The sequence below is a fragment of the Leiobunum rupestre genome, chromosome 1 (assembly GCF_980474605.1).
Source record: "Leiobunum rupestre chromosome 1, qqLeiRupe1.1.hap1, whole genome shotgun sequence".
Classification (NCBI taxonomy): domain Eukaryota; kingdom Metazoa; phylum Arthropoda; class Arachnida; order Opiliones; family Sclerosomatidae; genus Leiobunum; species Leiobunum rupestre.
The window spans coordinates 94,171,459-94,304,508 of record NC_143384.1 but is presented as its reverse complement, the minus strand read 5'-3'; the positions used below and the strand labels follow the sequence as shown (position 1 = coordinate 94,304,508).

Sequence of the window (133,050 nt, the reverse complement as noted above, 5' to 3'; positions counted from 1 at the left end):
TATATTAATAATATCAGCTAGGCTAATACCCAAGGCACCACCTTAGGCCTAAGACACCTTGCGACTTTTGAAGCCCTTAATTCAGGTGGCCGGGTTACAATGCGTAGGAGGGTGGTGGCAAGCAATGCATGCCACGAGATCGAGCCAACAGCTCCCTACACTAACTATTACTGTTAACTTAGACAGTAAAATAGAAATTTAGAGATCCTTTTGAGCTTTCTTTAAACAACCTTTCGCCTTCCTCTAGAGCTCTTGGCTTATCTCAAATATATTTGAAAATTTCAAACATTGAAAGATTTACTATTAAGAAAAATGTAATATATGTTTATTTTAATGATTAGAAAGTAATAATCAAATGTATACATACGTTTTATAGTATTCAGAGAGAATATTAAAACACCAGTAAAATATAAAGATATGCCTACACGTACCCGTGAAATATACTTTATCAACCATTTGTAGTTCCGTTAAGCGTGAATTGGTGGCGCCACTGTAGTATTCGCTAGCGAATTAAAAATTATTGTAAATATCAAAAACTTGAAATACATATCCCTACTATACACGTTTTCAGTATTAAATATGTTAACCAAATTGACCAAAACTTATAAAATGTATTCCTCAACTACTAAACTTATAAAAATGTATTCCTGATTTTATAAAAATGTTTTTCTAATACACACGCTTCACGTGTTCAACCTTGTAGGTTTAATTTGTAACTGTTGTTGAACACGTTAAATAAACTATTTCATTTCATTATTATTATTTTCTCACTTATTTATTGGTATATTTAAAGTCCGTCCTTTTTACTTTTTTCTCTAATTTGAGTTTTTAGGTACTAAGAATTAAGGTAGATATTTTTTTAAATAATAAGTCAGTCTTTAAAATGAAAGATTGGAGATTAAAAGGGCAGATTGCTAAAAGTAGAGATCTGGTAATTTTTACGAGAAACTATGTGAAAAATAAAACAATTATTTTATTTTCAGACTCGCATTTTTTATTGTTTTGAAAGGTATTATTATTACATTTAAGGATTTTATAGATGACATGCTGGTTTTATTTTTTATATACTAAGCGATTTAGAGAATAAGGTTAATATTTGAAATATGTAACAAAGAAGTATTATTACAGTTGATTTAATCATGTAAAGCAATTGAGACTAGTAAAACTACAGTAAATCCCACTTTCTATAAAAGAGAGTTTAAAATGAACTTTACCGTAAATACTTAATTAACGGTTCAATCAGTGAAGGATTTACGAAGAGGCTTAGCAGAGGTCCAGATGTTGTACACAGCTTACTGACTCGAAACGCTGACATATCAAGGTAAGGAAGGTAATTATTCCATACTTATGGGCCAGGGAAACTAATCGGCAACTGCTATTTGATTGAAAATTGTTTCGTAAAAATCAAATTCACGGATTCATAGTTTTAATTTAAGCGGTTTGATTGGAAATTGGATGCATTATGAATGTTAAATCTACGGTTTGATTGGAAATTGAATGCATTATGAATGTGAAATCTACGGTTTGATTGGAAATTGAATGCATTATGAATGTGAAATCTACGGTTTGATTAGAAATTGAATGAGTTTTAAATGTGAAATATACGGTTTGATTGGAAATTGAATGCATTATGAATGTGAAATCTACGGTTTGATTGGAAATTGAATGAATTATGAATGTGAAATCTACGGTTTCATTAGAAATTGAATGAGTTTTAAATGTGAAATCTACGGTTTGATTGGAAATTGAATGCATTATGAATGTGAAATCTACGGTTTGATTGGAAATTGAATGCATTATGAATGTGAAATCTACGGTTTGATTAGAAATTGAATGCATTATAAATGTGAAATCTACGGTTTGATTGGAAATTGAATGCATTATGAATGTGAAATCTACGGTTTGATTGGAAATTAAATGAGTTTTAAATGTGAAATATACGGTTTGATTGGAAATTGAATGCATTACTTTCAGTTACGCTCATCAAAAACATCGACGAGTAATCGATGCCAAAATTTTGTGTCTGTACGATTTTTCCCGTTTCCGATATGACGTCACGATGGGCATCCGACACTCCTAAATGTCTTGACGTTTAGCTGGAGGAGATTTCCGAAGAAATGGCTGAAAATCCAGAAAATGTTACAACTGTAGTTTTAATCAACAATTCTACTAGTTTAATTTACGAAACAATAATATCAATAAATGATCACTACAAAATTTTAACAACGTTGACTTGAAATAACACCATTCAGTAACTTTCTACGTCACTATGACTACACCCGCTCACCAAGCAAACATCAATTAAAAACCGATTTATCCCAGATTTGCGTTATTGAACACAGCATCCTTTTTTCATTCAACACTTCCTTAACTTAATTTCTTAAAAAATCGTTTAAATATTTGAAATAAGAAGTGGCTTAACTGTAGAAGCTAAAGCGCGTTGTGGACAAATCATAAATAAATAGAATAAATTAGAAAAACAGGTTTAGCGTTGTCATAACCACCTCCTAAATGTTAAATCATTTTGACTGCGGTAAGAACTTTTCCTTTAAGTCCATACAGAAATGCAGATAAAATAAATAAATTTATTTTATGACAAAAAATATTAAAATTGCGTTAAAGGAAATCTCATTCTTGAAGTCAAAAATGAAAATGACAGTCTTTTCATTTTCCTTACAGTTTTTTGACTTCAGAATGAGATTTCCTTTAACGCAATTTTAATATTTTTTGTCATAAAATAAATTTATTTCAAAAGTCAAAATTTTATAGGGCACTCTGAATGTTTATTAATAAATTTATTCTTTATCTTTTTTGACGAATGTTTTAAATTTTCCTGCAACCCCAAAATTATTTGTGACAAGTTCGGGATTATGCTCAAAATACTCGTATACAATGAACAACCTTCATCGGAAAATAATATGAAAAATTTCCCAACAATTATAAATTTTAATACGACAGATATAACTTTTTATTTTTGGTATTATCAGAAGTATATAATACACTCTTTTTACAAAACCAATTTATTTAGAAAAAAAATTAAATATGATATTTGTAAGGTTTCAATCTGAGTAATATCAGACGTATATAAAACACATTTTTACGAAAGACGTACACATTTTTGAAAGCCATTTAATTTAGAAAAAAATTTGAAATATGATATTTATAAGGCTTATTAATAACAATACCGATTAACATTTCACAGATATACATATATAGTTTAATTAATGGTAATATCAGAAGTATTTCTTATTAGAGGAGTGACCAGCTTGAACGTAAAAATTAATTAAAAAATTAAAAATGCCAGATATAATTATTCATTCTTGAAAATATCAGAAGGATACTTTTCTTACATATGAAGTAATTAATTACACTCTTAAAAATAAAGGCGTTATAAAGGTGTTTAAGGGTGTTATAATGGTTTGAAAGGGGTGTGAAAATGGTGTATAGCCTCTTGTTAAGAAATTAAAAAAGTTTCCAAAGGGTGTTATAAAGGAGTGAGATAGTTTTAAACACCATTATTACACCTTTGTGGGAGTTACACTACACCCTTTATGGCAAAAGTAAAGTGTTAAAAGTCAATATAATAAAGAGGTTTTATCTTACAAAAAAGGTGTTTAGGGACACCTTTAAAAGCGCCTTTGTAAAGGATTACCTCTACACCCTATATTACGAATATTGAAACATAAATGGTATTAAAAGCACCTTTTAGGAAGGGTTAGTTACTCTTTTTATACTGTTAAAAACACCCTTTTCAAGATCGAAGTGACACCCATAAATGATTAGATAAAACCGTTTATGTTCTAATTAACACCTTTTAAGATCTGAATTATCACCTCTCGATATCCAAATTAACACCGATTTGCCAAAGTGATAATACACCTTTTTAAGAGTAAAATCCCACCTTTAAGAGTGTAAATAAGCCCTTTTGTCAGAGTAAAATCACACGTTTAAAAGTGTTAATACGCCTTTTTACCTCTCCAAGGGGACTATGTCCTCTAGGAGGGGTTTTAAAATCACCATGTCTGTCTGTCTGTCTGTCTGTCTGTGTGTGTGCTTGTCTGTCTGTGTGTCTGTGTGCTGCGAACGAGTTACCGGGGCAAAGTCCAAAACGCGTTACCGGGGCAAAGTCAAAAACCGTGTTTGCAGTTTAAAGGGAGGCAAAACCACCGTGTGATGGTGAGCGTTAACGGACGATTTTGCGGTTGGGTTGGGTGCGGTTGTTTTTTTTTTTCGTTAACGCTCACGACGGATTCAACTCAGTTATATTGGAAAGTTTGTTTTTTTGTAATTTTTAAGTGTAGCGTGGCAACGTTGAGTTTGTGCTATGGCGGTTGTGGGTGATGAGTTTGTTCTGTATGCGTGTTTTCTCTCCAACTTCTTCTTATTGACTTTTGGGACGGACCGAGTGCTGAGGGTTACGATAAACGTCTCAACGTCCAAATGGCAGGGTTTCCACCAATTGTTTACGGTATTCGTCTTAGCATCAATTTGCGATCGCATCGGGCGGGATTCGAAGGCGGAGCCCTCCTGCATGACAGGCGAGTGTTCTACCACAGAACCATCGATACATGTTAGGGTTCAAAGAAAATTATAAGCTCAGCTTAAGCGGAAGAGTATATTAATAGTTTTTAAAGTTTTAATTGTTTACGTATGAAAATTTAAAGGTCAAATCTTGTTTTAGCGCAGTCAGCAGATAAGATGGTTAAAGGGTAGAACCCGTTAGTTTCTTGTAATTTATTTCGTTTTTTCAGTCGTATATTTTTATCTATTGTGTGTTTAGCGTATTAGTTTTCAAGCGTAATAGTTCATTTATGAAGAAACTATCGAGTTGTATACATCGTGCTCTTACACTTATGTTGGTCTGGTTTTTAACTGGGTCGTCATTACTTCGTAATTTATTTTAAACGTTTTCTCGACTGCTTAAGATGTTTAATGCAGTTCATCAATTGGGTTCGTTCGTTTTTATTTATAAAGCGCCCTAACTATTCCGTCTACGGTCATTTATTGATATACGAGCTGTCGTTTAGTCAAGTGGCTTTCTGAGCTTTGTGGATGGTAAGTTTTTCGCCTCTTGTTAATACATTTTTATTGGTGTGGATATTTGGACATCTACGATTCCTAATGCAGTCATTGATTTCCTGGGTGTGCGAGTCATTATATGATATTGGAAATTGGACGGTATTGGTCTTTTTCATGCGGTATGTGTCACAACGTCAACAGGAAGTCTACGAGTCATCCACTACCAGATGTCGAATATAGCTATTCTACGGTATTTTCATCAAGGGCGAGTGTTGAAATAAAATGAACGTTAAAGATGCGGCAAGTATTTCGTAAGCGAGAAAAATACAAATACCCTCTGTAGATATTTCTTTCATTAAAATTTGCTTCGTATTATATTTAACTGATAAACTTGTTCTGTAAATAGGGTTAAATTCAATTGTACATTGTTTAAGTACGTCTAACTCGCTGTTGTAACTACTTAATTTATATTATTCTGAATAAATTAAACTCTGTTTTTTCGTTTCAATTATTTTATTTAATATAAAAATTTTATACCGGGCGGGATTGAACCGGAATTGCGTTTTTAGTAAATAACTTGTGGAGATCTATCTTTAAGGGTCGTCTCGAGAAATTAATACCACTAGGGACAATTCTTCCGAGGAGAGGTATATTTTGGCTTGCCAACTTGTTCTTGATTCCTAAGTATTTTAATTATCTTGTTACTTGATTGGGTTATTATTATATATTTTTCTTTTGGTTATTTTTCTTGTTTTATTAAAGTGTTGATAATGTGTCTACGATTTTTTATTTGCATTCATTTTTATCGGCTTCGTTGGGCTGTCGTCATGAGCCCACGCAGTTTTTATTAGTGCTTTCATTTATAGTTTTTATTTTCGCTTTAAAGGGAATATAACCTCGGGTATTTGGTGTGGAACACCAACGCTTGCAGCTCTGACCGCTCTTCCCTTTCGCTTTAAAAATGTTTGGCGCCACTGTACAGCGAAATTTGAAAAATTGAAGAGGTCTTCCATAAAGATTGCTTTGCAGGTTATATTCCCTTTAACTTTTGTTTTCCATATACATTTGATTGTTTAAGACCTATAATACATTGGGTTAGTTTTTGTCTTTAAATTTAAAAGTTTGTGTTTTCTATTTCTCATTTTGTTGATTTGTTCATTTATTAACGTTTTGGGTCTAAAGTTGGTTTTTGTTGTATTGATATTGGAAATTTGTTTAAGGCAATAACATTTGTAATATTTTTTATAATTATAATAAAAAATATTCTACTGGTTGGGATAGAACGGGGATTGGGTCTTTTTGGAGGACGCATTAAATATCTCTATTTTTATATTCCCGTACCGTAAATATGGCGAAATATCGTTGAGTGCCGTGGCCAGTAGTTAATTCGCCCAAGGGCAAATTCTTCCGAGGAGAGGTATATTTTTTCAAGCCTACCAACTTGATTTAGACATACATTGCTTGTCATCGTCGTAGATATATTTACAAAATGAGAGACGAATTTTGCTTTGTTATCCGGACCTTGTTCTTTTATGAATTGTCGTAGGTAGAATCGGGTGTCATGAGCTATAAATATATTGCCGCCTTTTAATTTATATGCCAAATTCAGTATCTCGGTTTTAATTACACTGTTTTCTAGTTTTAAAACAATTTTTCTTGTCTTACTGTTATGGGAGACAACACCCCGCCGTCAGATCTGGTGTGGTTTTGCTGTACCCTGCCAGCCAAGTAGTTCGTTAACTGTAATGGCTACATTATATTAAGCTTGTTAAAATCACGGAATTTTTTTTATCTCTACGCCCGCAAGCCGCAACAAGCTTAACATATTAAGGCTTGGCAAAACCACGACGTTCGGTTTACAGGTGAAAAGTTTCCATTATTTCAACAAGTACTATATAAACAATAACTTGCGGGTACTGGCTCTCAGAAATATTACTTATTCGCGATTTCCTTGGAGGATGATTTTTTAAGCGCCTATTACCAAATTGCTGTTCCAACTACAGAAATGTTTTAGGTGGCTCAAACGCCCCTTAAACCCCCTTTGCGACGCCAATGCAAGAATGTATGGAATTGGAATTTTTTTTAGAGAAGCTCATATCAAGACCTCCGACTTTAAATGCTGATAAATACCAGAAGTTAATATAGTAAATATTAGTATATCTCTTACAAATATAGTCCCTTCTCCTTAAAACCGCTTATGTTGTTCGCTGGAAACATGCTTCGCGAAATGCGTTTGGGAAGATCGAAATAGTGAGGGGTTTAATACCAAAACCAAGATATTGATACTTAATTATTTATTTATTTGCAATTAACGTTTTTTATAAATCAATTTACAGTCATATCAAAATTTCGATATAATAGTGTATTCTTAAAACATCTATTTAAACCTGCTTTTGTTTTTTTTTCCTTACTCGTAAAATGTTAAAACAGAGAAAAGATTTATATTCTAAATTCACGGCTTTAGTTCTTCAAATACTCTTTGTGCAAGAGGCAATATCATGAATTATGGCTGTTGGCGGTTGAAAGAGATTTTACAAGGAAAATCTCTTCAATAGAAGTTTTGAAACGGCGTTAAAAAAGTGAATTGATTTATGAACACATTTTTTGCAAATATATTATTGTTATATGCCTTGGGTATTAGCCTAGTTGATTATTATACCCTTATGTAAATAAGAATTTTTTCTTAAAAGATGATCCAATAAAAAAGCCTTTTATAATTATTATTATTAATATATGTAAAAGTAACATCATAGCTGGCGCCGCTCCCTTCATATCATACCGCCGGGAAATAACATATTCGTTCATATAGTATACACAAGGCTTGTGGTTTTTTTCACCTATTCAAGTTTTGATCTTATAATCTACGACACTATTTAACGAGAATTAAGCTTAAGATACCGTTCAGTATTGAGATTTCGTCTATGGGTTGATAATATTATTCATAACAATTAAAGTGTCAGCATTGTAAATAATGAAAATTTGGAATTATGCAACAAATCAGTTATTTAATAATCGGATGTTAAGACATAAACTCAAATAACATTTCAATGGTACCATAAGTCTATCACAAGGTCCGCTTAGTAAAGGTCTAGCATAGGGCCCGTGTTGACAGTATTGTCCTTGGGAGAAGAAAATTAACGTGCGAAGGTAGGACAGTGACGCCATCTGCGTTTTCCAAATTTCTACATCTAAAATATTATCTAACTTGGTAGAGCAGCCACGCTCGGGCTGATAAATGACACACAAAACGTGTCTAAATCTCAAATTTGAAAAACAAATACCTTCAGAAACGCAACTCGTATTTCTAATAGCTATGTTTACGTTCCAAGAAAAGAGTTAATTTTAACTTTGAAAGCGATGAAATGTTGAATAAGCCTTGGCTACGATGCTAAGTTTTTTAGGTGGAGATTTCTCCCGCGTGTTTCTAAGTTTAAAAACGATGGCGCACGCCTTCTGCGCATTCATCATGCAACGTGCAGATTTTAATAACGGGTATGTGATCGTCAAAAATATGGCCTAGACCTTTGCTTATGGGGACCTTATGATAGGCTTATGATGGTACTGAAAACCCTTTCTATTTACTAATTTAAATATATTGTTCCGTTCTTACGGGATCAAAGGAACAGTTTCCACAATATGGTGCGAAGCCGTTAGCCGTGAGAGTCAAGAGTTCTAACTGCACTTATGGTCGGTCACCCTTCTACAACGTCTACCAAAATTATGTTTTCCTAGTCTTTTTTTTAAAGCAGTTGTTTCTCGAAATAGCCCCACTGAATAGCAGACAAGACTTTGTGGATTACGTAAAAGCAATGCTGAACCTGAGGATACTAAAACCGCTCTATTTCATTATGTTTGCCTTTATCAAGTGAGCCACGCCGTCCTCTTCGAAAAACCTTGCTTGAACTTTTAGTCTTGAACCATTTATAGTTTGTATAGTTGGTACAGAGATGTCGTTCTTGTCCGAAAGTTTTGGTGGGAGGTTTGAAATTATTAAAAATAATTAAAAGAAAAAGAATGACGACATGGTAGATGGAGCTACCATGAGCTTTGGGGGGAAGAATGAAATTATTAAAAGTAATTAAAAGAAAAAGAATGACGACATGGTAGATGGAGCTACCATGAGCTTTGGGGGGAAGAATGAAATTATTAAAAGTAATTAAAAGAAAAAGAATGACGACATGGTAGATGGAGCTACCACGAGCTTTGGGGGGAAGAATGAAATTATTAAAAATAATTAAAAGGAAAAGAATGACGACATGGTAGATGGAGCTAAAACGAGCTTTGGGGGGAAGTTTGAAAATATTAAAAATAATTAAAAGAAAAAGAATGACGACATGGTAGATGGAGCTACCACGAGCTTTGATGGGAAGTCTGAAATTATTAAAAATGATTAAAAGAAAAAGAATTAAAAATGAAATAGGATTAGTTTGGCGGGAAGTTTGAATATACTAAAAACCAATTAAAATAAAGTGGTTTTTAATTAGCCTAATTATTTATTTAAAAAATTTAACATTTCAAACATCAGGTTTGTTTTCTCGATAGTATCCTGGCTATGACGACCTCCGTTGTTATAATCTTGACGGTTGCGATCTCCTCCATTATTTCGTTTAGCCCTTGCACGCCCCCCGAAGGGGTTTTAGGGATTGGCTAGTTGGAATCTTCTTTGGGAATTTAGGGTTTTTTTTGTGTGTTAAAAGTACTGATCACCAGTTACGCTAGTGGGACTTCGAGAGCCGTTATAAAATTTTTGCTCTCTGCGTTTTACTTAGTATTTTATAATTTTGTTATTAAATAATTTCGCGTATATATAGTTTAATTTTTGTTTTCGTGTATTCTGAATATTTGTTTTATTTAATTTTGTGTTCTTTCTGGTTATGTATTTTACACTTTTGTGTCCGTCTTATGTGCGTTTTGGTTTAATATTCCTGGCAATTTAGTGATTCTTTTAACTGATACAACATAGCGGGTATAATTGTGACCCTGAATTAAAATTCTTCTAGTTTTGCGTAAGTATTATGTTAAAACTTAATTCCGTAACCTGATAATATAACATACTACGAACTTAATGAATTAAGTGTTGTTGATAACAAGGTTTATATATACCCTAGTAATATTTAATTAATAATTAATTAAAGTTAAAAAAGGTTTTCGCCACTAGTTGGTTTTAAAGATTAGATAAATCACTCTTCAAATAAAAAAGTGAATAAAAATACGTGATTTGGATTGTCCCTTTTAAAACTCAAAAGTTGTGCATTTTCTTGTGTACAGTTTTCATTGGTTAGACACTTTAGCGCCTGCTGCCGTCGGAAGGGGGAAATTCGGAAATTGTCTTCTCCCTTTCCGTAAAACGTTCAGCGTAAACGTTCGTCCAATGAAATTGGTACACAACACTGCGGTAGCGTGTTTAAAGGCTAGCTGCGTTCTCCTTGTGTTTGTTGCTCCTAGGCTAAACCATAGAGGAATAAGACTATGGAGTGAAAAAGACGGAGACCGCACAAAACTAACAACGTCACGCTCAAAAACAATATATACGCTTCGCATTATTTTTTCATCCAAAAATTCATACACTTAAAATTTAAGCAAGAAAATGTACAGCTCTAAATTTTTAATACTATATATATTTTTTTTAAAGTGTTCTTTCTAATATCTCATCCCTCAAAATCAATGAATACATTGATAATAAAAGTTAAGCCGATATGAAGAATGTATTTATTTTTAGTCAGGGATGATGAATATGTCGAGATTATTTTTATTTCTCCAATTCCACCCATTCGGGCCCCCGGTATGCTTTAATAAAATCAAATAATACTGCAATCTCTACGCGATTAACGCTGCTGCGAGGACGCGAAAAATTAGACCGGCTCCTTCCCCCCCCCCCTTTAGCGTGACGGGGTTAGGGCCTTAACGTGTCCGTCGATAGACAAAGCTGAAAAGCGTCTCAATAAATTCATTCCATCTGAATATAAAAAAATCCATTCTTGGTAAGACCAAATAATGATGTACCCTTATTTTTAAACTGAAACATTTTTAGGAACTAGGCGGTGAATTAATAATATTCTTTAACGAAATAATATTGTATCTTTATTTTTAAACTCAAACCTTTTGAGAAACTAGTCGGTAAATTAATATTTTTAAACCAAATATTGCACCTTTTTTTAAAACTCTTTTTTTAGAAACTAGTCTTTTTGTTTTAATGTTAAATTATGAGTGTAATATCTCTTTAATTTCGAAACAGAGTGACGATGGTTCTATTCTCAGGTGGCGATTTATAAATAAGATGTATTCATAATTTAAACATACGTTTAAAACTTTTATTCCAGTCTCTACACTACTGGTAGCGAACCAGGGAAAAAACCAAACGCACACACGAGACGGTTGTAGTACAGTAAGTGTTAACGAAGCAGAAGAAGGGTTAAGCCCGTAACTGCACACACGAGACCGTTGTAGTACCGTAAGTGTTAACGAAGCAGAAGAAGGGTTAAGCCCGTAACTGCACACACGAGACGGTTGTAGTACCGTAAGTGTTAACGAAGCAGAAGAAGGGTTAAGCCCTTAACTGCACACACGAGAAGGTCGTAGTACCGTAAGTGTTAACGAAGCAGGAGAAGGGTTAAGCCCGTAACTGCACACACGAGAAGGTTTTAGAACCGTAAGTGTTATCTGATTGGAAAAATTGGAGCCGTAACCCATTTCGAGCCGTGAGTTAAATGGCTGACGGCAAGAAGAGAGAGGAGAACAGAAAGAAGGACAGAGACAGGATCGCGGCTAAAAGAAAAGATCCTCAATACAGAGAAAGAGAAAAGGCCCAAAGAAAGAAAAAGCGTTGTGAAGATGCTGAGCCCGATTTCAACTTTCCCTCTACTAGCGCTGATATATCAGGGCCTAGTGTTAGCTCTAAGAATAAGAGCATGTGTGACTTGGGCGTGCAGCACCTGGTACCAACTCTAGATAGTCGGACGTATCTGCTTATGCCGCATTTGGTACCCAATACTGCCGAAAGCCGTTTTGAAGAAAATAAGGACAGTAGCGAAAGGAAGCGAGCCGCTATGGCCCAGAAGCGGCTGGATTCCGAGTATACCGAAAGAGAGCGGGCCGCTAAGGCTCAGAAGCAGCTCGATTCCGAGTATACCGAAAGAGAGCGGGCCGCTAAGGCTCAGAAGCAGCTCAATTCCGAGTATACCGAAAGGGAGTGGGCCGCTATGGCTCAAAAGCGACTCAACTCCGAGTATACCGAAAGGGAGCGTGCTGCTATAGCTCAGAAGCGGCTCGATTCTCAATTCAGAGAAATAGAACGGGAAACTGTAGTGGCTAGACAGCAAGATGTTGCCTGCCTTCAGAGAGATAGAGAATTATCACGACAGGCGATGGGAGACAGGCGGTTGAATCTCGAGTTTCGAGAAAGAGAACGAGTGGCTGTCACGATGAGGTTTCTTGCCCCGGAGTTCAGAGAAAGGGAAAGAGAAACTACCGCTATACATACAAATGACCCGAAATATCACGAAATGTATTTGAAAATGATTAAGGACACACCCTCCCATGTATGTCCAAGCTGTAACCGTTTATGGTTTAAAACGAGCGTGCAAATAATGCAGACGAGTCAAAGGGGAGAGCGTTAAAATCTTTTTACAACATACTTTTGTATCACTTGCCAAAAAGATATAAGACAAGGTAAAATACCAAAGTTTTCCAAAGCAAACGGGTTTCTGTTCGTGAATCTCACAGAGTGTCTCAGCAATTTATCGCCTTTGGAAGTGAGATGCGTTTCTTCTAGAATTCCATTCATTAAAATATGACCTCTGGGTGTTGATCGACAGAGTGGAATCAGAGGAACTGTCGTGAATGTACCGTTAAGCGTTGACACAACGTTATCCACTGTGATTCCGCGTGCCTTTAACGAGACTTACACCATTCAACTCAGATTAAACCACCGGACGGTGTTTGATGACGCTTATATGCACCAGTCCGTTCACCCGCATGTAATATGGTTAGCTGCCCACCATTTTATTGGCACGGCTCTCTACGTGAAAAATGAAAAAGCCTTATCAGAGAACGTGCTGAATGCCAATTTAGGGAGGGTTGATTTCATCGTAGATGAGAAAGATAGTGTTGCGCCTGAGAATCCTGGTACCCAACCAATAGGAGCTGGTCGCCCTGCAACCTACAGGGTTCGGCTTACAACAGAAGTTATTGCGCCCCTAGCAATCCCTGTTGTTGAATTAGATTCTGATGAAGAATGGAACGAGGTTACTGACAGAGACTTGGTAAACTGCGATTCAAACGATACTTTATTGTTATCGAGTGAGGATTATACAGGGTCTTTTTTTTGCTCGGAAAAGTGTTTTTTTTCAAAAACTATTTATAGTACCGATTTCAAATTTGGAAGGTCAATTCTCTATACCGGGGGACATCAGTTTGAGAAATTTGAGCGTTTTCGGTGATGTTTTTCACCAATTTTGAAAAATTATTTTTCGACCACTAGGTGCGAGATAAAAAATTTCTATTATAAAGTTGTAGGCCGTCATCGAAAACCCTTAAAAATTGTTCACTCGACGAAAAACAATTTATTTATCAGTGAAAATTCGAGCTTGAAAAATTTACAAGTTGGTGAAGCCAAATTACGATTGTTTGAAACGATAATTGAAACCGAATTACCTAATCCAGTTGAAACTTTGGTTAAAAAAACGACCGGATTTAAAAAACACGAGGCTATAGGTCAATCCTAAACATGCATTGGGTATTTAAAGGACAACTTTGGGAGATTATTATCAGTGTTTGATAATATTTCGAACAATGCCTCGTTATTCAGTAGCTGAGCGTACCGAGATAGTTGCCATTTACTATGGAGAAGCAGCGCAAAACCTTAGAAGAGTGACTGAAATCTTCGCAGAAAGACATCCAAATGGAGCACCATCTGTAAATACAGTAAGACGAGCAATTCACGATTTCAATCAATTTGGTCACTTGCAACCTAGGTTTCGCGGATTGGGTCAACCGGATTTAGACTTCGAGAACAATGTACTCGCGTACTTTATGGCATATCCTCGTCACAGTTGCGCTAACGCCGCGGCTGATTTGGGTTGTTCTGCAAATCGTGTGTGGAAAATTCTTCGTAAGAATCGCTATCACCCATACAGAGCTACGCTCCACCAAGGACTAATTGACGGAGACCATCAAAGACGTTATGAATTTAGCAACTGGTTACTAAATGCTGTCCAAGAAGATAGACAATTTTTGCGCCATGTTTTGTTCTCCGACGAAGCGTCATTTTCTAGAGATGGGCCCTTTAATCATCAAAACAGCCATCTTTGGTCTGACATCAACCCACATTGGGGTTTTGAATATCATCACCAGGTTCAATTTGAGCGGGTCAATGTTTGGGTTGGACTTGTTGGAAACCGTTTGATTGGTCCCTTTTTCCTGCCGACGAACCTCAACGGCCAAAGGTATTTACATTTTCTACAGAACGAACTGAGTGACGCAATCGACGACCTTCCATTGGCTGAAAGACGTCAGTTGTGGTTTCAGCAAGATGGCGCCCCTCCGCATTTTTCCCGGCAAGTAACTGAGCACCTCAACAACGAGTTTCCTGAAAGGTGGATAGGGAGAAATGGTCCAGTGCATTGGCCAGCAAGGTCACCTGACCTAACACCGCTGGATTATTTTCTCTGGGGATTCGTTAAAGCAAAGGTATACGCCACGCCCATTGAAACTAGGGAGGAACTCATTAGACGAATAATCAGTGCTTGCCGAGACGTCACACCAGAAATGGTAGAGAAAGCGTTTGAGAACTTAATTGTCTGCGCACAAACCTGTGTTGCAGCCAATGGTGATATTATTGAAAATGTTTTGTAAAAATTTATGTGAATAAAATATCTGCATTTAAAAACCAAACGTGTACATTTTTTCAAGTGTGAAAACTCTACTACGTTTGTATTAGACTTGTTCCCTTTTCAATTATCGTTTCAAACAATCGTAATTTGGCTTCACCAACTTGTAAATTTTTCAAGCTCGAATTTTCACTGATAAATAAGTTGTTTTTCGTCGAGTGAACAATTTTTAAGGGTTTTCGATGACGGCCTACAACTTTATAATAGAAATTTTTTATCTCGCACCTAGTGGTCTAAAAATAATTTTTCAAAATTGGTGAAAAACATTACCGAAAACGCTCAAATTTCTCAAACTGATGTCCCCCGGTATAGAGAATTGACCTTCCAAATTTGAAATCGGTACTATAAATAGTTTTTGAAAAAAAAACACTTTTCCGAGCAAAAAAAAGACCCTGTATATCGCCGGCTTATTTGCCACCTCCGGGTGATGTCGCAGTTACGATAGCCCCTGGAGAAGGTCGTAGACCAATTGCAGTTTTATTCGATGAAGATGGTGGTCACGAGATGAAATTTAGCATGAAAGTTACTAACGCTGATAGGGTTAAATGGGAAATGCTAAATGTCAATCGCCGATGCGCCAAAGATAATTCAAAATTGTTTTAGTTCAGCTATTCAAATTTGTATGCGCAAAACCAAATCTTCCGATGGACGGGTGATTACTGCTGGGGCTGTTAGGTCAGACGGTGGCTTAGATTTATTAGTCAAGTCACATGTTTGCATACGAAAAGTTTCAAATGTATCATCAGAGTAAAAATAACGGATCAGTCGCGACGAAAATCGATAATCAAAGAGAAAGCGATGTTACGCGGAATCGCGACGTTTTAGCTACGTTGGTTAAAATTGTTATTCTTTGCGCTCAGCAAGATAGTGCTTTTCGGGGACATAGGGAAATGAGTGATTCGGACAACAGAGCACAGTGTTCCAAAAGCCCAATTTTTTGGCCAAAATTCTAGAGAGTACCTATCATAAATATTTTCACATATTTCGTTTATTCAGAATACCTGGATTTGTCAAATGTACAAACTTTTTTTCATGCGACCCCTAGCGGCCAAGTTAGCTTTCTATTGCGTTTTTTTACAATTTTGGCCTTTACATTGGATAGATTAAGCTATTCATATCATGTAGTATTTTTTGGATAGCGATGTCTCGTATATAAATAAAGATACGAAACGAAAACCATCTCAAAATGCACAAAATCAGTCATCTTTGACTGGCTCTAACTCCAAACGATGCTAGCCAATTTCGTAAATCTTTTCACTATGGGTAGACAAGAAGTCATATAATGTAATTACGGTGAAAAATCGTTGCGATCTCTGTTAGTTCGGCAACCATTGACGTTTATCTATGTTAAAACAATTTCTTTAATATAGCCCAAAGCTAGCCAAGATTTGGGCGGTTTTTGGGCTGGAAAATTAAATGTTTTAAAAAAAATCCGAAACTTAAATTTGCTTACAAAATGTTTTTTTTTTGTTTTTTAAGAATAGCAACCTATGTAAGAGACAACCTTGAACTTTGTACGCAAACGTTATAAACGTCTTTATTTTGGATTAATATTTTTATTCTATATTATTGAAATTTTGATTCTGTTTTCACTTTTGCTTTGCTTGGTTTTACACAACCGTTGAAGTAGGCCTCCAAAAGCAGGCGATACGATTGTTTTCCGTTAGGAATAAATTGTAGTTGATGGTCCATTAGGTCAACTCAGACACGGAAACTTACTAATATGACTGAATGCACTATTGAAAATAAACAGGTGCAGCTGCAATCGATTATCTCCATTAAGAAGTCCGATTTAGTCGATATATTTAAATCCGAAAAAGAAATCAACGTGTGCGCCCAGAAAACACTTTCTTTGCTATTAGACATCTTAAAAGGTAATTGTTCAACTGATGACTTTGAAATACTTAAAATATCTTTGCGAAAGGAAAAGTGTCGCTTTGATAAGTGGTGGAAAGACGCTTCCAGATGTATGAAAAACTTTAAGATGGCTCACGCTTCATGGCTGGATTCGGACTATACCATTCTTAAAGAGATACTGAAGGCACCAAGAAATCAACCAATATTTGATGTACCAGGAACCTCTTCGAATGTAGAATCTGCAAATGCTGGGAGGCCACAAATAGACTACGCCTCGGCGTCGTCTAGAACGAAAAGGCGAAGAGTAAGTGATCTAGCGACAGCGGTAGCGGGAAACTCAACAGAAGAAATTGTAAAATCCACGGAACTCGTTTTAAAATATCAAGGTGAAAACCAGTTGTCCCACGTCTTGAAATAATTATTTAAAAGTCCAAATAGGTTTAAAAGAATTCAGCAGCTTACTAAAAATCCGAAGCAGAGCCCAACAACTTGTACTGCTGAAGAAGATTTTGCCCTAATTATGGATGGAAATTTATCTGTTTCAACTTATAAAATGTTACGCCAAACAGCCACATCCCACGGATCTATTCTATTTCCTCCTTATTTTAAAGTCGTCGAAGCCAAGTCACTTTGTATACCAAACCCGATCGTGGTGTCAGAAACTACCGCGTCAGTTTTATTACATGATCTCTTGGATCACACTACTCTACGAATTCTGAAGCTTCAAAGTGAAGTTTTACAAAGCTACGCCGAAACTTTAAATATTAAAAACCTTGATCTTACTATGATCGCGTCGTGGGGTTTCGGTGGAAGCACCGCCCAATCTATGTACAAGCAGAAATTCGACAGTTTAGAAGATTTATCAGACACGGCCTTATTTGTGACAACAGTGATTCCTTTACGAATTTGTTCAAGCGTGGGACATACCATTTGGAATAATCCATCTCCACAGTCTACCTACAGTCAGACCTACACTCATTCGACGCCAAATCAATTTCTTCTGGTATAATTAAAATTGTTGAAGAAAGTGGACTTCGCATTAACAACTGCGTTTCTGTGCGAGTGTTATGTCAGGAAATATAAGTGGTGTAAACATACAAATTCAAACCGCTGTTGGTGGCCCTTGTCCCTACATACACTGTTACGCTCATCGTTTGAATTTAGTTTGAATAGATTGCTGTTCGAAGTTAGGGCCCGTTAGAGAACTTCTTGGACTTCTTCAAGCAATTTACAACTTTCAGTTCAGCTCAGTACTTAGATCCGAGTTTTTTTTAGAATCACAAAGTGCTCTCAAATATGGGATGAAGCTTCCAAGCTTGCCAAAACAGTAAATGTTTCAATACCAGATCCAAAGAGTGGTCCAAGGAAAAGGGTAGTTAGTAAGAAATTGAAAGAGTTCATAGTTTACGATAGCTTAGGAAACAGGGAAAATGAAAACATGAACGTGAGCCAGAAATTAAAAAGTACATATTTCGAGATGTTGGATAAATTTAGCGCAGAAATGAATAGAAGGTTGACCGATAACTCTTCTGTATTAAATTATTTATTGGCGTCTGATCCTCAGAGTGTTCAATTTCTAAACGAGGTTGATGTTATACATTTTTGTAATATTTTGGAGAGATTTCAGCTCAATACTAGAGACAATAAAGATGGAATAAAAGTTGTTAAACGCCTTATGACAACCGAAAACGTTGTATCAACTCAAGACTGCCAGAAGAGTATTTTGGACATCAAGGATGGCTATCCAGAGATTGTGTATTTTAATGTAATTCAGTGTATCCCGGTTTCCAGCGCGGCATGCGAGAGGAGTTTTAGCACCCTTAACAGAATAAAAACAAAAACACGAACGACAATGCGAGAAAATCGTCTTTCAAACTTATCTTTGTTATCTCTTAATAGAGATCTATCCAATATTCTGAAAGATAATCCCATGAAAGTTGTTGATGAGTTTTCTAAACAGAACAGAAGAGCCGCTTTTTCTTCTTGAATTTTTTTAAAAAAAATAACTTAATTGGTCTCACTTAGCACATTGAACAATTTTATAAATGTAACATTTAGTTTTTAGAATAATATGTGGTTGGGGGCCCACTTTTAATATTCTAGCCTACCTCGAAAAAAATCCTGGATACGCCACTGGGTGTGCGAGTCATTATATGATATTGGAAATTGGACGGTATTGGTCTTTTTCATGCGGTATGTGTCACAACGTCAACAGGAAGTCTACGTGATTTTTATCACATTTAATATTTTTTTATCCATAAAATCCATTTTTATTAATTTTCTATCAAATAATTTGCATTTTTACCCATTTTCATCAAATTGAAAAAATTTATAATTTTTTTTAATTTTTCAAAATCCAATGTTTTTTTCGGTAAGGAATTTTTCATTTTGTGTTGTCAAAAATATTTTTGGTTTCCATGGCAAAACTAATGCCCGTTGAAACTTTTCCTTTTGGTAATTTTCATGATTCATTAAGGCCTACTTAACCCACCTCGGGTAGTCTCCTTGTCAGTTAAGATGGCCATTGTCGAAGATGGCTTTCCAGTGAGTGCAATTTCGGTAGAAGAAATGGGCACCATTCAGCTTGGTGTTCTGGAGCGTATAGATGGGATTACTTCGGGTGACCCTCTACCACGTTTCTGGAACTTTGAGCTGAATGGTGGTGCCCTTCTCTGACTTTGTAAGGATGAACCTACAGCGGACTGGTTGAGAAGTGCTTTCGACCAGAACAAACAGGTTCTTGGGAGCGCGGCTTTCAGTAATGAAGGCCAGCGACCTACCAAAGACGTTCAAGGTTGCTTTTCGTACCAAGGACGTATACGCAGTGCGCTTAACACGCAATGTTGGAAAACTATATCAAAGGCTGAAGAGCCAACTGCCATCCGTTGGATTTTCCTTCTGGAAATGTTCCAGGAACAAATGCCTCGGAGGAAGGTGAGACTCTGGGTTGCGGGGACTCCGAAGAGGACACTCTTACGGAGGACCTAAAATCCATTGGCTTATCAGACATTGTTGAGACCAAAGAGAATACTCTTCTGAAGGATGGTACGAGGGGACCGGCTGAGGACGCTAACAGGGCATGGGGAAGTGGTTTGATTTTCACACCTACCACTGGGTACGGCTTGGCAGTTCCGGCTGGAAACCAACAACTCCCTAACTAAGACGAGGATGAAGGTTTTTCTAATTAATTTGCATGACTACAAGGCAGCCTCTGCAGTACTCTGCAGAGGGTTTGCAAAGGAGTGCTTCGGTGTTGCACTATTCAAGAGCCTTGGGTCGTCACTGGCAAAGCGCCGGTGATATATTATTTGATTATAACTCTGCTATTCCCAGAGCCTGTGTGTTGATACGCAAGGGTAAACAGGCCCTTCCACTCTCACTACATACCTTTAGAGAGATGGCTAAGGTCAAACTTACCACCTCCTCTATAAACGGAGAGGTGGAGCTGACTCTGGCATCAGCATACTTCCCATATGACGATCCTCTTCCCCCACCCCCGCGGAGGTGGCCAGTCTGGTCAACCACTGAGAGGGGACGGGGAAGAAGCTGGTCATTGGCTGTGATGCTAATGCTCTGGTGCAGCTCAGACTGCAATCAGCCTGGAAATGAGCGTGTGGAATATTTAGTTAGTACTAAGCTTTATATACTCAACAGGAACAATGAATCAACTTTTTTTACAATTAACAGAACCGAGGTCATTGATCTTACACTGTGTACAGAAAGTGTCGCAGAAGCAATTACTGACTGGCGTGTGTCCAATGAACCGTCTCTGTCGGATCATAGACACATTTGCTTCAATGTCTTGGCCAAACCCATAGTGGCTTTTACTGAGGTTTGCAATCTAAGACGTACAAATTGGTCTGGTTATAAGGAAGATCTAAGTTTCTTCCTTAAGGATGATAAGCCAAAGAATTAATCGGTAATAGATTTCGATTTGGCTGTTGATCGAATGCAACATGCCATTATCGACTCCTATCACCGCAACTGCCTGGCGAAGACTACCAACCAACCAAGGCTAGTTCCTTGGTGGAATCATGAGATTGGTAGACTTCGCAAAGAATCTAGAAATCTATGGGCTATAAAATCATTTAAGCCCTATAAGTCACCAGGATCTGATGGGATCTTTCGCATTCTGTTGCAAGAGGGCATTGATTCTATCTGCCCTTAGCTATTAAGGATCTATAGGGCTTGTATTGCCCTAGGGCATATACCAAGCGGTGACTCCCTTATGGTCTCCACCAGCCGTGGTTGCCCTCAGGGGGGGGGTTCTCTCTCCCCTTTTGTGATGCCTGGTGGTGGACGATCTAACGTGGAGGCTGAATAAGGGGGGATGTCACTGTTTCGGTTACGCTGATGATATTGCCATCATTGTCACTGGGAAATTCTCAACGACAGTTAAGGATGTAATGAGGAGGGCTCTGGCATCAGTCGAGTGCTGGTGCAAGGAGGTCAACCTCACAGTCAATCTTAGTAAGACGGTCCTGGTCCCATTTACTCGTAAAAGGATCCAGGGATCGTTCAATGGTATTTCGTTTTTTGGAACTAACCTAGTGGAAAGCACAGAGGTTAAATACCTCGTTGTCATACTTTGCGGCAAATTTACATGGAAACCACATCTTGATTATATTATCAAGAGGAGAAAACTGGTATTTTGGAGGATTAGGAGTACAGTTTAAATCCTTGGCTCTTAGTCCCAGAGTTCATCATCAGACCCATTCTGTCCTACGCAAAGTCTAGCCTGTATTGGCATAACTGGAGTCATGAGAACAGCCCAAAGTGCTTTTCTAGAAGTTTTACTGATCATTCTTCCTCTGATTTTAATGCCTATAGGCTTAACCAAAATGGTTGATGGAAGGCTAATAATTGGGTAAATAGTCACACCAAACTCTATCATGATATTTCTAGTCTTTTACCCGAACTTAAAATTGGTTCTGACATATCGGCTGCTAAATTACACTTTAGCAAGCCCTTTGAGGTTAACTTCCCAAGACGTACAGATTGGGCTAATATTACCCTCGGTGCCAGAGGTGGGGTGGTCTGGTTTACCGACGGGTCTAAGACCAATTCTGGTACAGGCGCGAGGATGTACTGCCTTAATAATAACTCTGGTTTTTACGAAAGCCTGGGGGAATACGCTACCGTTTTCCAAGCAGAAATTTCTGCTATCTGCTTCTGTGCCGACTATTGTCTGGAAAAGAAGCATCGTGGGAAGGTTATCCAAATCTACACGGATAGTCAGGCCGCTCTTAAAACTCTTAACCAGTATAGTATCACTTCTAAACTGGTTCTTAGCTTCTTAGATCTTCTTTCTGATCTTGGGATGCACAATAAAGTTCAACTTTATTGGATACCTGGTCATAAAGGGCATCACGGGAACGAAAAGGCTGACGCCTTGGCCCGGGAAGGTGCAAGAGCTGGGTTTAGTGGGCCTGAACCTGCTCTACCCATCCCCCATGGCCTAGTACGCAGCCTGGTCTGCAAGTATATGTCGGATTGTCAACTCAAGCTTTGGCTTGAGATGGATGGTCAAAGGCAGGCCAAGGAGTTTATCCCTGGCCCGTCTAGGCAGAGAGCAAAAGAGCTACACTCGGTCTCTAAGATTGGTAACTGGCATAATTACAGGTCATTGCCAACTTAACAGACACCTAAATCTTATTGGTGTCAGTGATGACCCAATTTGTAGGGCTTGTCTAACCGAGGAGGAAACTGCCTCTCACATTCTTTGTAGCTGTGACTATTATGCGGCTCAAAGGTTTGAGCTTGGAGGAGAGAAGGGGTTCCTGGAGGGGATAATCTGAAAACCATAGCTCAGGAGGTTTTGTTTTGGTTGGACTCTCGTTAAATACTGCCACCATTGAGGGGAATTTACAACTATATTATTAATTTTTTTCCTATTTGACCTTGACCGACAACACAGATTGCGACTAGCAAGCTTTTTAGGATGTTGATCGGAATGTTTTATAAAGTTTTTGATAACGTTATAAGAGTTTATCAAGAGCATAATTACACCTGTATTTCCTTTTTTGTTTACTTCAAATTAAAAAAACTGGTCGCTCATCACGCGTAACAACAATACCCTCAATTGGTTTTTGAGATGGATATGGGTTTTCTTGGGTTGGGCCTCGTTTATCAATGAAATGCAAATGGCAAACATGATGTTTTTTAAAGTTCATGCAGTAATGGAGTTTCGGTTAATACTAAAAATCCATTTTTGGGTGAGCCGTTACATAGGTTGAAACGAAAGGGGGTTCCGTTCCTTTGGGTCCTTTAACGACCTACATGTCCCACTTGCCATGCGTTTTAACCATGGACGCAAATGATTTGGGACTTGGCGCGATGCTCTCCCATGTCCAAGAAAGCACTTAGCCTATCGTAGCCGCCTTCTTAGTACTGCTGAAAAGAAGTACTCAACGACGGAAAATGAATGTCTTGCCATCCTGTGGGCTGTTTAGAAATTCAGGCCTTATCTTGAAGGGTTACCATTCACAGTGATCACCGATCATTAATCCCTGACTTGGCTATTCAACGTCAAGGACCCTAACGCTCGTCTTGTACGGTGGGCCATGTATCTTCCGACCTTCAATTTTTCGATAGTTTATAAGAAGGGGGTCGAAAATGTAGTAGCGGATGCGCTTTCCAGAGCCCCCGTTACTTTGGGCGCTATGGAACTTCGTTCCGGAAGTACGGAAGACGATAGAGTAGTCCTTCCGCCACCTCCCCACTCCATGTATAATGTCTTGACGTTAAACGATATTCGAATGGCGCAGAGGGATGACGTCGCCATTAGACGCATCCTCGATCGTATCGAAGACAGTGTGGATCCTCCTTTCGGGATTCACGAGGGAGAGGTTTAAAGGAAGGCTTGGGGAACGCTGCCTCGTAAAATATATCTTCCTGAAAGATTCCGTCGCGAGGCCATTCGCCTACTACATGACCACCCTACGTCGGCCCATCGTGAACGCGACAAGACGATCGCAAAGGTCCGTTATCGTTACTATTGGCCATCCTTGGTCAAGGACGTTCAGGCCTGCGTCAAAGGCTGTCTTGTATGTCAACAATACAACAGTCGAAACAGGAAAACGCCTGGTTTAATGACGTCTACGGAACCGGTTGCGCCGTTTGACATGGTCGGGGTCGATATTATGAGGCCCCTTCCGCTTAGTGTCAAACGCAACCGATTTCTCATCGTTTTTGTGGATTATTTCACTAAATACGTTGAGTTCGTTGCGGTCAGAAGAATCACGGCCGACATCTGTTGCGAAGCCTTTAAGCGTTTCGTTCTTCGTTGGGGTTCTCCTCGTCACGTTTTCAGTGATCAGGGACGGCCATTCACTTCGACCCTTTGGAAGAACACTTGCCGCCTGCTGAAGGTTCATTGCAAGATGACAAGCGGGTATCATCCACAGAGTAACATCGTGGAACGCCTCAACCGTGTCATAGTGGAGAGGGTGTCGATGTATGTTGGTAATGAGCACCGTCAATGGGATCAGTCGCTTGAGTTTTTGCAATTCGCAATTAACTCGGCTCAGCAGGACTCTACCAATCGTTCACCATTCTTCCTTAACTTGGGACGCGAACCACGATTGCCTTGGCATCTGGATGACGAACTCGACGCCAACCTTCCGGAACCCGCTGAACGTGACCAGGCTTTGCAGACCCTTCACGAGGAACTGGACCGAGCCAAAATCACGATACTTCGAGCGCAGGAACACCAGAGGAAATACTAACACCGATCTCGGGAAGATCTGGAACTTCCGGAGGACTCCTTGGTATGGACCAAAACCCACGTCCTCTCCCAAGGCGCGACGTTTCATAGTGCGAAGCAAGTCCAAATGGGACGGCACATATTGGATCATTCACCAAAAGACTCCTCTGGTGTACGAGCTTGAAGACGCAGTCACCGGCGAAAATCAAGGGATGAAGCACGTCAGCGAGCTAAAATTGCAGACGAATCGTCGGAAGACTTGCCCGACGAAGCAAGACCATCCACGTCACGAGATGCGTCGGATGACCTGCAGGGTCCATCGCTTCCGGCCACAGACATACTCCTGATATGGACAACGGCGCTGATGCTGACGCCCTTTTGCCGGTGGCACAGGAGGACCAACAAACCAAGGAAAGGACCAATGTTGTCCTGACCCCTCGACGGATGATCTTATGCAGCTACCGTTTTGTCTTGGTTGGGTCCGTGAAATATGCCATCGGTCGACTGTCCGCCCAAAAGGCCCTGCCCTTGACATCTACTATTACTCACCTCTACACCCACGCACAGCTATCAGATCTATTCCTGATGTGGCGCGCTACATGAGAGCTAATAAACTCACAGGCCTGATTTACTACGGACCCCGACTCTTCGAACGAATGATATGGACAATGAACTACCATCACAGATGGACGTGCTTTCTTTGGCGCCTAGCGACGAGGAGTCCCTCGGAGGAAATGATTCCTCCCTCGCATCGGATCCACCCAGTGTTATCGCCCCCGAGGTGGAAATCCCTAACAAAAACCAATCGACGTCCGATCTCCCTCCGACGTCTAGCGCCCCACCGATCACTCCGAGCCCTGACTTGAACTCCAACAGTGACGGCACCATTCTCGTCGACTTAAGCAAATTCCGCTGCCGTCGATGCTGGAAACTAGGACACAAGGTTAAGGATTGCCCAAAGCGTGGTCGTCAATCCAAAGTTCAAAACCATTGTTGTGTCGCGAACACATGTGCTGGTTTTGTTCTTCTTTTTTTTCTCTCCTCGCCCTACGTTCACCCATAATGCCTTTTTTGGTCGTTGGGATTATGTAACCGATCCGATCGCTGGATGGCGTTCGGATCGGCTACAATATATTTTTCTCTTATTTTTAGTGGTAATTTAGGCGTCAGCCGCCAGGGGGTTGACGCTCTCGCGTAGCGGTTACAAATACCCTCCGGCGCCACGTGTTTTGTTCTCTCTCGTTTTTGTGCCTCGCAAAAAGGCAGGTCACTCCCAAGTTAAGGAAGATGGTTTTTTTGGTTCCGCGGCTACAGTAAGACCCTTTTGCTAAGCATGGGTGAACGAACTGGCCTGGATTTCTTAGTAAGTAAATAAGAAAGCGTTGTTCCATTTATTTATTTAACGAATATATTTTAACTTATTCTCTCGTGTCATATCTTTTTACAAATAAAACTTGCCTGGCCGAATCCTACACGTTGTGACGGTTTAGCCTAATCGTGTTGAATCCTCCATAGGATACGATTAGGTTGCTTCAAACTGTTACAATAATAATAAGTCATTATCTACTCTGTTCACCAACCACTAACAAAAGTCAATTAACTGAGGATAGTCCCCTTCGTTTAAGGCTCGAACCTTTTTTAAGTGGTATGGGTTTAAGGTTAACCTAAAGGCTCCGGTAGTTCCTCAAAAATCCGCTAGGACACCAAAAATCGTGAAATGGGAATACGTAGAAAAGGGGGAAAAATCGTGTCCAGTATAGAACACAGAATCGTACTAAAGAATTGAACGAGATAGACAACTGTAATCGGTGAATTCCCGCGACTTGATTGACAGGAGATAAGCTGATTACACTCCTTTGTCATAGTAAAATAGCCATATAGTGTAGAAAGAAGCAATAGAGAAAGAATGGGACGGGTTGGAGTAAAGGTTACGACCCATATCTTTTGACACCAAAGGAAGAGGTAAAAGCACTCTACAGATAAACCCGTAAAAGGGGAGCCATCTCTCGCGGTAATAAAGTGTAGAAAGGCAAACGATACTATTCATACGTGGACCTAAAACGAAATATCAAAATAGAAGAACGATGTTGAACCAAGGATCAGTTGAACGAAGTTTTGAAAGAATTATAGTAACAAAATTATATAAAAAAAATGTGTAAAAATGTATTACGGGTAAAAATACAGTTGAAAATCTAGGAATAGGAACGAATGAAATATTAAAGGTTTTTAATTAAAGACCGAGAATCGGAGAACAGAGCAAAAATTATCGTGCGCAAATTGAGTAACCCTTTCTGAATTTGCAGTTTGATTGACAACTCCCGGAGAGCGATCACGATCGCCCCGAGCCCCTCTCCTCGTCTCTACAGCGCTAACAACTTTTCTAGACTGTCTCTTGTTATTTCTATGCGATGGCAGTGAATGCTTTTAGTAGGCGTAGCTTATACGACGCGAGGAGACCCCGGCTGGGCCGGGGAAACACTTTCGCCACCGCATTCCCAAAACCCCAGAGGACCCAGACCCGTTTCTTAGCTGAAGGTCAGCGACTATACGCCAACCTTATTCATTTAGTTTTAGTATAGTTTTATCATCTTGGCTGCTAACAATTAGAAATCGTACCATCCAACAATTTTATAAATAATTATTCCTTCGTGAGTTTATAACGTGAGCAAACAATAGATAATATACCTAAAATTGCAGACTTATAAATAAATAACGATAAAATAAAAATAAAAACCAAGTCCACTGTATGTATAATAAAAACTAATTTTAATTACTAAAAATGACGACAAGTTTCGCCAACTCATTCGGGGGCTTCAGTTCAGTTCGGGAGCGAGAGTTAGACCTGATAGAGCCCCCGAATCGATTGACGAAACTAGTCTGTAATTTTTAATAATTAAAATAGCGTTTTTATTATACTTAGTTTTTATTTTTTGGCGAACATTAGAAAAAGCGCGATACATTCTTCATCCAGCAAATACCGATTGTATTTTACTAGTAGGACTGAGAATCAGAGCTCAGTATAACTTGATTATAATGATTATAATCAAAAATATTATTACTTATAATTATAATATTATATAATATTATAATTATCATACAAATTTAGAAATAGAACGTTGAAGATTCGATAATAGATGGAACTGATAACGTGGTAAATAATTCCGTCGCAAATGAATCGATAACTGATAATCTAAATGTATTGGAAAATTGAAATTGCAGTTTCACATTCAGATTCCTAAGGAACATAGTAGTAAGTTATATTTACTTGACAAGATTCAAAAGGGAAATATCGACTAGTTAATACGTTACCTAAATTACGGTTTCAACTGCATGTTTGATATTTTGCGCGAACGTTTACTTTTCTCACGTAGGACGTAGGAACGGTGCAAAATGCAGCTTCCCTAAATTTTGGGAAGGGCGTCAAATCGGTTCAAACAGGGGCGCCAAAACGCTAGATAAAAAACATTATAGTTTGTTGTCTTACAAGAACTAGCTTCTGAAGAGAGCGGCAATATTGTAAATATTGCATAATTGGTTATTAGTGTGGACAAAATTGCAGATTCCAAATAATATATCCAAATAGTTCATCTAGGTCAATGAAATGAAAGCTCGCTACCTGAGAGCCAAGGTGAAGCAAATCTAAAACACCTTTTTGTATCTTTATATTTTTAATAAAAAAATTTATTTTTTTTCTCGGGCCTTTTTGTGAAAAAAAGTTATATTTTATTTTACATTTAGCTTTATTACAATAGTAAACTAAAAGTGAAAATAAACAATAAGTTTTAAAAATACCTAGAAAAAATTAACTAATGTAAAGAAAAACACTCCAAGATTCTTGTTTCGAGTTCCATTCAAAAAAAGTCAATCAATTTACTTGATCTTGGCTGGCTCGCGATACTTTATTTTTTCGCAAAACCAAAGATGTTTACAAACCTTAGGCATGGCCGTCTCATTTGGGCAAGGGTGCAAATTGTAGCCGACTGGGAATAGGGTCGAATGAAATATTAAAAAGGTTATAATTATTATTTTTTTAGAAATAGCAAATAATAGTTATAATAATCAGTAAATACAGAATATGGTTTTTCACTTGCAATATACTGGATATAAACGTGTTGTATTATTAAATAAGAAAAAAATATATATATATACGAAATTCTTTATTTAATGCTTTTAAACATTTCCAAAAATAATTTTAATTTTTTTTCTTGGATGGAGCTGCCTGCTCGTTTTCTTGGCCGACGGTTATTTTTTTTGGGGCATTGACGCACCAAATGGTCAGTCGCCCCACATGTAAAACATTTCCGCAATGTTTTGTTTTTTTTTGGGCCCCACTGCTACCGCTCTGTATTCCTTAGCTGCTCCATCGGCGGGGGCACTGTCGGTCTTGATGGCGGCTCCATCGGCGGGGGCACTGTCGGTGGTGATGGCGGCTCCATCGGCGGGGGCACTGTCGGTGGTGATGGCGGCTCCATCGGCGGGGGCACCGTCGGTGGTGGTGGTTTCATTGGCGGGGGCACCGTCGTTCGGAGTGGCTCCATCGGCGGGGACGAGAGCTGTGACATTCCATTCGGCCGCGCTGGCCCAGCTTTCGTTGTCGGCCCTGGAGTCTCCTGGAGAAACGGCGATGATGGCCCAGTTGGAATTTGCTTTCTTCATCATCTTGGCATCTAATTCTATCAATTACAATTAGTTTCTGATGGTCAACTTGGCGCTCCGACGACGTTTTATACAACATTCACTTCCCCTTATGTTCGTTCTTATCCCCCCACTCGCTATATTTTATCCAATTGCAAGAGTGAAAACTCAGGAATTTTCCTAAGTGACCACCTGTGCAACTGCCATCTTACCCCCCCCCCCCATTTGTAAAAACCCTATTTTTAGGCATACTTTCGGGATTGTATCCGCGTTGTATTGTTATTGTAAAGCGCCCCTTATTTTACTTTGGAAATACCAGTGCGTCACTAAAGTTATTGGCAACGGCCCTTATATTCTCCTTATCTGCATGATACTGGGTAGTAGTTTTTCCCCTTTGTCGTCGACTTGGGGGCGCGGTGCATTTAGGGTATTATTTGGTAATTAATTTATAATTTAAAAATTAACATTTTGAGAATTTGCGTAAATATCAACAACGTATAGTAATTGCAATAAAAATAAGGCATATTGTTCTTCAAGTTTTTAATAAAGGTTTCAGATGAAACTTGCGCGTTTCTGAGAAATACCCTTCTGAAAATGGCAGAAATCTGGTTTTTTTCACTAGTTTTTCGTCTGTGCAGACAGTTTGAATATAGCTAAGAAGCTGAAAATTTCCAGTTAGACTATCCATTTCCGTTGGAAGTTCTTCGATATCCCTTCACGGAAGCTAGTTTCGCCGCCGTTTTTATGTTTTATAAAATCGTATAGTGTACTGAACAAGAATATGTAAAAATATTTCCACATTATCTTTCGTGGAATTTATTCCAAAATTCGGGCTCTCTGGAACACTGTGCATAGGCGCATTTAGAAAAATTCCCAAAATAAACTAAACTAAAAGAGAAACATATCGTTTTTTCAGTCGGCGATATAAAGTAAAATATAGCTCTCCCAAGAACCAGCAAAATAATGTTATAAAATCGATTGAAACCCAAAAGCGCATTTTCTACAGTCTATACCCTCTGTTGTGTAAAGAAATATTTCTTACGAAGTTCAGAGAGATAGTAGGGGCGGCTTTTAATGACAAAAATAAGAGGGTTATTAATATAAAAATTAAAGTTATTCTATTTCCACACCACCCTTGAGGTAAGAATATGGCGCTTTGACTTTTATTTGTTTATAGATAGGAGGTTCCCCAGTAGGCCAATAACTCCTATCTTGATACGAGACTATTTATGGTAGCGAGAAGATAAGTCGGCCATCTTCACTAGAGCTATTGTAGCGAGAAAATGTCTCGTTCATTTTCACTCTAGCTACTTACTAGCGAGAAGATATAGCCTCCTGAATCCTCACTCAAGCTACTCATTAGCGAGAAAATATCTAGAAAAGATATTCACACTCAAGCTATACTCATTAGCGAGAAGATATCACGGTCAGATATTTACACTCGGAACTAAAATGTAACCGAATTTGATTTTGGCAGCTTGGGTTTTTGGTTTTTCAAAGCTTCAATTACGTAATTAGCTTCTCGTACGTTCATACTCCGATGACTACGAGGGTCTACTAACTCCGGTAACAAGCCTTCGAAATAAAACCTCGATAATTTGTCCTTCATTTTTTTCCCCAAAACTCTTCGTCGAATAAAATTCGTTCGATATGAATTTCAGTGGGGCTCCACAATACGAAATCGCAAAATGGTTTACCGGTGATTTTCATTTGCCCCTGCGTTTGAAAGTAGTAATCGTGGGTATGTTTTAATTTCAAACTGCTACTGTTTTTGTCCAAAACGCAACAGAAGTTCGCCCCATCTTCTATTAGTTGTCGAAATGTTTTATCTTTGGCGCGCACTGGACACTTTATCTCAACAATACCGCCACTCGTTTCTAATATTCCATCGGGAGTGGCTGCCAAGTAGCCCTGCTCGAGATCAACAAACAAGCCGTTGGAAATCACGGATTCTCCCGTTTTTCTTTGATATTCCGCTATGGCGGTACTCTCGTTGAGTCTACCGTATTCCATGGCCGCTGATGTTATTCTCCCGCCGTAAAGAAGTCGCTTTACTAGCGAAATCACCGACGTCGTTTCTTTCATTTTGCAAATACGACCAAAGTTAGAAGCCGTTAGTCTCGAATGTCGTTCCGCAAACCAGACTTCACTGTCAGCCTGGTTTCGGGTGCTTTTTTCGATTTCATTTCTTTTCTCTACGTCGACAGAAATATTTTCGACGAACTCGAGTGTAGCTTTATGATAGGCATCTTCGTCCATATCAGGTTGCTGGGCGTTCGGACCATAGTCCACAGATTCTTTTGGCCACTGGTATGCTCTCTATTAAATTATAGTATGTTTAAATAATAGTTTGAATAAAGGATAGATTAAATATATAAAAGTTTAGTTAAACTATAATATAAAAATACTAGTTATAACCTATCAAAACCAGGTTTTATCAAACTATATATATAGTATATAAAAACTACAGATAAAATGAACTTATAGGTATAATCAACCTGTTTTATCAAACTATATATAGTATATAAAAACTACCGATAAAATGAACTTATAGGTATAATCAACCTGTTTTATCAAACTATATATAGTATATAAAAACTACCGATAAAATGAACTTATAGGTATAATCAACCTGTTTTATTACGTCGTATTTTATATATTTTAAAGCTAAGGCTGCTTGGTTTTTGTTAGTGAAATTTCGAAATTTTCTTTTTGGCAGGCGAAATGGAAAACGTTGAAATTACACTTTCTATTTCGCGTTTTTTTTATAATTTCCGTTTGTAAAAGTTATATTCTTAGTAAGAGAAATGTTTCAGTGGGGACGGAAGACTATGGACTACAGAGCGTTTCACCAAATATAACTTTGACAACAAAGTAAGCTTGGCAAAGCGAGGGGGAGTACCAACTTTTCCATCGATTTTGCAAAAACTAAAGAAATCAAACTATGCAAAACGTTGATATATTTATAAAAGCTACGTATCTAAGATATCAAAAAAAATATTCGTACCTTTCCTACTTGGTTTTCAAGTTTCGAATACGTAGGAAAGCTCATGGAAGGCACATTTAGCACGGATAACACTTCATCCTGTTGGGCGTGACCCGCTCCAATTGATGTAAAGGCCCACGCTCCGACGTAGTTCACGCTTTTATCATTTTCAGTTTCTTTGTTTGTTGAAATTTTTTTGGTGGCTGAACACGAATTGCATTGAAAAAAGAGATGGCTCTGGAGTCCAAGAACCAATTCTTTTTCAAACTGAAAATGGCCTTGTTTTTTGCATTCGTATCGATGCTTCTCTAATGCGCTAATCTCCTCTAAAAAAAACCAATATCAACAATTCTGCGCCCTTCAAGCTTTTTCATATTTGGAGATGAAAACCCATATCCCATTTGTTCCGACGACAAATTGAATGATAGAAGTTCCGGTCGCTCCGGGAACCCTTCAGCTATCCTACATGGTAAATATCATTATAATATGCAAAAACAAAATACCAGATAATTATACTATCGTGAAAGTAAGATGGGGAATACTTACGTCTGAAAACTTTCATCCGCAGACCTATTATCGGCATGATGCGCTATATAACCAAATCCTTCCGGAGATGATTGAGAAATCGGTAAAGGAGGGCGCGCTAACGGCGAGAAATTAGCCAAATCCGTTGATGAACTACCTAATTCGGACGACGAATTTGCGCGCGATGCCTCTTTTTCGCTACAACGCTTGCGTAAATGAATCCCTCGGTTGTTCACCTTTTTCTTATAATATTTTTGAGATTTCGGTGCCATCTCTTTACAAACTTAATTTCAAAGTAAATGTAGTGTGGACAATTTTGTCGGGCTGAATCGATAAAAATTGTTAATTTTTAAACGGCTTTAACACACGTCTTACACTTACAAGAAATCTAAAAAGTGACACAACCCTCGCTGCCTCGCACAAACCGGACAGAGGTCAAAACTATTTTTGGGAAACCCTCCGCTCCCTCCCCAAATTTGAGCCTCAACGTCGACTTTGGAACATTTCGCGCGAAGGCCGGCGTATTCTTCTATTTGGACAATAGAACAATACGCCGCTCTTATCCCTTGACAGTGAAGGGTTGGGAAAGCTCTTTTACCTACATTTTTTTAAATAAGTATTTACCGCCATCTATCGGAGAAATGGTGAACTAAGACCATAAACAAAATGCATAGTGGAAGCTACAGCTTTTAGCGTTTTAAAGATTACGACTTCATTTTTGATGTTAAAAATTTAAAAATGGTTTTAAAATTAAGTTTACCTTATGTGTTATATTTTGTTTTTGACAGAAACTAGAATATTTCGAAATTAAATGGTTTTTTGGGTGAAATTAAAATCTTTAAAAACGTTTTTTGTTAATTAAACAAAAACTAAGTAATAAAATTAGATTTTGCCAAAATTAAAAAATCGTCCTTATAGCCCATTGTTTATCTTCAAAATTTCAATCGTATTAAATACATAATAACGGAGCAATGTTTAAAACGCTTTTAAAACTTTCAAGTTTTCGAATAATTATAGTTAATTTACCACTATAAATTTATGTATAAAAAAATAAGGAAAATATAGAGTGTAAAAAGGTCTTCACGTTGATATATGGTAGCATCAGTAAGATATTGGCGAGTTCACTTTATAAGCCTTTGAAAAACGGTCTCAATTGAAAACAAGATGATCAAGACGTCTTTAGGTTAACCTTAACTGATGCCCATGTAAAATACGACAGACCAAATTATGATTTACACCCGATTGCCGACCAATTCGTCTGGTACTTGTCCTGGGATAATGGTAAGTACCTACGGTGTTGAAATGTTGAGGAAAATACTAACGATAAATGGTTTTAATCTGTTATTACCTGTTTTTCAGTAACTTCTGGAATGACTTGCGCTCTCTCGATTATTTGCCGACTTTCTCTTAGTCTATGATCCAAATTTATGACCGTACCCATCCTTCTGGGAACTGCACTTGGTACAACCTTTGAGCTTCTGCGCCATCTCCCCCAGATCGCTTGTACTAATAAACGCGGTAAATGCCTAGCCATGTCTACATCCGTTGTTTGACCCATTGGAAATTGAATCAACTCTCTCATTTTTATGGCGAAGATGGATACTTCTATTGTAAGAGATGTTATACTCTTCTGGTGTAACACGCATTTTTGAAATTATTTACATAATTGGTTATAGAGCTAACACTTACTTTAGAAATTAACACTAAAACAACTGCAGCTACACTAACTCTTTCTAAATTATGCCTGGATTTTCTACATTTAAGTGAACTAAGCAGTGAGCTCCATTAATGCGCACGTAGTCCAATATCAGATTAGTAGTCCCTGTATTATTAGAAGTGAAGAGAAGCACATTGTGAAAAACTAATGGCGTTTTTCTTTGGGTTGCTCCGAAACCGCTGTCAACTCCCTTTCGGATCAAAAAATGACGTGTGACGTCATCGATCCTTAAGAGAGCGGACGAGAGTACTTTTCCAATGATAAACGTAACTTTTTTCGGATCAGTATTTTTCGCGCGCTTTTCCCAATGAGAAACAATAGTTTCTCCAACTTTCTTGTATAGAATTCAGACGCGTTTTATTAGGCCTAGAACCTGTAAAAATTAGTCAAAAGGTGATTTTCGGCAGAAATAGCACTACGGCCACCATGTCCTTTATTGTTTAATGGAAAGAACTCTGTAGCTTCAAATTCCGCGACGAGGGAATAACACATTTCACGGGTTAATCGAAAATTATCCCTAAACTATAATTTTTTCTTATTAGTCTACAGTCTTCATTTACATTACAATATAGTAGAGGTAGTAATAAATTTATGTACTTCTTCATTTGAAAATCTATGCACTACATTTTTAATAAATCAATCAATTTTCGGATGTTCTGCTTCATCCTTAAAAATATGTTCAAAAAAATCTTCATCCTCTGAACTTGATGATGAAGATTCTAATAATAACTAAGTAATTCGTAAATCTTCTTCCCTGGCCGCCGCCATTTTCCACAAAACTTGCTCCGAGACTTAAAACCGTTTTAAGTCTCTTTTCATCCTGTATTATTAATTTTCACCATAAAGTAACACCGTCTATACAGGGTGTCCACTAAAAAACGATCCAGGGCGAATATCTCAGAAACCGTTTTTTCTCTAGGAATTTAAAATTTTTTATGTTAAGTAGCACGTGCAGGGGGCCAAAGAAGAATGATATCCTCGATGACCTTGAACCATGTCTTCAAGGTCATCCAGAAACTATATCGAGAACCGTAAGTGTTAGAAAGTTGGTTTCAATTAGAAAAGTGTTCCCCGTCATGTTTTATGCCTACATAGCGTGAACATGATCGGATTCGACCAATAGTAAGTCGAGAAAGTTTTTACCAAAATCACAAAGGTCGTAAAAGGGAAATTTGCAAGATAGAGCTAATAACTCCAAAACAAGTCGTGCTACATTATCGAAATTTGTTAGACAATCGCATCATGGTAGAATATTTTAATATTTGAAAATTTAATGACCTTGAACCATTGTCTTCAAGGTCATACTAAAATTATCTCGAGAACCATTACGTTTAGAGCAAAAATTCCAATTAGAAAGTTGTTCTTCGTCACATTTTATGTATTAATAACTTTAAATTATACTTTATAATTGGAATTTTTCGAGGTGTAAGTCACTCTCGGATGACCTGCACACCGAGTTCGCGTACTTAGTACTGTTAAAGGTACGGATTTTAAAGAGTTCACGAACTCTTATTAGCAAAGACAGAGGTACGACAGTGTACACAGAGTTCGTGAAGTGACCAACCCCTCGGAATTTTTGCTCTAAACCTAATGGTTCTCGAGATAATTTTAGTATGACCTTGATAGCGCTGTCTTGCAATTTTCCCTTTTACGACCTTTGTGATTTTGGTACCAATTTTATCGACTTACTATTGGTCAAATCCGATCATGTTCACGCTATGTAGGCATAAAACGTGACGGGGAACACTTTTCTAATTGGAACCAACTTTCTAACACTTACGGTTCTCGAGATAGTTTTTGGATGACCTTGAAGACATGGTTCAAGGTCATCGAGGTTATCATTCTTCTTTGCCCCCTGCACGTGCTACGTAACCTAAAAAAAATGAAATTCCTAGAGAAAACGGTTTCTGAGATATTCGCCCTGGATCGTTTTTTAGTGGACACCCTGTATAACTATGTTTGCACAAATTTTTTTCGCAAAGTTAATTTTTTCCCAGTTATTTTCTTTTCTTTTCTCAATTTGGCTATTTTTAACAATAGGTACTTTAGGTTTTTTTGGTTTTATTTATTGTTTTTGGTTTATTATTTCTCAAAGATTATAGTGATCCAAAAAAAATTACCGCAATTTATTATTTAGAAAGATATGATAAATATAAAATTAATTAATATTTAGGTTAGCAGTGCTATATGCGTAGTACAATTTAAATATAAAATTGTTACTTGCCAGCAATTTTGGGGTAAAGTGTAGAATAGCTCAACCCCCCCCCCCCCCCCGATTTGTTTATATATATATTTTTTATAGAGGGCAAGATGGGGATTATTTTAATGTTAATTTTTTTGCGGAAATGAATATATGCATTTTCAAACATTGCCCTTTCGCAGTGAATTTTCCCTAACACGATTCTTCAAATTACTAGATTTTAATGCGTTTTGGATAACCTTAATTTTGACCTAAATGGCGTGCCACAGACTTGTATAAACTAAAAAGGAAACAAAACTAATTTTATTATTTTCTCGCTAAACTCACAAGCTTCTAATGCTACCAGGGACATTAAAACTATATATCTGTTCTAAAACCATCAAGAGATCTGTAGCATTTAAGTATCTAGGTTTTTGGAATGAAAAGAATTTGAATTGGGAAAGTCTTAAGTAAATTGTAGCTGCTTAAACCCTTACAGGATCATCTGAGTACTGATTCTTTAAGATTACTCCTTAATACCTTTATTTAATCAATACTAGACTATTGGCTTATATTTTAAGGTACATCTAAGAAATGTGATTTACATGTATACCAATTTCAAAAATTACTTAATATTGTAAATAAATAGAAATTAACCTCCCTAATGGTGGCTAAAGCTATTGCTAGGTTTAACTATCTTCAATTTAATTTCCATCAAAATTTATTAGTTTTTAAGTACAATAATATACCTTCCCTACTGCCCTACATTTCAGAAACGCATTATCTCCAAAAAGCTGTTTTCGAGAAAAATCGCTTTTTGTGATTTTTATAAAAAAATAAGAAAATTAAACTAACTAGAAATGAGGAAATTAATTAATATGGGGTATTTTTAACGAAGATTCCGAATATGACATTACCAATGACTTAAATTACTTGGATGTTTGAATAATGCGACATAATGCGTTCTGAACGTCCCCAAAAAAACAAAATACTGCGCAGAAACGCATTATAAACACAAAATGCGTTTCTGCGCAGTATTTCATCAAAATTCCAACTCCTGAGTCAAAACAAAAACTCATTAAATGCAATTTGTTGCATTTCTAATTATTATCGGACGATTCCACAAAAATCGTGTTTGTCAGAGTACCTAGGCTTAGTTATAAGTTAGTTTTAAAGGAAAATAATCAAAATAATTAGTAAAGAATAACTTAAGTAAAGTAACTATCTTAACACAGTAAATATATTATCATAAGTTAAATTAGTAAAGAATAACTGGAGTAAAGTAACTATTATCTTAACAAATTGTATTATCATAACTTAATTAAAGATAATTAATTTATGATATTATCATAAGTTAATTATAAATAAGCTTAGTATTAAAATACAACAAGTCGGCCCAGGCCGTAATATTAGTTCCACATCAGTGTATTCGAATGGGCAAAGCCATACACCCTTAGTAGACACAGGTAGGCAAACTAATACAAAGCTTTTGAGGCTTTGTGATTTCTTATCGTTGGATATATAAATTGCCACCCTAAGTGAAAGGGTGGATGCCGCCCACCATCAGGAGACCCGGGTGGGCAAACTAATATAAAAACTGTTGAGCCCATGTGATTTCCTATAGTTAGATATACTATTTACCATCCTATGTTAAAGAGAGGCCACCGCCCACCCTCAGGATACACGGGTGGGCAAACCAATTCATAAGCTGTTGAGGTCATTTATTGACTTAACTTGCAAGGTAATTTGACAAAAAGCTATATTTTAAATTTCGATCTATTTGTGGTAGAGCTATAAACGGGTAGTCTTTACGTGAACTTGTAAGTTAATATACCTAAGTTTTGCGAATGGTATACGGCAAAGATTATCGAAATAAAATTTACCTTCATAGATATAAAACTACATATGCCCGAATGCCCCTAGTTTTTGGATGAGTATGGGAGTCCAATAATTAATAATGGCGGTACGTAAGTGTGTGAAGGGAAATAGAGTCTTCAATGCTTTAACTTTTTAAGCGTACGCGTGTTCTTAATAATATAATACCTTCTCCCGATAGTGACTTCAATTTATAATTGTTTCTCTATGGCTCTATTGCTTTTATTACCCAAAAGGAAGTTCGTCAGTGTGGATTGAACTCGTAGTTTGTCTTGAACCTTTTGTTTGGTGTAACGAGTGATGAAGTTTTTTAATGTCTCTTGTTGATTTATTTAAATAAGAAAATAAGTATCTCATTGGGGGGCTTTTAGAGCATTTATAAGTACATATGGGCATTTAAAACTTTCGAGCTCGTTTATTCGAGTACTCACTTTCGAGCGAGGCATCTTAAGCGAGCGTGCCCACCTACCACTGCTCACCACCCGAACATTTAAAATTTCCAAGCTAGTTTATTCGAGTACTCACTTTCGAGCGAGGCATCTTAAGCGAGTGTGCCCACCTACCACTGCTCACCACCTGAACATTTAAAATTTTCGAGCTCGTTTATTCGAGTACTCACTTTCGAGCGAGGCATCTTAAGCGAGTGTGCCCACCACCCACCACCCACCACCCGACGCGAAGTTTGAGGTTCACTTGACCTTAAACTCCGAAAATATACGAAAAATAAGGCGTAAAAACGGACGAGAATTTCGACAACTTAACTAGTCAACTCCCCCCGCGTCGCTAAAACTGACAAAAGTACAGTAGAAGTTCCGAAAAATTTTGGTAAGCTTCCAGTGGCCGAGAGCGTAAAGGCGTCAATAATCGGAGTTTTTGATTGTGAGTTCGAATCCCGGTTTCGCCTAAACTGCAAATTATTTTCGCAGCGCCATCTGCCGTGTCGTTGCTTTCCACACCAAACAAACAAACAAACACACACACAACACTTAACGACAATCCGTCCATAGCAATAGTCCCACTTCGATATATATATATCTCGATGTGGAACTAAAAATGAAAACATTTTATTTGTTAAAATAAATATTCTTAAATAAGGAACATTTTGTTCACAGCATTAAGTATTATAACTAATTTACATTATAACATAACATTCTATATAACGTTCTATTCTTCGGCCAATCCACGACTCGTTAGTAAGCCATCGCTATTGTTGTTTTCTGGCAGCTCCATCCAAAATAATCTATGAGTCACGGGGATTCGACAAATAATTCCATCAATTAGTTTAGTTTTCTTGGAAGGATTAATTGCCAATTGAAAAGTAGTCGGAAATTAAGGAAAAACATTTAAATATGACGTTTGCATGAAGTTCCATCCCTTTGGCGCAAGTATGCCCCCTCTAAGTGCAGGTATGCCCATAGAAAAGTACTCGGAAATGAAGTTAAAACCATTTATTATCAAGTTTTATTATTGAAATTAAATTAAATCCTTTTAAAGTAATTTTAACTGAATAAAGATATCTGTAAAATGGATAAACATTCAAAACCTTGTGTGAAAATGAAGTTATAAGAAATTTAAACTGAATAAAAATGTCGGTAAAATGATAAGCTGGCCAAGTTCGCTCTTATCTCAGCTAATGGTATGCCGGTATGATTTTTAGTAGGGGCCCCAGTGGGTCCTAAAACTAATCGAGAAAGTCTAGCAGACAATGCTATCGCGTTTGAAAAATTTATCGGACCAATGGGGATGTTAACTAATGATGTTCCCGCTAGGTTCGTGACCGAGCTAGAGGTCCTCTAAGCAGACGACGCGTTCTTTTATATGCCGAAATTATCCGTCGTCTGCTTAAAGGACCGCTAGCTCGGTCACGAACCTAGCGAGAACATCATTAGTTAGCATCCCCATTCCAACGTTACGTCCTAAGCAGCTGCTTATTTCCTGCACGATAATGGGTTTCTGCGCGGTAATTTTGAAAATTTGGCTTAAAAATGCGTTTTGTCAATTACAATATCTTGAAATCTATGAGATATAAAAATAAATGGAATTGAAATTAGGAATCAGCGACTTAAAATTAGTATAAAAGGTAGTGAAACGCAAAATCTCAAAATTGGACAATAATGCGTTTCTGAAATGTAGGGCAGCTGTAAGGTTTTTAAGGAAATTTACTGAATCGTGATGATTGATTGTTCACAGAAATATTCCTAGCCCTTGCTCAAAGATATTAATTCATCAAGGCGGGGGGAAGATGGCGACAAAATGCGAGTCGTGGACTTATCGTGGAGTGAATGAAATCTAAGAGAGGGGATTACATACAGGGGAAAGAAAAAAATATAAAAGAGGGGGAGATTCGAATTCAGAATGGAAACCCTTTGTCGTTAATCAATCACAAAATCTTTATTTAACACTCAAATTTATAAATAACACTAAAATACAAAACAAATTAACAAAATTGCGGGGGAACTGAGGGGATGATTTTAGTTTGCTTCTAGTGATGGTTAGGCCATTTCTACTGTGGTTCTTTTAGCTTTTTCCAATATACGAGGGGAATTTAAACACTAAAAATACACTCTTTGACCTTAAGGGCCCGGTGCAGAGACGATTTAAAAATTATCGTAACTTTACGAGGATTGTAAAGTTACGAGAGCGGATTTACGATGTCGTAAAGTTACGATTTTGTAAATCGAAATCGCGGTGCAGAGACAATTTTTCGGGCTCTCGTAAATGACGAGTCTGGTATTTGGGAATCGGTTTTTGTTTAGGCTCCGCCCACTTATTGACCAATGAGAAAGCGTTATTTTGACTCAAAAATTTAAACATTTGTTTGAAGGCTCAACTCTATTTTAAAAGTTACTTATTTTTTGTGATTTTACACATTTTAAGAAAACAAGTTAGCTGAAAGTATTTTTTTGAGAAAGAATATGTGGAAAATGAAACCAGGTGAAGAGAGACAACCAAACTTTAGTACAAGAGAACTTCAAGCAATTATTAATTGTTTGGAAGCTAGGCCTGATTTATTGAAAACCTACAAAAGTAGTGAAGATGTGGAGAAGGCCTGGGCAGAAATTGCCCACGAAATTGCCTGTATATATGGGTATGGGCCTCATAAGAGCGACAGTAAAAATAAGAGCTAAGTGGACTGATTACAAAAGCACCGTTAAAAAAAGGAGGTGTCCGTTTGCCGTTTAAAAAGAGAAGCTGCGTTGCACGGGATTAGAGGAGTTGATAGTTCACAAGTCAGGCACCAGGTTGGTTGTTTGTGCAAAGCTAGTGTTTTGAAATGAAACCACAATAGTCTAATTAAATTTTAATGAAAAGCTAGAAAATCCTCCATTGTAACAAGTGAAAATATTTCAGTGTAGCACGACTCATTGGCACTCCTAACTCTGGACTATTTCGGGTTACTCCCCTCAATATGCCAGCAAGTGTGGGTGGTGACGCTATAGATTTTTCACTGAAGAGACATGGTAAAATGGGCTTAGAAGTAGAATCACAGTTTCATTGGTTAAACATAATCTTGTTTAGCTCTCCCAAATTGATGAGCTTGCATGAGAAAAGAAGTTTAGAAATATGGAAGAGTTGGTCGCAGATATTGGTACATTTCAATAAGGTCACGTAAAAACTATCAAGTCCTTTACCTTATTTGTACTCTCATAAACAGATGCAAGAGCAATGGGTAGTGAAAACCCATTTCCTCCACCTAGGCCTACAATGAAACCTATAGGGCTCAGTTTCTTGTTTCAAAGGCAGATCTGATACTGATATCGTTGTTCACATTTTGCCAGAACAATCTGAGTACATGATTTTCACAGGTTTAAAGCTTGGTTCACATACGTTAGCAGCTTTTCCATTTTCTCTGTGTTCTTGCGTTCCACAGCACTACAGAAGGCCGAGTGGGAAATGAGAAAATACAGAAAATTTATCCCAGTGAACCCAGTTTAACAATTTGAAAATTTAAAAAAAAACTTAAATTAGGTATTAAATTTTAGTGGGAAAGACTTTTAAGATAAATGTAAGTACATTATAAAGTAATTTTGGGTCAAATATTCAGGGGAAAATCTACAAAACTCAAGTTAATTTGAACGATAATAATTGTGGCTATACCGTGGAATGTGGTTGATAAAGACTTTTGAAAATATTGATAAACTCACGTGACAGTTTAAAAAGAAGTCACAAAAGGCAAACTACCAGACACCCAGCACCTAAGCCTTCTTTAACAGCTGCTAACACCTTAGAAAAAACAGCTCAGTCAGTTGTGAATTATCAAGAAAGGTTAAATGCAATTTTAGGTTCAATACTTTCCGAAATGGTAGCCAAACGGTCACAAGATGCTTAACTTGGCATTGCATTTTCCAATCATTTAGAAAATGCAAATAGAATTCTTATTGGCATTCACAACACTCAAGTACCTGTTGAAAATCTTTACCTTGGTGTTACATCAATTCCACTTCCTAACCCTAAAACAAAAAATCATTGATATGTCTAATCTTTCAAAATAAAACTAGTGCAAATTATTAATTACTTATCTTTAGCACTAAGATTGATGTTTTCAAATATATTATCATCCTTTCATATGCATTATTTCCATCTATTTATATTTTGTAAACCACTCTATAAACTCATTGTTCATTATGTACCTCTTTCATTTTTCACAGCTGTTATTTTTTTTTACTCTGATCAGCTGGGTTTGTTTTCTAATAAGAAGCCTCCATCTACCCACCAGATTTTTTTCGCAAAATAAAAGGCGCCCTTTTTGAATTTTTAATTATTCAAATAAATTACCATGTTTTCTTTTAATATATTTTTTTATTGGCGAAGAGCAATTAATTTACATTGAAAAAAATATTTGAAAGTAATCGACGAATAACACATTATTGAACCAGTAATAAATAACAAAGAATAATATCACAAGAGAACAAAATCATTGGAGTTATTAGAGAAACTAGAGTTTTTAGTTCCAAAATTAGAATCCTTGACCACGTGATTACATTATAAGAAAATTTGTTCTACAAGTATGTCCCCAAATTAAATTTAATAATGGGAGAGGGCGGTTTTAATTTTAAAAATCAAATCATATCATAGAAAACTGAAATTATTCTTGATGTAAATTTCTTTGTCCATTCAAGTTTTCCACCAATTGATTTAAAATTTGATTAGCCCGAGCATGTAATTGAGCATTAGTGAGTTGACATGGGGGATCCTGTTCGCTTGTGCCATCTCGTTCTTCTACCATTGCCTCGGGCATTTCCACACCCTTGTCAAGGTAGAAATTGTACAAGATGACACAAGCGAATACAAATTTTCAAACCTTAAATCTGGGGCATACAGCAAATTGCCTCCTTAATCACTCCATGATCCTTGATACTGTGTATCTCTCGCCCATGTGGCCGTCACCCACTGTATACTTCCAGTCACGTAAAAATTGAAGCAAATAAGTATCTATAGAAAATAACAATGATTAGAAGTGGCAACATATGAGCATTAAAGAGCAACAAAAGGTAGGAAAATGTTAAAAGACCAAATTATTTTACAATGTTTTACACTCGGTTATTTTCCCTATGCAAATTTTTTATCCTCCGATGGTACATCTCCTAAAAACTGACCCTATACCACAAATTTTATCTGGTTTTGTTTTGCACCCCTAGCTCACGAAAGGGGTGAGGTATCTTCCTTCCCAGATATTTTCTTCAAACTTTGCCCAATCGCTTTTCTTACTCATTTACTACTCAAAATCTAAGCCTAGATAAATATCAGTTTTGAGTATGAAAGAGTAGGATTAAAATATGTATTCCAAAAGGTTGTACAAAGAGTTAACAGAAGTGTTTGTCATATAACCGGTGTTAAAGCACATAATAGTAGTAAAAAAAAATTACATAGTGATAAAAAATATATTCCTACCTGGGAAGCTGCAGATAGTGGTCTCAATGCTTCATGGTCAAGGTCGGGCCTTGGCTCTTTCAAAAGTTTAATGAATACCCTTTTTGGAAGTCGATAATTTGCTAAAAACTCTGTCTGACCAAAGGGTCTGGTCTCTCGTGATAAATACACTCATTTCCAACTGGTTCAACAACGTTTATTCCTCGATTAATTTCCTCAACTCTTCGCATCGCGAGCAGAGTGACAAACTCCGCCATTTTTGTTATCAATATTTCGCGTCGTTTACGTCTTTACGAGACCTCCAGAGCACTCGTAACTTTACGAGCGAAAGTCACTCGTAAAGTTACGAGCCTATTGTCTCTGCACACCATTTTCGCGAAAAAAATCGTAAGTTCTTTGGCCACGCCCACTTCCTCGTAAATTTACGAGGATTGTAAAGTTACGAGAGTGAAAAAACGTCTCTGCACCGGGCCCTAAATTTGTTAATGAAATTATCTCTTACTATTTTCTATGGGATCGGTTCCTATATCCCTACTCTCAGGCATCTTGGGCTCGAAGGACGGAGGGGACAGAAATTAATATACACTTACACTAAATAATAATAAACACTACAATTAAATACTACAATTAAAGATTCTACAATTAAACAATGACAATAATTAAATACACGAAGCGGAATGAACTCTCAACCTCGAGGGGACCTTTTTAACCCTTTTGTCGAACAATAGTGAGGGATTAAGCCTTCTTTCCAACAGTGGCGGCGCCAGGATTTTTCGCGAGGGTAGGCAAACCAAATAAATGGGCCCCCGACCCGGAACCCCCCTTTTCTCAACGAACTGCTTCAATAAAATAAAGTAGTGATGTACATGACGAACAAAAAAGTTCTAACAACAGTAAAACGAGTTCAAATATAACAGAACTGGTTTTATTTACTAGGAGATACCTCAAAAATTTCTAAATACATTATCGACAATTGTTTCATTGTTATTTATAAATAATTTTATCTCTTGGGACAATTTTGAGATCCATTCTAGATCAATTTGGGGCCCCTTATAGGGTGATTTTGGGGCCCCTCAAAATTTTAAGGTAGGCAGTGGCCTACCTGGCCTACCCCCTAGCGCCGCCACTGCTTTCCAAAAATAAATATCTGCGTTTTCACCGGCTACTTCGTATTTCGACCCTGGGTACTCTACAAGGGGGGGTGGGGGGGTTTATGATGGAAATTCTACTCTTCACTTGGTTTCGGTGTCCTCCGCTACGTTGTCGTCTCTCCGTTTACGGGTTTTCTCTTTCCTCGGCTTACGTAAGATGCCCGACACACGCACTTCACAGAACGGGACGTCTTTGTATTGCTTGTTTACGCGTTTCTTTATTCACACTTTTCTTTAATTCTCTTTATTTACTCGTCTACGGTTTGGCGGCCGGATTGCGGGTTTCTTAATATATTCTTTTACTTCACAAGCTGACGGGGGCGTAGGTACTTCGGGTTTCAGTCTGAAATGTCCGGCTAGGCGAGGGAATCGGTCTCGGTCATCTGGCTGTCTTCTCTCGGAATGGCTAGATATTGGGTGATCAACAGGTGATTCGAGGGTGTTGAGGGCATTATGCCTCTCAGACCTATTACTGCTCGGCTTATGTTCTTCCGATCACAATGTCTTGGCTGTAGGTCATCTAGGCAATCATTGAGGGTTGTTCCGATCATGTGGTTTGCATTGAGGGTTAATTAATATTTAAGCGCGACTTCATCGCACATTATTTTATATTTATTTCGACATGGTTTCTCTGGCCCGAGAAGCAGAGTTCTGTCCAGTTCTGTCCGTTCTGCCAAAAACAAAGTTATCTCCAGGTCTGCCAAAAGCAGAGTTCTGTCTTTTTGGGGCTCTGTCTATTGGTTTTGTTCCGATTATTGGGGGGCGGGGTTGAAACAAAAAGCAACTAGTGACCTCCCATTTTACTTAGGTCATTGGTGTATTTAAGACTCGTGTCAAGTCATGCGGTGGTGACGTTGTCCGATTTACGAAAGGTCGCTTGGGATTGAGGGGGGGGGGAATGCCAGAGAGTCTCGAGGTTCCCGATTTTCTGTCTCCAAGCGGAAACGTCCGGACGCCCTCTTGACCCTGTGGCGACGGCCTTGGAAAACGAGCGCTTTTTTTTGGTTATCGCTACCTGGTAGTTAAAATGGAATATAACCTGCAAAGCAATCTTTATGGAAGAGCCCTTCAATTTTTCAAATTTCCCTGTACAGTGGCGCCAAACACTTTTAAAGCCAAAGGTAAGAGCGGCCAGAGCTACAAACGTTGGTGTTCCACACCAAATACCCGAGGTTATATTCCCTTTAATATGAAGCCTGTGGACTTGAAATGATTTCATGGGATCGCTGTGAGCTGAGTTAGCTTTACTGGTTTAGTTCGGAAAGTTTTAGGGAAAATCTGGGTTGGGAAAGTTCGCTGAATGTATTGCACCATGGTCTTGTGACCGAGAGAAAAACACTTTAATTAGCGAGAGATTAATTTTAGTATTGCTGAAGGCAGGGATTTAGTTTATAATTTATTTTAAGAGAACGATTTAATTGATTAACTTAATTTTTATATATAAGGGAAGGTTAGACCAAATCCTATAAGCTATGTAAATTATACGGGACTCCTATGTACCAGTCATAAATTATTTAAGTTCTTAATTTTAAGTTAATTTCAATTATTTCTAACTCGCGGGGGTAATTTTTATGTATTAGATCTTAAAATTATACGACGTTTGGTATATGTGGCGTTACGAGGGGTCAAGAATATCCATTAAAATTGATTAAATTAATACTAAACAATATGTTCAAGACCAGATTGGTCTGACTCGGGGGTTTTGAGAATCGGTAGTCCATGGCCAACTTCGCGCGCTCACTACGCTCGCACCAGGCGGCCTACCCAAAGAATTTCAAATCCATGTATTGGCGCGAAATCTAGGCTGCGTTCAACAACTATCAACGGAGAAAAACCGCTGAGTTATCGTTGAGTTCTTTTAATCAACGCTACGTCACAAAAATCTAAAAGTTGTTGTACGATTTCTGGTTCGCTGACTTAACGAACAAAATATCGTCTGCTACCCCTCCTTTAACTTTGTCGTATGACGTCACGACACCGATAAGCAACGGAAAAACCTGCTCCTCCGACCGCTGACTTCGTTGAGCAACATGACGTAGGAACCGGAAGTTAAAAAAAGCGTACAGTAAGCTCAACGCTCAGCGCTGAGTCCGCTGAGTCCCGCTGAACGTAGCCAAAAGTTTGGTTTTTAGTCTCTTCGACGGCCGTCGGGAGCGCTACTTCCGGACCTTAAAGTCGGCTCCTTTTACGATATAAATAATAACATGGTTTTCTATGGCGCGAAACTTGACAATAATGAGTACATAGTACTGGAAATTATTTGAATATCAGAAAATTGTATTTATTAGGTTATAACTTAAAAGTTCAATTTCCATAAATAACCCCTCAAATACTTAATTACTTAGGTAATTTTTAAATAGTTTGTATGAATAGTTAAGCCTTGTTGGATTTTAGATTTGTTGTCTTTTAAAACAATTTTCGCGGCGGGAAATTCGAACACTTGATAATTACTTAATGCTGATTGATATCAGATTTATGTAAAAAGATATTTATTTCATTTTTCAATTATTATTTAAAATTGTTACATATCAATAATTTTTGTATAAATTACCCAAATATGCCTTCGAGTTGGGTTCCCTATGACCCATCTGTAAAAGGCAAAACACCTGGAGTTTCTTTCCATGAGTTTCCTTCTGATGGGGCATTGAGAGGCATGTGGCTAGTAAATATCTCTTGGGATAATTTTCAAATAAATGACAGATCAGAATTGAGCGTTGTATGTAGTTTATATTTTTGTGAAACAGATTACTGTAAAGGTCTTAAATTACGAACGCTGGAAAAAATGGCAATACCTACGGTATTCCCACAGTGGCAGTCATATTGCTAGTAGGCCAAACAGGCAAACCCTTATGTTATTAGGCCTAACTCCCAAGGGCGCGGGTGGTGGCACAAGTGTGGGAGTTGGTATAAAAGGAGGTAGCAGAGAAAGAGATAGGGCTTTTAACAGCATAGAGGCAGAGCTGTAGAGTCAGTGGTTAGTAGCAGTCAGAAACTAGTATGGGAGTGGTTAACTCCCAGCTAGCCTGCTAGTCAGTTGTAGTTTTCCCCCAGTGGCTGCCAGGTTGCATTCTCTTCCCTTGGTGGGAATATCTAAGAAATATTAGTATCTTATTATAATAGGATAGTTATTGTATAGTTCGCACTAAGGCCTCCGAAGGCACGCTACCCAACCTTCTAGAGTAGAGTGGCTATACAGTATCCAACTTATATGATACCAAATGCGTTGAGTACAGAGCCTGATACGCAACGAGCCACTTTAAAATTGTCAAGTTTGGCTTACGTAGCTGGTTTTGTGGTACAGAAAATGGAGCAAGCTGAATTTTGTAGCTTGTGTCTCGAGTGCATTTCCGGACCCTTCTCTAATTCACCACTTTTAGACTTTATTAAAACATCCAACAGAGGAGGTATAAGTTACCCAAATAATTATTTTGTAATGGTTCATTGAGGCAGCACTTCCTTATTTACGAGAATCAGCAAGAATTAGCGTAAATATTGAAGCTCCCGTGTTGCCGAAACTTACCAGGTGTCCAATTTTGCATTGCAATTTTAATGTCCCTCATGTCTCGAAATCTGCCAAATTTATCTGTGACAAAATAATACCACCCGTAGTTGATAACATAACTAGGACAATTTGATTTGAGAAAGTAAAGGAACTAGTTTACAAACCTCAATCGAGAAAACTTCTGAAAATGTAAAGGTCTTTCATCTTCATTATGGATTTTCATATTTTGATCACCATACACCAGTGATACTTCATTGTTTTCCAGGATTCTTTCATATCTACCATTCATAATTACCAGTTTTCATTCATATCTACCAGTATTCATATTTACCAGTGTTCATTAATATCTACGAGTATTCATATAATCATATTTACCAGCGTTCATTCTATTCTACCAGTATTCATACTTTTTTTACCAATGTGCATTCATGTTTTCATTCATTATCACTATTATTCCAACTATATATGTCTATAAAATTTAATGAAAAAATTCAATTATTAACTTTTACGTCAAACAAATTATTTCATAAAAATATTAAAAGTATTTTTTATGCTCATTACAATTAAGTTACGTGAAGGATACCAGTGACACTCTTCGTAAGTTATCGGAATTTTCATTCATCGGGGCTCACCGGTGGCTCATTACCTTGGACATAAAATCTTTATATACCGTTATTCCGCACAACGATGGTTTACTAGCGCTTCAACATTTCCTCGACCGTCGTCCCGACCGTTACCCTCCTACAGAAACGTTGGTACGATTGGCTGAGCTTGTCTTGACTCTTAACGCTTTCACTTTCAATGGGAAGTTCTACAAGCAGGTCAGAGGTGTCGCGATGGGTACGAAAATGGGCCCAAGTTACGCAAACTTGTTTGTCGGTTGGGCGGAAGAACTTTTCTTCTCTAGTTACTTGGAACCTATTCCTGAATTTCACGCCCGCTTCATCGATGATATCGCCCAGCTCGCCTCTTGTAGCCGCCAGGAGCTTGATCTTTTTCTAGACGCCTTTTGCCACATGCACCCCTCTTTGGAATTCGCTATCAGCGTATCAGACGTCTCAATATCTTTTTTGGACATGACTATCTCTGTCGATGGGGACGGCGTTTCCACGAGCATTTATCGCAAACCATCGGATAGTCGCTCTTACCTCTTACCATCTTCTTGTCACCCACGACACTCGACTAGGTCCATACCGTACTCCCAGTTTTTACGTCTTCGACGTATTTGCTCCTCCAACGACGATTTTCAACGCCAAGCTTTGGAAATGCGCGATAGTTTTATGAGAAGAGGCTACAACGAGAATGTGTTAACATCGGCTCTCAATCGTGCATCCAAGACAACTAGAAACGAAGCTCTCGCAAACAAAATTCGTCCTGAACCAACAAATCGTCCCGCGGTGGTTCTAACTTACCATCCACAAGTTCGACAGGTCGAAAACATCCTTCGTAAGAACTTTCACCTACTACAGATCGACCAAGACACGAGGGATGTTTTCACTGAACCGCCCAGGTTCTGTTACCGTCGCGACCAGAATCTTCGGTCGATTCTCGTTTCTAGTTCGTTACCCGAAGATGATCCATCCGGCACTCATTCCGGCACCACGAGATGCAATCGCCCTCGTTGCAACACATGCGCTTATGTTAGTTCCGACTTGGTGGTTACAACCCCTAAATCGAACTATCATATTAAAGGATCCTTTTCCTGTATAACATCCAACCTCGTTTACTCTTTGTCTTGTAAAGTTTGCGACAAAGTTTACGTCGGCGAGACTGGTCGACGCCTCGCTGATCGTTTCCGCGAACACTTACTTGATATCAGAAGCAACCGCGACAAAAATCATGTAACTAGACACTTCAACGACGTCCACACCATATCTGCCGTTTCTATCCGCGTTCTCAAGGTTCTTAACGGTGACCGACCTTTTAGAGTTACTGAAGAAAACCGACTGATTTTCAAATTCGGAACGGAATTCCCAGCCGGACTGAACGAAAAGCTTTCGTTCCGTTAAATTTTCTATTTCTGTAATATTTTTCCCCCTTTAGTTTTTCTGTGTAGTTATTTCTAGCTCTCTTTTTACGGCTCGCGTTCATTAGGCATTCCACCGCGCGTGCTTTTAATTTTTCAAATCTTAGTCTTCTTTCAAATCTTGTACCGCCTTGAAGGCATATTTTGCCGAAGTACTGCGATTTATTTTTATTAAATATACGGTCTTTTTTACCAGTTTTGTCGTTTAATTCTTATATATTGACCGTTGGTGGCCTCCTACTTTTGATATTACACAAAAATTTTAGTTGCATCACTTTAAATATCAGTTTAATTGTTTATCTACTTGCCATAAAATAGTTTAAAATCCAAACCAAAACGTTTAATGAAAAATTCCATATGTCGGTTTGTTTACATTCCATTCTAAACACGTGATTTCCACTGGCGCCTGAGCGGTGGCACTTTTGGAAATAGTCGATCTAGGCGGGAAAAATGAATTAGAAAATTTTGAAAAGGGTTGTAAATCATGGAAAAAGGTTTACTCTACCTCTGACATCTACGAATATATCGAATAGTTTTCAATAAATTCCTTAAAGTAACGAAAAACCATAATCGTTCCATTCGATTCTATGCTAATAGTTAGGTCCAGAGGTGGCTCCAGCGCCTCCGTAGCGGCAAAGAACGAATTTCGCTATTTTTGATCTTTTGGGTAGGCCGCCTGGTGCGAGCGTAGTGAGCGCGCGAAGTTGGCCATGGGTAGTCAGAGTGCGGGGAGGAAAATGTAATAACAAAAGTAAATAATACACAGAAAAAATTAAAATACGTAAGTATGCGGGGGAAAATGAACCTATTCGCCACCGAAAACTACAGCTGCGCCACCTAGTCACACTGCCTAGAACTATATTTGGGTGATACGGGTAATGGCGTTATGTGAAAATGCGCGTTTTATTACATCAATTAAAACATTTTACTAACGATTTTAGCATATTTTTTGAAGCGTGTTCGAATATACGACATTTATTTATTAATTTTGACATATCAATAGGTATTAAATTTCGTAATCGAGTTTAATAACACTGAATAGGCCTTGGAGAATTCATACAAGGGATCAGTTTAAATTTTAAAGTTTCAAAGGTATGTAGGAAATTTATTATTATCTTCTCATTAGATTGTTCTAATTTCATAGACTAGTAGCTTCAGAATTTTCAAATATGATGTATAATGTATTTTAAATAATTTTATTTGGTATATTAGTGAATCGCTCCATGCTTGAAATTTTAAAGTATATTGGAGTAGTCTGGATCCCTAGAAGGTGTGCGGATGCTTAAAGGAAGTCCGAAGGATCTTTCAAATTTTTTCTTTCGAACGAAGAAGATGGACTTATTATTATTGAAGGATACGCAATACAATCGAGCCAAACAAAAGGGGAGCCACATTCTTTAAAGTTAAAATTTGAAGTCAGTGACAGGCCCGTACACAGCCGCCAAAACTCGGGGCCGCTCAAATTCTTTTTGGGGTGCCAATACCTTGAGTAATTTTTATCTCCCCACCTTTGAAATTAGTAAATATACTAATCCGGTTGTAGCCCTAAAATATCCATCAAAACATTTTTGATAAGCTGGTTCAATATTTCTACAATTGAAGTTTTTCTGGTGCAGTGAGACGCGCGAAAGCAATTTTCAAAAACTTTAGTAAAATGGTTTCAAATATTTACTGATACTAGCTCTCTAGTAAAAGTAATTTTCCTTTTTGATTAATATACAAATATTTTAGATCATATCTTTCGGTAATTGAGCAATCAATTTTTTTTGGGTCAGTCGGATTGGGGATGCTCAAGTATTCATTTGGGGGCGCTGAGCATCCCCTGGCACCCCCCCATGTATGGGCCTGGTCAGTGATGGAAAACACAGCATTGAAAGTGTCCATTGTTCATGCAATAGTGGGTAAATATATTTTTTTTTTATTAAATCCCAATTCTTTAATGTAACCTGTTTTACTTATTATTCTAGAAATTCAGGCTTTTGCAAACATGCAGTTGCTGGTCTATTTTATATATAAAAATACTGAGAGCTATTATGGCACGCCAAACCGGACAAAATTCATACACTCACGCGCTATCAAATTTTTGGGGTCTATCAAATTTTTAACCCTCTCGCTATCAAATTTTTGACCCTCTCGCTATCAAATTTTTGACCCTCGCGCTATCAAATTTTTATACCCTCGCGCTATCAAATTTTTATACCCTCTCGCTATCAAATTTTTATACCCTCTCGCTATCAAATTTTTATACCCTCTCGCTATCTAATTTTTATACCCTCTCGCTATCAAATTATTGACCCTCTCGCTATCTAATTTTATACCCTCGCGCTATCAAATTTGTATACCCTCTCGCTATCAAATTATTGACCCTCTCGCTATCTAATTTTATACCCTCGCGCTATCAAATTTGTATACCCTCTCGCTATCAAATTATTGACCCTCTCGCGGTCTAATTTTTATACCCTCTCGCTATCAAATTATTGACCCTCTCGCTATCAAATTTTATACCCTCTCGCTGTCAAATTTTTATACCCTCTCGCTGTCAAATTTTTATACCCTCGCGCTATCAAATTTTAGACCCTCGCGCTATCAAACTTCTCTCTACTTTTTTATATGACAGTTTCGTCTGATTTGCGAAGAGTACTTTACTTAGCCAAAATAAGTGAGAATTTGGTCAAGTGAAGTGAGAACAAGGCCAATTTAAGGAGAACTTCGCCAAGACAAGTGAGAACGTGACCGCTTAAAAACGATCCTGTTTCCAGAGGTTGGCACAAAATCATGTTTTGTGTAACGAATTAAAGTTTTTTCTTAAGCCATTATCCGAAGACATTTATCTAGCTAGCCCTTTTTCTTTGGTGACATCAGTCACTCACACCGTCACACGTAAAGGAAATAATAAAGACGATAAATAACGTTAAAAAAAACCACCTATGGACGGCAATGCAAAGGATGATAAAATTAGCGAATACGTAGATTAGTTCATTATGAAAAGGGATAAAAATCTAAACCCTAAACAAATTTGAAGAAATTTAAAAACTTACAAATAGCTTGTACCGATAGGTCTTCGAGTGAAAAACTAAATAACTTATTTAGTGGACAGAAGAAGACATCGATTGTATTTTAGTAGGCAGGGCCGGCTCAAGAAATTTTATACACCCGGGCAAGGGGGATTTTTGGCGCCCCTTTTATTTTGAGACTAAATTAAACTACCCCCCCCCCCCCGGTAAAAAACATAACCATGTCCATGTTATAAATTTACCGTTTTCATAACAATAAATAATCCCTTTAATCACTTTCTCAATACTTTGTGTAAATAAGCAAAATACTAGTCTCAAATCCATGGGTTTAAAAAGAAACTTAGATCATGAAAATATTCTTAACCCCAAACGTACTTCAATACCTAGGGTCCCTCCTACAAGCTACCACTCCTAAAAGCATATGTAACATAATTACTCATAAGTATGCCACTAGCATTATTTCTTCACTAACGGTTTGTTTCACAGATATTGCGTCATACATACCCTTCGTAATATTTGATATCATATTTTATGTCATATTTGACGTCATCGAATCTCAAATGCCGATAATACCGTCGCCCAAATAGCTTTACGTCTGATAAACCGACGGCCATTATTTTAGTAAACAAACCGGTTTGAACAACCAAGGCTTGGGAGCTAAAATATAGTGTCAAGTTCTGCTAATGTAATTATTTTGCCAATTAATTAAGTTCTCGGAGACTCACGTTCTAAAATAAATTTGCATTGTCAAATAAAAGAAGCAGGTTTATTGGAAAAAATAGTTGAAATTCAGGTTGATCTTTTCCGGGGCATCTACAAGATTGGAGTCTTTGCAAATTCTTTTGAGCCTAGGCCTAACTCTTCTAGGCTTGATATGGGATTTAATAACGCTGGTGGAATATCCCACTTCGACTACTTATTTCATTTTCGGAAAGTGATCTCTGAACCGAACCGTATTGGTCATTTTCCTTTTATTTTTCTAAACTACTCAGTATTTAACTTCATCCGCACAAACCGAGCGAGTTTATAAATTTCAATAAAGCTACATTGGGCTGACTAAAATTCCGACGCAAAAAATTCCTTCTCAATTTAGAGGTTTTCCATTGGCTTAAATAAATATGTTAGTAGCCAATAGTGTGATTCCCAAAATTACTAGGATTAATAAAAAGGTTAAAATCTAACGTAGTCCACCTTTTTACTGGTTCGTGGTGAAACAAACCGTTAGTGAAGATTTTTGAATGGAATAAAGGTACAGTGGCATACTACTGAGCAATTATGTTACATATGCTTAAAGGTACGTCTCTAAAATATTCATATAAAGACAGGATATAAGCCAAATTCTCTTAAACCAAAGAATAACAAACTTTGTTAGTCCTGATGAACTAGCTCTATAGTCTGTATGAAACGTTTGGCCGGTTTTGGGCCTATTTGATAGAACGCTTTATTGCTTTAACAACTTAATTAAAACAGTATTTGGCGGGATTTTTTAAGGCCTACACTTAAGAACTTTTTTAAGCTGTCGCTTTCTTTTCTGATTCAACGGCTTCTCTTAATTTCCTTTTTTATAATCTTAATTCAATTCAACGTGTCTCTAATTAATATCTATCTAACTAAAACTATTTAACTGAAACTAATAAATGGCTTTCTGCGCGTGCGCGTAAAATAGAAGTGACTAACGCTAACCACGGACACACGACAGATTAAGGGGGAAGAATACAGTAAAAGCCTCTTTTTCGTTCAACGTTTAACAATTACATAATTGAATTATATTTTTATTATTAGGCTGAACCTTCCTCTAGTGCTTAAAATAATTTTGATAATTCTGTTCCTGTTTCTCGGCCTTTTGGAGTCGCACCGGGATCTCCGGTGCCAGCTGTGCCCGTTTTATGTGGACCGCTGTGTTCCCGTCGTTCCCCTTTAGGAGCTCTCTTCAAAGGGTATGACTCTTTACCTACGTAGGTAGGGTGTCGGCTGGAGTTGCTATAGCATCCACTCTTAATCCCACGGCTGTGTGCGAAGTGAGGATTGGTCCACCCATTGCTGCACCTTCTGCTGGGTTGAGTGGTTTGCGTCAAAGGTGCAACCATAACCATCAGTAGTAGGGTTCTACTACCCGAGGGGCTAACCACTTCCCGTAATCGGTGTTCACCCTAACTGTAATCTTCGGTAATCTTTTGAACTCATTTGTAATCCCGTAATCATTTGTCATTTTCGTACTCATCTGTAATCACGCGTATTCATTGGAATTACCCCGTACTTAATTACTCATCTGTAACAATTTTAAAGATTTGGGTTGCCTGTTTACTCATCGTAATCATTATGTTCTCATCCTAATCATTCTGTACTCATCGTAATCGGTCTGTACTCATCGTAATCATGTGTACTCATCTGTACTCATTATTGATTACGTAATTGGTGTACAGACAAATTCTTACTGGCTAGCCCCTCGCTGGATTTGTCACCTGTCCGGGTGTGGGGACGCTGGCGTAGGGCACTATGATGATAGGCTTCCGGTGGTATGGCCCCTGTTGCTAGGTACACCGGGCTAAAAATTCTGACACCCTTCTATTCTTGTACTATCGCCCAACCACTTTTTCTTCTTCATATTATATACCCTGGTTTATAATGAAAATACCAGGAAAATGCTTTATCCGTCAGAACTATGCCCCGTAATTTTATGGTTTATTTACTATTGTAAAAAAATAGTCGCAAAAAAACGTTCATCGACGATGTTGGACATTTTGGTTGGTAAAACAGCTTGTATTTCCAATTAGCTAAAGATTTTTCAAATTATGTTATGCTTTCATTAAAATTTTTATAAACAAATCCGATTCTTGGTAAACCAAAAAGGCTCACAACTCAATTTCGGCGCCCCTCTCAAACCGGCGCCCCGGGCAGTTGCCCGGGTTGCCCGGCCCTTGAGCCGCCCCTGTTAGTAGGTTTGAAATATAAGTTTTGTGGACTTTTGAATACCGTAAAGTTAATGACAATTGTAGTAATGGTAATGTTTAATACAATTTCATTATTTGAACTGTTTCAAATCGTAAATGACAATTTACTAAGAAGGCACAGAACGTAAATGTTGAATGAAAACATTTCTATAGATTCTAAACATAATTTTTACTTTTAAAGATATGGTTGTTATGGACCCGTGTAAGTGTTCCTAATACATGTACTGCAGTCTCAGGAAGACACGATAAAAAATTTGCAATATTGAAATCCATTCATTGTTTTACTACCGAAGCCTGGTAAGGCAGTCTTCTTAACCGGAATGTTGGAAACACTTCAATTCCGGGCTGTTACATAAACAACGATACAGGGCCAATAACTCCAAATGCGTTTTAGGTACAAATTTTAAATTTTCAGGACCCATTGAAAATTTTCATGACCTTGAACCATGCCATGAAGGTCATTAAACATTTAGCTCGAGAACCATTAGAGATACAAAGCTGATTTCAATTGCCAAAGTGTTCTCCGTCACATTATAGGTATACGTTACTTTGATCCTACCTATAATTTGACCAATAACAAGTTGCAGAATATTAGACAAATACAAGAAGGTCGTGATACAAATAATGTACTAGAGAGCAGGTTGAAGGGCTATTCACTCAGAAAAGAATTCATGCTAGATTATCAAAATTTGCTAGCCGAACTAATCTGGTAGGGTGTCTTAAGAATTTGCAAACTCATTACATTCAACTCATGGTTCAAGCCTAGGTCATTTTAATAATAATAATAATCATCATCATCTAGGCTAATACCCAAGGCACTACCTTAGGCCTAAGTCATCAAACGACTTTTGAAGCCATTAATTCCGGTGGCCGGGTAGGAGGGTGGTGGCAAGCCCTGCATGCCACGCGAGCCAACAGCTCCCTACACTCACTATTACCGTTGACCTCAACTAGTTTTTATTCAAGGTTAATCTCGAGAACCAATGGATATAAAGGAATAGTTCCAATTTGTAAAGTGTGTGTGAATTGAAATTTCAAGTCGAAATGTCTCGGACCCGATGCAAAACACCATGATGAAAACGTTCCAAATTGGAACCATTTCTTTAAGCCCATTGGTTCTTGAGATAAACTTTGAAATAAAAATTTACGTTGCTGAAAATTTCAAATTATCAGCTAAAACACATTTTGAGTTTTTGGCCCTGTATCTTTTTTTTAACTACACCCTGTATATATCGTCTAGTAAGTGTACTGTTGAATACACAAAATTGTAATTCCCCACCCCCCTTAGAAGTTTTTTTTTCTCTCCAATTTTGCAAGTTATTGAAATCGGAAATATATGTATTAGATGAAGACTACAGAGTATAGTTGTTAACCTAGTAATGTATCTAAATTCTAGTTTGAGATTTCCCGACTGCGCAAAATGCTCAATAACTTTTTCTAGTTTTTTCAAGTTCTAGAGATTAGATGATACAAGGTGTGGAAACTTTGTTTAAGCAAACGAAAATGAGAGCCCCTTGTTACATTTTCACATTCCATATATTGAATTTTACCGTTATTTTTCAATTATATTTCGCCGAGCTCGCCCATTTTGCCCCACCAAAGAAGAAGATAGCATAACCGAAGCCCCCGCAAGACACAGTGGCTTAGCTGAGACCTCAGAGCCCCCCCCCCCCCCCCCCCCGCAAAAGTCTCTATGTATAATTTTTTTTTATGGTGAGTGGGGCTCCTGCGGACTATCAGCTACGCCACTGTCAGGACCGCGCAGTGGGGGTAGATCCTAGCGAAATGTATTCAGGGTTCGAGGAGGGATGCAAATCGAAGGTTTTGGGACTGATTGCCAACCCCCCCCCCCCTGACAAGTTGCTAGGTGCGCCACTGCCCCACCCTACAAAAATGTCTGCGGGCGCCCAAGATCGCCCCTCCATACTAGAACGGCTGTCGCATGGCAAAACGAAATATCCAACATTTTTATGAAAATGAGTAAATTTTGATTTCTTTTGTAGTTTTACGCCTTGAGTGATATTTTCAAACGAAAAAAATAATTAGAAACGTAATTATAATTAAAAAACGTTTTGCCATTTTATATTTTTGCAAAAGAAACCCAGAGCAAAACGAACTTTCTACACTTTTTATTACGTTTTGCCGTGGGATTTTGATAACACATGGCGAAACGATCCAAATACAGCACATGGTTTGTTTTGCCCTGGTTTTTAGGGCTTATTTCTAGCGCACCATTGACGTTTTTCTTATCTGATGGTCTGGATCCGCCCCTGTTGGATAGCGCAGTGGTTCTAGTCTCATTTCTATTTCTATGATCGTAATATCATTGATTTGTCAGGGTGTTTGGAAATGAAATTTTATTAGAAGTATCGCAAGTCGAGATACGTGACTTTAGACAGAAATTGAAATTAGGATTCCTTACATGTTTTCACATTAAGTCGATTTAATCGTAATTTACTGTTTGGCCAACGTATCTTTCTCTCATTTACTATTTCACTTGAGTCTTGAGAGATATTGAATCATAAGTAACATACTAACAATAAGTATGACAATTAACGAGGTTTACAACGAAACTGATTTTCAAAGTAAACGCGTAATCAGGATGTTTTTATTAGCACAGCGCCCCCTAGAGTCTAAAATATGCCGAACTTTCGCCTAAGCCGAAATATCTGGTTTCCGATAGATAGGCGGAATATTAGGCTTAAATGATCAAAATTAATTTGTTTTTCTCGGCGCTACGAGCTGAAGTATGTTTTTTGGCTCGTATGATTCGCACGCGGGCTTCAAAACGTGCTCTCCGATATTAGGCTTATTTTCTTATGAAAAACTATTCATTCAGAACGTTAAGTTGCGAATCCAAGTCGCAGCTTAAAGAGAGTATCAGTGCCAAAAAAAGGTTCGGTTTGAAAATTAGCATTAGGAAGTGTCATACTTCTGGCTGTTATGTTACTTATGCTTTATTTATTTTATTTTGTGTCTTTCAAAAGTTAAGAACAAGACGTACGACGGTCAGAATACACACAATCCTCCTGATGTGTTAAGTTTGTTTGCAGGCCCGGTCTGGCTCGGGTGGCTAACCGGTGATCGCCGGTCATATCGGGGCCAACTTAAATTGGGGCCGCCAAAGAGGAAAAATTTGGCATTAATGGGGCCAACACGATTGCGTAGCCGGTGGGGCCCTGTTTGTTTGAGCTATACACAGCAAATCTGCAACGCCGGTGACCTAACCAATATATATCGACGGTCACACATAATTGTATTTACACTTATTTGTTACTTCTAGTCATACGCCGAAGACTAGGCCGATCAGTGTCATACTTAATTGTTACTTCTGCTCATACGTTGAAAGTGCGGCCCACTCTGAACGGCTTTGAAAAACGCCAGAGGGACACGGGCGCGTAGACCTCTATAAACACGCGGATTTACAATGTTGGAAATTGCGGGGGTCCGTATACGCTGCCCAAAAAACCTTACTTAGAATTAAATTTAAGGAACGTATTTGCAGTTCTAGGTTAAGTGTAAACCACAGCTATTCAAAAATATAACTTTCATGAAAATCGGACTTCAACTAAGGAACGTTATGTCGACTTTCAGGCGGAAATATAAAACCACGAACATTGGGGTCCGGTAAATAACCCCGAAAACTATACTTAAATTTAATATTTACTGATATAACCGAAGTTGTATTCCAAGTGAATCCTAACCTATCCAATAATATTTTTTTTAACGTTATCGGACTTAATTTTAAAGAAAATATCTACCACATAAAGGAAATCACCGAAAATAGTAAATTGGGCAAATGACCAACTTCTTGGGCTCCGATTTGAAAACTTTATGAAAGGCTATCAATGGCGATGCTTGTACATTCGAACGAGATATCATTGACTCTTCTAGCCCTAACCGTTGAAGAGGTATGCGTGACACGGCGGCATCGGCTACACTGTACGTGAGACTAATACACACAAATCCTTAGGATTGTGTGTAAAAACCTTACTTAGAATTAAAATTAAGGAACGTAATTGTAAATCTAGGTTATACGAAACCACATCTATTCAAAAATATAACTCATGAATATCGGACTTAAATTAAGGAACGTTATGTAGACTTTTAGGCGAAAATATAAAACCCCAAAAATTGGGGTCCCGTAAATTACGCAAATTTTAAATTTACTGATATAACCGTAGGTAAAGGTCCGCTGAATCCTAACCTAACCCAAAATATATTTTTAACGTTATCGGACTTGATTTTAAATAAAATATCTACCACACAAAGCTAGACCACCGAAATTAGTAATTTGCCCAACTTCTAGGGCTCCGATTTCAAAAATGCATGAAAGGCTATCGATGCCGAGGTATGAACAGTCCCGATCAAAGGCTTCTGGTCGTTTTCTCTGGGCAGCCATATTTTAGGTAGAGAGCCGAATGAGGGCTTCTATGAAAGAATACCCTCACGAAAATAGTATGGTTATATGGTTTCAGTTTTCAAATCGGATTTGCGGTTGTAAAGTTATTGAAGAAATAGTGATGACGGAAAACATGAAAATTAACCCTTATTTAATTCTTATGTGCTTTGTTTCATATTATGACGCTTCGAATATGCGTAGACACGACAAATTATATTAATTTTTTCATGACGTCATTTTGGAGGGGTTTGGCTTTGCTCGCGCCCTATTGGTGGTAGGGCATTAATTGTCGCTGCATATTCTTTTCGTGGGGGTTTTCTTTCATAGAAGCCCTCATTCGGCTCTTTACCTAAAATAGAAATAAAATGTCTGCCAAGAGAAAACGGCCAGAAACTTTTGATCGGTACTTTACATTCGAACGAAATATCATTGACTTTTCTAGTCCTAACTGTTGAAGTGACACGCGCGACACGGCGGCATTGGCTACACTGTACGTTAAACTAATAAAAAACGATTTGGCAATTTTTTTTCAATTAAAAATTAATTTGGCCGGTTTTTAATGATGGGTTTGCAATCTCTTAGGTATCGTACAGAAATCCATTCACTGCGTGACCGAACTATAGCGCCTTCTAAGAGTTTTCGAAGTGACACTTTGGAAAATGAATAATTTTAAAATAAAATATCTCGCGTTATTTATCAGTTTCATAGCGCGCGCTATATTTTTGTCGTTTAACAGAAATAATTTCTCCAGAAAAACCCGAGATTTTTTCCCTATTTTAAACGTCGGCCGCTTCTAACGCACTAACGTGGGGGGAAAGGCTTCCTTTGATCTCCATTTCCCACACTCCGCTTTCAAAGCGGGATTCGTCATTTTCGGCGATTACGGTCGTAGATCAGGCCTACTACTTTAGGAGAGGGGGATATTGGGCGCGATCGCTTTCATAACGGGTGTTTCTATATGTTTCAAATAGTTTAGGTTTCGCGGCATCACGTGGTCTCTTTTTCAGAGAAACTATTATGCTTTGGCTGGGCAAGGGAGGAAAGGATTGTTGCGGGAGGGAAGCGCGTCTCTTTTGTGTCGTTTCAAAAAATAGGAGATACAAGTTTTAGTTTAGGTTCGCGGCAATCGCCGCTGTTTGTGCGTTAGGGAGAACAGTTACGTTTTAGTTTATCCTTATATTGGCCTTGTTGAGGCTTGTTCTCACTTATCTTGGCGAAGCTCTCCTTATATTGGCCTTGTTCTCACTTAACTTGACCAAATCCTCAGTTAACTTGGCCAAGTTCTCACTTATTTTGGCTAAGTAAAGTACGCTTCTCACATCAGACGAAACTGTCATATCAAAAAGTAGAGAGTATTTTGATAGTGAGAGGGTCTAAAAATTTTATAGCGAGAGGGTAAAATATTTGATAGCGAGAGGGTATAAAATTAGATAGCGAGATGATCAAAAATCAGATAGCGAGAGGGTCAAAAATTTTATAGCGAGAGGGTATAAAAATTAGACAGCGAGAGGGTATAAAATTAGACAGCGAGAGGGTATAAAATTTGATAGCGAGAGGGTATAAAAATTAGACAGCGAGAGGGTATAAAATTAGACAGCGAGAGGGTATAAAATTTTATAGCGAGAGGGTATAAAAATTAGACAGCGAGAGGGTATAAAATTAGACAGCGAGAGGGTATAAAATTTGATAGCGAGAGGGTATAAAATTAGATAGCGAGAGGGTCAAAAATCAGATAGAGAGAGGGTATAAAAATTTGATAGCGAGAGGGTATAAAAATTTGATAGCGAGAGGGTATAAAATTTGATAGCGAGAGGGTCAAAAATCAGATAGAGAGAGGGTATAAAAATTTGATAGCGAGAGGGTATAAAATTTGATAGCGAGAGGGTATAAAATTTGATAGCGAGAGGGTATAAAATTAGATAGCGAGAGGGTCAAAAATCAGATAGAGAGAGGGTATAAAAATTTGATAGCGAGAGGGTATAAAAATTTGATAGCGAGAGGGTATAAAATTAGATAGCGAGAGGGTCAAAAATCAGATAGAGAGAGGGTATAAAAATTTGATAGCGAGAGGGTATAAAATTTGATAGCGAGAGGGTATAAAATTAGATAGCGAGAGGGTCAAAAATCAGATAGAGAGAGGGTATAAAAATTTGATAGCGAGAGGGTATAAAAATTTGATAGCGAGAGGGTATAAAATTTGATAGCGAGAGGGTATAAAATTAGATAGCGAGAGGGTCAAAAATCAGATAGAGAGAGGGTATAAAAATTTGATAGCGAGAGGGTATAAAAATTTGATAGCGAGAGGGTATAAAATTTGATAGCGAGAGGGTATAAAAATTTGATAGCGAGAGGGTATAAAATTTGATAGCGAGAGGGTATAAAATTAGATAGCGAGAGGGTCAAAAATCAGATAGAGAGAGGGTATAAAAATTTGATAGCGAGAGGGTATAAAATTAGATAGCGAGAGGGTCAAAAATCAGATAGAGAGAGGGTATAAAAATTTGATAGCGAGAGGGTATAAAAATTTGATAGCGAGAGGGTATAAAATTTGATAGCGAGAGGGTATAAAATTAGATAGCGAGAGGGTATAAAATTTGATAGCGAGAGGGTATAAAATTTGATAGCGAGAGGGTATAAAATTTGATAGCGAGAGGGTATAAAATTTGATAGCGAGAGGGTATAAAATTAGATAGCGAGAGGGTCAAAAATCAGATAGAGAGAGGGTATAAAAATTTGATAGCGAGAGGGTATAAAAATTTGATAGCGAGAGGGTATAAAATTTGATAGCGAGAGGGTCAAAAATCAGATAGAGAGAGGGTATAAAAATTTGATAGCGAGAGGGTATAAAAATTTGATAGCGAGAGGGTATAAAATTTGATAGCGAGAGGGTATAAAATTAGATAGCGAGAGGGTCAAAAATCAGATAGAGAGAGGGTATAAAAATTTGATAGCGAGAGGGTATAAAATTTGATAGCGAGAGGGTATAAAATTTGATAGCGAGAGGGTATAAAATTAGATAGCGAGAGGGTCAAAAATCAGATAGAGAGAGGGTATAAAAATTTGATAGCGAGAGGGTATAAAAATTTGATAGCGAGAGGGTATAAAATTTGATAGCGAGAGGGTATAAAATTAGATAGCGAGAGGGTCAAAAATCAGATAGAGAGAGGGTATAAAAATTTGATAGCGAGAGGGTATAAAATTTGATAGCGAGAGGGTATAAAATTTGATAGCGAGAGGGTATAAAATTAGATAGCGAGAGGGTCAAAAATCAGATAGAGAGAGGGTATAAAAATTTGATAGCCAGAGGGTATAAAAATTTGATAGCGAGAGGGTATAAAATTTGATAGCGAGAGGGTCAAAAATCAGATAGAGAGAGGGTATAAAAATTTGATAGCGAGAGGGTATAAAATTTGATAGCGAGAGGGTATAAAATTTGATAGCGAGAGGGTATAAAATTTGATAGCGAGAGGGTATAAAATTAGATAGCGAGAGGGTCAAAAATCAGATAGAGAGAGGGTATAAAAATTTGATAGCGAGAGGGTATAAAAATTTGATAGCGAGAGGGTATAAAATTTGATAGCGAGAGGGTCAAAAATCAGATAGAGAGAGGGTATAAAAATTTGATAGCGAGAGGGTATAAAATTTGATAGCGAGAGGGTATAAAATTTGATAGCGAGAGGGTATAAAATTAGATAGCGAGAGGGTCAAAAATCAGATAGAGAGAGGGTATAAAAATTTGATAGCGAGAGGGTATAAAAATTTGATAGCGAGAGGGTATAAAATTTGATAGCGAGAGGGTATAAAATTAGATAGCGAGAGGGTCAAAAATCAGATAGAGAGGGTATAAAAATTTGATAGCGAGAGGGTATAAAATTTGATAGCGAGAGGGTATAAAATTTGATAGCGAGAGGGTATAAAATTAGATAGCGAGAGGGTCAAAAATCAGATAGAGAGAGGGTATAAAAATTTGATAGCGAGAGGGTATAAAAATTTGATAGCGAGAGGGTATAAAATTTGATAGCGAGAGGGTATAAAATTAGATAGCGAGAGGGTCAAAAATCAGATAGAGAGAGGGTATAAAAATTTGATAGCGAGAGGGTATAAAATTTGATAGCGAGAGGGTATAAAAATTTGATAGCGAGAGGGTATAAAATTTGATAGCGAGAGGGTATAAAATTTGATAGCGAGAGGGTATAAAATTAGATAGCGAGAGGGTCAAAAATCAGATAGAGAGAGGGTATAAAAATTTGATAGCGAGAGGGTATAAAAATTTGATAGCGAGAGGGTATAAAATTAGATAGCGAGAGGGTATAAAATTAGATAGCGAGAGGGTCAAAAATCAGATAGAGAGAGGGTATAAAAATTTGATAGCGAGAGGGTATAAAATTTGATAGCGAGAGGGTATAAAATTTGATAGCGAGAGGGTATAAAATTTGATAGCGAGAGGGTATAAAATTAGATAGCGAGAGGGTCAAAAATCAGATAGCGAGAGGGTATAAAAATTTGATAGCGAGAGGGTCAAAAATTTGATAGCGAGAGGGTATAAAATTAGATAGCGAGAGGGTCAAAAATCAGATAGAGAGAGGGTATAAAAATTTGATAGCGAGAGGGTATAAAAATTTGATAGCGAGAGGGTATAAAATTTGATAGCGAGAGGGTATAAAAATTAGACAGCGAGAGGGTATAAAATTAGACAGCGAGAGGGTATAAAATTAGACAGCGAGAGGGTATAAAATTTTATAGCGAGAGGGTATAAAAATTAGACAGCGAGAGGGTATAAAATTAGACAGCGAGAGGGTATAAAATTTTATAGCGAGAGGGTATAAAAATTAGACAGCGAGAGGGTATAAAATTAGACAGCGAGAGGGTATAAAATTTGATAGCGAGAGGGTATAAAATTTGATAGCGAGAGGGTCAAAAATCTGATAGCGAGAGGGTATAAAATTAGATAGCGAGAGGGTCAAAAATCAGATAGAGAGAGGGTATAAAAATTTGATAGCGAGAGGGTATAAAAATTTGATAGCGAGAGGGTATAAAAATTTGATAGCGCGAGGGTATAAAAATTTGATAGCGAGAGGGTCAAAAATTTGATAGCGCGTGAGTGTATGAATTTTGTCCGGTTTGGCGTGCCATAAGCTATCCCAACTTTCTGACTTTAGAAGTGGGGTAAAATAAAGGAAAAGAACTAACTGTGCCTTCGGTTTTGTACGGAAATAAAATGGTTAAGAGTTGTGAGGGTTAAATTTGCCTGGCTTAAAAAGGTGGATGTACTCTTATTTGGTCACTTTGTTAAGTCTCAAAAATTTATTTCTAGCTTTTAGTCGGGATGAAATATTTGTGGAGAGTCCATTTGTAGCGAAGATAATATCAATTGAAGAGGCAGTGGCACAAAATAAACTAAGGTAGAAAGGAAGGAATTTATCTACCGGCTAATGACTGTAAAGGCTACTATGGAAAAATTCAGCAAGGCCTTTTCATTTTTTGTCTATTCTTTCAAGGGCTATTTTTAATTGATATTAAGAGAGACAGAGTATTTGAAGAAAAACATTGTCCAAATATATAATTTTTATTTTAGATTTTAGATTTTAATTAAGGAAAAGTTATATTTAAATTTACACTATGTTAAATTAGTTTCTATTTTAAATTTTGTCCCATTAGTATTTGTAGATAACAAATGAACTGAACTATTTATGTTACGAATTTTCTGTGCCCACTAACTAGGCGTCTTCCCTGATTTTATATTAGTTAACCACACATTTAAAGATTTTTGCATTTCGGAAAATCTAATCATCTTAGTTGATCATGTACGCTTGACAAAGGTTGTCACACCCGAAAGCTAGCAATATTTTAACTATTATAAATGAAATATGTACCAATAAGAAGTATCAGTCGTGTCTTACTTATTTTTTACACATCTTAACCATGGTTATTAAACTTAACCTTTACAATAAGAAGAATTGATGATATCGAAAATATTTTTGGATTGTGTTTAAATTAAGGACAGATTAATACTGAGTCGCTTTAAAAAAAAGTATTTTGTACTTAAAAGATGATCCTCATAAAGCTGTTATTTATTTAACTATGAAATTTCCAATTAATCAAACAACTTTATTATCTGAAATTTGAACAAAAATGGTATCAAAATTGGTTACATTGTGTCTATAAAATTATAATAGGACCATCAAAACTTCAAAATTTTATTTACAGATACAAATGTATACTTTAGGCATAAAATATTGTGTCCAATATTAACTGTATAACGCTGCTCTATAAATCATACAGTACCAGACTCTTTTACTCTAAATAACTCTCCCACATCTTCTTAAATCTATCTAGCTTATCCCTAATTACTTTATGTTCATCAAGGTTGGTCACAGACTGTAAAATCAGTTGCTCAGTAGCTCTACGTTTAAATCTTACAATATCTAATAACAAATCATCAGATTTCTCTAAAACATATCTGCGACGTGATTCTGAAGCTCCTTCCCACAAAAATTCAAAAATTCTAGTAGTTTCTTGAAATTCAAAAGCAAAAGTAATTGGACGCATAATATCTGTCAGCAACCTCAGAAAACAATCATCATCAATATAATCTTGCAGTGTCATGATGGAGCGAATATAAATATCCAACCATGGCCAGCTCAAGAGGCACCCAAAAAATTTTATAACTTTGTCCCCTTCCAAAATTTCTATCTGCTCATTTTGATTGATAAGTGAAAGGAATAGCACCATCTCTTCAGGAAGAGCTGGTAAATTGTCCTTGAAATGGTTAAAAATCAGCAACTTCTCTTCTTGGGAACATTTTCTGTGGAGGAATTGTGCTGCATTTCTACTTCTACCTTGATACTCTATTAAGAATTTCAATAGAAAACCATTTACGCTTAAGTTGTCTTCGATATTCTTGAATAACTGGCTAAGTTCTTCACTGAGGCCCATAATCGTGTAAGTCCAATAAGTAACCAGCTTATTCTCAACATTTAGAATTTTGGAAGGACAAAAGTGGTGTAAATCTTCGGGAGTCATTACACTCCAAATTTTGAGGATGTTATCTTCCAAACCATATAAACACGATAGTCTATAACGAAAGGCGATACAAAAAGTGTCATCCTCTACCAAATTCTCTGCAGTTTTCTCACAATCCACTCTTCCCCTTGATGTCCAGATAAGTTGCTGGTATATTATTTGTGGAAATGGCCCATCATTTGAGTCCCAGTACTTTTTGTGTAATGAAATCCATGAGTTCATACTTCCCCAAACAATGTACAGAAAATCCCTCAAGAAAGTTTGACAATTGCGTGGTAAAGGCAGAGTTAATATAATACTTTCCAAACCATTAGTGGTTTCATTATATTTTTTGTTTGACTTCATGGCGTTAATTACTGCTCGGAAGTTTTTGGTACTCCACAAAAGTAAAGCTATCTTGGCATAGGATGTGTGCGCCAGGGAAGGCGGAGGCAACATAAGATTCAGTGGTTTCTCAAGCATTATCACTAGTCTGAAAAAATAAAAATCCATATTTTGATAATTTTAAAGGTTTCTGATTAGGCTTAGCAAGCCTGCCACAGTTAGAGTTGCAATTAAGGAAGTTATTTCCCTGGAAGAACTGAATTGCTAAATTAACCATTTTTAAATCTCTCCCCAGTAAGAAATCTAGGGGTATAATTCAGGTATAATTGATTTATTGCTAGGGTAGAAAGACAGTAGCAATGTTTATCAGACATTATGGATAGAGTTCAATAAGAAATACATTTTAATAAGAGCTGTAGCGGCACTTATACAATAATTACGATTAAAGAGAAATAAAAACCACTGTATGTATAATAAAACGATATTTAATTCTAAAAGAAAATGACTAGTTTCGCCAGCCCTGATGATGCCCCAGAATGGGCTGGCGAAACTAGTCGTTTTCTTTTAGAATTAAATACAGTTTTATTATACATACAGTGGTTTTTATTTCTCTTTAATCGTAAGAAATACATTAACTAAAATTATCAGCGATCACTTTTTAGGCCCAATTGTTTATTTTTCCATTAGGGTTGAAAAGGTTATTCGTAAATTTCATTCACCTCAAGTCACACAAAATGTTTTGGAGCATCGTGGGCAGACACGCAAAGGTGCTATTTTGAAGCACTTTCAATTTAAGACGTAGAAAAGTTATATTTCTAACTTTATTACAACAAGCACAATTGTAGAGGTTAACAATAATAGTTAGTGTAGGGAGCTGTTGGCTCGCGTGACGTGTAGGGATTGGAACCACCCTCCTACGCATTGTAACCCAGCCAACTGTTTAAGGCATTAAAAGTTGCTATATGACTTGGGCCTAAGGTGGTGCCTTGGGTATTAGCCCAGCTGATGATGATGATGATGATTATTATTATTATTATTATTAAAATTGTGGAAAACTTATGATTGGCCTCTTTTTATTTATTTAAAGCATTACAATTAAGGCTTAATTAGTTTTGATGCTTTTAAATAAGCAATTAAAATAAAACCATTATTTGAGCCTGTTATAATTGTTTACCATGACCCAAATTAGCTTCACTATCAGTATAATTATCATAAGACTATCAAGGGATTTTAACCCTAGGATAAGGACTGGCCAAACCGACTACATGAATCGCAACTTATGCACAAATCCCCAATGCATGCTACCAGAATTACTACATAGATGGCAAGAGGTAGTACATGTGGTAGGGGTGAGGGGGATTTGGAGGATGTGCTCTTGTTTCTCTGCTAGGAAGCGTAGATCCTAATTTTGATATCTCCCGCGCCTGTCTATTGCTGAAACGGTAGGCCCTTATGCCCAATTCAAAATTAAGCGGGTATTATTAGTGTTGAAAACATTTAAACAGGAATAGGTGACAAATTTTTGGTTATAGTATTTAGTTATATTCAATGTTTTTTAATTATATGAAAGGTGTTAGAGCTTACAGTTCATACTCTAATTTAAGTATTAATTCAATTGTTTATCCATTACTTAAATTGCAACTTTTTGTTTCACTTTTAAATATTGATGTGCCAATAAAAATGCCATAAAATATAAACATAAGAGGAAATTTAATACGCAAAAAAAAAACTACATTAGAGATGGTTTCTTTAAAAAATTAGACAAATATAACTGACTAAATTTGTCAACTCTGGAAAACGTTGATGATGATCGCTCCCTTCCCCCCATGGTTAAGACACTGGATGACTTCAATTGGAAAAAGTTAATCGTAACATGAAATACAATCATAGTTTGATAAACTTAATGCGTCCAGCAGCTTATGCAGTTTTTCTCTTCCCATTGTATACCATACTTCTACTTCGTCAGGATAAAATGCACTAGTCTTCAGGGCATAGGAATCCATTTCTATCTTTAGTTTAGAAGCTCCATTTTTGTTGGTAATTATTAAAGGAATGAAAGTGTTGAGAATGTAAAACTCATGATTCTCAATCAAATAATGAGAAAAATCAATTGTTTTCCTATCTCTCTCTTCTGGTTCTAGTTGTGACCACAGAAATTTTACAACAAAAATATAGCTATTTCGAAAAAAATCTATTAGACTAATCAATTCCTCGTTCTCAAAAACCTGTGTTTTCAAAACTTCAGGGGCTTCCATCCAAAATAAGGCAAATGTTGACATGGTTCTTAAGTATTTATACTCAAAGTAGGTATTCATTAAAAGGTAAACAAAGTCTTCGCCTGTAAATGACTCCCACATTTGACTAACTATTTTAATGGCATACGTTTGGTGCAAAGGTGACTGGATTAAGTGAGGTAACAAGACTTCAGTGATATTACCAAAAAAATTTGGTACATTCACCACATTTACCTCACTAAGGAAGAACAATACAAGGTCTTTCTGAGTTTCAGACAGATTCAAAGCTTGATATCTGTATTGGTTAAAAAATCTTTGGCTTTCAATAAGCTGTTCACTAGGTGTTAGTTTAGCCCAGAAATACTTGGAAGCAGATGTGGAAATTTTTACACAAATTTTTAGAGCATGTTGGTATAACGAATCAGTTTGATTAGTTTCTTTTATATTTATTTCTAATTCTTCCAGTTGGTTTTCCGCATAGTGGCTCCAATACGTTGTTAAAAATTGAAGATTTTCAATATTATTAATAAGAGAAAGTTCATCAAAGTGTTCCGGCTGATAAAGGGGAACTATGTATTCTTCAAGGCTGTGGAAACAAGCAAGTCTAAACCGTGAACTAAAATCATTCCTTTCATCACGCACAAAAATTTCAGCCCACGTTTTACGGTCTATAGTGCCACAAAAAGTCAAACGTAGTTCAGGTGGATATTTCAATTTGATATGCAACATTTCCATTTCTTTCAGCCAACTCATAACCTCATAACCAAAAGGCTCTAGCTGCAATGCAACGTCTTCCTTTAGGTTTAGTGGCAGCCCTAGTTTCTTCACATCACTGAATTCAATATCAATCATCCACTTGTGAAAAGAATCACAGCTGTTTGATATTGTGATAATATCTTTGGACAGCCACATATATTTCACTACATGAGAAATTGCAACTTGCTTCAAAGAAGGCACAGACAATCGCAGATCCATTTAGAAGCCAATTCTAGTTAAAATATGTAACAATTAAATAACATTTAAAAATAATACTGACTATTCTTGGGCATTTAAAATTGGATGAGGGGTTAGAAAAAATTGCATGCAATTTTTGGGATAGATATATTTTATAAGATAGTTTTTCCTAGATAAGTTTTTAAATCAAAAACTTCAAACAAATTTGTATTAAATAGTTTCAGTGCAGTGTAATTTGAAAAGTTTTGTACGCAAGATGATTAAAGGGTAAATTCAAGTGGCCATGCAGGTACGCAGGCTTGTGGAAAAATATTCCTGCGAAAGTGGCTCAAGAAAAATGTGGCCATAAACTTAAGTGAAATGTGCATTTTTTTAAAATTCAGTGGCTGGCTGCCGTCATTAAGAAGACGTTTTGATATGACAACAATCAATGAAAACATTATTTCTTATTATTTAGACTAACTGACACACTGAATATTAGGGTTGTCTGATTTAAATCAAGGAGCAAAAATGCGAACAAGTAAAGAGACCAAGAAGTGGGGGAGAAAACTAAGCTTTATTGGGGAAAATATGCGGTACTTCGGCCGATAGGCCTTCAAGGCGAAAAACTTTATTATGAGTCCTAATAAAGTTTTTCGCCTTGAAGGCCTATTGGCCGAAGTACCGCATATTTTTCCCCAATAAAGCTTAGTTTTCTCCCCCACTTCTTGGTCTCTTTACTTGTTCGCGTTTTTACTCCTCACTCTCTAGACCATTGATGGTTCTCGTGTTTTTTCTCTAGCTGATTTAAATCAAGAGGGTTTTTTTGTTTAAAATAATACTATGAATATATGAATATGCAAATGTAAGGCTTGTGGGAGTTAATACATTTAATTAAAGCCTTCATTAGTAATTACCTTTTTCATTTTGTACGCAATTTTTAATATCATCTTTACATAATACAATAAAAACATCTAATAAACTAGCAATAGATGGTTAAGACCGCTTAATAACAAGGAATTGCTATCAAGAACTACATATTTCATCACTAATCAGAATGTTAAATTGCCCAATAAATCACAAAGCTTCTGCTGCCCTGTTAAAAACCAGTTTTGGAAGTTCTCAGGAAAATATTCAGATTCAATCAAAGCGTGGGACTCCATCTCAGTCTTCAGCTTAAGTACTGCACTGTAACTAGAGATGAAACATGGAATGAACTCATTCAAAATGTACCACGTATTCTTTTTGATTAAATAATGGCAAAATGATATCATTTTTCGATCTCTCTCCACACTGTCAACTTGCAACCACAGGAATTTAGCCAAAGACTCAAATCCGTAACAGAGAATTGATCCAATCAAATCCATCAATTGCTCATTATCCAAAGCGTATAATTTAAGGGATTCAGGAGCTTCATTCCAAAATAAGCAAAACAAGAAATGTGTTCTTTCAGGGGAATAATCGCAAAAAGTTAGGTTTAAAAGACTGAGAAAAACATCTCCATTTAAGTAGTTCCACTTCTGGCAAGCTAATTTTAAGGCATAGTCATGGTAAAAAGGTAAATACAATAATGTATGAACTATATTCGAAATGTCATAGTTTAGTTGCAATAAGCTAATTTCATCAATTTGTTTTAAAAAGTGAACTAGTAAACTTTGGTTCAAAAATATTCCAGGAAATATGTAGTTCATGACAGGAATTATTATTGTATTTCTTCTTTCTGGGGTTAGTTTGTTCCAGAAAAATATAACGGCTGATGTAGAATAATTCACAGTCTTTTTCATAGCGTACTCATGAACTGAAAATACTTTAAGATTTAGACTGGCTTCCAACTCGCACAGCTTATTTTCAGCATAGTGGCTCCAATATGTAGTTAGAAATTTTACAGATTCTATATTGTTAAGCAGAGAATGGATGTCAAATTCTCCTGGCTGATATAAATCCACAATATGGTCTTCAAGGCAGTGAAAGCATGCCAATCTGAACCGAGAACTTAAGTCATTTCTTTCATTGCGAACAAAAAGTTCAGCGGTGGTTTTGTGATCGACAGCACCAGACACCGACAAACAAATTTCAAAACGTTGGTTAACCTTGATTTTGAGGGTTCGGAAAGAACACATCAAGTTTGTTATTTCCCAGCCAAGAGGTTTTAAAATAACGAGAAGGCACCATTTGAGATTTTTGGGTAGTCCAAGTGTTTCAATATCATTTTTGATATTTTCATAATTCAATTCCAACCAATTCTGGTTGTTTGAAGGCGATTCTACTTGGGCATGTATGTTCTTTGATATATATAGGTGTTTTCCCAACTGAAATATGGCAGCTTGCTTCAAGGATAAAGGAGGTAGCTTCATATCCATGTTCACGTACTATGCCTGGTACAAAACAACACAAAATGTTATCTTTTAAGAGATAATAAAGTAGGGTATTTCCATGGCTGTTCAATAGATAAAAATCATAATTTTGACGATGAAAAAATTCCTGATAATATTCCTCTTAGCCTAATAGAAAATGACTTGCCAAACAACTCACTGCATAAAATTGTGCAATATTAAGGGATCTAAATTACTGATAATTACTACCAAGTATGTTCATAAAACACTATATTCCGTTTAAAGTCAAGTAGATGGTCTATAGTCAGTTGCAGGCTAAGAAAGACAAAATATATAGTACAGTCGGCGCAAGGATACCTCAGACCATTTCCGGCCAGTCGACCACGCAAAATTTGAATTGGACCACTTTACGGTCAATTTCAAATTTCGTGATTTTCATCGTATTTTCGCGCCATCTAGGAACCGAAATTGGAATCTATTTTTTAATTTCATGTTGTCATGAGTTTAATTACTGAATACAGCCGAATTATTTTTCTAAAGGTTCGATAATGGAACCTCCAAATATTTTAAATAGTACAAGAGGTTACTATAAAAAGCATGATAAAGGTTTATTGGTAACAGGTAAAGAGAAAAACATAATTTTAAACGTCTTTAGCTCATTAAGACAACGTTACCCCCAAGAAAGCGTGGTAACTATTTAAAAAGAAACTGCCGATTTCCTTGATTTTTGAAATTCCCCGACTTTTACACCCACATTCAAATTCCCTGACTTTTAGACAGGGGTGTAGGAACCGGGAGGGGCAGGGGGGCAATGCCCCTCCCTAGAATTTTGCTGGGAGGGGCAACTTATGTTATTGCCCCCTCTAACTATTTGGTCAGTTGAAATCTTCAAAAGGCTCAAATTATCATTTTAAAAGCATATAAAGCTTATAGAACCTCAACTGTGTTTAAATTTCAGTCTTTTCCCGCCAATTTGCATAGTAGTAAAAAGTACACATGCATTCGGAGAAGCTACACTCCATTAAAAATTCAAAACCACTCTCCAGACCCCTTTTTGTTTATCTTTGCCCCCTCCAACTTCTAGAACGTTCCTACGCCCCTGCTTTTAGACCCACATTCAAATTCCCTGACTTTTACACCCACATTCAAATTCCCTGACTTTTAGACCCACATTCAAATTCCCTGACTTTTAGACCCACATCCAAATTCCCTGACTTTTAGACCCACATTCAAATTCCCTGACTTTTAGACCCACATTCAAATTCCCTGACTTTTAGACCCACATTCAAATTCCCTGACTTTTAGACCCACATTCAAATTCCCTGACTTTTAGACCCACATTCAAATTCCCTGACTTTTAGACCCACATTCAAATTCCCTGACTTATAGACCCACATTCAAATTCCCTGACTTTTAGACCCACATTCAAATTCCCTGACTTTTCCAGGAATTCTGGGTTTCGGTTTTCCAAGTAATAATCAGCTAGGCTAATACCCAAGGCTCCACCTTAGGCCTAAGTCATCAAGCGACTTTTGAAGCCATTAATTCAGGTGGCCGGGTTACAATGCGTAGGAGGGTGGTGGCAAGCCCTACATGCCACGAGATCGAGCCAACAGCTCCCTACACTAACTATTACCGTTAACCTCGACAAGTTTTTATGGAAGGGGAAACCGAAGAACTCGGGGGAAAACCCCTTAAACCAGTGGGGAGAGAACTTGCAAACTCAACGCAGAAGGAGTTGTTCCGAGTTTTCAGCCAGTGCCACAAGCTGGGTTCGAACCCGGCTCCTCTTGCTGCGAGGCGAAAGTGCTAACCACTCCGCCACCCCACTGTGGTAACCCTGTTTAGAAGTGAGGTCCGTGTGTATGGAACAGGGGTAGAGGGATGTTTATCATTCTTAAGAGGAATAGGATGAATTTTCAAAAAAACAATTTGATCTGGTCTCATGGTTTTCTATCATTATCAGTGTCATTAAAATGTAAATGGGATAGAAATATTTTGATTTCAATGAATTGTTTTTCCTTCGAATGCAGCTGTCTTTACAGAGGATAGATCAGTATATGTATTATAGCTCTCTTAAAAGATTCCTTGTAGAAACCACTAATTCCTATTATCTTGGGGTATAATGTAAATACTAACAAGGAGACGACCTGAGGTGTAACGCACCGATTTGGTTCAAACTCGGGGGTTTGGTAGACCTTCATGTAACTTGAAACACCCTAAAGGGAAATGTCTCCATAGGCAACCGTTTTGCCATGGCAACCAAAAATGTTTTTGAAAATACAAAATGGAAATTTTCCTATTGAATATAACATGGGAATCTGACCAAATGTAAGGGTACCCCTGTAAAGATTTTAATCAACTTCGAACTTTTTCATTATTTTCTTATTTATATTTTCTATTTTTAGCATTTTCAAAAATTAAATTTTTTTACAGGGGGTACCCTTAATATTGGTCAGATTCCCATGATATTTTCTATGGGAAAATTTCCATTTTGTGTTGTAAAAAACATTTTTGGTTGCCATGGCAAAACGGTTGCCTATGGAGACATTTCCCTTTAGGGTGTTTCAAGTTGCATGAAGGTCTACCAAACCCCCGAGTTTGAACAAAATCGGTGTGTTACACCTCGGGTCGTCTCCTTGTAAGTAAAAGTTGAAAACAAATGGTACGTCCTCAAAAATGGTCATAAGTTTAGTTTAAACGTTTTGCAAAATTAATTTCCTAAGCTTTCAAATTTAGAAATTAAAGGCGCTTCTGAGGTTTCACAACAAGAGGGGCTCTAGCCTCCTCTGTTGTGACACCCCACTTGCAATTGATGTTATCTAATAATGTGTAACCATATCTTTAAACAATAATGATAACCCTTACCAAAAAAAGTTGGATTTTAGTTGGTATACACATTTTAGTTGACGTTAAGTTGGTTTTAAGTAGGCTCAAGTGGTCAGAATATTTCAATAAACTAGTTAAAGGGAATATAACCTCAGGTATTTGGTGTGGAACACCAACGTTTGCAGGTTTGGCCACTCTAGCCTTTGACTTTAAAAATGTTTGGCGCCACTGTATAGGGAAATTTTAAAAATTGAAGGGGTCTTCCATAAAGATTGCTTTGCAGGTTATATTCCCTTTAAAGGGGTAATAAGTTGTTATTAAGTTGATGGGAAAATACTTTTTTCTTTAAGTTGGCAATTAGTTGGTTTTTAGTGGTCATAAAATTACATATTATTTGCAAGTTGGTTTTAAATAGGTTTTAAGTTGGTATTTAGTTGGTTTTAAGTTGGTATTTGTTCCAGTTCCAAATACCAACTTAAAGTATTTCCTAGACCACTTATTTTTTTAGTAAGGGAATGAAAAAACAGACAAACACTTAAATAAGATATCAGCTGCGAACATGGCTTCAATATACCTCTTAAACACTTGTAAAAAACGTTTCTAGGAACAATTTGCAAAAAAAACATACTCTTGTGTTAGTTGGCAATTTTTCAATTTAGAATACACTATCTCCATGCAAAAAACTTTTCGATTTAAAAATGGCGCCAAAACGTCCCACATGACGCAACAGCCCTGCAATCCCACGAGCCCACACCCTACCTTCAATAATAGGATTATAACAAAATAATTACCAATGCAATGGCAGCTCCGGATGAATGTTCAATTTAAAGATTATATTAAATCTAGTTAAATGATCACTTAAATTATACTAAAGCAAGTTTCAAAATTTCATGATCAGGAATGGGATACAACGAGGCACAACAGAAACTTAACGAATGGTCATCAACGGTACTGCCAAATAAAAATATAAAATTTTGCCTAGGTTTGGAGCATAGACAAAATACATATGTATTTTGTCTGCTATTAATAGTTAAATCGTTATTACTTATTAATTCAACGGTATAATCAGAGAGTGTTAAGTCGCTTCGCTACAGAGAGGCGCCTCTCTTTAAAAAATCCGTGGTACGATTTTATTCGCCGAGAATGTCCACAATTCCCGGGCGTTTGATGGCGCTAGTAGTATCTCCGGCGCGCGCTAGATTAGAGTTTGAGAAGACGCAAAAAAGGAAGTGTTTTAGGTATTTTTGCAAGTTTAATTTATTTTGAAATGTCTTGTTCGGCTAAAAATTGTAAATCGAATAAAAAGGTAACCACGCGTCTGTCTTTTTTTTCAAGTTTTCAAGGGATAAAGACCGGTGAATACACGTTTTAATTTAATAAGCATTAACATTTCGTAAAACTTAATAGTTCTGCAGTGGCTGCAAAATGTAAACAGTGAAAAGCTCCAAAATAAAACTACAGATTACTTGCACTTTAACCACGTATTTTGCGGTCTTCATTTCACTGACGATTGTTTTATGAATATCAAAACCAAAAACCGGCTTACACCTACAATTTTTTTTGGAAAATTCCAATGAAACCACGGTTTTCCCTAGGTAAACTGAAGGCAAAAACATATCCCGCCATGGTCTCTTACTGCCTTCTGTTCATTTATAATTAATTCAAATAGTAGCAAATATAAATGCACCTGAAGATCATATTACAACTACAATCTTGTGTAAGGTAAACGCAGCACTACAAATGCCAAATTATGCCCTCCAAAATCAATTCAACGAAGAAAATGATAATTTATATAAAATATTCACAATGATGAACACTAGCTTTAAATGAATTTTTTTTTACTGGATGAAGTTAATTCCTATGAATTTAAACCCAGAACTATATATTGAATTCTATTCCATTTAAATATATTTGTACTGAACATAATTATAGCCATTCAACTAAACATTTTGACAATAATGAAAACGATAACATTGAAGGTTTCGTCGAGGGGGGTAGGCACTTGGAAAAAAATTGTACACCAGATTTACAAATATTTCTGATATTTCCAATATTTCTTGTGGATTTCTAGGAATGTTTATTTTTATTTCTCGCTATTTGTACACCATATTTCTTAAGTGGCTACCCCCTCGGGTTTCGTAGACTTCGGTCCATATGGAAGGTCAAAATAGTACGCAAATCAGGCCCTAGTGTTCATGGTGAATGACATAAAACTGAAATTCAAACCACCAATTGGTTACTTCCTCACAAAAGATGCTTGTCACGAACAGACTTTAAAGATATTGCTTCATGATTGCGTAACTCACCTAAAACGTATTGGCCTTATTGTCAAAGCTGTAGTCTGTGACCAAGGAACAGGCAATCAAAATTTGTTCAAAAGTATGGGGATATCAGTGGAAAAGCCATTCATTGAAATTGATCCTCCACATCTCTTGAATAGTGGAAGGCAATCTAGTTTCTTGGGCAGTCCTAGAACAGTTTTTCAAAATAGACCAAGAAATTGGTAAGTTTCAAAGCACACATATGCTGAAACGTAAACATATCAAGTTACCAGCATTTTCTAACATGAAAGTCAGTTTAGCTGCCCAAATTTGCAGTCAAAGTGTTTCTAATTCAAATGGCCTGTTCAATGGGATTAGGAGAGTTTTAACAATTGAAAGCACATACACAGCAGAGTTCCTCTTACACATGAACGGCCTTTTTGATTGCTGCAATAGCAGGACATTAAACAATGAAACACACTGTAAGAGAGCAATGACTGATCAATCCATCCACATACCAATGCTGAAAGAAAAATTGGAAAGGTTTAATACATGGTAGCTTCAGAACTGTAGGTATAAAACCTTACCTTGTATTGAAGGGTGGAAACTATCAATTCAGTCTTTGCTACTCCTATGGAATGATATAAAGGATAATTTTGGTTTTAAGTTCTTAGTAACTGGAAGAATTAGTCAAGATTTTTAGAAAACTACTTTGGTTCCATTGGCCAATAAGGAGACAATTGAGATCATCCAAATCCTCAACAATACCAGGCAGCGTACAGAGCTGCATCAGTCAATAGCCTCTTAAAACCATCAGATTCATATTGAATTGACAATTTGGATGACTTTATTTTAAACAGACTCGTTTAACGTACCAGCTCCTGGACCATGATGAAGAATTGTCCAAATATGATAACCATTGGGTTTTGCAAGGTAAAGGACAATTCACTGACAAAGATTATATTTAATTAAGATTTGGCCAGCCCATAAAATATTCCACTTTAGATTCCACGAATTTCTTTTGATATATTAAAAAAGTACAGTTGATAATAATGAAATGAAATAGGGATTGATTTTTCTTGTACTTACTTTTATATTTCTTACGAAATCAACTGTTTTACTTAAATAGTTAAAATAATTCAACATCACAGCTGACTGAGCTGAATTCAACTTTAACCTACTGAGAGCAAATTTTATTTTTCTTTGATAAGCAATTTTACAGTGCCATCGTGTGTCCGGGAATTGCAAACACGGTCGTCTGCTTCTTCAACGCTCTCATGGGGAAAAAACGTACCACGAAATTTTAACATTACGGGGATAGGAAGAGGCGCCTCTCTGTAGCGAAGCGACTTAACACTCTCTGGTATAATACGGTACAATAATGTAATAAAATGTTAAGAGTAAAAAAATTGTTTATACCCAAAATTTTCATTGTTTTCACAATGTCACCGAAAGTTCATTCCGGCCACTGAAACTCATATCTAAAACAATAAATAATTAATACTTACGTAAATAATAATAACCATAATATGCGGTACTTACTTAAAAACTACAAACAATAATAATTTCTATACAAGAGAGAATAACATAGGGTAATAATCCACCACGTGGAGAAACACGTGCGCCCTCCTTAAAGGCCTAGGTTCACCCCTCTTTGCCAAAAAAGGGTTCAAACATCCTTTTTACTTCCCCCTCGAAACCCCACCATTGATAGCGACGGGTCAGCTCGCTCTCCCGACCTCAGATTAAGTCCGGCATTGTTAGCACTGTCAAAATTGTCAGCAGTTACAATGCCTTTGAGAACCACGAAGTCCGAATTACGAGGTGACCGTCGCTATAAATACGGGGATAGCGAAGGGAAAAGCAAAAAGATGTTTGAACCCTTTTTCGACACTGGGGGATGAAATTATCTGAAACTGGGGCAGGGGGCAGAATAACATAGTGTGGGCAATTGGTGCATATAGCGTAGAGCCTTCACACCAAGCGCGCCAAGGGAAAATATATACAAATATATATACACAAAAAAAACAGTGCAAAAGCGAGAAAAAATAATAATGAAAATGCACAATATAACTATAAAACACGACCGAGTAAAATACACAATGAATGTCAGAAAGGAGTTCTCAGATCCGAATGGCACGTCGGAGAATGACACAGGTGGCAGCGACCACCTCGACGAAGCCCGCGTAAACCGCCTTGAGGGCCCCATCCAAAGAAACCGGTAGATGGCTCTTGTAAAGGGCGGAGTGTATACGCAGCCGAGGTGCAAGCTGGTCGGGGCAGACGAAGAGAATGTGTTCCACAGTGTCCACAGCACCGCACTTCGTACCACTGTCTGTGGGAGACAGGTTGAATCGAAAAAGTAGCGTTTTTGACGGAAGGCGGTTGCAGCCGAGACGCGCCAAAAGAGTGTCATCGCGTCGCGTAAGCTGTAGACGCATGATTTCGCGTGAACCCGGGTTCGGCTTCGCGCGATAAAGAGCATACGCGGACTCTAGAGTCGTCCAGGAATCAGCCCAAGTAGTGGTCCGGACCTTGCTGCACACTGACTTCAGTTCGGAGAGCATCGCGGGGAGAAAGAAATCCACCTTAGATAACCGCGGAAGACCGGTGACTCCCGCAAGTCCATCCGCAGTTTCGTTGCCCTCCACTCCTATATGAGCCGGGCACCACAGGAGAGTCACCGAGTAAGGGTACTTGTCGCAGAGATCGTGAATTGCCGTGACTACCGGGTCAGTAGAGCGCTTATGGAGCATGGTGAGGGCACTCATAGAATCCGAGCAGACGATCACCGAGCTGTGAAGATGAGCTGACGCATAGGAAAGAGCTAGTTTTATGGCGAGTAGCTCGATCCTGTTGATGGGATGACCGGAATAGACATAGGAACGGGCTCCAACCCCGAGAGATGGAATTGCGAAAGCGGCGCCGGCGATTCCTGAGTCCGAAGCGAGAGAACCGTCAGTGTAGATAATGGTCGCATCCTTGGCGAGAGTGTCAAGCGTCGCGAGGAAAGATTGCCTCAGCGCGTCCGAGCAGAGGTTGCCTTTGCGAGAATGCAACCAGCGGGAGATGACCTTCACCGTGGGCGGTTCCCAAGAAGGAGATGGGGTGGGTGGGATGTGACTCCTGGAGGTATGAAAGAGCCAGGAAAGATTATGCTCTCTGGTTAAGTGCCACGCACGAAGCAAGAAAGGGAGCCGGTCCGGTGCGAAGTAATGTTCAAGGACTTCCAAAGTGGCGAGATTGTCGCGGAGGAGAGTGGGGTAAAATTCTGGCGTGTCAGCTGCTCCACATGGCGCGAGAGTGTGAAGGTCCAGGATAATAATAATATCCCCTCAGCTCACAGTGATCCCATGGAAACCTTATCATGTTCGCGAGCCTCTAATCCACTTCCAGGTAGCGATATTCCAACAAAAAGCGCACGTTTTCCAAGGCCAGGCCACAGAATCGAAAGGGCGCCCGGACATTTCCGCTTGGAAACAGAAAATCAGGAACCTCGAGACTATCTGGCATCCCCCCCCCCCGGAACCCCGAGCGACCTTTCGTAGGTCAGACGACGTCATACGTCCCATGACAGGACACAAGTCTTAGGTGCACCAATGACCCACGTAAAATGGGAGGTCACCAATATTTTTTATTTTCTACTCCGCCCTAAAATACCCGGAACAAAACCAAGAGACGGAGCCCCAAAGAGACTTTACTCTGCTTTTGCTAGAGCTCGAGAGAACTGGACAGAAGTCTGATTTCTCAAGACGAAACTCGGCCTTTCTGGCAAGAGAAGGACCATGTCGGAATAAATAGAAAATAATGTGCGATGAAGTCGCGCTTAGATATTAATTAACCCTCGTTGCAACCCTCATGATCGCAACAACCATCACTGACTACCTAGATGATCTACATCCAGGGCATTCCGACCGGAAGAGCAAGAGATGACCGAGACCGATTCCCTAGCCTAGCCGGACATTTCAGACTGAAACCCGAAGTACCTACGCCCCCGTCAGCTTGAGAAGTAAAAGAATATAGGAAGAAACCCGCAATCCGGCCGCCAAACCGTAGACGATTAAATAAAGAGAATTAAAGAAAAGTGTGAATAAAGAAACGCGTAAACAAGCAATCCCCAAAGACGTCCCGTTCTGTCAAGTGCGTGTGTCGGGCATCTTACGTAAGCCGAGGAACGAGAAAACCCGTAAACGGAGAGACGACAACGTAGCGGAGGATACCAAAACCGAGTGATGAGTAGAATTTCCATCATAACCCCCCCCCCCCCCCTTGTAGAGTACCCAGGGTCGAAATACGAAATAGCCGGTGAAAACGCAGATAATTATTTTTGGAAAGAAGGCTTAATTCCTCACTATTGTTCGACAAAAGGGTTAAAAAGGTCCCCTCGAGGTTGAGAGTTCATTCCGCTTCGTGTATTTATACCGTTCGGATTACCTTTTTCGTTCGCGCTATACCCTCGTTGTTATCATTTATTTAGTTAATATTGCCATTGTTTAATTGTAGACCCTTAATTGTAGTATATTAATTGTAGTGTTTATTATTTATTGTGTAAGTGTATATAATAATAATAATAATAATCAGCTAGGCTAATACGCAAGGCACCACCTTAGGCCTAAGTCATCAAGCGACTTTTGAGGCCTTTAATTCAGGTGGCCGGGTTACAATGCGTAGGAGGGTGGTGGCAAGCCCTGCATGCCACGCGAGCCAACAGCTCCCTACACTAACTATTACCGTTAACCTCAACAAGTTTTTATTTCTGTCCCCTCGATCCTTTGAGCCCAAGATGCCCGAGGTTAAGAATACGGGCACAGATCCCATTGAAAACCGTAAGAGATAGTTTCATTAATCAATTTAAGGTCAAAGAGTGTATTTTTATGTTTAAGTTCCCCATCGTATGTTGAAAAAAGCTAAAAGAACCATAATGGAGATGGCCTAACCATCACTAGAAACAAAGTAAAATTATCCCCTCGGTCCCCCCGAATTTTGTTCATTTTTTGTATTTTAGTGTTTTTATAATATTAAGTGTTAAATAAAGATTTTGTGAATGATTAACGACAACTGGTTTCCATTCTGAATTCAAATCTCCCCCCATTTTTATTTTTATTCTCTTTTCCCCGTATCGAACACCCTCTCTCAGATTAAATTCACGTCACGATAAGGCCACGACTCGAATTGTGTCATCTTTACCCGCCGTAGTGAATTAAAATCTTTGAGTAAGGTCTAGGAATAATTCTTATCAATCATCATACGACGAAATTCCTAAAAAGGTTGCAGGTTCTTTTGATTTTGGTTATGTATATCCGTTTTCGATGGCAAACGCCGAGGAAGAAAAAAATAAGTTGAGACTGAATTTAACTATAATTTAAATAAATTAAATTATTAGTATATTTAACAATTAATTTAATGTTCTACATTTGTCACGTTAGGTGGCACAAAAGTGACATAGCGAGTAACACGCTTTGGAAAGAAAGAGTCACCTGGTGAGATCTTTAAGAACTAAGAAAGCACGGGAGAAGGTTTATTGATTTTTAGCCACTGATCCGAAACGCTACCGCCTTCTATCTACGTTTTGATACAAAATACAAAAGAAAAATCCAGATACGATCCAGATACATAGATTTGCTATATCACGATAGCATCATTCAGTAAATTACTCGGATTGAATTTAGAATCTGTCTTCCCATATTATTGGTACCTAAATTAATTCTTGCTATCAGCCTATCAGTAATGACCACAAGTTTATGTCGGTTTTTCTCTATAAGAAAAAGCGTCGGCGACGTCGTGTCAGGTGAAAACGCAAAAAAATATTTGGAAAACCAATTGCATTTTCAAATGTGGAATAATCAGGCGTAATAAAAAGTATAAAATAGACAAAGTATCGTTTATTACTTTAGTTCATTTACTTCTCACGTGATTGAGATCTTTACATTTAAAGCGTATACAACAACATACTTATGATACTTGTTATTCTTCCAAAGAAAATTTTAGGCTGTTCGCCAATGGCAACATAAATCACAAAGTGGATAAGGACTGACAACTTCCAGCTGTTACTCGTAATCGTAATCTTTAGTGCCAAGTAATGATGCCCTAGAAATCTCCACAGCAAACGATTTAAGGGCCATACTTATGATATTATGTTATTTACAATGTCATTCACAACCAATTAATACTTTCAAAACCACTTGTCATTCCTGTTTCAGTTAGATTAATAGTTGAATTTTTTTCCGGAACAGGAATCGCAACGTTATTGGATCCGTTAAAAATTACCCTGTTTTCCAAATTATTCAATTGATCGTTAGCCTCACTGTCGCCAGATGTCGCTTTCGTTGCCGAATTTTCAAGCTCTCTCGGCGGCGAATAGTCGGCGTCTAAATCCGGAGGCGAGTCACATGACGCTTCGTCGTCATCAGCGTCGTCTGGCGCTTCTTCATGCACCGCCGATACGCGTTTTCGTTTTCTCATTACGCGATCAGATGGCGCTGTATCGCCGGCTGTCGCTTTTTCCTCGTCTTCGTCGATTGATTTCGAACTAGATTTGCGTTTTCTCGCGACCCCGGACCGCGCCGTTTTGCTTTTAAACGTTGATTTATTTTCGCCCAGTTTGACGTGCATCCGCTGGTGCGTCGTCAAGTTGCTGCGATTTCCCGTGGAATAATCGCAGAGGGCGCATTTGTACGGTTTATTTCCGGAGTGTACCAGTTTGTGTTTTTGCAAATTGGGCAAGATTCTGGTCGCGTAGCTGCATTGGTCGCATTTATGGGGTTTTTCACCCGTGTGACTGTAGGTGTGTTCCTTCAATTTGTGTTTCGATTTGAACGTGGCGTCGCAGAGGTCGCATTTGAAGATGCGGTTCTTGGACAGTTCGCTGTGGACTCGGAACACGTGCGAGGACAAACTTATTTTGTTGTAGAAGGCCTTCCCGCAATGATCGCACAGATATTGAGCGTCGCCTGTATGAGTCAACCGATGTCCGTCGTAGCTTACCTTCGTCAGGAAGGATGCGTCGCAGTCTTGGCATTTGTACGGTGTTTCGCCGGTGTGACGCAGTTTGTGTTGTTCTAGTCTGCGTTTCTCCATGAAAGATTTCGGACACTGATCGCACTTGTGCAGCTTATGTCCCACGTGGAAGGCCTGATGATTGAGCAGCTTCCATCGCAAATGCGTTTCGAATTGGCACTCGGAACACTTGTAAGGCTTTTCTCCGGTGTGGGTGCGTTCGTGTCTTTTCAGAAGCGCTTTGTGTTTGCAAGCGTAATTGCAGTAACTGCACTTATACGGTTTTTCTTCGGAGTGCACTCTTTCGTGCACTTTCAAGGAGTGGGAGCTTTTGGCGGAAAAGTCGCATTGGTGGCATTTAAATGGTCGTTCGCCCACGTGACAGGTTTTCTTGTGATTGATCAAATAACGAGGTCGTTTGAAATGCAGGCCGCATTCGTCACAGAGGTGATCTTTCGCAGTCGCGTGGCTCAGTTGGTGTTGTTTGACGTTTTCACGTTTATGGCTGACGTAACTGCACTTATCGCATGGGTAGGTTTTGCCCGAAGGCTTGGCGTGAGTTTGTTTGTGTTTCCATAACTGTTTAGTAGATTTGCATTCTTTCCCGCATTCTTCGCAAAGACGATTTTGCGACACCGAATGAGACAATTTGTGTTTCGTTAAGCAGTACTTCAATCTGTAACGTCGACCGCACTCGTCACAGACAAACTGAGGCTGGGTTTTCAGGGGAATATTTCCGTTATTGCTCGCATCTTCGATTAACGTTAAGGGTTCGGGTTTTCGATCAGAGTCGCCTACCAGACCATCGGTATCAACGGAATTATCCTTAGCATTTGGCGCACTAGAAGACTCTGTAGATTTCGAACCGTCTTGGCCAATGTCTCTAACGACCTTCTTCTTCTTCTGGTGAATCGTTCTAATGTGATTCTTTAAGCAATAATTCCTGTTGAATGATTTATCGCATTCTTGGCACTGGAAAGGTCGTTTATCGGCGTGACTTCTCATGTGCCGTACCAAACTGAAACGATTGGAGTAATCGTTACCGCACTTTTCACATCGAAACCTTTTCGTGTGTTCGTGCTTGTGAGCGACGAATGTCTGTCGTTGTTCCGTTTTAAAATCGCAAAGGTTGCAAGAAAACAACGTTACCTTGAAGCGAACGGGTCTGACTTTGTCTGATCTTTGGCCATCTTCGCTTAACGCTTGACCATCATTTTCAGTAGTTGGTGAACCTCGATAATCCGAAATCACGAAATTAATTTGCGGTTGACATTCGTTATTTGAAAACTGGAAATGCTTCTGGTGTCTTTGGCTACATTTCTTTGAAAACATTCCCGATATTTTCTTCTTTGAATGGACATTCTTGCCGTGTCTTTTAAGACTATAGCTATGATTAGTAGCGAAATCGCAGTATTCGCAAGAAAACTTTCGACGTCCATTTGCCCTGTTGGTTGGCTCATTTCCAGCACCATCTTCAAGCTGAAAATGGTCCGTTTCTTCATCGGACGAAGGACGAGCCTGATACGTCACACCGTCATCCCACTCGTCACCCGAAGATTCTAAGAAATCATCTTCCCCTGATGAGCCGTTTCTCTCGTCCTTCTGGATTTTCCCCTGTCCAATTTGAGTGGAGTGCAAAGTCTTGTGTCTTTCGAAACTACCAAGACGCCTCGTGCTGAAATTGCAGTGGTCGCACTGGTACGTTTTAATCTCGGATGGAGTTATATTTTCCATTTTACAATACACGCCAAATCCAATTATTTCAACAAGGTGATAATGTTGTGGAACACTTCAGGGTTCTGCTTCTTATGTGACATTTCCTGTGACTGCAATTGGTGCCATCCACGAAAGTACGAATTTTTCAGTCAGTCCGCCGTTGACCATTTTCTAATAGGCCTTTGTATATTCGTGTTATCTGTAACATAAAGTTTTATTTTACATACTTGTAGTAAACTTATTTTACTTGAGTTGTAAATCATAATTAATTTAGAATTCCAATTTATATAATAAATCTCAATTAATTTCATACATATTAACAGATGTGTATTTTTATAATAAAAATGGCAATGCGTATCACTAAATAACGTTAACTTCAACCGTATTTTACGGCAAGAGGAAAACGAAGAAACCGTGCGAAAACCTCCTTTAACAGAAACAGTTTTAACAGAAGCTAGCATAGCTAGTGTTAGCAGACGATTTTTTGATTTAGCTCATTCTCCCTTTAAACAGAGCCCGAATCCTCTTGCTGCGGGGCGAAAGATATAATAAATCTTTAAACCCTATGTTGTCATGGCTGTGACTAATCTAAAACTTATTAAATCTGCTACAATAAAATTAAGAAGTCATAAGAACGTTTTTTTAAATTAACTTATTAAAATAACAATAACAATAATAACCAGCTATGCTAATACCGAAAGTACCACCTTAGGCAGAAGTCATCTAGCCCCTTTTAATGCCTTAAAATCGGGTTTACAGTGCAAATATAAGCAAATAATGTAAAGATTATATTAAAATGCAAGTAGCATTATTTATGAAGTCAGATTTACCAACAGCGATGAGAAAAAACTAATAGCGTCTGCTTTAGCCGCTATCTCTCTAAGTTTCAACGGTAAACCAAACGGAGCATAGCGATAATTTGGGCTACAGAATCACGTGCTTTCAGAAGCGGAAAGGTATGCATGAGTCACGTGACGATAGGGGAGGAGCTAGTTAAAATACGGTCCGAATTTTTCCAACAACTCTATGGACCTTATATAGCTTATTACCACATGGGGTTGTTTTGAAATCGCTCAAGCCATAGAGGAATAGCCCTGGAGTGGTATTGATAGTTCTGATTGGGCTAAGCACTGACATTATTCTTCAGAAATCGCGTAAAGGGGGATGTAGAAATGGGGGGGGGTATGTCGAAGTAGACTTTTATCTATTCATACATTCCAAAGGCGGCGCGATCTACCGGTTAGGGTCAGAGACGGTCGCACTCTCAGCTCAAAAGAGTGGGAGAGCTATTTTTGAGCGCGAGCGCCACTCTCGGATGCAAAAAGAGCGCAAGCGCGAGCTCACTCTGGCATATAAAAGAGAAGAGTACGAGCTCCGTTCTCTTAAAAAAAAGAGGGCGAGCTCCGACCTCTGAGTCAGAGGTTGCCAGGTCGGACCATCGAACCGTCGGAGATGATGGCGGTTTTTCTTTCACTGACCACGGCCAACTCGCGCAATAGCGGCCAGCCCATTCGTTGAATTTTCTATGTTAACCTACGAACAAAACTATCTCTCGGCGTCGAGCGCCCCTAGCGGAAAATTATTTTTAGAATAGTTTTTGCATTGAAGCTAATATCAAAACGAGCGTGGCGCTGAAGTAGTTTATAAGGGGAAACTCCTTGTTCATGGAATTTCGGCGAATGGGTTGGCCGCTATTGCACGAGTGTCAAAGTTGGCCGTGCTCTGACAAAGAACGATAAAAGTGCGGGTCACGTGCAGAGATGGGCGCACTCTCAGCTCAAAAGAGTGGGAGAGCTATTTTTGAGCGCGAGCGCCACTCTCGGATGAAAAAAGAGGAGTGCGAGTGCGAGCTGCACTTTCGGATATAAAAAGAGAAGAGAGCGAGCGCGAGCTCAAGCTTCCGCCAAAAAAGAGAAGAGCGCGAGCGCGAGCTCCAACATCTGACTCTAAAGAGAGGAGTGTGAGCTCTGAAAATTGGTTTTTGCCCATCTCTGGTTAGGGTTTGAATTCTTTAAAAAGTCTACCTTGACTCCCCCCCCCTTTTTTGTCCCCCGCCTCGAACTGGCACTACGCTGTCGGATTTAGCGCCTTCTTTCCTTTCCCCTCCTCTACTATTCCTCCATGCTCAGGCAAACCATAGCTTCCATAAGACATTAGCACTAACATGTAATAATCAAGTATTCGGAAGCATAATTACTTCCAGGTTAGTTTGATGTATGGACTAATGGAGGTTAATTACTCCATGTTTGATAACAATAAATTAGAAAATAAGTACTTTCAAAAACGAATTAAGTGTTTATAATAATAATTTCTATGATTCGATTTTATAATTCGATATTATTTTTTCCAAATAATAACAATAAATAATAAGCGTTATTCCATTTAAAAAAATTGATTTTGCAATAGAGCTCTGACACTGGGCGCGGTCTAGCCAAATTACGTAGGTGTGACGTCATATTCTCAATTTGAAAACGAACCTTGGAGGGCAAACAGGGTTTTGGCGGCATATAGAGCTTACAATAAAATTACTGTCGGGAGTAGTGGCTCACTCCTGTAATCCCAGGCGTCCGGGAGGCAGAGTTTGTGGAAGGCCATGTGAGGCCGACTACCAATCCCCCAACGGGTGGTCGGGATACTTCCGCCACGGGTGTCCCCACCCCTGTCCCCACGTATCCCCCCGTTGGCGTGGCCGTTACACATATCTCACCCTGATTAATCAGTTATTGTGTGTGTTCTGGTGTCTAAGGCCTCGGGTCGACACCGATGTTTGTGTATCTCAAAAAAAAAAAAAAAACAATAAAATTACTTATTTTCTTATTAATTTCGTGAAATTATCTATTTAACATGTTAAAAATAAATAATTTTAGCGCTTTTTACGATACGCGGAAATCGAGACGGCAATAAGGTATATTTTTATCGCTTTCCATCATTAAACGAAAATAATAAGAACCAAGGCATAGTAAAACTCAAAAATAAGTAGGCAAAGGTGGATTCAAGCTTTATAAAGGAAAGAACCAAGTAACGACAAAATTAAAAGTGCAATAATATGTTCTCTTCATTTCATCACAGGTGAGTTTATATGTTTCTTTTAAAATTTAAGTAAATAATGGTAAATTAACAAATATTTGTTTCAGGAGCCCCTGCCAAATTGTTAGACCAAGATAACAGAGATTGGATCCAAAGTTTGAATTTGGGTTACAAATCTCAAAATTCCAATTAACATTTAAAGATTATGGATAGAAGAGAAAGATTACTGCGAAGATTAGAAATTACTAAATTAAAGACAAACACCCATGATACGCCAAAAGACACCCTTATGGTTTCGGAAGAAGAGGTGGTTCTTGAAGATATCGTTTCTTTACCTGAACACGAACAGTCTTCGTCTATTGGTGCATTCAAGTTTGTCCTAACATTCAAGATGCTTCAACTCAATCGGATTTGTGTGAAAAAGATATAGTCAAAATTGAATAAGAAATCGGGTGAAGTGTAGTACAGCGGCCTCATCGAATTTGATATTAATTTTGGTTGCGCCTGATAGACCTTATCACGTAGATGCCGAGGGTATTTTTTATTTTGACCGCAAATGAGTATTTAATTGTTTAATTTAATTTTTTTAATTTATAAAATTTCTCATTTTCATTGAATTTTATATTAATTTTCGTTGCGTATGATAGACATTGTCACGTGGATGTCGAGGGTAATTTTTATTTTGGCCGCAAATGATTATTTAATTGTTTAACTTAATTTTTTTAATTTTAAAAATTTCTCATTTTCATTGAATTTTATATTAATTTTGGTTGCGCCTGATAGACCTTGTCGATTTTGGCCGCAAATGATTATTTAATTTTTTAATGTAATTTTAAATTTCTAATTTTTGGGCATTTGCACGTGTTTCGTTGTACTTATTTCCGTCGTGTGTTCGCCGGCAACACAGTTTCGGTGTCCTAATGAATTCCACGTGATATTCCCTTTTTGTATAAAATCAGTCACAGTTTTTGTTCATTTTCTCGGTGTTTTGTATTTTTGGGCCACAAAGTGATATTCCCGTACTTTATCAAATCTTTTACAGTTTTTGTTAATTTTCTCGGTGTTTTCTATTATTGGGCCACTTTGTTAATGGTTGAGATTAAAAGTACATACTTGATGCGTAAGGCTTGGTACTGTCCTCTAGGTCGCGTTATAGATGGCCCATCGCTTTTTTTAGTATGGGGTTGGGGAGGCGCTGCGCGCCCCCAGCGCTTGAGCGAAGCGAGTGCGCGGCGCCGTCAGGCGCCAATACGGGGAGTTTAGTAACGCGTCAAGTGCTACATTCTCCGCCACCCAAAAATACAAAACCACGGTAATTCCCTAAATTAGTTCATTTTTAACATAAAGTTAATTAATTTAATTATCATTTGCAGCCCAAAAAAAATTAGTTTCGTAATCTACTCGTCAAGTGCTACATTCTCCGCCACCCAAAAATACAAAAACACGGTAATTCCCTAACATTAGTACATTTTTAACATTAAGTTAATTAATTTAATTATCATTTGCAGCCCAAAAAAAATTAGTTTCGTAATCTACGCGTCAAGTGCTACATTCTCCGCCACCCAAAAATACAAAAACACGGTAATTCCCTAACATTAGTACATTTTTAACATTAAGTTAATTAATTTAATTATCATTTGCGGCCCCAAAAAAATTAGTTTCGTAATCTACGCGTCAAGTGCTACATTCTCCGCCACCCAAAAATACAAAAACACGGTAATTCCCTAAAATTAGTACATTTTTAACATTAAGTTAATTAATTTAATTATCATTTGCGGCCCCAAAAAAAAATTAGTTTCGTAATCTACGCGTCAAGTGCTACATTCTCCACCAAAAAAAAAACACGAAATTACATGAGGCCGCTGTAGCGCAATTTTGCCAAGAAATCTTTAGAAACCAAAACTTAATTCCAAAAAACTACCGCGAAACTCAAAGCTACAGCAATTACGGAAGAAAACTTTCTAGATTAATTGAAAGTGAAATATTATTACTGGCTTATCAAGTTGTGAAACTCTGATGATTGTATTCAACATTGTCAAACCAAATAAATCTGCTCTAGCGAAATTTGAACAAGTTATTATTTTTCTAATGAAGTTGAGATTAAATCTGGACTTTTTAGATATAGCGTACGGGTTTAATGTTTCCAATCGCACAGCACCAAGAATATTCTATTCAATTTCGGATGTATTTTCCCTTTCAACTTGGGCATCTTGTTATTTGCCCATCTAGAGATCAACTCTACAAAACTATGCCACGTTCATTTTTTAATGTGTTCGGGAATAAAGGAGCTGTTAAAATTGACTGTTTCAGGATTTTCATGGAAAAACCGTCTAATTTGTTAGCTAAAGGGCAGTTCTTAATTGGAGTAACCAATTTATGCTCTGTTTCATTTTTATCCAAAGCATGGGGTGGAAGAGTGTCTGATAAACACTTGACTGAAAATTGTGGTATATTAAAAAATCTGGGGCCTGGACAATTAATACTTGCTGGTGAAACATAAATATTATCCTTCAAAATATCTTTTAAAACATTATATTTAATTATTCATAGATACGAGGATTCAGTAGGTTTCCATTGTGCTGAGGTGAAATTGCTTGCATTTAAAAATGGGGAAAAAACAGTTGTCAAAATAAAAATTGTATGCATCTAAACTTTTATAAGCTTTCAATTCATCAAGCGTGTATGCACTTTTACGTAAAATTAAGTATGTAAATAAATCTAAATATGTAATTGGAAGAAACAGTCTGATATCAGTTATGTTGTCATTGGGCCTAACCCCAACTAAATATGTATCTTCACCATCTATTAAAGTAATTTTATTAGCATACCGCTTCCCCGCTGCTACGTCCGTAATACACGGACTTTTAAAATATTCACTTATTAGTAACTATAGACTTATAACCAATTTTAAAACTGAAATAATTTAAAAATGACTAGCTATCTTCCATAGTTTTTCCCGCTGTAAAACCTTGGAGGAATAAAACAAGTATACAGGAGTTGCGGAGAGCTGCGAAATCGGTTACGTCAGTGACCGTGAACTCGAGCGAGACGGAGGGGTTCAAACGCGACTAGCGCCAACTGCATACGGAATTTTGCAACTATTATCATTTTATAGCATTGTTTTCACGTCGTCTGGTTTGTTTTGAAACATTTCTAAATTCTTTGCGCCTTTTTCCAAAATGACTCGTATTTGTTTGGAGGAATAAAACAAACCAGACGACGCGAAAACAATGATATAAAACGATAATAGTTGCAAAATTCCGTATGCAGTTGGCGCTAGTCGCGTTTGAACCCCTCCGTCTCGCGCGAGTTCACGGTCACTGACGAAACCGATTTCGCAGCTCTCCGCAACTCCTGTATACTTGTTTTATTCCTCCAAGGTAAAACCGTGCTTGTCCTCCAAGAGTTTGAAAAGTCGTCTGCTACAGTGATTGTCATGGAAACGGAAGCGGAGCTTATGGCCAGTGTCAGAGCTCTATAAGACCTTAACTGCTCCGCCATCAGACTTGTAAATAGTGTATATTATTAAGAGAGTCCACTGGACCCGGACCCCTCCGCCGATCTATTTTTCGACGAGTCCAGGACTCTTCCCCCTCCCTCGTTTAAATTTATATGTTCTTTAATCTCTCTTTATTGCTCCATATTATATTCGAAAATAAATGGCACCTAACCAGCTAGGCAAAGCCTATAAAATGTATATGGTAATTATAAAAGAGACAGTCAGTAATCGAACTACAGCATTATTACATTATATATTCCCAACATCAAAGTTTACATATTTTCATATATAATCGTGATCGGGTAAATTAAAATGTTCGTAAATATTATCACAATTAATTTAACCATTAAAGTCTTCATTCCAAACCCATAGAGCTTAATTTTTTCTACCTTTATTCATTTTAATAAAGCAAAATTTTGGTCTTCAATGGCACTGTTACAATTACTGCGCCTAATGGAATTCAGAGCAAGACTATTAATTATCGACTAATAATTTTCATACTTCGTTAGTCTTAGTATCAGTATGGAAATTATTCCCCACACGGGCCACACCTGTTTAAGTTAAAAGAGGTTTTTCCCTGGTAGGCCCAAGTTTTCCAAATTTTTCATTGGTCATTGTCAATTTCTATAGGCCTCACAGATAAGTAGATAGGGGAGCTCTAGCTCCGTGGGGAGTCCGACTAATATTCGGAGAGCTGAAATAGGGGCGGTCAGTATACGCTATACCATGGAAGAAGTATAGAAGGAACGGCGGCCAGAATAGGAAAGCCTGTACCGAAAATGTTGTTGTCTTCCCCCATTTCAACCCCCTTTGGTTAAGGCACTCAGTCCTTAATGCGCATTCTTCGACGCGCACCACGTCACGAAGCGGAGTCTAGTCAGCAACACTTTTTTGGGGAATTTTGCTGGGCGCGTTCATGTTGAGTTTACCCCCCTTAACCCCCATTCTCTATTCGCTAGCGAAACGGGTATAGGTGGCGCTGCCGTCGCTACCCCTGCAGCTTGGTTTTCCAGCGTATAGTGGTGATCAAAATCAAAACAAATCCAAGAAATATGGCGGTTCACATTAACGCTAGAGGTGGGAGAAGTTGTGCGGTCCCTTTTTGCAATAATACTGCGCTTAAAAAACGTAAAACTGAAGAAAATAGTGAAGAACCAAAGCCAGGATTATCATTTAATAAATTCCCAAGTTGTAAGAAACTTTTAAATGTATGGTTAACAAAGATAAAGTCGGGGAAAAGGCCTAGTAAGTGGGCTCAGATTTGTAGCGCCCATTTTACAGATGATGACTTCTTGGAAAGAAATGGTGAGATGCAAATAATATTAATTTTTTTTAAATAAATTAATCGAAAAACTCATCAATAGATGGTAGATCTGTAAGAAGACGTTTGAAATGTAACGCCATTCCCTCCTAAAAATTGCCATGTAAGCCAATTAAAGAATCAACCGAAGTTAGATTAAAAGAACGAGCTCAACGTTACGTAAAGCGTTCTAAAGGTATTCTTATTTTATGGTAAACTTTTGTGAAATAATAAATAGAATAATAACACAAATTTAATTTTAAATCAAGCAGTTCTATGTTCAACATCACCAATAACAGATTCCATTGCTCCAAAAGTTGTTGAAAGCGCAAGTGAACCAGCTCCGGATGATAATGTTTTGTCATTATCAAACTTAGCTATGCTATCTGAAGTAACAACTGAAGCTCAAGGAAAGGACCAATCTCACAAACCATCTAGAGTAATGAATGCGTCTATTGGTGTTCAAGTTTCTTTGGACCATGGAAAGTATTTTGCTGGGTCAAGAGTTGGAATTTCAAGCAATGGAATGAAAAATGCTGATTTTGTGTCTCTTACTGGCATTGGGAAAGAACTATTTGAAAGCCTTTCAAGTGAGGTTTTAGGGCTTGAAAACCAGAGCAAGCTCTCTAATTTTCTAATGCCTGTAAAAGATAGGGTGTTGTTAACCCTAATGAAGCTTAAGTCAAATTTGACATTTGACGCTTTGGCTTCATTATTTGTCATTTCGAATCGAACAGTTTCAACATATTTCAAAAGAACCCTTTGTGCCCTTGCTGAAGTTTTGAAGAAATTTATCTTTTGGCCGGATATGGAAAATATCAGAAGTAACTTTCCTAAATGTTTTAAAGAGTTTAATAATACTCGCATTGTGTTGGACTGCTCAGAAGTACCTATGATGAAGCCCAACACATTTCACGACTGAGTGGCAACCTACAGCCATTATAAAGGAACTCACACAATAAAAATTCTCATTGGAATTTCACCTTCTGGCATGATCACGCTCGTTAGCGACCCCTGGGGTGGAAAAGTAAGTGACAAGGAAGTCACCATTGAGAGTGGGGTCATAAATCTTTGTGAACAATTTATTGATGGAATTATGGTTGACAAAGGTATGCATAAAAGTGTAATATGTTAAAAAAATATTTTAAAACTCATTCAACTTAAATTTAGGCTTCCTTATTGAAGATGAATGTTCGGCCAATGGCATAGCTCTACACATCAATCCATTTTTGAGAAAAATAACAGTTTAGTAAGGAAGAAAGTGTAAAAAATCAAAAAATTGCATCCGCTCGTGTTCACGTGGAGATAACCATTCAAAGAATCAAATTATTTAAAATTTTAAATGATAAATTTGACCTTGATTTAGTTCCCTACTGTGACGAAATTCTGAAGGTCATATGTGGATTAGTAAATTTACTAAAACCAATTCTAGCAGATGATAAATTTGATGACTAAGTTTAAATCTTATTTAATGACGATGATGATTATTTTATTAATTTTTATCAAACAAGTTTATAAATCTTTTATTATAAATAAGACTTCAAGTAAAAATTCATTTATAACATTAATTGATCAAATTCATATATAATACTAATTGGCACAGTACAAAATAGGAACTTTTTTGTTTTAAAAATCACTTACTCTTGACTAGTAATGGTAAATATAATTTGAAATAGAAATTGCACAATTTGACTATGTTTTGTTTCAAATAATCTTCGTCTCTTTGAATATCAATTAAAAGATAGCCCTTGGGAGAATACAAGAAAAATGAACATGTTTTTATGTGTAACACAAAGGCCAAGCTGAATTTGTGCATAGTAGCCTCTACAATCGTTAGTTGGTAACTAAATTCCGTCTTTTCCAATTTTCAAGGAGTTAAATTTGTTTTGAGCGACAGCATCTTCAATTGATATTTTCTTCTTAATCTCGAGTAATTTTATCTCTACATTTTCCATGTATAATCCATCTGGACTAAAAGCTAGAAATTGATTATTTAAGTTAATTAAGAGGCCATATTCCAATACTTGTACTTTTTTAAGCCACGAAAAATTGGCCCGGGCAACTTCCTCCATTTTGATCCCATTTTGATCCTTTTGGGCTTTCTCTAAACATCCGTTCTCCTTCTTCTAAGGCTCTTGGCTTTTCCCCAATGTATTTCCAAATTTGAACCATGGTGAGATTCACTATTATGGAATAAATAAAGGTTAAAATATGATAATATAATAGAATACCAATTAAATGTTAGCATACCTTTTTGAGACAATATTGCTCCAAGGCCTACTCTCACAATGTTTTAAGTAAATCCAAAAGGACTTCAAATCTTAATGACAGTATATAATTAGAACCAAACATTATGTCTTTAAACTTGACATTCAATCCTACTTACCAAGAAAACACTAATTCGCTGTTAAAACGTATATAATACCATCTCATCAGTAGCACACCACTATTTACTGAATGCTGATCACCACTATACAGTTACACGCAGTGTGGATAGGGGGCGCTGCCGGAGTTTTCGTTAGCGAATATCCTGGGACCAAAGACCCGAGCCTAGACCCCCCACCGGTGGTTCCAGGTAGTGGCCGACTAGCGGGCGGCCAAAAAGAGGGATCGAAAAGACAGCGAAAAAGAGTGTCTTCCGTGTATTTGTGTTGATCTTCACAAGGCGCAAAGGCCTAATTGATTTACATTTTTTTAAATAGTTTTAAGTTTAGCTTATAAATAATTATCTACAATGGTAAACTACACAAAATGTTGTTACACGGGTTTTAAAAATAGCAGTAAGATTTACAAAGAACCTTATATGAAGAACGTTTCATTTTTAACATTCCCTAACCCAATATAAGAACCATTATAATTAAAAGTTAAATCAGCAATTTAATTTACCCCAAACTACCTAAGCCTTACACATGAAAAAAATATCCGTTAAAATTTTAAAAACTGTACGCAGTAGATGACCAAACAAATAAGTTGTAACTTACTAAAGAGCATTGAATACGGACATTCAGACCAATAACATAAGGTAGGATGCGCGTGAGGGTTGCGCAAACGAAACTTTATGCCCGGTAAAAGTATGGGGGGAATGAACAAATAGGAGAATTTCTAAAGCTTTTTGCGACAGGTTTTTTAACATGAGGCCGCCGTTCCTTCTCTACTTCTTCCATGACTATACAGATGCCTCAAGGAGAAAAATAATTCAACTTTTTATTTAATTATCGATATTTTCCCTCTTTTTACACAGCTAACGATCTAATTTGAGGGAGTCCCGTGGACTCTTTACCCCCTTCTAAAGACATTTTTTTAGGAGTCCCGTGATTTTTTCAGGGGTTTTTGACGCGTGGACTGCCGCTATTTACAAGTCTGTCCGCCATAAACACTGGAGGTTCCGCGGTGGTAATGTTCCAAAGAGCATGGAAAACTTTCGGAAGATTGCCAGTCCTCAGCCAAGTAATAATTTATTTTGTCAATGGTTACTGTAATTATTTTACCTGAGTTATTAATTTGATTGCTCAAGGGTGCTTATGATAAAACTACTGTAACTACCGTTATCTATCCTCAGGTATTGAATAACCATACAGTGATGCCAAGTCGTTAGAAATTTCCAAAAAGGGAAATCAGACCAAAACAATTGCGAAATCTAGGGAAATTCGACGAAGGGTGATTTTAAAGTGAAACTACTAATCTAAATAATGGCAATCAGCGTTGCCAGGAGTACCATAATCTTGGAGGAATAAAACAAGTATACAGGAGTTGCGGAGAGCTGCGAAATCGGTTTCGTCAGTGACCGTGAACTCGCGCGAGACGGAGGGGTTCAAACGCGACTAGCGCCAACTGCATACGGAATTTTGCAACTATTCTCATTTTATAGCATTGTTTTCACGTCGTCTGGTTTGTTTTGAAACATTTCTAAATTCTTTGCGCCTTTTTCCAAAATGACTCGTATTTGTTTGGAGGAATAAAACAAACCAGACGACGCGAAAACAATGATATAAAATGATAATAGTTGCAAAATTCCGTATGCAGTTGGCGCTAGTCGCGTTTGAACCCCTCCGTCTCGCGCGAGTTCACGGTCACTGACGAAACCGATTTCGCAGCTCTCCGCAACTCCTGTATACTTGTTTTATTCCTCCAAGCCATAATTATGGTACACTTCAATAATTTTACTTCTAAATCTTGGCCGTACCATAATTTTAGCCGTGTACCATATAGTACGCTATTTTGCAATAATTTCCTTAAGTTGTAACATATTAATTTTTCAAAAAAAATTTACATAAATCGAATATTATGATTTTAATTAATGTTCAGCCCCATACAAACAAAACTGCCTGGAACTGTAACTCACAACTGAAGTTACTAAACTCAAATGATTTGATTAATTTCCTTGTACTGTTAAAGGTAAGAGCGGGTTTTTATAAAACGCCTTCGCGCTGAAATATTAGCTCGTGGAATAGAACGATATAGCGCGTTACATTCAAATTTTGCAATTTTTTTATTTGAATTCCAATCACGTGAAATCGAAATAAAAACATTATCTTACAAGTTACAACTCCAGCACGATAGCGCCATCTATATTATAAGGAGCGCTTGGTACATTGGTCGTCGTCGTCGTCCGAGCTTTCAGGAATGTTTGCTTAGTCTGTCATGAAGCCATAGGCGGGGCAGCGAGAAAGCGCCAGCGGGGGACCGAGAGAGAAGCTGTTGGCCTTCGCTTCGTTACTGAGGTGGTTAGACTATCTATTTTCTCAAAATCTGTCGCCCCTGAGAGTTGGGCCGTGTTTGTCCCAACACGCAACACACCCGATATTCTTTCTCTTTCCACCGCGAATTTCGGAGGGGGGAAGGGGTTTCGTTTCGGAAACGAGGAGGGGCGAGGGGTTTCGGGGTCGTTCCGATTTGAAAGCAGCGTTGCCAGATAGCCAAAATCCAATTCTAGACCCAAGGACTAAAAATTATATATTTCCAGTCCAAGTTATAGCACATATTGTATTTGGCGGTAATTTCAATTTTGCATCGGATATCCCACTGATGTTGGATAAAATTTATCTTTTAAATAAACCCATTTGCATCGTATATCCCACTGATGTTTGGTAAAATTTTTCTTTTAAATAAACCCATTGACGTATGGTAAAATAAAACTTTTTAAATAAAAAAAACTGAAAAATTATAAAAACACAGTTATCCATCGCATTCGTCAGCTGCGAGCCGAGAAATTCTTGGACGGTTAACGCTCTCAGTGAGAAATTTTCGAATTATAGGATTTATATGACATCAATATCGAAAAGTCGGAAAAAACGTACACTGTTAAAATTATAGGACACCGAAAATGGTAATTATTGCATGGGAAAAGGGGGAGGGGGCCTTATGGGGGGAGGTCGATTATGGGGTTAAGGGTACCATGGCAATTATCGCATGGGACAAAAGAGAGTGAGCCTTACTGCGGTGGTTCGACTATGGAGAAAAGGGTTCCACGGTTATTATCACATGGTGAAAAGGGGGAGGTGGGTACCACGGTTATTACCACATGGGGAAAAGGGGGAGGTGGGTACCATGGTTATTATCACATGGGAAAAAGGGGGAGGTGGGTACCACGGTTAATATCACATGGGGAAAAGGGGGAGGTGGGTACCACGGTTATTATCACATGGGAAAAAGGGGAGGTGGGTACCACGGTTATTATCACATGGGAAAAAGGGGGAGGTGAGTACCACGGTTATTATCACATGGGGAAAAGGGGGAGGTGGGTACCACGGTTATTATCACATGGGGAAAAGGGGGCGGTGGGTACCACGGTTATTATCACATGGGGAAAAGGGGGAGGTGGGTACCACGGTAATTATAACATGGGAAGAATGGGGAGGGGGTACCCCGGTCATTATCACATGGGGAAAAGGGGGAGGAAGGGCCTTACTGGAGTGGTTCTACTTTAGGGAAAAGGGCACCATGGAAAATCTCGCATGGGAAAAGGGGGAGGGGGGGCGTACTGGGGTGGAGTGCCTCGAAACAGACAACTAGCTGAGGGCCCGCCTATAAGGCGGGCTTCTCGGCTAGTCTATATTATAAGGAGCGCTTGGTACGTTGGTCGTCGTCGGTCGTACGTCCGAGCTTTCAGGAATGTTTGCTTAGTCTGTCACGAAGCCAAAGGCGGGGCGGCGAGGAAAAAGCGACCCGCGGAACAGAGAGAAACCGAGACTGTCTTTCGCTTCGTTACTGAGGTGGTTCGACTATCTATTTTATGGAAATCTGTCGCCCCTGAGAGTTGGGCCGTGTTTGTCGCAACACGCAATACACCCGAAATTATCTCTCTGTTTCCGCCGCGAATTTCGTAGGGGGAGGGGGGGATCGTATGGGGTAGTTTCGGAAACGGGGAGGTGGGAGGAGGTTTCGGGGTCGTTCCGATTTGAAAGTCCCGTGGCGCTCTTGGCCTTGATGCATCAGTCATTGGATACAGAGTTTAAAGGGGTACAGGGTTGAGTTATTTTTGCTGGGAAACGGGTACCACGGAAATTCTCGCGTGGGAAAGGGGGAGGGCAGTACTACGGAAATTCTCGCTTGGAGAAAAGGGGGAGAGGGTACCACGGTAATTATCACATGGGAAAAGGGGAGAGGGGGTACCACGGTAATTATCACATGGGCAAAAGGGGGAGGAAGGGCCTTACTGGGGTGGTTCTAATATGGGGAAAAGGGTACCACGATAATTATCACATTGGAAAAATGGGGAGGGGGGACCCCGGTAATTATCGCATGGGGGAAAGGGTAGGGAGGGCCTTACTGGGGGTACCCCGGTAATTATCACATGGAAAAAAGGGAGGGGGCTTACTGCGGTGATTCGGCAATGGGAAAAAGGGTGCCACGGAAATTCTCGCATGGGTAAAAGGGGGAGGGTGCCTTACTGCGGTGGTTCGACTATGAGAAAAGAGGTGGCACGGAAATTATCCCATGGGAAAAAGGGGTTGGGGGGGGTACTGGGGTGGAGTGTCTCGGAACACATAACTAGCTGAGGGCCCGCCTATAAGGCGGGCTAGTCTCTTATATTGTCCCCGAAACACAAGACCACCGACTTCCGCCTTAATATCTCTAAATTGGGTGGTTTTGACTCGTTTCATAAAGAAAATAAAAATAAAATTTTAAATAACTACAAGTTAAGGGCCCCCACTCAAATCTTCAATTTTTTTATAGAAAATATAGGACTATTTTTACAAAATTATAAGACTTTATTGGACTATATATGTTATTTAATTTACTAACTTTATGCATTTAAAAACCAAATCTATATTTAGATAAATAAATCTTTGATTTTCACTTAAACATATAAACTATTTAATCACTTTATCACAAAAATATACTATAGTGAGTTGCAGGCTAAGAAAGACAAAATATATAGTACAATCGGCGCAAGGATGCCTCAGATTGTTTCCGGTCATTCCACCGCTCGAAATTTGAATTTGGCCATTTTACGGTCAAATTCGAATTTTGCTCTTTTTGTCGTCTTTTAGCGCCACCTAGAGACCGAAATTGGAATCTTTATTTTTTAATTTCATAATTGTGGTGGAGAGCAAATTTAAAAGATAAGGCATTCCTACAATTCTTAAATTTAAAATAGTATGTATAATTATTTATTTTTTGTAAATTTATTTCTACGTCTTACCAGTTAAATAGGTAGTTTCTTTTAAAATAGTTACCACGCTTTCTTGGGGGTAACATTGTCTTAATGAGCTATAGACGTTTAAAATTATATTTTTCTCTTTATTTGTTAACAATAAACCTTTATCATGCTTTTTATAGTAACCTCTTGGGCTATTTAAAATATTTGGATCTTCAATTAGCTGCATTAAATAATTAAACTCATGACAACATGAAATTAAAAAATAGATTCCCATTTCGGTTCCTAGATGGCGCGAAAAGACGATGAAAATCACGAAATTTGAAATTGACCGTAAAGTGGTCAAATTTAAATTACGCGCGGTCAACTGGCCGGAAATGGTCTGAGGTATCCTTGCGCCGACTGTACTATATATTTTGTCTTTCTTAGCCTGCAACTGACTATAGTAGCTAACCATGTTAACAATAACAAAAGTATAGACTAGAATGACTTTGTATAGGAATTTATCCTATAGGTAAATATAGCAATTTGACTGACAAAAGTGACAAGTGAGTGGCTGGATTTGAAATGGGCACAATATAAAAATTATAGGATTTTATAGGACTTTTGGGGGATTTTGCTAAAAATATAGGATTTTATAGGAATTATAGGGCCTCTGGGGTCCCTGCAAGTTCTTTGAATACGGCCTATAAGAGGAAATTCAATAATTTTTCCAAGAATTCATTAATTTTCGATCAGGGGTGCAATAATTTTCAGTTTTTGACCTTGGAGCCCTTAGCAAGAAAGCGTAATGATTTCGATTGACCTGGCAGAACTGGCACCCCTGCAATTTTACTTTCGACTTTTTGAGTCTTCTTTTCGATGACTCGCCTGCTACAAGAGACTGCGGAGTGAGATTCGGGTTATTATCGGATTGAGGGGATTTAACTATTCCTAGTACTGTGGGTGCAATTTTTTTTATCTTTGTGGTAAGTTAGGCCTAACATCTGAATACTATGTTAGTTTAACCAATTATAAATTAAAACTGGTTAAACCATTTAATATAACTTATAATAAAGCAATGAAACTAAATGGAACATCTAACTATGAAGATTAAATGGGAGAGTATAATTTAATATTGGTTAGGTAGATGGCGCTATTAGCCTTTTCAGTTTACATAGAGCCACGTAGTGGCAAATGCGAGAAGCTCATAAACTGCTGGATTTTCGTCTGCTAAGCAGACGCTTTATTGAAAAATCGTCCGCTTAGCAGACGAAAATCCAGCAGTTTATGAGCTTCTCGCATTTTCCACTACGTGGCTCTATGTAAACTGAAAAGGCTAATTCGCGACCGAAAACTATGTTTACGTCCCTATCTAGTGGTGTGATGGGGTCACTGGAGCCTGTGGGGGGCTCCATACCCGGCTCTCAAGGTCATGTGATCGGGGCGCTGGGTCACTGGAACCTCATGGGTGTTCCACACTCGTCATTCTGTGACCTACTAAGGAGGGTAGTTTGCAGTGGAAGAGGAAGCCACTCTAGTCCTCAGCTGTGCGAGGGTGGGTCTCGGGCAGCCCATGGTGTCGCCTTTTGTTGGGCCGTGATGAGGGCGTTTGTTTGCTATATGTGAGGCGGTCAAAATGGCTGTCTCACTGGCCGAACGTTGTTTCGCAAAGCGCACTTTTGTCCAGGGCTGGTTGTTTAAGGTGGCCGCTGTAGTGCTTAAGGCGGAGCAGCGGGGTACAAATACATATACTTATGTCCCATAGATAGGTAGAGGATAAAGCAGACTATTAGTTTTTCCTCGTCTTTACTTGTAAATTTGACTTTAAAAATAATTAAACATGCATTTTGATATAATTTTTGCATCGTTTGATTATATTTTGATAAGTTTATTTAAGAAAAACTTTCTTGTGACCTTTTAATTTGTCTGTAGCAGACGCTAGAACATAGGCGCCACCTCGGAGAAGCTAGCGCCGTAACCGTTACGTCGCCTAGACTCGTTTCGGTCGCGAATAAATAATTTTTTTACCAAGTGTTAAGCATAGAAATCTTATACTCCTACCTAGAATGCTCCGGTCTACGGGATAACCTGACGCCAGGACATTTTGTAGCAACGACTAATGATTAAGCTCCAGCCAATCAGCGGCCATTCACTGATTATTGCAAGCCGCTAGCGCCATAACATGGCGGTTAAAAATAGTAAAAGCTCAGACGATTCTTACAGGATCCATCCGATCCAAGCTCGCAGAATTCCCATAGGTTTTTGCTGGAATTTTTTCATATGAACCCCTTCAACGTTTTTGGATTTTTTTTATTATAAATAAGATTTATTTTTAGGTTCGCTTTGAAAATATTTAAGCCTACGCCTGACATAGGCCCAACTTTTAAAATAGCAGGCAATGTCAATGTCAGTTTTGGGAGTAGCAGTGACTGACGGCAGACTTGGAAATAGTGATATTTTTAACGGGGGTCTCCCGGCCCCCTTTAAGTTTATTTTAATTGAGGGCCACTGGCCTAGGGGGGTTGAAATAGGGGGAATTTTTAAAAATAGGGAGGGAAAATACGATAATGAAATTTGGTTACGTTACTTATGCAAACATTTATTGACTTTAAAACGTTAACTTTAACGCTCGATTTCGCTCTCGACTAGGGTAGGAAAACAGCGTTTCTGAGACGGCGTAAAAAACAATTCCAGAAATTTCTTTATAGATAATTTATTAAATTTGGGGCCGCAGCCCCCTTTCGAATGATTTATTTTAAGGGCGCCCTTATTTTTTTTAAGTGCCATTGGCCCCAGGACTCCCGCTATTTCCAAGTCTGACTGAAGGTCCTTAGTATTAACCTTTGTATTTAAAGGTTATTTCACATTTAAAGTAATGTAGCCATAACAACAAACGCAATAGTTATCCAAAACGTTTGTATATAAGAGAAAAAAATTTACGAGTAAAGTAACAGTCTACCATGTTTAAAAACTACATTACACTCGATTGACGTGGGCCAATCAAATGCTGGTTCTAAAGGTGACGTAACCTAAAATCGAATTATTATTTTCAGTAACTCAAACTAGATGGCAACCGTAATCACTCTTTGAATCGTGATTGACTGATAATGACGAATTCTCCGACAATGTAATTGACCCATTTTGTATTTATACGGAATCATTCTATGTTATAAGATTTCTATGGTGTTAAAAAACTATAGTTTTTCAAAATAGGGAAATTTTGGGTTCAAAAGGAAAATTATAAGACCCTGTGAGGGAAATTTCATTTTGTACGACTTGGCATCACTGTAACCATGACAATATATTGTAAAAGCGATTGACAATAACTTTAGTCATATCATCGTAAAAGCCAAGTCCCCAGTCTAGTGTTCTAAAGACAATTAATTTACTTTAATATTCATTTATCATAAAAAAATACCTACCTTCAGAAAACCATCGGAAAAATTTTAAATTTATCGTACTTTATTTCATATCGGTCTACGTATCTACGAGCAGCAGCAGCAGCTGCAGAACCCGGAACAGAAAGCGCAGCAGACAGCATTGCGACCACTTCAAAGTATAAAGAGCTGCATATAAGACATGAGAAACTAAATATTATGAGACTGCGAAGTCAATAGCCATTTTACAAACTAAATTTTTTAAATATCTATTTCAATTACTTCTACGCGACAAAGCTTTATTTTTAGCAAGCACTGCTATATTTGAAATAGGTGTTTCTCGTACGTCACAAGACAGTGCTTCATTCATTAGTATAATCAAGAAACTATAGAGGTATACGCTTGGAATGTTTAAGGAAGATTTTTTGGCCGTGATGAAGCTCGTAGAAATGGGCGTGTCTTAAAGCAAGAAAACTAATGAGAAAAACTCGCCCCTCGCTACCCTAATTCAACTAAAACTCGTCATTAAGCCTAGTCATGGTTATTATATTATTAGCTTACCTGATTATCTCTTTTATAACCATACAAATACCTGAAATTAGGTATCACTACACTTCTTTCGCGAAGAACATTATAATTACTTCAAAATATTAAAGGGGCTCCAAAGTTCGGTGGCAAAAAAAAAAGAAAATTGAGTATGCTTTTCATTCCCCCAACCCCTCACTCGGCCTTGGCAGAGGCGGGTAGAGTCAACCGTTAATTTCGCACTTTACGATAACAAATTGAGGTTTTTAAATCCATTGTTTTATAAGCCTTTTTTGCGCGGGAACATCGCCTATTGGTTACCATGACGACGCAATCTTTTCGAGCAAATGAGTTTTAAATATCGTGTTACGTCTTACACTTGACATAGTTAAGTCCCGCCTTTTTTTCGACGCGCTTTCGTATTCCCAATGGAACCTTAGACATTCCAAGTGTATACCTCTATAGTTTAGTGGTATAATCGTAGCAGGGAGTAAGGATAGAGAGTAGCCGACGAAATAGGGGGCTTAGACCCTCTCCCTTGAAATGGGGTAAGCATGGGGGAGTGAAGTTCGCTAGGTCAAGTTTTCTCCGCGCGCATGCGTTAAATTTAAAAATCTCAGTGAACACGATTATTATTCGAGCGTGTGCGTTACCTGGCTTTGAACTAGAAGATACCCCTCTTTTCTTCCCCTATTGTATTGGAGAGGAGCGTTTGTTCACAACAGGGGAAGGCATAGGTGTCACAAAAAACTGGTTTTGAAGCACACTGCAAGTCTGGATTTTATGTTACCCCGATGCCTCCCCCTGTTGTGAGTGATGGATCCCTTTAACATAAGAGGAAACCTCCCTCTATCCTTACTGCCTGATCATAGTACGCGCGATTTGCACCTGCACTAAAAAAATTAAATTCCTCTTGACTTGAGAATGTAAAAGTAAGAGACAGTGACGTAAAAGAAACATTTAAACAAGAAGGCGAGGTTATTTAATAAAAAGACCTATAGTAAAAATATGGTTTCCAAAATTTAAGAGATTGTCTTTTTTTTCTAATTTTATTCTAATATATATATGATGGAAAAATTCGGTAGAAATTTGGGAATTTCTATTGACCCAATTTGAAAAGGAAATTTCGATTAATGCGTGACACTACCACTGCATATCTTGGGCACAGCCTTATTTTCTTGCTCTTTGACCATTATATGCATAGAAATCGGATAACAAACTAGAACGATTTTTTAAATTTTGCCGCGTGGTCCGATTAGAACTTTTAAAAAACCCTGCCTTTGGCCCATGCTTTTCGTTTGGCTGGCAACGAAAGTTACGCCATCTGCGCCACACTGGTGAACTAACACTATTTCGCCTAAGATTAAATGGCCGACTTTAGCTTGACGCTAACGCGGTTTTTTTTACATCTTCAAAGCGACTTATGTTTAATTAAAGATGAAGAATGGCTCAAAATTGCGTAATTAAATCATGTAAGAGTAAATACACAAAAGGAAACATCTTTTCACAGGTTAGTGTTAGAAATAGTTTTCTTTTAACCATAATTTCCAATCGCTAAGAACGCACTAGAAAACGCGTTTCTTTCAAATCATAGAAAGCTAATTTTTTTAATTAAAAAATTAAGTATGGTTAATTAAATATTTAAGGAATAATTACTCAAACAAAACATATCTTTTCACAGGTTACTGTTAGAAATAGTTGTTTTACCCACAATTATTATGAGGGAAACCGGTGCAAAGTAATTGTTTATCGCGAATATCTACGTTAGTATTGTATGTACGGCCAAAGATAATTTAAACTCGTACCCTAGATTCGAAATCACTCTCTCGCGCGTTGCCGATAGCGTTTACCCACTTACCGGTGGAACTCAGAAAAAAATTCGCTCCATGTTTTGCGCCTTACCGCAACCGATGGAGCCCGATTTTTCTGAGGTCACGTGCCGGAAAAGGGTAAACGCTTCGTAAGAAAACCGTCAATGGGAAAGCTCTCAGTATTCGAATCTAGGGTACGAGTTTAAATTATCTTTGGTACGGCTATTAACCCAATTACAAACATTAGGGCCTAGCTATTTCCTACAAAAAATGTTCTATGAACATTTGAAATACGAGCAATCGTTGTGTCGTATTCGTGGTTTAAACGTTGTACCAGAAACGCGTCTTACATTTTGGCGCCTTCGTTGACTTAAAACGCGCCCGCCGCTCTTCATGTAACCGCGTTTAAAATTTACCACCCGGCTAACTCTTGTTATTTATGCAATAAATCTCTTGAAAATTATATTTAATACTTTAAATAAGTATATACATTGTGTATTATTTCAACGCTAAATGTAGACCTCATAGCCAGCAAAAATATACTTGGTCATTACCTTATATAATCCTTTAGCAAAGACAGTTTCTCTAAACAAAAGTACATCTAATTTTAACAGAAGCCAACTGAAAACCTACTATAAACTAAGTATTAGTAATAGTTAGGTCTATGCGACCAAGGTAAAATTCCCAAACAAACAGAGAAGAAAAATTTTACTTTTGGATACGAGCTAGCTAGGTAACATATAATTGCATAACATTAGCTTACAAGGGTGACAGAATTAGATAGCAAAGGCTAAGCCTAACTAGCCCTAAATACCGCAAACTATTTTTTTAATAATAAAGATAAGTTACAACAATTATTCAAAAGATAATCTATCATCTCGTAAAATAACAAAGAAATGCAGTATTTACCTTTCGAAAAATATGAATCCGAAAACCACATCTTGCTTTGTACTTACAGCTAAAACCGTTAAAGAAAGTATAAAAGACCACTTATGAATCAACAACACCTGTAAATGGTTATTTGCATCAGTACCTACGTTATTCACATAGTAGACCTGATCACTAGTTAAAATAAGCGGTGTAGATGGTGTTACCAGAGATTTTTATGCTTAGAAGAATTTTTTTTTTTTTAACAGAGCTAATACCCAAGGCACCACCTTCGACCACATAAGCAATGCTGCTTGTGCGTGATCAGGTAACAGGTGGCCGGGTTACAATGCGTAGGAGGGTGGTGGCAAGCCCTTCATGCCACGCGAGCCAACAGCTCCCTACACTAACTATTAACGTTAACCTCAGCAAGTTTTTATGGGAAGGGGAAACCGAAGATCTCGATGGAAAACCCCTTTAACCAGTGGGGAGAGAACTTACAAACTCTACGCAGAAGGAGTGGTTCCGGATTTTCACCCAGTGCCACTAGCTGGGATCGAACCCGGCTCCTCTTGCTGCGAGGCTAAAGTGCTAACCACTCAGCCACCCCTGGCAGTTATAAAGATGCGAAACTCCCTATACCCTAAGCAAACCAGTTTTTTTTTTATTTTTGCCGATCGCAGCGACGCCTGTACGTGGGGAGTAATCGCAGAGATCCTAGGATTGTTACCGTTGTTTACAATTTTTGCGTTTCTCGGCTTGAAACGGGCGCTTCCTTCCGGCCGAAGGGCGGCGCTGATGCTTGTATTTTTTTGTCAGGTTTTCGACGGAGTTTCGCATCTCTATAACTGCCAGGATCTCTGGTGTTACTGTCGTTTTAGCCAAGAATCTAATCGGTGGTCTGCCAGCCATTCGATTACGCGTTCTAGTTTGTTATCCGATTTCTATGATTATAGATTCTTTTACGCGCGTATTTCATGGGAGTCGCCATTACCGTGCTACACGCGAGAGAACGAGTTTTGGGGGAAAGAACTTTCCACGGTAGAGCTACGTGCAGTACGTCTATGGCAGCTACCTATAGAGCAAATCGTGGGAGGGTCCTTGATGGGGGAAAGACGCGCGTAAAAGAGTGTATATGTAAAGGTATTTTAAGAGCCATTAATTGAAAATTTGAACCTAGTTAGAATATAACTATTCAGCTAAGGACCACCCTAGTCATCTAGCGACTTTCAATGTCTTTATCTCAAATCTTCTAAATTATTTTTCATTTTATCATTTTGTGCTGAAGAGTCATTTTCCAATTTATTTTTATCATGCGATAAACAGTTTTTGAGATATTTCAAATGTACCAAATATGGCTTTAACACCCTAATTAATAGGCTGATTTTAATGCTACAAAGTTCATTTTAAAAGTGTTTAAATGCATGCCAAGTGCAGTGCCAGAACATATGGGGGGCGCCCCCCCCCCTTGACGCTTAAGCTTTGCATGTGACTTGATGATTTGTTATTACACCCATAGCTCAAGATGTCTTTTGGCTACCCCCCCCCCTTGAGTTTTTTCTGTATCCGCCACTGAGTAAGTGGGGTGCTTTATTTTCATTTTTGGGTGCACCTTAATAGGTTTTTATAGCTCCCTTAAAACGGTAATAGTGTAGGGAGCTGTTGCCTCGCGTGGTTTGAAGGGCTTGCTACCACCCTCCTAAGCATTGTAACCCGGCCACCTGTTTAAAGACATTAGAAGTCGCTAGATGACTTGGGCCTAGCTGATTATTTGTATTATTCAAAGGCCCTATTGACTATATATTTAATTAACCCAGGTTAAGATAGTCTAGTTGCCTGGTAACATGAACTTCAAATATAAATTGCAATAAAGATAATATATAAATTATAGTCAAGAAGTTGTGGTGCCATGATTTGGGGTCTTAAACATCGGAGTTTCACCACTCGAAGCCTAGTGATTTTGGGATTTCAATGTTAATTTACCATAGAAAGAGTTAAAAGTTTTTGCGATTTTAGACAAAGTGTACGGGATTTTGGTAAATGTCCGACCCCTCACTTGCTCTAAGGCTCCTTTTCATATCTACACCCCACGCCACAATCTTATCTCTAGTTCATGTAGTCCTATTTCAATCATAAAATCTGAGCTAATCTAGAGTTTATAAATTGAAAGCGCTAAATTAGAGTTCCTTTACAGCTGGATAATGAAGCCCTTGAAATTTACAAATATATCATTTCTTTCTAGGTCGAAGTGAGATCAATGAAAGAATCTTGAGCAGCCAAATGGAAAATGTACACTGAAGAGCAAGTGGTTTTTACCACCTGGAAATTACTGTTAAAAGGCCCAAGCTAATCTAATAGAGCAACACTTTTTTCTAGGTTCCAACATAATAATAATAATAATAATAATAATCAGCTAGGCTAATACCCAAGGCACCACCCTAGGCCGAAGTCATCGAGCGACTTTTAAAGCCTTTAATTCAGGTGGCCGGGTTACAATGCGTAGGAGGGTGGTAACATAAGTATGACACCCTATTTTTTATAGAATGAGAACTCTGAAAAGCCTTATGCTTTTAGATTAAAATCACAACATTATTGCTTTGTTTATTCAATTTAATAATTGATTGGTTTCAGAACAACCTTGTGCCATTTTCCTGGTGAAAGAAGAGCAGGTTTCAAGAGCATGCTATTCTTTAAATGCCATTTTTCTGACTGACCCTGTTTTTACACTACTCGTTCAGTATTTATAGTATATTATCGTCCTTGTTAGTAGTATATTAATTTTCGACTTGGGCATATTTTGTCACTAGGGGGCTGTGCTGAGCTAAACCTATATTGCACAAATATTCGTAAATTAGTTGGATGATATTTTTTTGCTAATTGTCATACTTATCGGTATTATGTTAATTATGATAGTATTAAATCAAAATAAATTCAATTTTATATTTCCAAGGTCAAACCAAGAATGTATTTATTTATACTCAGGGAGAATGAATATGTCGAGACTATCGACGGACACGTTGAGCCCCTAACCCCGTCACGCTAAGGGGGGGGGAGGGAAAAAGGGGAGGGTCTTTTTGCGTCCTCGCTGCAGGGTTAATCGCGTCGAACAACGTAATTTTTAAGAACCAATGAGATTGCAGTATTATTTGATTTTATTAAAGCTGAGGAGCATACCGGGTCCAGGGTCCTCAACGGGTGGAATTGGAGGAACGCTAAAAATAATCTCGACATATTCATTCTCCCTGAGTATAAATAAATACATTCTTGGTCAAACCTTTGTGTGCAGCATTTAATTCAATAAAAAATAAACTACAGCTAAATTTCCTTTATGTTTTTAAATTTTCTTTAAAATAATACGCTGTGACCGATTTATTTAAGTTCTTTATTAAGGTCCTTATTAATTGGCGATTCATCTGGAGGAGAGTCGTCATCAGATGACTGTTCTTGCATTGATAAATGTTTTCGTTTCCTCAAAATACGGTCAGAAACATCAATAGTTTCAGCTTGGTTGGCAGATTTCTCAGTACTGAGTAATGTATTAATTTTTGCTTTGAGCATATTTACACACTAGGGGGCTCGGTGCTGAGCTAAACCTTTACTGCGCAATAACTCTGAAAATCAGTTAAATGATAACTTTTGCTAATTGTCATGCTTATTGGTATTATGTTACTTATGATAGTATTAAATGACAAAAAAATTACAATTTTATATTTCCAAGGTCAAACCTTGGTTTACGGCATTTTACTTAAAAAATAAACTACAGATAAATTTCCTTTAATTTTTAAATTGTCTTTAAAATAATACGGTGTGACCGATTTATTAAAGTTCGTTATTGAAGTCCTTATTCATCAGCGATTCATCTCAAGGAGAGTCGTCATCAGATGACTGTTCTTGCATTGATAAATGTTTTCGTTTCCTCAAAATACGTTCAGAAACATCAATAGTTTCAGCTTTGTTGGCAGATTTCTCAGTACTGAGTTTGGAAGTATTTTTAAGTTTTTTGGAGGAACCAGAGGCAGTTTTCTTATTTCCCAGTTCTTTTTCACTAGTAGATTTCTTAGCTTTTTTGGGCTTGATGAGAGTTTTCTCAGGGGATTTTGAGCTTCGGTTGCGTTTCTTATTGGAATGAGACGGTTTCGAAATAACCTTGGACTTTGAATTGTCCAGAGTGTCTGCGTCACCCTCTTCGTCACTCATATCCTTATGATGTTTTCGTTCATGTGTTTGGACGTAATAAGCAGCCTTGGCTGTGTAATTGCATTTGCTACATTTGAAAGTTTGTCCATCCGAGTGACAGATTTTTTTGTGAGTGTACAAGTATCTTGGTTGTTTGAAAGATGCACCACATTCATCACAAAGATGTTTTGGACCATCTTTGTGAGTTTTACTGTGCTGATGTAATACCATTTTTGTTTTACCAACAAAACTACAAAGCTTACAAGGGTATTTGTAATAGGAATTCTCAGAATCCTTTTGGTGATATACTTTGTGACTTGTTAATTTTATCCTGTTTGCGTATTCTTTCCCACAAAACTCACATATAAAAACACGATTCTGATTGGTGGAATGAGATAATTTGTGTCTAGTAAGATGATTACGACTTACGTAACGTTTTCCACATACATCACAAAATAGTTCTTCCTGTTTGTGGTGTAGTGCTTTATGAGCCTTTAAGCTTTCAACTAACCTGAACTTTTGACCACATTCTTCGCAGTAAAATGAGTTGTCATTTTGCTCGTTAGCTGTCCTGATGCTTGTAATATCATGCTTGACAATACTTGTGCTAGTTACTTTTGAGTTATCCTTATTTTCCAAAATCATTGCATCCAATGGAGTTTGAGAGGGCTCATCCACACATTCTTCTTCGTCTAGAATAGGCTCGTGGACATTTTTATCAGCACTTGTTGCTGTGACATTTTCAGAAGAGTTAACTACATTTGATTGTTTGGATAGGTGAACCCTGTGTATGTGGTCCTTTAACTCAAACTTGTTAGCGAAAGAAGAACCACATGCTTGGCATTTATTCCAATTTTTATTTCCATGAGTTTCCAAGTGATTAATTAAATTTTCAAAACTTGCAAATAGTTTTTTGCACTCTTCACAGCGAAACCATTTAGGTGTTGTGTGTGCTTTTTGATGACTTTCCAGAAATTCTCGCTGATTAGTTTTAAAAGCACACATGTCAGAGTACAAAGACTCTTGATCTGCCAATGATTTATTAATATCAGTTGAATTAATTTTGTTATCATTTGTCAATGAATATTGCTTTTTGTTAACAGCTAATTTTTCTGAACATGTGTGTAGCTTGATGTGTGCTAGTATTTCATTACGCTCTGCAGTCTTGAAATTACACTTCAACTTTTGGCACAAATAAAAAATATCCGTATTAGAGTCACTGTGATGTGCCTTGTTTACATGGTCGAGTAAACCACGGTTCTCGGTATAAACTAGATCACATGATAAGCATTGATACATTTTCTTATACAAATGATTCCTCATGTGACGATTAAAGGAATACCAACATATAAAATTCTTGACACATTCAGCGCAATGAAGCTTTTTCACTCTGGCGGGCAAAAATCTCTTTTGATTAGACAATAATTTATCTTTAACACCTCCGGCATTTGAGATACTAGTTGTTTTTGATGAAGTTTTTTCACCTTGTTTCACTTTGGTATTACCACTGTCAACAAGCATCTCACTTGCATTTTTATCTACACTGATAGGAGCATCTGAGTCGACTTCTACAAGGTTCATTGTTTTCCCATTTGAGTGAGCAAGTTCTTTATAACTTTCAATAAAGTTCAATTTTTCAACCTTCTCATTTGGGTGCCCCTGACGTATGTGATTCCTTAAATAATCCTTATTCGCATAAAGCACCCCACATACTGGACATTTAAACTTTAACATATTTGAGTGAATTCTTATATGTTCCTTTAAAGTACATGTGGTTGAGAAACATTTCCCACATACATGGCATTTATTGAGGCATGAATGCATTTTCAAGTGACGAACTAATACATTCAGGTCTGGGTACTCTTCATCGCATTCTTGACAACGTAATACATTAACATCATCGGCTGGAGGGGTTTTGTCCAGACTTGTTTTGTTCCTTTTTAATCTGGTATTATACCATGTTCTCTTCCTACCACTTTTATCTACTGTTTTAGAAGATACATTGTCAGAAACATATAAGTTACTGAATCTTGAATTTTGATCTTGGTACGCTGATAATGTTTCGCGGTTCAACAGATGATTTGCTTTCAAATGAGAGTGTTTGTGGTGCATTTCCAATGTTGAAGACAAAGTAAAACCAGAGCCACATTCTCCACACTGATATGGTTTATCAATAGTATGGACTTTAAATTTGTGTGAGATTAAATTTTTTCTTTGCTCAGTGGTGAATATGCACTCTGTGTAGTTGCAATAGTATAAAGTTTTTAAGCGTTTATCTCTATTTGTAGCATCAATACTAATATTAATTTTGCAATTGAAGGTTTTTTCATTATTAATGGTTTTAGATAAGTGACATTTTAAGTGAGAATTGAAGCTATCAAGTAAAAGAAAACTATTGCAGCATTCTTCGCAATAAAATGGTTTATCCTTAATGCGAAGTTCATTTTCTCGCCTCCGACCGTCATTTATTTTGACGTGATTTACATGAGAGAATTTCTGGTGGATTTGCATTGTTGAAAGCAAAGAAAAACCAGAACCACATTGTCCACATTGATATGGTTTATCAGTAGAATGAACTTTAAATATGTGTGCTATTAAATTTTCTCTTTGCTCAGTAGCAAATATGCACTCTGTGAAATGACAGGAGAATTTTACAGTCCTTAGGCAATCAAAGTCATATTTACGGTGTGAATTTAAGCTACCAAGGGAAACAAAACTTAAGCAACATTTTTCGCAATAATATGGTTTATCACAGGCAAGGATTTGTATTTGCCGAATGTCATTTATTTTTACATCATCCTTCTCCTTGTTTGAGGAACAAATCACTTGTTGATCAGAAGGAACAATTTCTTTTTTCTGATGAAAGTCGTTTTGGTGTTTCTTAAGACATTCTGAATTAATTGTAATAAAATTGCATTCATCACAGTAAAATGTCTTCAATAGGCAACTCCTTTTATGTCTTTTCAAATGATCAGAGTTATTTGTGGTGTAACCACACTTGTCACAAAAAACTATTTTTCTAGGTTTTCTGTTATTCTTCGTTTTTGTAAAAACACTAACATTGGCACTTTCTTGATTTGATTGATCAGTGACATCATGTATAGACTGGTGCCTCAAAAAATTACTCAAATGGCTCGAAGTATAATCACATTGGTTACAAGAAAAGGTCTGAATAGTGCTTATAGGAATTTTCGAATTTTTAAAAGAATAAACATCAGCGGGGGTTAAATCAACTTCTGGTTCACACTCTTCTCCAGATGACACTGAAGAATTAACTTCGTCATTCCACTCAACACCTGAAGATACTTCCTCGCCACTGTCATCAGAAAAAGCTAGGGTTAAATCTACTTCTGCATCGCACTCTTCCCCAGAAGACTCTGAAGAAATAACCTCATCATTCCACTCATCACCTGAAGATACTTCCTCGCTACTGTCTTTATCAGAAAATGTCTCCTCTTGAACTTCCTTTTTGTTTCCATCAGTATGGCCATTTTGGTGACTTTTCAAACTACCAAGGCGACTTGTACTAAAGCTACACTGATCACAAGTGTATCTCTGAGCACCAATCGGTACGCTGCTCTCTGGCTTCTTATCTTGGACACTGCTGTTATCCGATGGTACATTTTCTGTACTTGAATGTTGGTTATTATTATCATGAGAATTTTGGTGTTGTTTTAGAATCTCACAGTTGTTTGTGCTGAAACTGCACTCGTCACAGTAGTAAAGGACAACAGCACCAGACTCGGTTGTTTCTCCCATTTTGTTTTGAATAGTTTACTTAAGAATTCTTAGGGAATACTTTAATCCAAATTCTGTTACCTGAAAAACAAAAATTCAAATAAAATTTTATTGTTTAGAACTAGGCACATAAAACTAACCAAATGAATCAAAGTTTAACGCCTATGATACCGCTTCCGTGTTTGTTTGTAAATGTAAGGATAGACTTGGTACATGTTTTAAATTTTGATCAGAAGTATTGATGCCCACCAACTGATTTTTAATTTTAGTAGGTGGAAGCTGTTTGCTCGTTTAAGATTCTTTCTGTAACAACAGCTGGAAATATCTATTCTCCTCAGAATATATTAACACTTCAAATAAATAAAATTGTTTTAAATAAGATTTCGAATGAAATTCACCCTCAAGGCAATTTGCGTTGAACCTGTGAAGGTACAAGTTTAATTTTAAAGGCCTAGATGGATACTTCTCTCGTAAAAGATTTATTATAAACTTCTGGTAATAGATAATATTTATACCATTGTCGTAATATATCAATTTACTTGGATATATTCCCATAAAACTAACTGAATTTCCTCCAAATATTAATTTTATGTCTTCTATTACTTTATATATAATATTATTTTAGCTCATTAGATCGAAAAGAATTTAATCTTTGCATATTTTGTATAGCTTTATTCTCTATGTAGTAAATTAAAATCTTCTAATAATTAATTAAATGGTATAACATCCTGAACACCCTTGGGCAGCATTTCTTTCACTACAGGTATTCGAGCTTGGTCATTGTGATACGGATATCTACCGTAATCTTAAAGGAAAACTGGATTACTGGGACATTTGAAGTAGCTCAATTTAGAACTTTTACTAAAGCATTTATACAATTTATGATCTTATTTTATAAATAGATTGGCATTTGTATTCTCAAAGAAATCTTTTGTCAATAAGTCATAGAAGAAATTTAGAATTATCAGTCCGATAAGTTCTTGCAAACGCAATATCTACATAACAAGGAAAACTGTTTTAGACTGACTTTGTTTTGGTGTCATATTTATGTTCCTTATGGTAATAAATATAATAATGTTAAATAACATGCACTAGATCCTTTTCAGTGCTTGTGCGGGTTCATAACGTTTGGCTATAACAGCGGGTCCCAATTTGTTTTTGCTATGGAACCCTAAATTATCCACCTAATTCTGGCGTAACCCCAACTCATTTTTTGGATTAATCTTACAAGACTCTTGACACAAACAAAGATGGCCACACTGCAAATTCTCTGAACCCCTGTGACACCTTTTGAGAACTGTTGGGCTATAGTCTTGGAAGAACGTTTTAGGGATAGCAGGACTCCCACTCGAATCTTCAATTTTTTATAGGAAAAATAAGATTATACTTCTAAAATATAGGACTTTATAAGACTATTTTTAAATTAAGATTTTATAGGACCATATATGCTATTTAAATTACTAACTTAATGCATTTAAAAACTAAATCTATATTTAGTGAAATAAATCTTAGATTTTCACTTAAACTATTTAACCATTTTACCACAAAAATATACTAAAGCAGCTAACCATGTTAACAATAAAAAAAAACGATAGACTAGAATGACTTAATATAGGAATTTATCCTATAGCTAAATCTAGCAATTTAACTGTGTTTTTGAAATGGGCAAAATATCAAAATTATAGGATTTATTATAGGACTTTTTGAAAATATAGGATTTTATAGAAATTATGGGACCTCTGGGGGCCCTGGGATAGATAATTTTTTAATAAATTATAAATGTTTTCTTTTGTTACCTTAGTTAATAAATATTTAAAATCCTTTTTTAAACAGAAACTTCTAATTCATGATTTCATTAAAATTTTTGTTTCAAACTCTCAGGTCCTTCATATAAATAAAACCACGAAGTAGCAGTTTCATTTATTACATTGTTAAATGATTAATGACAATTTTAACCAAATTTTTTGTAACCTAAGATTGAATTTGTATTAAACACCAATCATGCACAGGGTCACATTATTGTATAAACTAAAAACAATAATATATTCGTTTATAATTGGGGATTATGGTTTTGTTAAGATCGGTATCTTGGTCAAAATGTCCTCTGGCAAGAACTACAGAGCGCAGGAAAATTCACGTCAGCGTGTGGTTCAAATCAAGTTTGAGGAATTAATGAGATACAAGCCAATTTGAGTTTTTAAGGGAGTTTAGCTTACTAAATGAAAATGAGGGGGATTGAGAGTAATTTTTTATAATTATAAATAAAAACATTCTGGCTAAAAACCACACAGTAATATTTAACTTGTTGAGGTTAACAATAATATCAGCTAGGTGTAGGAGCTGTTGTTTCACTTGGTATGAAGGGCTCGCCGCCACCCTCCTATGAACTATAACCCGGCCACATTAATTAAAAGACCCTCAATGACTTCGGTATTAGACTAGCTGATTATAACATTTATCAAATTTAAACAATATTTGGACACTAGTCAGAATCAAACCTGAAACCACAAGTACAATAGTTGATTTTATAAAATGTCTTTACGCTTGCCCAACTTGTTAAAATGTTGCCCTGGAATAGTTCAGCCAATGCCTAAGAATGAGTTCATAAACTCTTTAGTGGGAGAGAAAACAGATCCACAGCTGAAGCAGGTAGGCAACATTTCAAAAAGATGGCCAAGGTTATTTTACTATTAGCTTTTCAACAGTTTTTTTTTATTTTGTTACGTTAGTGTGGAGCTTAAAGTAATGTATTTAAACTTGTTTGTGTAAATATCATTAAGAATTTATTTATTTATTGTTACTTCGGGAGATTGTGTTCTACCAATCCACCTTACGCTCAAACAATAAGCTCATTTCCCAAAAATAAAAATCAAATCTCACTGGTTTCTTAAAACTCAATTAAGTCTTTTGACGAGCCATCACTGCAGATTCAAATCGAGGTTAGGGATGTACCAATATATCAACCTATTTTTATAATATCGGTATAGGCCAAAATAAGCTTGTACTGGTATTAGAAAAATATTTTGAGGAAAAACTTTTTAAAATAAGAAAATTCTTGATCAACTAACTGAACCATCTTTTAGAATGATTTTATCATATACTCTACTGTTATGATAGATAACTTTGTTTACCCATATCAGTGCATCCCTAACAGAGGTTGCAAATTAAAAAAAAACTTACCATATAGGGTGAGAGGAAGCAATTGGAATACATCACTTATTGTTGATAAAGTTCCAATAAATGTAGATACATCGTCTCAAGTCAGAGCCTATGAAAAGAAAACACTGTTTAACAACTAAGAAAACTACGATTCATTTCCTTAAACGGTCAGTAATTTAAGGAAAAAGAAACTCTAGTTCGAGTAGAATGTTTTTAATTTAACATTTACACCTAAAAACAAAATTTTTTATGTATCAAACGAAATACTTTGCGATTAGTTTAACCAAGAACGCATAGGTGGAACTAAGAAAATATTGAATACTGGCACGATGAAGTTATACTTCTCAAACTTAGGCAGTTGACTGATTATTCATACAGACATGGAAAATTGAATCTATAAATTATAATTTATTATTACTAATTATTTAATTGGTGGATGTTACACTTCATTTTGCGTGTGAAAATATGCCTCTATGTTAGGGAATAAAAGCAGGTAAATAAGCCTGCTATACCTCATAATGTAAAGGTACTGACTATCAAATGTATTTTGAGATCAGTCAATTTAAATTATCATACTGCAGTCAGCATTTTCCAGATGGGGCTACAAAAGATTTTTTGGGGTTTCCATTTTGAGAAGTAAGTAACATAATAAATATAAGTATTCTACTTCCTATTCTGTCTATGATAAATTGTTGTCATATTTATGTTACTTATGGAGTACCCAAATGCAACATAAGACCTAAAAAAGGGTCAGTACTATATAATATTCAATGAGAGCTTGTTGCAAAGTAAAAAGAGGAAGCTGGAGAGCGGTTAAAAATACATCACATTTTGACCATAGACTAAATATATCTTTGCTAGTACTATGCCAACTGGTAGGTTATGTAGTCTATTGTGAGACTAGCTCTCAGTTAATATTTGAAAAGGTAGAGTTGAAACACTTTTGGGTTCTATGTCACTTTGGATATAACATCATGGTAGCAGGGAACAATAGACATAGTTCTTAGGTACTTCAATGGGTTCTTGGATTAATAAATTTAACACTACAATTCCAAGATTAGTTTTGCTCAAATCCAGCTTCTTGGTTGCTGTAATACCTTATTACTTTAAATAACATATTACCAATAAGTATGACAATTATAAAAAATTATCACCAATCTTAGTTTTAGAGTTATTGCACAATCAAGGGTTGGTTCTCAGTACATCCAACTAGGGTCTAAACATGCACAAGGCGAAATATATTACTGCTCAATGGCGTAGCTATGAAAAAAAATAAAACATACACAAACTAGAGATTAGTAAGTAGCACTGCTACTGCTAGGGACGTTTTATACTTTGAGTACCGCTCTAGTATTTGGTCACCCATCTGGTTAAGGACATTGGAAATCTAGTCAATTCAAAGAAAAGCTATGAAGCTTGTCATTTGTCTCCGCACACTTCCCAATTTGGAGCGTTTAAAGCTTTTGAACTTCTCTTGAGGATTGAATCATTTGAACTGATCTAGTAGAAACTTTTAAAATCATTCATGGGCTTTATTATATTGATGCAGCTGACTTTTTAACTGTTAAATGGACTGGCCACAAGGCCCCCACAATTGTGTATCGATCTGTGTAGGTAGGTCTACTTCACCCAGCACGTGGCAAACCTTTGGAATCAGCTTCCCCCCCACAGTTGTTAGACCTTAATTTCATTTAAATTCTTTTTTTAGTTATTTTTCTCAGTATTTGTATTGTCTGACCTCTATATGTTACATTTTGTACTAGTGTTTATTTTTACTTTTAATAAATGTAAATAGCGGGATCATGCCTCTCTTTCTATCTTAACAGTATTGTATATATTTCACTGAGACCAGTGTTTTTCTCAGTATTCTTTTCGCCAGGGCACAATAAGTGTAAGAATTCTATTACCTGAATAGAACTATTATTATTATTATACCACAGTTCCTTTAGAAGTCCAAAAGCTCATAGCTGGGTGATAGTGTCAGTATCGAAAAAATTTTTGGCATTAAAACAATAGGAATTAGTGTGCAGCGGTTCAGGCGACCTCCATCAGATGCCGCCTAATCCGCTGCAGACTTCTCACCCAGAGTTTTATCTTTTGTTTTATGACGTCACATGGATGGAATATAAAGGTTCGTTCCCCATGTAAGGAGGGAGTGCGGAGAAAGGACAAAACTATTGAATTAGAATAATTTCAAATTAAAAATATGTACCGTCGAAGTCTATATGACAAATTGGAGATCGATGGACTCTATTACATTGTAATTGTGAATAGTTACTAATAATAGATATTATAAATAAAAGATTTATTTATTGTTACTCGTTCGAATTAGTTAATTACGATAAGCCTAATCAAATATTAGAGCCGTAAATTATATGTAACGAGCGATACCGGCTGTTTCGATTATTTCTTGGTAATAGAAACAGGTATCGGTTAAAAGTGTCATACTTATTGTTATTATATTACTTGTGTTTTTACTGTTAAGTTCAGAATTTTTACACTTTTAAAGGAATAGAAGAGAGGCAACTCCTTACGTTAAAATTATCTGTACGAGCGTAAATACAAAAAAGAAGTTCTATTCAATCTGGAATTATACTCAACCCTTCCCCATTCAAAGGTAACTCAAATGGCATAGCACAAGGTGGTATGTTAAATAACAAATGAAGGCAAGTTTCTGGGAGGGGAGAAAATTCGAAACTTACTGGCCCCACTCTTTAAGATTGGAGGAGCAATATAAAAAAGTAACTGCAGTATTTGTTAGGTCCATTATGGAAAACCTCAGGGTTACTGATTTTTCATTTGAAATCTAATTTTATAGATTTTTTCAGGTTTAATGACTTTTTTTGACAAATTGATAAATAATTTGAGTGCAGCAATAACATTAATTATATTTTAAATTAATCTTTATTAAATTGAATTATTAATAAGTAAAAAAATTTTATTGCATCTTCTTTGAATTGAAATTTCTAAAGAACCTACTTTCGTACACATTAATACATGATTTGAATGTTTTTTTTTTAAAGATCACTAATTTAAAAAAAAAGCATTATTTATATCAATTTTTCTTCATGCCGTTTAAGTGTAAATTCAATAAATTATGAGGTCATTGTTAAAGATATTATATTATCTGGTTCTTACTGCGAAGTGTCAACAGTAAATTTAATATTTATACACTTGGAATGTGAAAGGCTCCTTGGTCACCGTATTGTGAATGCTCAAACTATGTTGAAAATAATGTAACACGAACTGTCAAGTTCATTAGCTGGCCACTTCCTAAGAAGACCCCACAGCAAAATAAAAAGGTAGAGCTCTTTCGGAAATTTAACTAATGATAACTTGGAATTAATGTACATATCATGATGCCTACATCTAAGTGGTTCCGGCTTTGTAGGTATGTCTCTTAAATAAATAAATAAATAAATGAACTAAAAAAATGAAATAAAACCATGATTCATTCTCAGATTGAGGTTCTTCACTAGTAACTGGAACAAATGCTCAGAAGAGGTGGTAAATAACATTATAAAATGGAACTACTCATTAGTCCTACTTTACCATATACCAACTAAACTGGCTTAAAATAGCGTAGATGATTTATTACTTTCGATTATTAATTTTTCTGAAAATAATTATGGCTATTTTTAACAATAGGTACTTTTGTTTTTTTTGGGTTTTGTTTATTTTTTTAGATGTATTATTTGTCAAGGATTACAATAATGCAAAAGGTTTTAACCGCAATTTATTATTTAGAAAGATATGATAAATTTAAAATTGTTACTTGCCATCAATTTTTACCTCGGAAAATATGACATATTTCGAGATTTTTGTACGTGTTGGATGAGGTAGGACTGAGGACGAATTAGATTTAACGACAAGATATTACTAAATTTTTAAAACGTGTGCAAACCGAAAATGTGTTTTCTACTTTAATACGGCTTTTTTTGGTTTTGTTTATTAATGGTCAAGGATTACAGTAATGCGAAAAGTTTTAACCGCAATTTATTATTTAGAAAGATATGATAAATTTAAAATTGTTACTTGAAAGCAATTTTGGGTTACGTGTAGAATATCTGCCCCCACCTGATTTTTTTATATATTTTTTTCGATAGAGGGCAAGATGGGGATTATTTTAATTTTATTTTTTTTTTGGCGGAAATGAATATTAAAAAAGATTTTTTTTATTGAGATACACAAACATCGGTGTCGACCCGAGGCCTTAGACACCAGCACACACACAATAACTGATTAATCAGGGTGAGATATGTGTACCGGCCACGCCAACGGGGGGATACGTGGGGACAGGGGTGGGGACACCCGTGGCGGAAGTATCCCGACCACCCGTTGGGGGATTGGTAGTCGTCCTCACACGGCCTTCCACAAACTCTGCCTCCCGGACGCCTGGGATTACAGGAGTGAGCCACTACTCCCGGCGATTAACAAAGATATGAATTTTTAAACATTGGCCTTTTGCAGTGAATTTTCCCTAGGACGATTCTTTAAATTCCTAGATTTTAATGCGTTGTGGATGACGAAAAATAAAATGTGGAAATGCAAAACATACTAACTTACTTTTTTATTTTCGGTATTTTCGCCGTATTTCAATGCATTTTAGGGGTTTTGGCGCGGATAATAGGTTAGGTTATTTATATTATTAGGTTAGTTGGATTAATATCGGGTTGACGATACTTGATGCGTCAGGCTTGGTACTGTCCTCTAGGTTGCGTTATAGATGGCCCATAGCTTTTTTTAGTATGGGGTTGGGGAGGCGCCACGCGCCCCCAGCGCTCGAGCGAAGTGAGTGCGCGGCGCCGTCAGGCGCCAATACTTAGAATAGACCCATAACAAAAGAGGGGCCGCAGACGAGGCTTAAGTGAGACCTTTGGACGGAACATCCTGTTTGTGACGTTTTGAACCACGTGACCGCCATTGAAATATACAGGGGGAAGTAAGGAAACGGATGTTCCGTCCAAATGCTGAGTTGCCAGGTAAATATGTTAATTTTCGGCCCCCCAACTTTCAACATGGTTCTATAAATTCGACGTTGTATAAGTCAACATCACACAGAAGACATATAATATGACATAGTATGGTTAAAAAAGGCTAAAATGCGTTGAAATTCGGGAAAATTTCCCAACCCTTAAAAGTTAGTACTGTTTTGCAATTGAGCCTTTTTATTTTTCGTCATCAGTCCTACGTTATCCAACACGTACAGAAATCTCGAAATATGTCGTATTTTCCGTTGTAAAAATTGTTAGCAAGTAGCAATTTTACATTGATCATATCTTTTTAAATAATAACTTGCGGTTAAAACTTTTTGCATTACTGTAATCCTTGACAAATAACAAACCAAAAAACAAAACAAAAAAACAAAAGTACCTATTGTTAAAAAATCCCATAATTATTTCCACCAGGACATTTTTATGGCATAACAATGAGGAAGTGACAAGGAATAGTTATAACCCTTAGTTTTGGTTCGAGTCAGAAGATGATTAATTATTAATTAATCTATCGTTGTTGTTATATGGGCTGTTCCACTCCGACCAAAGCAAGATTACATAAAGGGAAAGGGAAAGGGAAGGTTCGGGTATTCAGACGGAAAAACCCATGATCTCAGTTATTATTCCTTTAATTACGCCATAAACACAAAAGTACATAATACAATAAACCGTTACAAATAACCTAAAACACCTCTGTGGAAAATACCGAACACTTACTCTTAGCTTTCTAATTTCGCTCTGCCTTGTTGGCGCTTGGGGGACTCAGGTACGAAATGAAATTACTTTTCTCGCGATTGGGGCACACGGGCTTTCTTTGGTAGGTCAAATAGTAAGAAACTCTATAGCTAGGATTTATTTTACTTTACGCGGGAGGGGGGGGGGGGGCTATTTAAAGGATTTAGGCCATGACCCAGTGACATGCGTTAGGGGGAGCGATCGGAGAAATCTACTACTTATCTTCCTTCTTCTGTCCGTCGTTTTCTCTTCTTCGGAGCTCGGGAGAATACCTTCTCTTCACATAACCCGGGGGCATTTATTCATTCGCCCGAAACGTAGGGTGAGACGCTAGTCTACGCGAAACCCGCACTCTGCTCGACACACGCGGTTATGGAGTTGCACGGCCCTGACGGCGAACTCCAATGACTTGACCGGTTGACGATGACAGTTCCCTGAACTTCACGTCCCAGTCTATTGTCGAACCAAAGCTGCGGCGAAGGGGCCTTCCTGGGGTACTCTCTGGTTTCTCTCGGAATATCTCGAGTTCCCTGAACTCGATTATCTCGGACTACTGCACGGATTCTCCCGGATTTTGATTCTTGATTGGGTTCTCTCTTGCTCTCGATTCTGATTACGCTTAAGACACCGGACTCCTAAGTTGATTTCAGCTGGGGATTTACTCTCGTTTTTATATTATCTCATGTGATTTTGGGGACCTTTTAGCGCCTTCCTCTCAACTTGGATAATTTTCTAGCTTCCTCTAAGTTTCAAAATATTTCTCTATCGGGGGCTTCATCGCGGAGAGGACCTTCCGCCTGCTATCACTTTTTTTCGGTTCTCTCCCTTTCCTCCGGGTCCTGAGCCTTTTTATCCCCTTGGTATTGTCTATCATTTCTTAATGATCGCGTTTGACTTGGTCATTGGGTCCCTGGGTCATATGGGGGTGGCTTCTGTCTTCTACAGAAGTCGGTGGAGAGCTGGGGGTCCTTTTCGCCTATCTCGTCTTTGGTGACCTTGGCCTTTTTGCCGAGGACCCAATGCACTATTTATGCTACGGCTATTTTTAGAAACTTTATGACACTTTCAAGGTTTTTTCGTTGGGAATTGACAAACCCTTGGGTTTGAATTTACTGGTGAGGTAATAAATGGGGCCTAGGCTTAACTTTTACGATTTACATTAATTGGCATTTTAACTTCAAACATATTACTTACACTAAATATTAACTGATCTAAACTATTAGGGGGCTTCCTCTAAATGACTCTACGTGAACTTTTCATAACGATACTTGTTTAATTGTGGATTCTGACCAACCTTCGTTGGTTTAAAGTGGTATTTATTATATTTACCATTTCTTAAGTGAAGTTAGGGGAACATTAAATCATGTTACCATGGGACTTGCGTTATTATACATTGCATTTGATAGTTTTTTAATGACGGGACTAGTTTATAATGTGAGATTATGTAGACATAGTCAGCTTAACCTGCGACACACTTTTTGGGGCAATCAAGGGGACGTTACCCACAGACTTACTTCTTCCACCAGAGGCGCAATAGATAAAGATATATAGAGAGAGCGGGATACTTCAAATAGGGGTTTGACATAAAGGTTGGAAACAAATGAGCCAGCAAAAAAAAAACAACCCGGGACATCTATGGCGGTTACATAGTTTCCACTATTTTTGGGAAAGACATTCATTGAGGGCAGCTATTCTAGAATAAGTCTATGGAAATGTATCTCATTACCGAAAAACCCACTAACACTGGCTTGATAGAAACATCGATTAAACACTAATCCATGATAGAAATCTTTCCCAAATATATGATTTGGAGTGAAATTCTTTCTTGTTCCTGGAAGCGGAATGATTATGGACAAAAGCCGCTTTTGAGACGGCTGATGAAAAAACCGCTTTATCCCTTCTTATCCATCGAAATACTAAAAACCAAAGGAACAGTTATAAAACTTAACTAATTAATATGAATAAAAATTATTTACCCAGTGTAATTACTGAAATAAATAACGCAGTTGTCAGAATTATGAGATTCTTTTTTTTTTTTTTTGAGAATCACACGGTATGGTGTAATTATGAGATTCAAAAGTACGCCATTAATCTTCAGACAAATGGGGAAAAATGCGCGGGAAAACGAAAGCGCACACATTGGGATTGGCCACGGCCAACTTTGATCACGCGCTGTTCGCGCTACTACGGCCAACACATTCGTCGAAATTCCGCGAGCAGTGATTTTCCCCCTATAAACTGTGCTATAATGTGTAGGAGTTCAGCGCCACGCTCGGTGGTTATATTGTCTTCAATGTAAAAACTATACTAAATATAATAATCCGCTAGGGGCGCTGACGTCATACACATCTTTTGCTCATAGGTTAACACCAAGGTTCATGGTTAACACAGAAACGTCAACGAATGAGATGGCCGCTGTAGCGCGAGAGATGCGCGAGAAATCAAAGTTGGCCGTGGATTGGCTCATAGAGATAGAAAATAAGTAGAGGCCCAATGAAATCTGAGGGTTTGTTCCGCGCTGCTATCCCCCTTCACGAGCTATGCGTTATAGGGAAGAAATACGTGGCGCCACAAACGTCCATCTAAGAAACTAAACTCCCTTTGTAGCAACCAGCTGGGCTCTACGACGTCATTGCAAAATCCACGTAAGTTTTTAAGACTTGTGTATATAGTTACGTGGATTTTGCTTTCAGGCGACGATTTCTAGTTCCTCCAGAACGGTGTGGTGGCGCTACGTGCTTCTTCCCTATAACGCATGCCACGGGGGGGGGGGTGAAATTTCTACTGCTACTCGCTCGGCCAACTTAGATCTACTGCTACTCGCACTAGAAGGCCCCTCAGCTTTATTTGCATCCCATGTTAACGAGCGTATGAGGAAAAGCCGATTTACGCGGGTAAATTCCGCTTGGAACGCTCGGAACCGGGACAACCCTTCTAATGTTATCCTACGGGACAATTTTTTTGAAAGAGTCGCACTTTTAGGAACCTTTTCCATTATCTTTGCCATTTTTGTCAACGCTGAGACTTTAATATGATTCGAAGTAAGGTTTAAGCTTTATTTTAAGCCTATGTTTGTAATTTTACGATCTTTGGTTCGCTCACAATCTTCTTTTAAAATCGACCAAAATTTTAAGGCGAGGAATTTCCTCCGTATCGAAAAGTAGCCTCGGCCAGTGCTGTTCCAGCCAAAAATGAAAAGGTATTTTCCCCCCTTTCCAAAACGTACTTTTGAAGGGTGAAACGTACTTTACGTATTTTATGGTGCGTTGAGAGCGCCATCTACTGATTTCAAATTAAAAAGCGCGCGAATTTTAAAAAATATAGTAGCGCGAAAATTCAAAACATAAAAATGACGGACAATTAATATAGAAACACGCTACAATTTATGTTTAAAGCAAGAAATTTTATTTTCAGGTACACAGTAGTTATTTTCAGGTACATATAAACAGTAGTGTTATTTTCAGGTACATATAAACAGTAGTGTTATTTTCAGGTACATATAAACAGTAGTGTTATTTTCAGGTACATACAAAAGTTATTTTCAGGTACATACAAAAGTTATTTTCAGGTACACAGTAGTTATTTTCAGGTACATATAAACAGTAGTGTTATTTTCAGGTACATATAAACAGTAGTGTTATTTTCAGGTACATACAAAAGTTATTTTCAGGTACATACAAAAGTTATTTTCAGGTACATACAAAAGTTATTTTCAGGTACATACAAAAGTTATTTTCAGGTACATACAAAAGTTATTTTCAGGTACATACAAAAGTTATTTTCAGGTACATACAAAAGTTATTTTCAGGTACATACAAAAGTTATTTTCAGGTACATACAAAAGTTATTTTCAGGTACATACAAAAGTTATTTTCAGGTACATACAAAAGCTATTTTCAAGTTATTTATATTTACAAACGAATTATTTACACTACATTAAACAAGAGATATTTACAGGTACAAACAGTTGTTATAGGCAAAAAAACATATCAGTTAAAAAACGTATTGTAAGGTCAGTTTAGACATCAATTAAGATCAAGGATAATTTTTGATTTCACTAGTTTTTCGCTCGGCTGCCACTTAAAACAAACCCCGCCATTTTTCTCTTTACTAATTAACTCTTTAGTTAAAAGGAGAGAATTACACGTTTTTGTGCTTAGTGAATTTCTGTGGTCGTTTTTTATAAGATTTAATTGAGAAAAACGTTAGCGTTTGAATGTGGTAATGAAATCAGGGCGTTAGCAAAGAGAGAGAGAGTAGGAAACATTTGATTTCCTAAATAATTTTTTGTTTTAGTTACTTCATACCAAAATGTTACGTCTGAATTTCCCACATTTTTAATCGGATCTAAGTCTGCGGTAGCATTCGCCATTCTTCATTTAAGGTTTCTAATTTATTTAATTCTACTATATTTGTAAAATGTCTAGCTAAAAGAGCGAGACTGGCTACATCGCCAGATACGGCAATATTAGGCTCCAAACAAGAAATTTTGATTAACACTTCATCATCGAATGAAAATCTATCTTTAATCTGCGAACACAGCTCTTCATAAAAATCTGCGACCTTAATATAAAACATATCCAAATCATTCGAACAAATTTTGCCCTCTGAAATCATGATTTCTGTTTTACTTCCTACGTAAATATTTTTAGACGGAAGCCTTTGAAAACGATTTTTTGGGTCAATTTTAGTGACATTAGTTTGATCAACATATTTTTTTGTAAATAGTTTCTCAGCATAGAAAAATAATGAACTTTAAGTTCAGTGTGTAACTTAGTTATACGTGGCGACTCGCTCTGAAATATTAGATTCATTTTGTTTATATGCCCTAAGGCGTAATCCAGGAAAGCATAATATAATTTATAGATTGGATTTCTAAGTGCGTTTAATATTTTCGCGGCCGAATCAATTTTGTCTTCTAAGACCGCCGATTGAAAAAAAAAGTATAAGGGCGTTCCACTGCTCTAACATTCTGGAGACAACCGCTCCCAATGACAACCAACGCATTTGGCATGGTCTTAACAAATTATGAGGCTTAACCCTAACGTATACTTGAAACTCTTTAAAGTCTGTGATTCGCTTAGCACTATGGCTGAAATACGAATAAACATCGCGAGCTAAATCTTCCATAGTTTTAGGCAATTTTAAACACGCATACGACGAGCACGTATTAAAGGAGTGGCTTATGCACCCCATAACAAATAAATTTGGGCACTGTTTTTTTAAAAGGCCTTTAACCCTACCCACGTTTCCCATCATAACTGGAGCATTATCGGCGGCATAGCCAATCATATTTCCTATGGCAATTTCTAATTACCCAAAAAAGCTAACAATTTGGCCACCAAAGTTTCCGCATCGGCATGCGGTACTTCAATCATTCCTAAAAACCTATCTTGTACTTTCCCAATTTCATTATCAAAAAACCTCACGACAATAGCCATACATTTAATAGAGCCTACATCAGTTGTTTCGTCAAGAATTATAGAATACTATTTTACACGAAAATATTTTGCTTCGGGCGCCAAAATACGGGAGTACCTTCCTAATGCTTTCCTATGGAAAAATATTTTTTAAAGTGGATCGCTTTTCCGAATCTTTTTCGTAACTTTACCGATTTACGTCATTGCCGAGTTTCTTATATGATTTCAAGTAAGTTTCATTAATAATTTCAAGCCTAATATCGTAATTTTCCATCATTTGGTTCGCTCACAATCTTATTTTGAAATCGGCGATATTTTTAAGGCGAGGAAGCGTCTCGCGCGTATCCAAAATTCCAAATTTCCAAAATCCTATACGGTGCCTCCCAGCTGGAACTTTGTAATTAATTCAACCAAGTAATTTAAACTTCAAAATAAAATTTAATAACTTTTATATTTCATTAAATCTCCTAGTTATGTTATATATTAAATCTCCTAGTTATGTTATATATTAAATCTCCTAGTTATGTTATATATTAAATCTCCTAGTTATGTTATATATTAAATCTCCTAGTTATGTTATATATTAAATCTCCTAGTTATGTTATATATTAAATCTCCTAGTTATGTTATATATTAAATCTCCTAGTTATGTTATATATTAAATCTCCTAGTTATGTTATATATTAAATCTCCTTGTTGGGTTAAATACTAAATCTCCTTATGTAATATAGTAAATTTAACCTAATATACAGGGTCTTTTTTTTTGCTCGGAAAAGTGTTTTTTTTTTCAAAAACTATTTATAGTACCGATTTCAAATTTGGAAGGTCAATTCTCTATACCGGGGGACATCAGTTTGAGAAATTTGAGCGTTTTCGGTAATGTTTTTCA

General features: G+C 37.4%; 4 protein-coding genes and 3 long non-coding RNA genes across 24 annotated transcripts; 1 reads left to right on the top strand and 6 right to left on the bottom strand.

Moving 5' to 3' along the window:
• Window positions 1-41,673: 41,673 nt before the first annotated feature.
• On the bottom strand, window positions 41,674-42,875 carry LOC149969002 (uncharacterized). The gene is made up of 4 exons (XR_016480742.1): window positions 42,678-42,875; window positions 42,531-42,609; window positions 42,018-42,258; window positions 41,674-41,922 (listed from the first exon to the last, which is right to left on the bottom strand). It is a non-coding gene; the product is annotated as an uncharacterized LOC149969002 (long non-coding RNA).
• A 24,571-nt stretch (window positions 42,876-67,446) lies between these two features.
• On the bottom strand, window positions 67,447-80,715 carry LOC149969000 (uncharacterized). 4 transcript variants are annotated; one of them, XM_090155076.1, is made up of 2 exons: window positions 80,659-80,715; window positions 67,447-68,797 (listed from the first exon to the last, which is right to left on the bottom strand). In XM_090155076.1, the coding sequence occupies exon 2, from the start codon at window positions 68,785-68,787 to the stop codon at window positions 67,597-67,599; it is 1,191 nt and encodes a 396-aa protein (XP_090011202.1). In that variant the 5' UTR covers window positions 68,788-68,797; window positions 80,659-80,715; the 3' UTR covers window positions 67,447-67,596. The 4 variants fall into 4 exon arrangements, with proteins under 4 accessions (XP_090011202.1, XP_090011201.1, XP_090011199.1 ...); XM_090155075.1 differs by lacking the exon at window positions 80,659-80,715 and adding an exon at window positions 77,770-77,910; XM_090155073.1 differs by lacking the exons at window positions 67,447-68,797; window positions 80,659-80,715 and adding exons at window positions 70,329-71,871; window positions 77,770-77,910.
• LOC149969001 (uncharacterized) lies at window positions 78,426-80,617 on the bottom strand. Of its 10 annotated transcripts, none has more exons than XR_016480728.1 (7): window positions 80,329-80,617; window positions 80,115-80,257; window positions 79,951-80,042; window positions 79,827-79,870; window positions 79,530-79,719; window positions 79,285-79,447; window positions 78,426-79,191 (listed from the first exon to the last, which is right to left on the bottom strand). It is a non-coding gene; the product is annotated as an uncharacterized LOC149969001 (long non-coding RNA). The 10 variants fall into 10 exon arrangements; XR_016480729.1 differs by having other exon boundaries at window positions 80,115-80,187; XR_016480741.1 differs by lacking the exons at window positions 80,115-80,257; window positions 80,329-80,617 and having other exon boundaries at window positions 79,530-79,600; window positions 79,665-79,686; window positions 79,822-79,870; window positions 79,951-80,102.
• Window positions 80,716-85,178: 4,463 nt separating the features above from the next.
• On the bottom strand, window positions 85,179-110,001 carry LOC149968997 (uncharacterized). 4 transcript variants are annotated; one of them, XM_090155072.1, is made up of 2 exons: window positions 109,982-110,001; window positions 85,179-88,150 (listed from the first exon to the last, which is right to left on the bottom strand). In XM_090155072.1, exon 2 carries the CDS (start codon window positions 87,967-87,969, stop codon window positions 85,393-85,395), a length of 2,577 nt encoding a protein of 858 aa, XP_090011198.1. In that variant the 5' UTR covers window positions 87,970-88,150; window positions 109,982-110,001; the 3' UTR covers window positions 85,179-85,392. The 4 variants fall into 4 exon arrangements, with proteins under 4 accessions (XP_090011198.1, XP_090011195.1, XP_090011196.1 ...); XM_090155069.1 differs by lacking the exon at window positions 109,982-110,001 and adding an exon at window positions 106,782-106,862; XM_090155070.1 differs by lacking the exon at window positions 109,982-110,001 and adding an exon at window positions 105,421-105,639.
• LOC149968999 (uncharacterized) lies at window positions 95,906-97,205 on the top strand. The gene is made up of 3 exons (XM_090174202.1): window positions 95,906-95,973; window positions 96,047-96,886; window positions 96,948-97,205. The coding sequence occupies exon 2, from the start codon at window positions 96,157-96,159 to the stop codon at window positions 96,697-96,699; it is 543 nt and encodes a 180-aa protein (XP_090030328.1). The 5' UTR covers window positions 95,906-95,973; window positions 96,047-96,156; the 3' UTR covers window positions 96,700-96,886; window positions 96,948-97,205.
• LOC149968998 (uncharacterized) lies at window positions 97,499-98,524 on the bottom strand. The gene is made up of 4 exons (XR_016480720.1): window positions 98,164-98,524; window positions 98,028-98,097; window positions 97,808-97,960; window positions 97,499-97,748 (listed from the first exon to the last, which is right to left on the bottom strand). It is a non-coding gene; the product is annotated as an uncharacterized LOC149968998 (long non-coding RNA).
• A 3,668-nt stretch (window positions 110,002-113,669) lies between the features above and the next one.
• Window positions 113,670-128,646, bottom strand: LOC149968996 (uncharacterized). 3 transcript variants are annotated; one of them, XM_090155068.1, is made up of 3 exons: window positions 128,468-128,486; window positions 121,034-121,121; window positions 113,670-117,927 (listed from the first exon to the last, which is right to left on the bottom strand). In XM_090155068.1, the coding sequence occupies exon 3, from the start codon at window positions 117,872-117,874 to the stop codon at window positions 113,801-113,803; it is 4,074 nt and encodes a 1,357-aa protein (XP_090011194.1). In that variant the 5' UTR covers window positions 117,875-117,927; window positions 121,034-121,121; window positions 128,468-128,486; the 3' UTR covers window positions 113,670-113,800. The 3 variants fall into 3 exon arrangements, 2 of the variants coding, with proteins under 2 accessions (XP_090011194.1, XP_090011193.1); XM_090155067.1 differs by lacking the exon at window positions 128,468-128,486 and adding an exon at window positions 126,724-126,789 and having other exon boundaries at window positions 113,670-117,934; XR_016472750.1 differs by lacking the exons at window positions 113,670-117,927; window positions 121,034-121,121 and adding an exon at window positions 124,087-124,411 and having other exon boundaries at window positions 128,468-128,646.
• Window positions 128,647-133,050: the final 4,404 nt, after the last annotated feature.

Bases quoted from the DNA above. Each gene is read 5' to 3' on its own strand.
- LOC149969000 (XM_090155073.1), bottom strand. From the start codon at position 71,858: ATGGATCTGCGATTGTCTGTGCCTTCTTTGAAGCAAGTTGCAATTTCT.
- LOC149968997 (XM_090155072.1), bottom strand. From the start codon at position 87,969: ATGGAAAATATAACTCCATCCGAGATTAAAACGTACCAGTGCGACCAC.
- LOC149968999 (XM_090174202.1), top strand. From the start codon at position 96,157: ATGCTATCTGAAGTAACAACTGAAGCTCAAGGAAAGGACCAATCTCAC.
- LOC149968996 (XM_090155068.1), bottom strand. From the start codon at position 117,874: ATGGGAGAAACAACCGAGTCTGGTGCTGTTGTCCTTTACTACTGTGAC.